General features: G+C 41.0%; 2 protein-coding genes, 2 long non-coding RNA genes and 1 pseudogene across 5 annotated transcripts; 3 read left to right on the forward strand and 2 right to left on the reverse strand.

Annotated features, from left to right (window-relative positions):
* The first annotated feature begins 18,281 nt into the window (after window positions 1-18,281).
* LOC309966252 (ferroportin-like) lies at window positions 18,282-43,973 on the forward strand (annotated as a pseudogene). The gene is made up of 6 exons: window positions 18,282-18,381; window positions 30,554-30,621; window positions 33,701-33,860; window positions 35,358-35,483; window positions 37,186-37,425; window positions 43,707-43,973. The product of its transcript is annotated as a ferroportin-like (transcript).
* Window positions 43,974-49,300: 5,327 nt separating this feature from the next.
* Window positions 49,301-52,534, reverse strand: LOC309966121. The gene is made up of 3 exons (XR_014326433.1): window positions 52,509-52,534; window positions 50,349-50,514; window positions 49,301-49,894 (listed from the first exon to the last, which is right to left on the reverse strand). It is a non-coding gene; the product is annotated as an uncharacterized lncRNA (long non-coding RNA).
* Window positions 51,665-70,473, forward strand: LOC309966122. The gene is made up of 3 exons (XR_014326434.1): window positions 51,665-52,108; window positions 54,659-54,768; window positions 70,388-70,473. It is a non-coding gene; the product is annotated as an uncharacterized lncRNA (long non-coding RNA).
* A 2,187-nt stretch (window positions 70,474-72,660) lies between these two features.
* Window positions 72,661-80,412, forward strand: TOMM7 (translocase of outer mitochondrial membrane 7). Its single transcript, XM_082847066.1, has 3 exons — window positions 72,661-72,820; window positions 76,394-76,442; window positions 80,180-80,412. Exons 1-3 carry the CDS (start codon window positions 72,718-72,720, stop codon window positions 80,193-80,195), a joined length of 168 nt encoding a protein of 55 aa, XP_082703192.1. The 5' UTR covers window positions 72,661-72,717; the 3' UTR covers window positions 80,196-80,412.
* Window positions 80,413-139,854: 59,442 nt separating this feature from the next.
* Window positions 139,855-143,948, reverse strand: IL6 (interleukin 6; the record flags this gene model as incomplete). Its single annotated transcript, XM_082845939.1, is given in 6 exon segments — window positions 139,855-140,025; window positions 141,303-141,449; window positions 142,288-142,401; window positions 143,497-143,672; window positions 143,841-143,895; window positions 143,898-143,948. Coding segments are annotated over 6 exon segments (714 nt in total).
* Between the last annotated feature and the right edge of the window lie 231 nt (window positions 143,949-144,179).

Below are 144,179 nucleotides of genomic sequence, written 5' to 3' on the forward strand. Positions count from 1 at the left end.
TTTTAGCCTTTCTATGAAATTTTATCAGGTGTAGGCTTTGGTTAAACTAAAACCCAAGTACTTGTAGACGTCTAAACAGGTAAGCCCTGAGTAGCTACTTTAACATAATAAAACATAAACACTAACGTGAAATAATGAGAGCAACATAATTTCTGTGGATTTTTGCAGATATTTTCTGAGTGAACATACTTCAGAGAGAATAAACATATTCCCGAAATATTTTGTTATAGTAACTCACTAGAAGTTAGCTAAAATTAGTTGGCCAGGAAAGCAACAGGAAAATGTAATGATATATTTTATTTCCCAAAGTAATTTGATTGCTAAAACAAATCTGCTTATGAATTTAAAATATGAAAATGCATCCATTTTTGTAACATTTTACACTTCATATTTTAGAGCTCCTAATCCTGCAATTATATATGTGCTTCTTTGTTAAATAATTTTTATCACAGCAGTCCCACCCTCATTTTGCATACTAAAAGAAAACTAGCCTTTTCAGGGTGATGAAGATAATAGTAAATTTTTTTAAATTAATTAATTAATTAATTTTTGGCTGTGTTGGGTCTTCATTGCTATGCGAAGGCTTTCTCTAGTTGCAGAGAGCGGGGGCTACTCTTTGTTGCAGTGCACGGGCTTCTCATTGTGGTGGCTTCTCTTGTTGCAGAGCACGGGCTCTAGGCACACAGGCTTCAGTAGTTGTGGCACACGGGCTCAGTAGTTGTGGCTCATGAGCTCTAGAGTGCAGGCTCAGTAGTTGTGGTGCACAGGCTTAGTTGCTCCGCGGCATGTGGGATCTTCCCGGACCAGGGCTCGAACCCGTGTCCCTTGCATTGGCCAGCGGATTCTTAACCACTATGCTACCAGGGAAGTCCCTCAATAGTAAATGTTAAATAGACTTTATTTGACATTTCTCACTTATGCTTATTAATGGCCTTACATATTTTTCACTGAGTTGTACTTTATTTGTGCATATTTTCTAGTCTGTTTTTTTCCCCCTGTTTCAAATACTCATGTCCATATGTAGCTCATTCAATCCATACACATGTACTAAAGACCTGCTATGTACCAGGCACTCTGCTGTGTACTGGTAATGCAGAGATGAGAAAGACATGGTTATTTGTGCTTGGGGTCCTGGTCGATCTATGGGAGCACGATGAGCGTGGGGTGGGGGATGACTAATTTTGTGGGAAAGACTGATGTGGTGAGGACTCAACAAAAGAGATGCCATTTAATTATTCTAAATATAAGAACAAGATTTTGCCAGATAAGTAGGGAAGATGAGGGTAATGTGGAAGGGAATATTAGATAGAGGGAAGTGTGGGAGGAAAGGCTGGGAAGAATTAGAGACCTCAATGTGTTCAGAGCGGTATAGGCATGCAAAGTTAAGGAGTTTCCAGACCACTCATAGGTTCAGTGATTCATTAGAGAGACTTACAGAACTCACTAGAAGCTGTTCAACTCGTGGTTATAGTTTATTACAGTAAGAGGAAACGGATTAACTTCAGACAGTAGAAGAATTGCATGGGGCAGAGTCCAGGAGAATTCCACGTGTGGAATTTTCAGTTGTCCTCTCCCAGTGGAGTCCTGGATAGCACTAAATTCTCCCAGTGATGATGTGGGACAACACGCATGGAGTATTGCCAACCAGGGAAGCTCACTTTGGCCTTGGTATATGGTGATTTTACTAGGGCTCAGTCCTGTTGATATGTTTGACCACTTGCATGGCTAACTTCTAGTCTCTAGTCCCTCTGGAAGTCAACCTGATAATGCATTGCCTGAAGCTCCCACCAAAAATCACATTGTTAGACTATACAGTGTGGTCCAAGGCCCCCAGGTAAACAAAGACACTCCTATCAGGCGGGGCATTCCAACAGCTTAGAGATCACCTCCCAGGAGCTTAGGGCAAAAACCAGACCTCTCTTTGGGTAAGGTCAGTTCTTTACTACGCAAGGCATGAAGATTCCATTCTGGCTGGAGTACAGAATGATTTAGAGGCTGGAAAGGTGGGCTAGTGGCAGAATAGAGAATCACTGATAGGGTGACAGATGAAGAAGGAATAAAAATCATTAACAGAAGACATAGATCAAGGACATGCATGGAATTAACCAGCATATTTAGGGAATGTGGTTTTTATCATTACTTCCTTCCACATACTGCCAGGAGGACCACAATAGGCTGTGATAAAACCAAAATCATAAGAAAAAGAAGAGCCAAGTTTTGTCTGTGTGCTGGAGCATTGGAGTATGTATTTCACAACAGTGCCTCACCAGACTATCTAACCAAGAAAAGCTACTTAAATTGAGCACACGATGGAAGTCACAGCAAAAAGGAAACCATGGTTGTCTAGGCTCTTGTTATCTAATAAAGTAAAGAAAACCAAATCCTCCAAAAGAAATTTGTCAAATGGACCTTTCTGCTACTCCATTGTACACTAATAATGTCTTACTTATTTCCCTATTTTTCATCATTTAGGCTATTTTAAATTATTAAAGTTTACAATTTTTAAAGTTTTAAATTATTAAAAACAAAATTATAGACTCAGAAACTTTGGGAGCAAGAAAGATCTTAAAACTCCGTTAAGTCCACTTTTTATCTTAATGGTAGCCCTCAAACTGCCTGCATGAGAATTTTCTGGGCAGATTTATCAGCCTCATCAACAGAGATTTTGGTTCAATAGGTGAGGCATGTGGAGCACAGAAATCTGCATTTTAACAGGCGTGTCCATCTGGATCTACCTCATGTCTTTCAGAATGTTTTACACACAATTATTTCCTTATGATGATCTGTTTAGAGTAGCTCCAGGAAAACATTTGTTTCAGTGAAGTGTCTGACACCTAGAAAGCCCGCAATAAATATTTTTCAAATAGTTTTGGACTTTCCTGTTCCAACAGATCTCCTAGATTCAAGAGTTGAGATGGAAGGGCTGAGGGATTCTGTACTGAGGATACGTGGAGGGACTAAGGTAATGTGCCAGTCTCAGCTAGTCGCTGACTATGTCACTAGGTGATGATACTTTTTTGTTACTTTTAACATGTGTTTCATAATAAAAGTTTATTTTTTAAAATCCAACTGTGTAGAACAAGGAACCCTACTTAATGCACTATGGTGACCTAAATGGGAAGGAAATCCAAAAAAGAGGGGATATATGTATATGCATAGCTGATTCATTTTGCTGTACAGTAGAAACTAACACAACATTGTAAAGCAACTATACTCTAATAAAAATTAATTAAAAAAAATCCTGACATATCTTACCTGAACTAAGTAAGGAGAAAAGGAAAATTTCCTCACCTCTCCTAAACATCTTATTCTATTTATTTATTTATTCATTTTTGGCTGTGTTGGGTCATCATGGCTGTGCATGGGCTTTATCTAGTTGCCGCAAGCGGGGGCTACTCTTCACTCTGGTGCGTGAGCTACTCATTGCGGAGCATAGGCTCTAGGCGCGCCGGCTTCAGTAGTTGCAGCACGAAGGCTCAGCAGTTGTGGCTCGCACACTCTAGAGGGCAGGCTCAGTAGTTGTGGCGCACAGGCTTAGTTGCTCCACAGCACGTGGGATCTTCTGGGACCAGGGCTCGATCCTGTGTCCCCTGCATTGACAGGCGGATTCTTAACCACTGTGCCACCAGGGAAGTACAAACATCTTCTTCTTTGTTGGGAGCTTGAACCAGGCTTTGTTAGGTGATTTACTTGCACACAGGATGTGAGAACCATTGCTTTAGCCCAACCATCACACATAGTTAGAGCAACAAAACCAAGACCAGTTAAATGATTTGTCTGGGGTAGTATCAATACTTTGAACATACTGGTTCAAATTATTTTTTGTATAGTCCCCTAAGTGGAATTACCATTTTAAAGACATTAATTCTTTTATGACTCATTGCTAAGTAGATTTTCTGAACAATGAAAAAAATTTGCACTGCTGTTGTTATGGATTACATCTATGCATTACTCTCCCTGCCCTCCAACCAACTTCCACCAACCAGTGCTTCCAATCTTGAGCTTTAACTTATTTAAAAATTTTAATTGTGCCCCAGAATGTCCATTTGCTTATTAAAGAAGGCCAGCAAGGATGTGCATTTTTCATTTTGGTAATTTGATGTCTGCACGTCTCCATGTGTAAATAGTTTGTCGATGTTAACTATAAATCAAGTAGAATAAGGCACTAATCTTATACCTTTAAAATTGTTGTTTGATAATTTGGGTAGTAAACTTTTATAACTTATTATGTATCACTTATTACGTATTACTTATCACTTTGGTTGCTTTTCTCTTAATATTTTATATAGTTACAAAAGTTTTGTATTTTGTATGTATCTGAAAATGGCTTCCATCTTGTCATGTATCATTCTATAGCTGAGATAAATATGCCAGTACATTTTTTTCTAGATTTTAAAATAGTGTTCAATGTTTATTTGGAATTACAGTTGACCCTTGAACAACATGGGTCTACTTACATGAAGATTTTTTTCAATAAATATCTACTACAGTACTACATGATCTGAAGTTGGTTGAATCTGTGGATGTGGAACCACAGATACATGGGGTGGACTGTAAAATTATACTTGGATTTTCAACTTAGCAGGGTTTGGCGCCTCAACCTCCACGTTGTTCAAGGGTCAACTGCACTTTCAGAGTTAATGTATCAGATTCTGATGTATTAAAAAATCTCCCATCCCTCCTCTTGATTTATTCCTGCCCCACGCTGCTTCTTTGTTTATACTGGTATGTGAACTTTCTCTTCCTGAGTAAGGAGTCAGTGGAGATGGGAATACTAATTGATCTGAGTCAGTGAGTATCAATGTCATTCTGGAAAAAGCAGTGGCAGCATTAAGATTATGATGATGATATTGCTATTGCTACTACTATTAATCGTCATCATCATCAAAATCAAATAATAACAAAGGCACTGTATGAGCGTCTTGTTCACTAACCTTTCCAAATATTGCTATTAATTTATCAAGAGAGTGGGCTGGAGACTGTTAACTAGTATTTAATTTCATCTAACTTAGTGACCATGTTAATATTTTACTTAAGTCTTCTCAGGCAGAAACAAGGTATATGTCTTCATAAATGTATATTTCCGCCCTCTATTAGAGTTTAATTTCCCCATGAATAAATTTCTTCTATTAGGCGGTGAAATTATTAGTCATGTTAAAGAAATTCTCCATAACTAATTTTTATTTTTATTAAGTAACATGTAGAAATGAAACATATTTGATATCCTATGTGAAAAACCAGAATATATAATGCCATGTAAAATATATATCTACATCTGGGAAAAGATTAGAAAGAATTATATAAAATAAAGGCATGAGATTATATTACTTTTTTCCTTTTAGGCAAATTTTCTTTAAAGGTATTATTTAATTCTTTTGAGAAGAAATTAAAGATGGTGACTTATACAAAAGATTTTCTTTTAAGATATAGATTATTCCCTTTTCCTCTTGAAAACATGATGAATATGCCCTATTTTACTCTGCAGTTCAGCAATAAGTGCTATGGGGTCCCAAAGACAAATTCTTTTAAAGTTTCAATTACTAAGTTTTCTCTAGGATTTTATAATTTTTACATTTGTATCTTATTGGTCTTACTATATTATCAATATTTATTTTCTTGCTTTTGTTTTATCAGTTTTAATATTATATTTTAAGTATTTTTATAGCTGTCTCCTTCTAGGTCGTAATAAAATTTGTTAGAATAGAAGAAAATCATATTCCCCTAATTCTTCTTCCAAGATTTTAAAATAAAAAATTTCAAATATAACAGAAATGTTGATTTGCAGAATTAACAATTGTTAATATTTTGCCATGTTCACTTTATGTATATTACACATCTAAATTATAGTTCTCCTGTTTTGAACTCTTTTATATTTGTTTTCTCTGTTCTTTTTTCATTAATTTGGTCTTCAACAAATATCTATTATGCATCAGTTAATTCTAGTAATTCGTATTTTCTTTTCCCATTCCATTATTTGTGCTAATAGCTTTTTCATTTAAAAATTTTGTTTTGCAGAATCAACTATTGGTGTTATTAATTTTATTTTTTCTTCTCCTTAGTGTATGTTTACTCTTAATTTTATTATTTCCCTTTCCTTACTTTCTCTTGGCTTGCTAGTTAGTTTTTTCTCAAACTAAAGTGGGAACCCAGTTGATGTTTCTTTTTATTTCTTAGTACTAGAAACCTCTGGAACAATAAAATTTTCTGCCTTTTTTTTTTGGCTCTTCTTTGTATTTTGGTGTTTAAGATGCTCCTTGAAAGCATCAGATTTGTTGGATTTTTTTTTCAGTCCAGATATTTATCTTTTTTAAAAGATTTATGGGGCTTCCCTGGTGACGCCATGATTGGGAGTCCACCTGCTGATGCAGGGGACATGGGTTCGTGCCCCGGTCTGGGAAGATCCCACATGCCGCAGAGCGGCTAGGCCCGTGAGCCATGGCGGCTGAGCCTGTGCGTCCGGAGCCTAGGCTCCGCAACGAGAGAGGCCACAGCAGTGAGAGGCCTGCGTACCGAAAAAAAAAAAAAGGAGGTTTAGCCAAATCATATTTCGTATTTTAATCAATTCCTCTGCATTCACATTATTCCATCCGTATATAAGCTTAAATATTGTTGCTATGATGTCATACTTTTTCTTTTCCTTAAAAGAAAACTAAAATTTTCTTGTGCCTCTTTAGAACCTATTCTTCCCTCCAATTGCATTCTTAGGCAATCAATGATCTGCTTTCTGTCACTAAATATTAGTTTTTCCGTTTTCTAGTATTATATAAATGGGATCATAAAGTAATACTTTTTTTGGGGGGGGGCCTGGCATCTTTTATTCAGCATAATTACTTTGAGATTTATCCATGTTATGGTGTGAATCAATAGTTTGTCCTTTTTGTAGTTAAGATAGCTAAATAGTATGCCAGTGCATGGATATACCACAATGTGTTTATCCATTCACCTGTTGATAGACATTTGGGTTGTTTCCAGATTGGGGATATTACAAATAAAGCTGATATGAACATCTGTGTACAAATTTTTATGTGGACATATGTTTTCATTTCTCTTGAGTGTACGCCTTGGAGTGTGTCAGTCTGTTTGCGTTGCTATAACAAAATACTACAGATTGGGTAATTTGTAAAAAACAGAAATTTATTTCCTACCGTACTGGAGGCTGGAAGTCTGAGGTCAGTGCACTGGCATGGTCAGGTGAGGACCCTCTTCAGGGTCTCAGACTTCCCTTTGTGTCCTCACATGATGGAAGGGGCTGGGGAGCTCTGTGGGCTCTCTTTTATAAGAACATTAATCTCATTCACGAGGGCTCCACCCTCATGACCTAATAACCTCCCAAAGGCTCCCCCTTCTAATACCATCACAATGGGCATTAAAGTTTCAACATATGAATTGGGGAAGGAGAGGACACAAACATTCAGACCATAGCAGAGTGGTATTGTTGGGTTGTATGGTAACTCTATGTTTAATCTTTTGAGAAATCACCAAACTCTTTTCCATAGTGGCTGCACTTTTATACACCCTCCAGTAGTCCATGAGCGTTGCAATTTCTTTACCTCCTTACCAATACTTGTTATTGTCTGTTTTTGTTCTTCCAGCCATTCTAGTACGTGTGAAATGGTATCTTATTATGGTTTTATTTATGGTTTCCCTTAGTCTCTGATCCAACCTCACACCCCAGACAGCCCTTCCGGATGGCTCTATCTAAAATAACTTCCCTTCCTCCCTCTTCCCTTCACCATGCCTTACTTTTCTACACAGCACTTAGTGCCACCTGACATTATCAAATGCCTCTTTATCCATCTGTTTATTATTTCTCCTTTGCTAATAATGGGAGCTTAGTGAGTTAGGGCTTTGTCTTCCTCACCCCTTAGGAAATGGCTTGGCACATACTGACTCAGTATTTGTTGAATACATGTGGTGTCGAGAAGTTAAGTCATTTGCCTAATGTTCCGAGCTAACAAATGGTAGATTTGTACTTTGAACTCCCAGACTGTCAGAGTAGACTCCGCTTTGGGAAGGAAAAAAAAATACAGATGGCAGAGAAGCTTAGGATGGGAGATGGGAATGAGAAAGGCCTTTCTTCTCCTTTCTGCCAGGAAATGCTCAGTGGAATTTTTTTTTTTTTTTAATCTATGCAATAACCGAAGAGAATTGTTCAAAAGGCAGAGCTAAGGTACAGACATGTTCAGAGATTTCAAGTCAGGAGTATGCAGGTAAACTGGCTCCAAAGCCCACTTCTCTTCCTGGGCTACAGAGTTATGCCAGATGGTTACTTGCTTTCACCTTGCTACTTAATTTTCATATGAAAGGAATTCATACAACCTTGAACTATGGGACCTTAAAATAGCTCTGTAGGGGTCATTTTGAACAAATTAATTCAGGGTTAGTTTGTTCATTTATAATGGCAGGGAACAAACAAGAATAAATTGGTGTATTTTGCATTTAATATCATTCCTTAAGATCTTGAGAAAATCACTGTGTCATCTATGGGTACTTCTTAATTAGGAAACAAATTATCCATTCACACTAGAGACTGCAGAAGGAAATGAACTTCATCTTGCAATTCTAGAACAAACTTCCAAATAAGGGTCAAGTTTTCATAGAGTAGAGAAAAAGAAAGGAGAGAGAAAATCATTTAGCACAGTGTTTCTCAAATTTGGCTACTTTCATGACCATATTCTTGGGGGAGTGGCTGCAAGCTTTCTTTGATCACATTTAAAATTTTATGTTTGACTTTTGTTCATAATCTAGTCAAATGAATGCACACTTGTTCAGGACTCTCTGGACAACCATCTTCTATAAAGGAGTGCTGCCACATGAACCATACCGCTGAACCAGAACTGCAGTCTGCCCGCTAATGCTTGCTATGTTCCTTTGCTTTACAGGCGTAATATTCAACTGAGAAATTTTCCTCTTCCCGCTCTTGGTATTGTATCCTTTTGTCACTTTCTCCTTCTGTACCATAACTCCCAGGGAGCCTAGCTAGCTGTATGTTGAATCCTTAAAATAGTTTTAAAGTAATTATATAAAAATTTTTAATGGTTTATCTTTTTGGCTAGGGGGAAGCAAGGGAAGTCGACAGAATAGATCCTCAGGTGATGTGGACTCAGTTTCTTGCTGGAATTTGCAAAGCCAATTTAAGTACGATCTTAGTTGTCAGAAGATTGTTTTTAAAATGTAGAAATTCAAGAAGACAGCCTTTGAGAATGCAAATTTTGAAGAACTTGGAATCTTTTCTCATTTCAAATATAACATTAACCGCAGAGCTCGGCTAGCTGGATATCACAGTGTGTTCAACATAAGGAAATCACAATGATAAAAACAGCCTCTCTGTCTTGCCGGTGTTTGGTTCTACCTTTGCCCTACACCATATCCTGTGTGTTATTGTTTAGAGAAATAGCAGTGTGCAAAAGAGCTCTGCAAGGTGGAAAATTAAATCATGATGACTAGCTAAGTAGTGATCAATGGATTTCAGCAGATGAAATATTATGATATGATAACTTACAATGTGGAAATGATGCTTCCAGAACTTTTCAGGGTTGTTTGCCTCAATGTTGGGGGCAAAATAAGGCTTATGTGAGAACAAAGAAAATGATAAGAATGCCTGAAATTCACATAGTGATTAAGACAAAAAGGAAGGGGAAGCAGTTCACAGGTAGGGATAAGGATGGAAGAAAGGCCGTTAACTTGAGATGGCCCTCGTGCCTGCGGGATTCAGGGGTCTGGGCTCCCAGAGGAATGACCTGGTGAGTTTCAGCACTTGTTGGTGTTGACTTGCTGGTCCCAGTACCTCTGGAGACATCTTGGCAAGCTAGCATTTACATGTAAACGCCTCTAATAGAGCTACCCTTTCCAGAGCCTGCTCCCGGAAAGGGTTGCAAATGAATGAAAATGAGGAAGAAAGAATGTTAGACCTTCTGTTCAATTTCACATATTCATCTTTCCACCACACCTAGAAGGCTCTTAGTCACAATGGAAACAAATTATAATTCTAAAGAAATTACTTTATTAAATTCGCACCCATATACAATATACATGTGCATTTTAATCTCTTTATCTAAAATGAAATTGAGAACAAAGTTTTTGAGAATTCAAATATTTTCACTTAAAAGGGAAGTTTCAAGATTCTAGTCCAAGCTTCTTCTGACATCAAATTAGTATATATGGAATGATTCATCAGAAAAGGAATGCATGGGCCACCTGGAAGAGGATGTCCCTCAGAGCAGCAGCCTGACAGGGACTGTGGGAACCAGTGGGATGGGAGGAGGGCGCCTCCACAGCAGAGTGGCAGAGGCCAAGCTGCCAGGTGATGCCTCCTTGTGGAGTGTGGTCCTGCACCGGCTGCCTAGGCCCAAGTGGAGGGGGGGGGAGAGTGTGTACAAAGGAGGGGTCCCGGATGCAAAGCATTAAAATTATAAATGTGAGGAGAACTGGCATGCTTACAAACTGAATTTTATAATCCAAAAATAGTATAACTCTCCATTTATTAAAATCTTTTATATCCCTAAAAAACCAAAAAACAAAAAAGGCCCCCTTGCCCAGGCACTCCATCATAGTAACCTGCTTTATTTGGCTGGAGACACTCATCACCATATGAAATCATCTTGTTTACCTGATCACCTATTCTTTCTCTCTCTTCAAAGATAATGCCAGCAACCTGAGAGCAGGAAGTGGGCTTTCTTGTTCAAGGCTGTATCCCCAGTGCCTGGAATGGTCCCAGATTAGGGTAAGCATTCAATAAAAGTTTGTTGAATGAAAAAAAGAAAGAAAAAGAAACAAAGAAAAGGAGTGTATGTGTACATAAACAATCTACATGGGATATTTTTGAGAATTTCAGCGTAACACAGATATAGTAGTTTTAATGTCTGCTTTTTTAAAGTCCCAAGTGTTTTTGCCAAAGTGCCCATATAATCCAATTTTAATTTACTGATAATTTAACTTGTGTTCGGTTTACATATAAGATAACTTATAGCTTGTAGTCTGTTCTATTTTACTGAATTGGAGGCATATGGCAATTTCATTCCCTGATTTCAGCCCTCAAATGTTGAGAATGAAAAGAGATATTAAAGAAACTCATAGAATAATGGTATTAGCAGGGTAATGTGGGGAGATTTGGGGTGCTTCAGAAAAAACTTATCACTTGAAAAACTCCAACCTCCTTTGACCTGATAGTACTTGAGATCTATCATTAAAAACAAAATTTTAGAAACATTGTTGCCTCCAGGGACCTTCTTAAACAGAGTCACTTCCTTGGGAGGTATAGGGCAGGCATCTGGTTCCAGGGCTCAGAGATGAGGTTGCATGTGTTTACCCCATCCTTTTCTTTGTGGTCTAGACCATGAACAAGGACCCCGGCAAGGGGCACTGTGATAAGTGGTGAAACTGAGAAGGTTCTCCTGCCGTGGGGAGCCCTAGAATCAGGACCCTTGACATCAGTGGGAAGGCACAGAGGAAAGTCACCACAAGGGAAAAGGGGGCTGCAAAAAAACCAACGGGACTACCTTACATTTGTTCTTAGGACCACTAGTCCTGATTTCTGTAGGCTCTAAAATGTTGTGATTCATGTAGAAAGGCTAGAGGAAGGGGGAGGGGAAGACTTGCTTAGCCTTTCATGGATTTATGTTCAACACTCTATGAAAGAAAACTAGGGTTTTCCAATACCCACTTTACCATAACTGTGTTGGACGCAGGCAGGCAGGGAGTCTAAGCACTGGAGGCTAAGAATTGACCTCTTTAGTCAACTGGAGAGCCAGCTGGGGTTGAGATGTTCTGAGCTTGTATCTCTAACTCCACAGACAAGGCTGATCCTGGGAGGGAAATAAGAAATCAGTTCTGGAGCCCCTCAACCTTGGAGCCCTGGGACTACATTTAGGGAGTGGGAATGTGGTTGGGGGTGTGAACTGGTCCAACAGAATGTGGTGGTGTGGGACAAAGGGGCAGAACCTAGCTTTCCTGAGGGCTCAGCAACAGGGGGTGTGGGCAGTCATGCTATGGACTCCCCAAGTCTTTGCCACCTACTGCAGTTCAGAGGGTAAAGGAAAGAAAGTAGGTGATGGTTTGTAAAGGAAAGAAGGTAGGTGATGGTTTGCTGGGGTCCTCCCCTCCCCCTCATCCCATATGGCAAACTTCACATTCAACCTCCCCACACACTCCAAATTTTATCACTGCTCATCCATAGTTCCCTGTTTTCTGGTGAAAGAATATTTCTTTTTTGTGTCAGTAATGGTAATTTAAAATATATTCCAGATAAGATAATAAAGAGTAATAAATAAGAGCCATGAAAATGTTACTGTCAACCAGCTCTCTCTCTTTTACTGATTAAAACATTAATGGTGGGGTTGAAGGGAAGCTTGTTAAAAAGCCATGCTGACAAATAGTTCTTCAAGGTTTCGTCTGAAATCTCCAGTAGCAAAGTACCTGGGTAATGGACTGAAATCTCCAGTAGCAAAGTACCTGGGTAATGGACTGGGAACAAGAGAACTACTCCAGTATACAGACATCTTTTGGGTAGAGAACAGACAATGGCGAAGATTTTGGAAGTACAAAATCTAACTGTCTTGGTTTTTATTTTAGTGTCCTCACCACTGGACACAGTGGGTGTTCATTCAATTGAATGAACCTTTTTAGGGCACTGAAATCTCTCCCTTTTAGCTTTCATCCAAATCTGCCCTATAACATCCTAATTCCCTACCCAGTAAACAGCCCAGATGCAAATATTTTCAACTAAATTCCACCAGAAGAATTTCTATATCTGTGGCTACTCAAAAATATCTCGACTCTCCTGATTTTCAAATAAAGCCCACATACTATTGAATAGTTTGCGAACATTAAAAGAATGAGGTAAACCAGACTCTAGTTTGTAAGTGGGCTGAACTTTGTGGAAAGCATTCACCTCTTTGCAGGAAGAACTTCTTTAGAAATCATCAGCTTTTGCCCACTCCCACAACTTTCCTCATTCTGAGGAACAGCTTTTCTGTTTCAATACCCAAAACATGGATTACTGTAGCTGTATCAGAACTGTGTGATCCAGTTCTCTTGTTTAATAGTTAAGGGAACTGAGTTCTCTAGGTCTACTTCTAGTCAGAAGTGGTAGAACCAAAGAACACATCTCCAAACTCTCAAACCAGTGACATCTCCTCCCACGAGGTAACTGCTTCTGCAAAAGACAGAAGGGGGCAAGGGATGGAATCTCGTCAGCCCTGTGAAAGCTATCCACTCAGTTACTGGGAATAGACACACATTGAAAAGGACGAATAAGGTAGAACTGTTTATATATACAAATATGGCAACATTCCAGACACTCATGAATTAAAACAGCAGTTGCCAAATATCAATAGTACAGAGAGTCCATTTATGTGAACCAAAATGAATAGTGTACATTTTCTATGGACAAAGTCCGAGGATGCATTCCACCCTGATAACAGTGCTTACCTCTGGGGAGGGCTCTAGAGTTGGGGATAGTGGTCAAGGGAGAGTTTGTCCTTATCTGTATAGTTTGTATTTTTATGAGGAGAATCTACTTATGCATTAATTATTTAAGAATTAGTTTAAAAGAGTAAAACTACCTTTTTATTGTGCTCTGTGTCACTCTGATGGCTTTATTTCTATCACTATGGATCATGCATGGAGGAACTCAGCTTGTTACCTTAATCTCAGGGCAATACCTAGATTAATCTCAAAGCTGCAGGGGCTGACGGTATGGCACAGAGGGAAAGGAGTGAGAGTGTGTTTGTGGGATTAATTTTTATCTTCCCCCAAATTACTTGTTGCCTTTATAACTCAGCAGAACCCTATGGGGCCTCCTTGGGACAGCCAGACACCACCCCCACCCCACCCCCGCCCCCGCCCCTGGCACATGTCCTCTACCTGCCTCTTGTTTGTAGAAAAACTTTAGCCTCCTAGGCCTTCCCAGAGTTCCAAAGAATATATTTAATTAAAGAAGTGAGAAAATGCAGAAGCAAAGGAAAACACTCAAGCAAGACAAAATAATAATTTAGCCATTAAACAAAGTCGAGGACCTTTAGTTCCTCCTCAAAGGCTATAGATAATATTCTGAGCCAAATCCTTTGAGCTGTTTTGCAGATACTGAAACCCCCACCAGGTGGAAGAAATGAACTGCACGCTGCCCACAAGCACAAAGAGCCAAGACTGGTTGGAACCAGAAGGTTGATGGTGTTGACTCCCCATTACCTCACCACCAACCAATCAGAAGAATGTCCATGAGCTGATCACGCACCCTGCAACCCTCTCCCTCTCCCTGTCTTTAAAAACCTTTCCCTGAAAGCCTTCGGGTGGAGTTCGGGCTTTTTGAGCACTTGCTACCTGGACTCCTTGCTTGGCGCCCTGTGATAAACACTGCTCTTTCCTTCACCACAACCTGGTGTCAGTAGATTGACTTTACTGCATGCGTGGGCCAGCTGACCCAGGTTTTGATTCAGTTACACCTTCTCCCTCATATTGATCACCATTTCACACTTTCACCTTCAGTGAGACCAAACTCCTTGAGTATAACAATGTTGCTGTTCCTGATAATAATAATAACTGGATATGCAATACTGCCAATCAGAATGACAATAGCTGTGCTTTTTTGAGCACTAACTTCATCCCAGACCCTCTCCTAAGACCCTTCATGCGTTGTCATCCTTGTTTCATCTTCCTAACCACTTTGTGAGGTAAATACTATTGTTATGCCCGTGTTAGAGCTGAGAAATGGAGGCTTGAAGAAATCAGTGACCCTGACTGCAGCCACATGGCTGGTGGGTGGAGCCTGGGTCTGAGCCCAGGCAGTGTGACTCCTGCAGATGTGCTTGCGCACAGATGTCAGCATTTCCTGTGCCTGGAAGGACGCTGACCGCCAGAGTCTGTAGGAAGAGTGCTTCGGGTTGGTCTAAACTGAATGTGTATGTTTTTGGAGAGACCCTCTGTCTAATCTGGTTCCCCATCGCTTCTTCCTTGAACTCCTTTGAGCCTTTAATTTAAGGGTTCAGTTGCCGCTGGGCCACTAAATCAAGTGCGTCATTCTACTGGCAATGTACGGTGAGGGGAAAATATTCTCCTTTGGAGAGTAAAAACCCATCTCCCTATGATTCCCACTTACCCGTTCCTCTTACTTAAACCACCACCAACAAGTAGAAACATCTTTTAAAAGAGAGAAAGTCTGCTCCTCTGGGGGTGAGTAAATTATCCCTTTTCTCTTCCAATATTGACTTTGGATATGTCAGTTTTGTTAAAGGTGTGGAAAGCATAAAGTGGTAAATTTTGAAATGATTTTTGTAGTTTATGTAGAGAAAGTTACTTTTTAGGAAGCTGGTCGTCTTATGCTAAATATGGAACAGTTTTCTCCCCAGCCTCCCCTTCTCCCCAAACTTTGGGAATTATTTTATTATTTCTCTGTTGATGACCAAAGTATCTCATTTCATCATGGAAAGTTTGAGGTAGAGCACAGGGATCTTTGATAGAAATACACAGACATATACTTATGTATATACTATGTATGTTTATTCATTTGTATATATACATCTGTAATATGTGTGTGTGTGTGTATGTGTGTGTGTATGCCACTTGATGAGGTACCGTAAAATTCTCCTCGCATTCCGAAGTACCATCAAGTTTCTGCCTAGAGCGCTAAATTGGCTTTTTTGATTCCTGCCAAATCTTGCTCAGGGAAGCCACCTATGGTCTCAAAGTTCTGTTACTATTTCCATATATTTTGTGAATATTTTCCTTTTGAAAAGAACAACTCCTCCTGCTCGTTTTTCATCCATGTGATGTCACACATGCATACACGAAAGATGAAGTGGTGACCTGTCCTTTTTATTCTTTGCCCTACAAGCTCAGGGCCTGATGCTATTGCCATATTCTTACACTTGTAAATACAGCAAGTGGGCTCATGTCTTGAGTGCCCTCTCTGTGCCTGGCCCTGTATCTGGGACCTGAGAGAGGGCGGTGAATATAACGGACGTGAACCCTGCCCTCATGGGGTTTATGTTACCCCTGCCGCCAGCAGGATCTCTTAGCTCTGCCAAGCTCCCCAGTTACCAGGGCAACAGCACTTTTGGAAGGGGAAGGAGTTCTGACAAATGTGCGGTATGATACACAGTTCTGCACACAAAGCCATTTATTTTAGGCTGAAGCATTTGCAGCAAAATTTGAATAATTTATCTGGAATGTGTCAGATTGAATGCTTTATGATATCTTTTTGGTTTTCTTTGGTAGAACATTTATACAGTAAAAGCTTTGTTATCATAGATTTCTCAACTAACTCTCTGCCAGTCACTGCAAACAAGATGTATGGACTAAACAGGGAGATGGTCCCAAGAATCTGAGCCTGTCTGAGAGAAGTATTACAGGTCATTACTGAAGTGAATCAGGAGGATCTGAAGGATTTTGTGCTCAGTGCTCTAAGGTAGAGGTCCCCAACCCTTTTGGCACCAGGGACCGGTTTCGTGGAAGACAGGTTTTCCATGGATGGGGGTGGGGGGGTGGGGGATGGTTCAGGTGGTAATGCAAGTGATGGGGAGCGATGGGGAGCGGCAGGTGAAGCTTCGCTCGCTGGCCCGCCGCTCACCTCCTGCTGTGCCGCCCGGTTCCTAAAAGGCTGCGCACAGGTACGGGTCCATGGTCCAGGGGTTGGGGAACCCTGCTCTAAGTTCTTGGGACAGAAATAACAAAAAAGAGGTTTTGCTGGGCCACAGCTGCTACTAAATGTTATCCATTCTGAACCAAAGAACAAGAAACATCCCTGATCCCACCCTCCTCAACCCAAGAAAAAATACTGAGTCCTGAAATTCCCATTATAAATGGAATCTTTTTGGTTAAGTTGGCATCGCTCTTGGAAAGAGGGTCAGTCAATCCAAGAGGACCATCCCCAAACTTGGGCTTGCCATTAACCTTTCCTAGGATTCATGTGTGCAGGGCCCAGCCAGCACGGTTTGCCAAGAGAATGAGACACCACAGGTGAGCATCACTGGTTCAAAACCTGGAGGGAGAAAGAGAAGGATGCTGGGCAGCCTTGCTTGGAAAGGCCTGGAAAGCCCCAGCCCCAAGAGAGCACTTTAAGCATGGAGGCATCTGGAGACGGGTGGCTGCTCAACTCTGCAGAGGGCCAGCTCTTGTTTGCCTCTAAGTGATTTCTGATATATTTCCAAGCACAAAATCAAACTTTCTTCTTTAAGAATCTTAACGATGGAATTCCTTGGCGGTCCAGTGGTTAGGACTCCACACTTCCACTGCAGCGGCACAGGTTCCGTCTCTGGTCGGGGAACTAAGATCCCATAAGCCATGTGGTGTGGCCAACCCCCCCCCCAAAAAAAAACCAAAATCAAAACAAAAAAGAATCTTAACGAATGTTCCTGCGTGTGTCCTAGGTTTTTCTACGACAGGGATGTTTTGGACATCTCTTGTCCCTGCCCAGGCTGAGGCAGGAGAGGCAAGGTACAGCACCCTACAGCCCCAGAAGGGCCTTGTCAGAGCACACTGTGCTGGGAGGTCACAGGTGGCAGAAACTGCTGGCCTCTCTTTCCACAGCCCACAGGAAACATTTGCATGTCTAACACTTTCTGCACAAAGCGGCCTGTGGTAGCAATGCCCAGATGTGGTTCCCAAGCTGTTCACGGCACTGCTTTGTGATTCATCCTTTCTACACGGTCTCTGGGAGTCCAGTGGGGGCATCCAAACCTTCCTGTTGTCTATGTTCGGTAAGCAGAATGTTAAAATTTTAGAAATTCCTTGCTTTCACTCCTTTTAGAGGTAAAATAGTAATTAGCAGAAGCAAGCGTTTGTTTCTTGGGGATATGATTGTGAAAACATAACAAAACTTTTTATTTATGACTTGCATTAGTTATTTCAAGCTTAAGAAATGTGCCCTTTTGAAAAAGTTGGAAAAATAACATGTTAAAGAGGGAGAAATTACTTACACCATTGTTCCTGGGTTGAATGGTGACACAGATAATTTAGTCAAAACATATCTTTAACCATTTTTTGGGTGCGATAAGTTTGTGAGTCTCTGATTAGAGCTGGCTGAATGTTTCCCCCAGAATAATGGGTTTTGAGCATTAATAATAAACCTCTAACTTTCACAAGCAATTGCTATGACTTTATTCATATGCAATAAGGCCCTTCTAACAGATTATACAATTAACTTTATGCAGTTAAAATGAATGAAATATTAATGTTTTTTGAGGAATCCAATGGAATTAAGTTAAAACACATTGACTTCTACCACTTTATGACCAGTTAAAATATATTTTTCATTATTTGAAATCGTTTTCTCCCAACATGTAGTAATGGTGGGAGAATTAAATGACACCGAAAATTCTGGAAATGAGGAGAAAGGGACTAGAACCGCAAGCACCAGGCAGATGAAGAGAGAGAAGAGTCGTTTAGGTAAGTCTCCAGTTACACATATTCTAGTAAGCTCTACTTGAGAAAGGGGGCACATTGCCCCTGCGGAGGCAGTACTGCCGCATTGACATCAGCGATATGAAGCTGTCAAGTTCTTCTGAGCATAATGGCTTTTAAAAAAAATATATACAGCAGGTTCTTATTAGTTATCCATTTTATACATATTAGTGTATATATGTCAATCCCAGTCTCCCAATTCATCACACCACCACCCCGCCCTGCCACTTTCCCCCACTGGTGTTTACACGTTTGTTCTCTACATCTGTGCCTCTATTTCTGCCCTGCAAACCAGTTCATCTGTACCATTTTTCTAGGTTCCATATATATGCGTTAGTATATGATATTTGTTTTTCTCTTTCTGGCTTACTTCACTCTGTATGACAGTCTCTAGATCCATCCACATCTCTACAAAAGACCCAATTTCATTCCTTTTTATGGCTGAGTAATAGTCCATTGTATATATGTACCACATCTTCTTTATCCATTTGTCTGTCGATGGGCATTTAGGTTGCTTCCATGACCTGGCTATTGTAAATAGTGCTGCAATGAACATTGGGGTGCATGTGTGTATTTGAATTACAGTTTCCTCTGGGTATATGCCCAGTAGTGGGATTGCTGGGTCATATGATAATTCTATTTTTAGTTTTTTAACGAACCTCCATACTGTTCTCCGTAGTGGTTGTATCAATTTACATTCCCACCAACAGTGCAAGAGGGTTCCCTTTTCTCCACACCCTCTCCATCATTTGTTGTTTGTAGATTTTCTCATGATGACCATTCTAACTGGTGTGAAGTGATACGTCACTGTAGTTCTCACTTGCATTTCTCTAAAAATTAGTGATGTTGAGCAGCTTTTTCATGTGCTTCTTGGCCAACTGTATGTATTCTTTGGAGAAATGTCTATTTAGGTCTTCTGCCCATTTTTTGATTGGGTTGTTTATCTTTTTAATATTGAGCTGCATGAGCTGTTTATATATTTTGGAGATTCATCCTTTGTCCGTTGATTTGTTTGCAAATATTTTCTCCCATTCTGAGGGTTGTCTTTTCGTCTTGTTTGTGGTTTCCTTTGCTGCGCAAAAGCTTTTAAGTATCATTAGGTCCCATTTGTTTATTTTTATTTCCATTACTCTAGGAGGTGGATCAAAAAAGATCTTGCTGTGATTTATGTCAAAGAATGTTCTTCCTATGTTTTCCTCTAAGAGTTTTATAGTGTCCGGTCTTACATTTATGTCTCGAATCCATTTTGAGTTTCTTTTTGCGTGTGGTGTTAGGGAGTGTTCTAATTTCATTCTTTTACATGTAGCTGTCCAGTTCTCCCAGCACCACTTACTGAAGAGACTGTCTTTTCTCCATTGTATATCCTTGCCTCCTTTGTCATAGATTAGTTGACCATAGGTGTGTGGGTTTATCTCTGGGTTTCCTATCCTGTTCCATTGATCTATATTTCTGTTTTTGTGCCAGTACCATACTGTCTTGATTACTGTAGCTTTGTAGTATAGTCTGAAGTCAGGGAGTCTGATTCCTCCAGCTCCTTTTTTTTCCCTCAAGACTGCTTTGGCTATTTGGGGTCTTTTGTGTCTCCATACAAATTTTAGGATTTTTTTGTTCTAGTTCTGTAAAAAATGCCATTGGCAATTTGATAGGGATTGCATTGAATCTGTAGATTGCTTTGGATAGTATAGTCATTTTCACAATGTTGATTCTTCCAATCCAAGAACATGGTATATCTCTCCATCTGTTGGTATCATCTTTAATTTCTTTCGTCAGTGTCTTATAGTTTTCTGCATACAGGACTTTTGTCTCCCTAAGTAGGTTTATTCCTGGGTATTTTATTCTTTTTGTTGCAATGGTAAATGGGAGTGTTTCCTTAATTTCTCTTTCAGATTTTTCATCATTAGTGTATAGGAATGCAAGAGGTTTCTGCGCATTAATTTGTATCCTGCAACTTTACCAAATTCATTGATTAGCTCTAGTAGTTTTCTGGTGGTGTCTTTCTCCATATATAGTATCATGTCATCTGCAAACAGTGACAGTTTTACTTTTTTTCCAATTTGTATTCTTTTTATTTCTTTTACTTCTCTGATTGCCGTGGCTAGGACTTCCAAAACTATGTTGAATAATAGTGGCGAGAGTGGATATCCTTGTCTTGTTCCTGATCTTAGAGGAAATGCTTTCAGTTTTTCACCATTGAGAATGATGTTTGCTGTGGGTTTGTCATATATGGCCTTTATTATGTTGAGGCAGGTTCCCTCTATGCCCACTTTCTGGAGAGTTTTTATCATAAATCGGTGTTGAATTTTGTCAAAAGCTTTTTCTGCATCTATTGTGATGATCATATGGTTTTCTTCTTCAATTTGTTAATATGGTGTATCACATTGATTGATTTGCGTATATTGAAGAATCCTTGCATCCCTGGGATAAATCCCACTTGATCATGGTGTATGATCCTTTTAATGTGTTGTTGGATTCTGTTTGCTAGTAGTTTTGAGGATTTTTGCATCTATATTCATCAGTGATACTGGTCTGTAATTTTCCTTTTTTGTAGTATCTTTGTCTGATTTTGGTATCAGGTGATGGTGGCCTCATAGAATGAGTCTGGGAGTGTTCCTTCCTCTGCAATCTTTTGGAAGAATTTGAGAAGGATCGGTGTTAGGTTTTCTCTAAATGTTTGATAGAATTCACCTGTGAAGCCATCTGGTCCTGGACTTTTTTTTGTTGGAATATTTTTAATCATAGTTGCAATTTCTTTACTTGTGATTTGTCTGTTCATATTTTCTATTTCTTCCTGGCTCAGTCTTGGAAGGTTATACCTTTCTAAGAATTTGTCCATTTCTTCCAGGCTGTCCAATTTATTGGCATAGAGTTGCTTGTAGTATTCTCTCAGGATGGTTTGTACTCTGTGGTGTCTGTTGCAACTTCTCCTTTTTCGTTTCTAATTTTATTGATTTGAGTTCTCTCCCTCTTTTTCTTAATGAGTCTGGCTAATGGTTTATCAATTTTGTTTATCTTCTCAAAGAACCAGCTTTTAGTTTTATTGTTTTCTTTGTTTCTATTTCATTTATTTCTGCTCTGATCTTTATGATTTCTTTCCTTCTGCTAACTTTGGGTTTTGTTTGTTCTTCTTTCTCTAGTTCCTTTAGGTGTAAGTTTAGATTGTTTATTTGAGATTTTTGTTGTTTCTTGAGGTAGGCTTGTGTTGCTATGAACTTCCCTCTTAGAACTGCTTTTGCTGCCTCCCATAGGTTTTGGATCATCGTGTTTTCATTGTAATTTGTGTCTAGGTAGTTTTTCATTTCCTCTTTGATTTCTTCAGTGATCTCTTGGTTATTTAGTAATGTATTGTTTAGCCTCCATGTGTTTGTGATTTTTTTTCCCTGTAATTCATTTATAATCTTATAGCATTGTGGTCAGAAAGGATGCTTGATATGGTTTCAATTTTCTTAAATTTACTGAAGTTTGATTTGTGACCCAAGATGTGATCTACCCTAGAGAACATTCTATGTGCACTTGAGAAGAAAGTGTAATCTGCTGGTTTTGGATGGAATGTCCTATAAATATCAATTAAATCTAGCTGGTCTATTGTGTCATTTAAAGCTTGTGTTTCCTTATTAATTTTCATTTTGGGTGATCTGTCCATTGGTGTAAGTGAGGTGTTAAAGTCCCCCACTATTATTGTGTTACTGTCGATTTCCTCTTTTATAGCTGTTAGCAGTTGCCTTATGTATTGAGGTGCTCCTATGTTGGGTGTATATATATTTATAATTGTTATATCTTCTTTTTGGATTGATCGCTTGATCATTATGTAGTGACCTTCCTTGTCTCTTGTAACATTCTTTATTTTAAAGTCTATTTTATCTGATATGAGTATTGCTACTCTAGCTTTCTTTTTGACTTCCATTTGCATGGAATATCTTTTTCCATCCCCTCACTTTCAGTCTGTATGTGTCCCTAGGTCTGAAGTGGGTGTCTTGTAGACAGCATATATATAGGTGTTGTTTTTGTATCCATTCAGCGAACCTGTATCTTTTGGTTGGAGCATTTAATTCATTCACGTTTAAGGTAATTATCGATATGTATGTTCCTATGACCATTTTCTTAATTGTTATGGGTTTCTTTTTGTACGTGCTTTTCTTCTCTTGTGTTTCCCACTTAGAGAAGTTCCTTTAGCATTTGTTGTAGAGCTGATTCGGTGGTGCTGAATTCTCTTAGCTTTTGCTTCTCTGTAAAGCTTTTGATTTCTCCGTCGAATCTGAATGAGATCCTTGCCGGTAGAGTAATCTTGGTTGTAGGTTCTTCCCTTTCATCACTTTAAATATATCATGCCACTCCCTTCTGGCTTGTAGACTTTCTGCTGAGAAATCAGCTGTTAACCTTATGGGAGTTCCCTTGTATGTTATTTGTCCTTTTTCCCTTGTTGCTTTCAATAATTTTTCTTTGTCTTTAATTTTTGTCAATTTGATTACTATGTGTCTCAGTGTGTTTCTCCTTGGGTTTATCCTGCCTGGGACTCTCTGTGCTTCCTGGACTTGGGTGGCTATTTCCTTTCCCATGTTAGGGAAGTTTTCGACTCTAATCTCTTCAAATATTTTCTTGGGTCCTTTCTCTCTCTCTTCTCCTTCTGGGACCCCTATAATGCGAATGTTGTTGTGTTTAATGTTGTTCCAGAGGTCTCTTAAGCTGTCTACATTTCTTTTCATTCTTTTTTCTTTATTCTATTCCATGGCTGTGAATTCCACCATTCTGCCTTCCAGGTCACTTATCTGTTCTTCTGCCCCAGTTATTGTGCTATTGATTCCTTCTATTGTATTTTTCATTTCAGTTATTGTATTGTTCATTTCTGTTTGTTTGTTCCTTAATTCTTCTAGGTCTTTGTTAAACATTTCTTGCATCTTCTCGATCTTTGCCTCCATTCTTTTTCTGAGGTCCTGGATCATCTTCACTATCATTATTCTGAATTCTTTTTCTGGAAGGTTGCCCATCTCCACTTCATTTAGTTGTTTTTCTGGGGTTTTACCTTGTTCCTTTATCTGGTACATAGCCCTCTGCCTCTTCATCTTGTCTCTCTTTCTGTGGATGTGGTTTTTGTTCCACAGGCTGCAGGACTGTAGTTCTTCTTGCTTCTGCTGTCTGCCCTCTGGTGGATGAGGCTATCTAAGAGGCTTGTGCAAGTTTCCTGACTCAAGGGACTGGTGGTGGGTAGAGCTGGGTGTTGCTCTGGTGGGCAGAGCTCAGTAAAACTTTAATGCGCTTGACTGCTCATGGGTGGGGCTGGGTTCCCTCCCTGTTGGTTGTTTGACCAGAGGCTACCCAGCACTGGAGCCTACCTGGGCTCTTTGGTGAGGCTAATGGCAGACTCTGGGAGTTACTCACAACAAGGAGTACTTCCCAGAACTTTGCTGCCAGTGTCCTTTTCCTCACAGTGAGCCACAGCCACCCCCCACCTCTGCAGGGGACCCTCCAACACTAGCAGGTAGATCTAGTTCAGTGTCCTGTGGAGTCACTGTTCCTTCCCCTGGGTCCCGATGCACACACTACTTTGCGTGTGCCCTCCAAGAGTGGAGTCTCTGTTTCCCCCAGTCCTGTCGAAGTTCTGCAATCAAATCCCACTAGCCTTCAAAGTCTGATTCTCTAGGAATTCCTCCTCCCATTGCCGGACCCCCAGGCTCCCCCAGGAAGCCTGATGTGGGGCTCAGAACCTTCACTCTAGTGGGTGGACTACTGTGGTATAAGTGTTCTCCAGTTTGTGAATCACCCACCCAACAATTATGGGATTTGATTTTATTGTGATTGCGCCCCTCTTACCATCTCATTGTGGCTTCTCTTTTGTCTTTGGATGTAGGGTACCTTATTTGGTGAGTTCCAGTGTCTTCCTGTTGATGATTGTTCAGCAATTAGTTGTGATTCTGGTGCTCTCGCAAGAGGGAGTGAGTGCACATCCTTCTACTCTGCCATCTTGAACCAATCTCCCATAATGGTTTTAATTAAGTAAAATTGGAGGTTAAAAAAAATAAACAAAGATAATCAAGCAACATTTGTCCTTTACTCAACAATGTTCTGCAAAAACCACTGTTGATTTCATTAATTTACATGTCACAAAACAATTAGCTTTGTTGACCCATCTCTCTCAGAGTGTGGGTGCATCTGAATTTTTTCCTAATTATGTTTATAAGGAGTGTCGACTATAAAGGGTGTTGAGTAGTTCAAATACACAATTAGTATTGTAATTACTACAACTGGGGGTAAAAAATGCCATCCCCTGTTCATTTTGTCCCACTGTTAACATGTAAATTGTGGAGTGGGATGTGGAGGGTCATTCGGGGAGGGGGAATAAAGTTAGGTCCCCAAATCAGAGCAGCCTGCCGCACAGAGAGCTTGACTCCACACTCGTGTCCGTAGTCCTTTGCCTCAAAGTCTGATCGATAAGAACATTAGGAACCAGGAACCCAAGCCCAAATAAGCTTCCAAATGGGAATTCTTACAACGCTTTTGAAGGATGTATGGCTGAGGTGATTTGTTACAGTCTTAATTCCAAAGCTTTATTCAAGTCTTGCCAGGCTCTCCTGAGCTCAGAAGCCATCATGGGCTGAAGAATGAAACTCTGTCGTGGCAGGAGGAGGGGGTGATGAATCTTTTTTTTTTTTTTTAAATTTATTTTTTATATATATTTTTTAAATTAATCTTTTAAAAAAATAATTATTTATTTTTGGCTGCGTTGGGTCTTCGTTGCTGCACGCGGGCTTTCTCCAGTTGAGATGAGCGGGGGCTATGCTTCGTTGCGGTGCGCGGGCTTCTCATTGTTTCTTGTTGCGGAGCACAGACTCTAGGTGCACAGGCTTCAGTAGTTGTGGCACATGGGCTTAGTTGCTCTGCGGCATGTGGTATCTTCCTGGACCAGGGCTTGAATGTGTGTCCCCTGCATTGGCAGGCAGATTGTTAACCACTGCGCCACGAGGGAAGTCCCGATCTTTCTTTTTGATTCAAAGAAGAAGAAAAAGTAAAACAAAACCCCAAGTCCCATTTGTACCATTTAAATGGAAGGTTTTGCCAACTACAAAAAGATGTTTGGGGGATAATAAAGGAAACTGAATATGGACTTGCTCTCAGATACTATCAGAGAATTAGTAATATTTTTAGGAGAGAGAATGGCCTTGTAGTCATGAAGGGAAATGTGCTTACTTTTAGGAGATAGGTGCTGAAGGGGTAAGTTATGATATCGACAACTTAATTTCAACATATATTGAAAATACACATACACACAGAGATAAAACAAATATGGTACATATTAGCAATAGTGAAATTTCGATACTGGGTATATGGGCAGTCATTGAACCAGTCATTAGAGGTCTGTGTATCAGTTGGAAATGTTTCTGGCTGCAAGCAAAAGGAAACTCAACTGGCAAGGTCTGAATCTCAAAGAACCTTCATTACTTACTAAACAAGAAGTGTACAAGTTATCCAGTCAGGGTTGTTTCAGCAATTGAGTGATGCCTTCAAGGCCCCGGCTGTTCTTCCCATCTGCCTTGTCGCCCTCAGCCCACTGGCTTCTGACAGTGTCAGTTTATGACTGCGAGGCCGCTGCTACAGCTCTAGGCATCACAGCCATAGTCAAAGGCAAAGCGGTGGGTGGGGAAGAGCAAAAGCAAGCTCTCCTCTTGCATTTGCTTCTTTTATCAGAAAGCAAAATCTTGGCGTTGGGGGGAGGGATAAATTTGGAATTTGGGATAAACAGATACACACTACTAAATAGACGGTAGATAAACAGCAAGGACCTACTGAGTAGCACAGGGAACTATATTCAGTATCTTACAATAAGCTATAATGGAAAAGAATCTGAGAAAGAATATATATATATAAATATATACATATATATATATATATGTAGCTGAATCAGTTTGCTGTATACCTGAAATATTGTAAATCAACTATACTTCAAAAAAAAAAAAACCCACAAAGAGATATCATCTCACACCTGTTAGTAAGTGTATAGTTAAAAAAAAAAAAATAGATGTTGGCAAAAAAAGAAAAAGAAAGCAAAATCTTTCCCAGAGGCCCCCAGGAGACTTCTCCTTCCACCTCAGTGGCTAGTACAGTCAGAGGCCAATCCTAGCTACAGGGGGTCTGGGAAATGCCATCACAATAAGTGACTTACATCAGTTGTGATTCATTCCCTGGGGCTAGGGATGCACTGTCTCCCAGAGCAAGATTGACGTTCTGTTAACAGAAAACGGGGAAACGGCAGCTATTTCCCATTTGTTAAACATATGCTCTTTTTCTCTAGAGAGGATATGGTTCTGCTTTACTAGGTAACAGAAATGATTTTAAATGAAAGTAGAACCAAAATTCATTCTTCACTATATCCTTTTGCTGTTTAACAGGAAAGTAAATGGTGCCCAAAAGAGACTTTAGCTTTCTTGTCTTCCTGGACAGGGTCTCTTTAGTCCAGTGAAATAGAAACTCTAACCAGCCTTGAAATCTATCTTTTGTTTCACTTTCAAGTTTTATAATACATTTCAATGTACAGTTTGCTTTTAAAGCTTGTCCTCATTGTGATGGACATTAGGCAGCAGGATAGAATATATACTACCGCTCATCCTATTTTTAGCCACAGTTGATCTAGTGTCCTCTCTTTGCAAGGCTTTGTGATAGGTGAGTTACATGTTCTCTCATTTGTGTAAGAAGGATATGCTTGCCTATTGCAAAAAGCCCCAATTCAGTCTGAGTCATCAGACTTAATAAAGAGAAAACCAGAAGCTTTCAGCAATTGTTCTAACTTCTACTTTCTCCCCAACCTGTGTGAGGCTAATATAAGATAATCTCGACATCTGGGCTGTTTAAATGCAAGTCCTGATCAGATCAAGTAATAGTCCTAACTAGAGTTCCCTCCTGTCCTCTTCCCTAGCCCTTGGCCCTCAAAGTAGGCTTTCTTTTAGAAAGAATGCTGCACACTCATTGTAGATGGATTAAAATGAATCCCCAGACCAATAATAGCCGCCTAACCATCACTGGGAGCCATAGTCATGTGTCCTTGGGAGGCAGACATAGCCTTGCCTGGCCTGGGCCAGAAGGTCTTTGCGTGTCCAGATGTCCCTCAAGACCACAATGGCACATTTGTCTGATGATTTAGCGTTTGGTGTTAATGGCTGGCATTGTGCTCAGGTATATCATGGCTGGCTGTCCCCTGTTTCTGGGTAACTTCTGGATGTGGCTGACTGTGACACTGACTGCTACACCAGGGCTCTGTGGCAGGGCTGGCTTGGAGCAGGCCCAAGAGCCCCCTTTTCTCTACTGTGTCAACCAACACCAACCCCATCCCCCCACCCAGGGTCCCTGACTCAAGTATCTTATTGGGGCTGCACTGTAGCCTATGGCTTGCCTGTCTCCCTGTGGTGACCCCTGGGAGACGTCCCAATCCTGATAGAAGCCACGTGACTATTCTACCTCCAAATTTAGATTTAATGCTTAGGATAAATATTTTGAGTGATTCTCCCCAGTGTTTTATATGAAACATTTCTCTCTTTTTTTGCATTCTTATTTATTTATTTTTGGCTGCACTGGGTCTTCGTTGCTGTGCACAGGCTTTCTCTAGTTGTGGCGGCGGGGGCTACTCTTGGTTGTGGTGCGCGAGCTTCTCACCACGGTGGCTTCTCTTGTTGTGGAGCTCTAAGTGCACAGGCTTCAGTAGTTGCAGCATGCGGGCTCAGTAATTGTGGCTCGCGGGCTCTAGAGCACAGGCTTAGTAGTTGTGGCACACGGGCTTTGCTGCTCCGTGGCATGTGGGATCTTCCTGGACCGGGATTGAACCTGGGTCCCCTAAATTGGCAGGCGGATTCTTAACCACCGTGCCACCAGGGAAGTCTGAAACATTTCTCTTTAACTTAAATATAGTAAGGGCACATCACTTAAAAAAAAAAAAGGATCAATGTCCTGGAGGATGGGAGAGAGAGGTGTGGTGAGGAGTGGCTTTGCTGGGCGCCCATAGAAACAGGAGGTAAAGGTGGAGCCACAGGTGTGGGCAGGTGGGAAGGTGTAATGGTGGGAAGTGAAGGAAGTCCTCTTCCACTGCTTTTATATCTTTAGTGGCTTAGCAAACAGGCTATCAGCGCAGAGTGAGGGTGGGAAATGTTCCAAGAGAGAAGAGAAATCAGGAAAGTAGGAAAGTAAATGGACGAGAAAAACACAGTGTGAGGGTGGGCAGCCTAAGGCCCTGCTTATGTTTAGTGATAACGTATTTGAAGGGAGATCAGCCAATGGCGAGTAATGTACCCCCGGCCAGAACCTCTCCTCTCACTGGGCCAGATGGAAGATTGAATAACAATCCAGAGAATTCCTGATGTGAGGGGCCAGCTCGCAACAAATTCTTTCTAGTAGCTGGGGGCCAGTAGGGCCGGCCTAGAGCAGACTGGGCTACCAGCCAAAGACCCTGCTCTTCAGTGCAGTAACCGTCACTGGAAGATTTGTCCATTGCTGGGCTGTGATGTGGATAGCAAAGTGCTGATGCCTCAGGCATTGCTGAGGTGGTGAAGAGTGGAGGTGCACCTGGGGAAAGGCCACAGGGTTGGTGCTATCTGCACATGTGAAGGACCCAAGGCACTAGTTTTCCAGCACTGAGCTGCGTGGCTGGGTGGTGCTCCTGTGTCAGGAGATGGTATGTCCAACTTTGACAGCCTTCCTCAGTGCCTTCTGTTGCCCTTTGGGTTCCAGAAAGCCTCCTAAGTGACCTGCCATAGTTCCTCCATGACTGGCTTGTGGAGTGACTGGGTGATACCCACCCCTGTCTAACAGGAAACTCATCACACTAGGTTATAAGTCATTGTCTGTTGTTTGTTATCCCTGGATAACAGAAGAGTGAGAACCCTAACTTTTTTTTACCACTTTATCTCTAGTGCCTGGCAGAATACCTGAAAGATAGTAGATGCTCATTAAGTTTTGAATGTGTGAATACATAAAAGAGGGCTGGCAGGGATGGAACGGAGGGAGGGAGGAAGGGAGGAAGGAAGGAAGGACGGAAGGAAGGAAGCAAGGAATTCTTGTTACTATATCAGGGCTATTCTGGAGGAGGGTTGTTTAAATTGGTGGTAGCCTGTATAGAAGTTATAGCAATGCAGGTAGGTGGAGGGTGATGGGAGCTGATGGGCTCTCTAAAATGAGGAAGACACACTGGAGGTTGCAGCGAGAGACCAGAAAGACTGGGACGTCAGTGGCTGGCACAGATGGGGATCAGGTGCTATTTTGGTGAGGGTGTCAGAAAGGTGAGAATAAAGAATGATGGTCAAGATGGGCAGGAGGGAAGCAGGAGAGGGTTCCTGGGTGAAGAGCTGAGACAGACCCACAGCTCAGCAGGTGTAGTGGGTGTGTTTGAAAGGCCCCTGCAGAGATGAGGCCCCTGCAGCTGGGCATCCACAGAGGAGCCCAGTGGCTTTAATGATCGGCCTCTCTTTCCTATTCTTTCTGGAAAGAAGGGATCTCCCCTGCACTTGCTTCATCCTCCCCACTTCCTACTCTCTCTGACTTGGTACTTTACACCCCAGCCTCTGGATTTTCTTGTTTGCAGTTTGCTTTCTCTTTTCTCCAGACCTTCGAACCCATGGTTCTCCTGACCTAGAAAGCTAGCTCCACCCTCAAACCTCCTTCCTAGTGACTCCCTCTTGGCCCTCAGATTTTGCTGAGGGGTAACGTCCCCTTGAAGTCCCTGCTCTGCCTTCCCAGGTTGGGTGGCTGCCATTTCTATGTTCTTCATCACACTCTGGGCTACTTCCTTTAAAGCACATATCTCAGTACAATGGCTTGCTTACTTCTCTGACTCCATCTCTAGACGCGAGAAAAGGGATATGGTTAAATATTTCCCTAGTGGTCACTCAATGGCAAATAAATCAAAGGAAAACAAAGCAGAAGCCCTGAGAATCCTCTCACTTGTTGAACAAAACCATGTGCTTTTCTGTTGCCTGTGTTTTTATTTCGCACCAGGCTAGTGTCTGAAAGCAAACTCATGCCAAACAGGATTTCACTTTCTCTGAGTTAACAGGCAAAATTTGCTTTAAAGAAATATAAACACATATTTCCAAATGATAAACATTATGAAATAGTAAAAAAATATATATATAATTTTTTTTTTTACTATTTCATAATGTTTATCATTTGGAAATATGTGTTTTAGGAGCAACTTTGACCTACCTCATCAGTCCAAGATTTTTGATTTATGTAAGCTGTGCCTTATCAATACGGGTAAGATGAATCAAAATGAAATTAATATATTTTGAATGGTTAAGAGAACTGTAATAGACAATTAGAATGTCTCGAAATAACTGATGCAAAATGTGTGTATATTTTTGTTAAAAAATGTTTTGAATTACAAACTGTAGCACAAATAGAGGAAAGTGCATCATGTATATATATATCCATATATATATGGAACAATTATAACAAATACTTATAAAGTGAATACATGAAACCACCACTCAAGTCAAAAGCTAGGATGTAGCCAGCACCCAAGAAGTCCCTCATAGGGTCCTTCTCAATTATACCCCTTCCTCACAAAGGGAAGTAGCCAGGAGCCCCACTTTTCTGGCATTTACTTCCTTGCTTTTGTTTATAGTTTCACCACTGATGTAGGCATCCCTAAATGATATAGTTGAGTTAATTTCAAGTTTAGTTTGAACTTTCCATAAATGAAGTTCTACCGTATATATTCTATTTTATCTTGCTTCTTTTGCTCAACATTATGTATGTAATCCCATGTTTTTGCAAACAGCCCTGGGTTGCTACTTTTTATTGCTGTGTAGTATTTCATTGCATAATAAACCACAGTTTATTTTATTAGTTTTTCCAAAGAGCCAGATTTTGGCTTTATTAAGCTTTTCTATTGTATGTTCATTTTCCTAGTTCATTGATTTCTTCTCTTACCTTTATTATTGCTTTTCTTCTATTTTCTTTGGGTTTAATTTGCTGTTCCTTTTCTAACTTTTTAATATAGATACTTAGCTCATTAAACTCAGCCTTTCTTTTCTAATATATGCATTTTAAACTATAAATTTCTCTTTAAACAGTATATCAATAGCATCTGACAAGTTGATATACTCTGTTTGAAATATTTTATAATGTACTTTCTGATTGCCAGCTTGACCTATGGATTATTTAGAAACGAATTCCTTAATTTACAAACATATAAGGATTTTCTGATTTTCTTTCTTATTGATTTTAGCTTAATTGCCTTGAGGTCAGAGAACATTCTCTGTATGGTTCAGTATTTTGAAAATAAGATTTGCTCTAAGATCCATTATCTGGTCATTTTGTTGATTTGTACAAATGTTTCATGTGCTTAAAAAGCAAGTGTATTCTAAAGTTGTCAAGTACACTGTTTTTTATGTAAACTTTACGTAGAACACACACACATATATAACATATAATATATATATAAGTGTATATTCTTACTATATATTTATATTTTTTGTTTATTCTATCAATTACCAAGAGGGAGATGGTGAGTTAAAATCTCCCACAATGATTGTCTATTTCTTCTTTTAACTCTACAGATTTTTGAGTCATATATTTTGAGCCCTTGTTATTAGGTACATACAAAATTGGAATTTTTATATCTTCCTGATCAATTAAGCCTTTATCATTATGAAATGATTCTCTTTATTTCCAGTAATCTTTTTTTTGCCTTAAAGCCTACTTTTGTATCAATTCAGTGACATGGATTCTTTTTGGTTAATTATCTGTCATTTTCTTCAATCTTTCTTATTCTTTTGTTTTAATGTGTCTCCTGTAAATAGCATCTAGCTGTATTTTTGAATCCAATTTGTCACTCTTTATCCTCTAATTTGAACATTTAGTTTATTTATACTTATTGGTAGCTTATGATATATTTACGCTAAATCTACCATGTTATTTTGTGTTTTCTATTTGTCTGGCCTGTTATATGTTTCTTTTTCTCCTTTTTCATTTTTGTTCCTACCGTGTTTCCCTCAGTTTGTCTTTCTGTGTTTTATTGTGGGTTTTTCTTCATACATATCTACAGTTAACTAATTTTTCTTTAATTATAACCTCCTATTGAACCTATCAATTGAATTTTAAATTTTAATTTCTATTGCTATATTTTTCAGTCCTAGAATTTCTCTTTAGTTCTTTTTCAAACTGACTACATCATTTTTTACAGTTTCCAATTCCCTGCTCAGATTGTCAGAATTGGCATTTATTTCTTTAAATAGAGTAAGCATTATTATTTTACAGCCTGTGTCTGGTAATTTAAATATCTGAAGTCTCAATAGGTCTGTTTCTATTGTATGTTATTTATTGTAGATTTTGCTCATAGTGTTTCATTTCCTTATATGACTGGTTATCTTTGTGTGCTGGGCATTGTGTTTTAAAATTATTATAATAAATATTAACATACCAAAAAATAAATAAATAAAAATAAAATTATTGTAGAAGTATTTTGAAGCCTAAGATGATAGTATTTTCTTTTAGAGAGGATTTTAATGCTTCTCCCAGATGCATAGTGAGCAGTAGCCATTTGGAACCTGTTTAATTCAAGCTCAAGGCTTGAGGTTTTCTGGGTCATCAGATGAGGTAAAGCTGGACTACAAGTCCATGCAATGGTTAGCTTACTTGTAGTTTACTCTGACTTACCCTAAGGGTAGAGTTATAGCTCAGCCTAAAGTAAGAACTATTTTTATCTTTGTCTTTGGTGAGCATAGACTTCCATCTTCTGACTTTCTGAGGCTGCTAAAACTGCAGTTCTGTTTCACAGTTGTTTCTTCTGAATCAGCAGATACCTCAGGGTAACCTAGGCTTAATTCTTGGGCTTCTCATGTTCTCCAAGTGTTCATCTGACATTCTCTCCTGGGCTTCTTGACTTTTTGGTGTTTTAAGATTTTAAAATAACATTCTGTTCAGTTTTTTAAAGTATAATTGTATTGCATTAAAAATTATGGGCTTCCCTGGTGGCGCAGTGGTTGAGAGTCCGCCTGCCGATGCAGGGGACACGGGTTCGTGCCCTGGTCCAGGAAGATCCCACATGCCGCGGAGTGGCTGGGCCCGTAAGCCATGGCCGCTGAGCCTGCGCGTCCGGGGCCTGTGCTCCGCAACGGGAGAGGCCACAACAGTGAGAGGCCCGCCTACCGCAAAAAAAAAAAAAAAAAAATGTTATACTTGTACTACATAAAAGTGTAACTTTGGACATTCTGGTTTTAAATTCTGCATATTACATGTCATTTGAGAGAAATGCATCTTTCTGGATTTTAACTTTGTTCCATCTTTTAGGTCAATGATTAAAACATGCTTTGCTTCTACTGCCTTGCAGGGAGACTGAATGTGGCACTTTGCCATATCTGTGATCCTGATAAAATTATATGGATACAGTCTTCTACTAACAGCAGTGTTTGGCTTAGTGGTAGCTGGATCTGTATTAATATTTTGGGTATTAATTGATGATTGGATCAACAGGAAACCAAGAAAAAAAGGTAATACATATATAATGATATGGTAAATTATGACCTCACTAGCTTTTTTGGTTTACTTAGTGAAATAAAATACAGATATGAACTTAATAATGACAGGGCATAAGTTTTAAAAACTAGAAAAAGCGGTATCCAGCTTTCTGTCATTCTCTGGTACTATATTTAAAATATTTTATTGTAGTTTTTAGATATTTATCCATCACAGATTTTTAATATTAAATTCCTAAAAACATGTTTCATTTTAATACTCTGGTATTACCTATGTATAATATACTCATGTAATTTCTATTAAAGACAATTTCTATGTGTAAAAGATAACTTTTATACCAAGTAATCTGTCTAAACTGGGAATTACTATCTGGAGACTTATTTGTTCAAATGTCAATCCATTTTTAGCTTTTCCCTCTAATATCTCTTTAACCTTCCTTTACCCAAGAAGAATGTAGGATTTCCTAAGTTTTTCCAAGTCTTTTGATTACCAGTCAGCCTGATTGTTTTCATTTCACCTAGGAGGTTTGGCAAGGCATTCTCTGAAAGCACAGCACTGAAAAGGCTAACTTATTTAAAATCTGGACTGTTGGTCCTTAGGCCATGTTGATAACTTCAGTCACAAATTAAAGAAGAGTGTGATATATCAGTAGAAAAATGTAAGTGCTTTGATTTATCTAATATCCTCCTTTTCATATCGTCTTACTCTCAAAGCATGTTTTCATTTGCTTGCAAAACCCAGCTTTTTTTTCTTCTTCTTCTTCTGGTTGTAAAGGCTTTGCCTTTAGTGAGCACACAAGCCTGCTCTTTGCTTCCTACTCAGCCTATGATTGCTGATGGGAATGATAACCCTGGTTGGCACAGGGGTTTGGTCAACTGCAGTCACCCTGCATTAAACGATGATGTAATTGTAACCTGTCTCTTAAAACCAAGAATAAATATTGTTTCCCTTTGCAGTTGGTCATGTCTTGCTCTTCACTCAGAATGCCTCTATCACCACCGGCTGTGCGGCCCTGATGCTTGTGTTCTCATACAGAAGGGAGCTGGAGCAAGTAAGGCAAGGCTGGTTCACTGTGAGTGTCTGCCATCTCCCCCCTGTGCTACGAGAGTGAATGTCACAGGCAAGACCAGAATGCCCTTCAGTGAGTCATCTCTGGATGGCCCTGCTCACTGATCTGGGATCTGGCTAATCTTTCACCAGTGTTCTCCTTACCCCTAATTTGTTAGTCAGAGTCTAAATCTCACAGTCATGAAGGCAATAGAACAGCAGAGTCTCTGTCTGCAAGGTACAGATTAGCACCGGATCTGGTGCTACTGGGGTGGGAGGAAGAAAACGCTGAGAATAAATACAACAACATTTGGCTTCAAACCTGCATTGAACCTCTTTCTCTCAAAAGTCTTTGGGTTCATTTAGATGCTCTTCAAACTGTCAGATAAGTAACTGTATGTATTACAATGGGCTGAGAAAGTCTATCCCTGGGTTCCAAACTCCGTTTACGCTCCTTCCTTCAGTGGTCTGCTTCACAGCTGTGATCACCCTGGCAGCCCTGGCGAACCTGGCCAGCACAGCACTGACCAACACCATTCAGAAGGACTGGATTGTAAGCCTCACAGGTGACAACAGAGGCCAGCTGGCTGGTGAGCTGTGGATATAACAGGGCATCACATGTTCTCTAATCTGCTGAGAAGTAGACCTGATTTAGTGAACAGAGTTGATGAGACAATTAGCGCTCCGAGAAAGGCAGGAAAGTAGCATTTAATAGAAGGTATTTGGAGTCAAAGAGACCTGCATTTGAATGCAGCTAAAACCAGCTATGGCTCTTACCAGCTGCAAGTTACTTAACTTCTCTAGACTTTACTTTCCTCATCTGTAGAATGAGAGAAATTATGACAACCCCCCACCTTGCCGCCAGCTCACTTTTGGGAAGGATTATGTGACATACAGGATTTGTAAAGCACTTAGCACTATATCTGCACATGGGAAGCATGTAAGAAATGGATGAGACTGTTATTATCAAAAGGATATATAGACCATACTTTCGGGAGAGAAATCCCTCTGAATATATTACAGAGGTTCTTTGGTCATTTTAGATTTGAAAAATAAGTGAATTAAAAGATTTTGTAATTTTTGTCTGTGATAAGCTTCTACTTTCCCCAGAAAATTCATCCCCAAGTGTGACTTGATTATCACCAAATCACTAGTAATGAGAGGTAGAATCATTTTTTTCAATAATGGAGCTAAATGGAAGAATCTGGCATCTTTTTATTTTTTCTTCCATTTATAAAACTTGGATCATTTTCATTGTGAGATATTCAAATTGCCAAACTAAAGCAGGAGATCTTGTCTTACCCTGTATTTGTGCAGTTGGTACTCTTGGCTAGAAAACGTTCATGAGAGTTGATAGCCAAGATAAAGGAAGCTATTACAGAGGGCTCTATTAAAATATACTCCTTACAAAGTGTAGAAGCCCCTTATAATCATGTTTTCTTCTAAACTACACTTATTTGGATGTACTGTGACTTAAATAACGACACCCAAAATAAAACAGCTATGTCAGTACAAGCCAGGTGACATGGTGTTGAAAGTGTCCTGTCTCTGGGTAAAAGAAAATCTTCCTGCTTGCTCTTAATTAATTTTAAAGAAATCTAAAATAAAGCACAGATTCAGATCTGAGGTTTATTCTAATTTTAAAAATCATCTTGTAAATATGTTCTTTAATGATGGTGGAATAGTTAAGAGAATAAGCTTTAGGGTCAGACTGCCTAGGTTTGAATCTCAGCTCCACCATTTACCTTCCCTGTGACCTTAATTAATTTCACTTCTTTATGTCTCAGTTTCTTAATTTGTAAAAGGGAGATACTACGGACCCCTTAGAGTTGTTGCAAGGGTTGAGTGAGATGAATATGTGTAGAAGGCTTAGAACTATGTGTGTAGCAAAGAGTATTCAACTATTTCTGTCCTTCGTCCCCTGTTTTTTCCCTCTCTGCCCTGTCAACGTGTGAGTCATAATGGCTATTAATACTATTCTTGTTCGGACAGTGGGATGTGATAGAAAGAGTGCTGAGACAGGAGTTGTAATAATTCCAAGTTACCTAATCTCTCTAGCCCTCAGTTTACTCCTTGGTTAATTGTTCAAATTCTAACAGAACTGATCTCAGAGGTCTTTTCCAGGTTGAAAATCCTATGATTAATCTCTAGTCAGACTAAAAGGGATCTTTCCTGTTTTCACTGCCGTTCACCCAGTGCGGGCTCGCAAATCTAGCAAATACACGACATTAAATTCACCAGGAGGAGAGACTCCTGCACTGAGTTGCAGTGTTTCCGTCCTGTCACTTACAGGGATGAATGCAGCTGTCTGGCGGCTGGACCAGATCATCAATATATCTGCTCCCCTGTTCATGGGCCAGGTGATGACATGGGCCTCTCATGTGATCGGTTGTGGTTTCATTCTTGGATGGAGCTTGGTTTCACTTCTTGTTGAGTTTCTATTTCTATCCAGGGTTTTTCAACTAGTTCCCCAATTGGCTGTAAAACCCCAGCGACAAACAGGGGCACTTCCTAGAAAGGCGACAGGAGGCTGTGAACATTCAAGGCAATGCAAACTCAGAGACAGCTCTTGCTATTTTTTTTTCCCCTCCTTTATGTCAATGCTTCATTTCTTCTTTTCAGAGCTTGTGTCTAACTATAATCTTAATATTCTGTCTGCAAATGTGCCTCAAACAGTGAGAAGTGAGAAGGCTCCAATAGTGCCATTTGTTATTCAGTTCATATGGTTGGTGTCATTGGTGGAAGCAGGGGGGTCTGCCGTGTACAGTTACACAGGCTGTACACTACACAACTCCAGGGGCTCCATTAAGTGAGTTTCCACTGTGAGTAGCACTCCCTGGGGACCGTGCAGTTTACAGCCTGCAAAACCTATTCCATGGTCCTTAGGGCATACTCCTTCCTATTTTATCATAAGCCTCTTTCCTAAAGACGCTAAGCTAGAGAGACAACTATGTCAGGGAATATGGGCTGTTTTTTGGTCAAGACAATAGATAAATTGGCCATCCCTGCTATCAGCAGTGTTTTTTAAATCAGAAATTGCTTATCATCAGGATGAGGATGACAGAAAAGTAAACCTGCCAGTAAATATGACCCCATTCTCTCAAGATAAGAGCTATACCTGCCTATTGACAATGTTGCCCATCTGCCTGGGCAACACAGCCCAGGCATTGCTTCTGACCTCAGTTTCTCTTTCTGGAATTCTTTTTTTTTTTTTTTGGATTGGTATATCTCTGAAAATGGATGCTCACTTTATTTATGGTTATTTTTACCTATTACTTTATTTTAAGCATGAGAATTTTAAAGAGAAATGTAATACAGTACCAAATGGGAGAACAATCATGGAAAAAATACAGCCAGTCGGCTAATAATTTTTCAAAAATTGTATCTTTAAGCAATTTTGCTTTATTGTTGATTATGTGAAACTAAGTTGCAAATCATAGACATTTCAGGTAAGCACAGAAGTTGAGTTGGTAAAGTCAGTTTCAAACAAAAGCTAAGTTTAAGACAAATGAAATGAAGTCATATTTTTATCTCAATCAATAAACTCAAGAATCCTAAAAACAGATAGAGATGAGGGTCTTGCAGTTGTGATGTCTAATACTGTACTGAAAGCTAGGGTTGATTTTTCCAATTTGACCAGTTTAGATAGCTTCCCATTATTCCCACATTCTTGATCCATGGTCCCCAAATTGTGCTCTTAAGTGACAAGAAAAATCCTCCTTCTTGATGGTCTCCTGTCAGGCATGATTGAGTAAGCCTGGTATTGACACCTGACTTAAACTGGACAAGTGAGATTATCACTTTGGACAGTTGTAATTAAGATGAGGTAATTCTAATTCAGTTTGGTATAGTTTCTTGAGGAAAGATGGGTAGGCTTCTTTTACCGACTGTCCAGACTCCAGAACTCCACACTCCGAGGCCCCCCCTCAGGCTGTGATGCCTTTCCTCCTGCTGTGCAGGTCCTGGACTTCTTATAATTATATTTTCTCTCAAGTTGTTTTGCAATTAAAGCTCACCAGATCTCACTGTATGGATAAAATATAAGTATTTATAGATATAGGTAAATAGATATACATATTTAAGTGATGGATGGATGGATAGATAGGTAAATAGATGATAGATAGATAGGACGAGCTATATCTTCCCATCTATCACTTTTAGTTGTGTGACCATGTGTGGCTAATTTATTCAAATTCACTGTGTCTCACTATCTGTAAAGTTAGGATAAAAATAACAGAACTGATGGCAGGGAAGCGATAGTCTACATAAAGCCCTAGGGAAGCGATTAGATAAGATAGTCTACATAAAGCCCTATTTCCTTCTGCATAGAGTAGAACTTAAGGCAATGTTGGCTGTTTTTTTCATTGTTATTGTTATCTTTACAAAAAAACCCTGCTATGGCAATAAATTCTTTTCTATAACCAAATTCACCCTTCCCACAGTTCTTGGGCTAGAGTGGATTTAGCATACCTGACCCTCTCTCCTTCCTTCATGGCCTTATTTGGCTCTTCTAGTCCTTTTTGGAGTTTGTCTTAATTTGTGCTAAATACTTCTTACAACTTGTTATGTACTTTAAAAATCTGTTTGCAATCATTGCCTATTCTGTCCTGGAAGATGGAAAGGTATTTTTCATTTCCTTTTCATGAATATCTGCTTCTTCAGAAAAATAACCAGAGGAAATATCCACCACTCTTTCCAAGAGTTCATTACCACATCTCAAGCATGTGCAGTTTTGTCTTTTACTCTCTCCCGTGTCTTCCCTCTCCTGTCAGTGTCCACCTTCCTGCATTTACTGTTTGTCTTAGTCTGGGTTCTTTCAAGAGCAATTCTGGGACTTCCCTTACATCTCCATCACCTTGCTCTTCTCGGGTGTGATCCTGGCAGGAATTGTGAGCGGTGGGTCATGTGTGGCACAGGATTCTGCAGCCTGTGATGTTGCTAAGTAATCGTAGAAGCATTTCATGGTCTCACCAGTGTGTCGTTGTCAGTCTTCATCATTCATTCACTAAGAACCCATTATGTGACAAGAACTGTCCTAGACACTGTGGATACATGAGTGGTTTAATCAGACAAGGTCTTAGCCCCACTGAGTGTACAGTTTGGATGGGAGACCAAAGAGTGAGTAAATAGCAATAGCCAACAACACAAAGTGACAGGAGCTATGTTAGAGAAGGACAGAGGATTGGAGACACATAGGAGGGATACCAAATCTGGTCTTGGGAGCCGGGGAAGCCTTTCCAGTGGGAGGCACAATTAAGAGATCCCTGAAGGGCAAGCTCGGCAGGTGACATGAAGAGGGAAGAGTGCTCTAGGCGGGGTGGGAAGTTGTGCAAAAGCCGAAATGTGGAGATGTGGAGATCTGGGGAAGTGAAAATAGTTATTTCCAGGAGTCAAGCATGTAAATGCTACAAATGGCATCCACATTGAAGGAATATTTTGACCTGGGTCCTTTCCCCGCGGAAGTGGGATGGGGAGAGGGGAAAGAAGACAGCTTGGTGGCGCCAGAGCTTTCCTTAGCTGCCTGGGGAAGGGGAGGGAAATCCTTTCCCAGAGACAGGGTGCCTGACTCTGAACATCTGCAAGCTTGTCTCCCCTGAGAGCTTGGTCTTGGAACTCTGCCACCAACCAAATGTCATTCATACCTGGCAGTGAGGACATATATGATTTGGTTAGGGTGTTTAAAAAATTGTTTTGGTTATTTTATGCCTGATGAATTCAGCAGCAACATATTGGGTATCAACACTGACGGGGATTAACAGCATATTGGCCCCGAGTGATTCGACCTGCAGATGCCCAGTCTGGGAAGAGTCTGGACCTTGCTCTTAGACATGGACTCCCTGTGATCCGGTTTCCACCCAGGAGCATCATTTCTTTGCCCAAGCCCTGCTCCCTCCCCTCAGTCCAACCTCAAGGCCACAGCTCAGAGCCAGGGGATCCCCCATCCCCAGAGCAAAAATGAGGGAGCGGAGAGTGTCGTGGCGGGTGGTGGAAGGAGAGGATCAAAGGCTGAACCGACCGTGTCTTCCCCCTTCATTCAGCATCTCCCTGCCTGCCTCTGCTGTGAACCTCAGCCCCGACTCCAGGTGTTGGGCTCCTGCAAGGTCCCTGCCCTCCTGGGGCTCAGAGCTTCCCCTTCTCACCCTTGGGCCCACAGCGGGGTGGGGGCATGGGGTTTGGGGATACCTTTCTGCTTTCTGTCAAGGAGACCCAGAAGCCCTTGGTCCACAGAATCTTGAGAATATTGGGAGAGGAGAAATGAGAGTTTTGTCAGTCCAATTCCAGAGGTTATAAAACCACGGGCTAGCTTGGGAACCTCTTTCCTCTGATGTAATGTGCATGTATGAGAAAGGAACTGTTCCTAATTCCAAATAGCTGATTTAGAAACCTGTTCTTTCATCTGGAGATGACCCAACCTCTAAAATATTTTAAGTGAAGGACCTGACAGGTGAATTATCTTTTATTAGGCTATTTGGCTTGTACTTCCCAGCCTTTAATTGCATGAACGACAGAGAGCAGGTTGGCCATTTAAGATTTACACAATTCACATAGTATTATGATAATAAACTATTTCTAAGGGGGAAAAAAAAAAGAAGTCCAACTGGCTCTTCCTGACACAAAGGAAACATCACATTTAGAGAACGTGAAATCTCATTGGCAATGCCTACAGTCTGGAGAAGCATTCAGTACGAGAGAAACTTCGGGCTTTTCTCTATGGCAATAGCAGTTCTTTTTTTTTTTTTTTTTTTTTTTGCGGTACGCAGGCCTCTCACTGCTGTGGCCTCTCCCGTTGCGGAGCACAGGCTCCGGACGCGCAGGCTCAGTGGCCATGGTTCATGGGCCCAGCCACTCCGCGGCATGTGGGATCCTCCCGGACCGGGGCACGAACCCGTGTCCCCTGCATCGGCAGGCGGACTCTCAACCACTGCGCCACCAGGGAAGCCCAATAGCAGTTCTTTTTGCTGACCCTTGATAAGGATGCCAGACGCACCACAACACCTTTGACACTCACAAGGGAGACAGCTCAGGATGTGGAGCCAGGCTGCCCATGATGTTCGCACGTTACCTAAGCTCCCTGTGTCCCTGTTTCCTTGTCTGTAAGACGGGATAGTAATGATAGTACCTACCCATCAGGGAGAGTGTCGTGGCGGGTGGTGGAAGGAGAGGATCAAAGGCACAGGTATTGGAGCTATTTGTTAAAAATGAATATTAACTCTCATCTTCAGTCGTCATCATCATTTTTATATCTTGGCTGTGATTGTGGTGCTTTCACGAGCGTTGTTGTGTGAGCGTGGAGTGTGGTGTGGACAGTGAGATCGAGAACCACGATGCCGAGTGACACGGATGCTGACTGAATCCCGCATACCCACTGCCAGCGAATGCCATTCACATTTATTCCCAGCAGAATTACAAATCACTCCAGGGTTGGTGGTGTGGTCAAAACTGCACCCGATAAAAGTACCAGTGCCCCCAAAGGATATAGTATCGTCCCTGTGTTAGCGTGGTTAGCATGGTCAGGCCTGGTGGCCGTGATGACGTGTGTCTCACCAGGACCAGTGGCCTGTGGCCACCTTGCTGTCTACCACGGATCCCCAGACACAGAGCTCACCCGAGACATTGGCTCAGTATATACTTGTTTCCATTCTTAGTGGAAAGGAAGTTACAGAACTCTGGCTACAGCAGGATTTGACATATTACCCCAAAGTCACTTTGCTTTTGAAAATCTAAGAACTGCGACTCCGTATGCCCTCAATTTACAAATAATTCTGTCAGTGCAGGATCAGCCCTCACTTCCAGAGCTGCACATTGTGCAGCTGCAGCGTTTTATAAATACCTCTGACCTGTCGGCACTGCTTGTTAGGGGCCAGGCGTGTGGGTTTTATAGGTGAGCTCCAGGTCAGAGTCCTTTGGCAGACCAAACCCTGAGGCTTCGAGGCCATGCCGGGTGGTTGGGACGGCCCAGAAGAGTGGGGAGCCTGGGCCAGGGTCCCAGGTGTGGGCTACCGCAGGGTGACAAGGGCAGCCTAGGAGGACAGAAGGCCTGGCCAATGCTCTGCAAAGGCAGACACTGGAGGACACGGCATATTCAACCCAAATAATTCTTGAGTTCAGAGCTCAGTCCAGAGATCAGGACAGAGGCACACGAGAGGCCTCTGCAGGGCCAGCGCTGGATCTCAGGGAGAATCCAGAAGGAAACCAGCTATAGGCAGAAGCTATAGGCAGAAGCTGGGAGCAGGCACAAGAGCCCCCGGGACTGGCCCTCAAGGACAGCATCGCCACCTGGTTTCTGACTTATGTGGTGCCTGTACGGCAGGTCCTGAGGCTTCTGAAGTGTAATCAAATGTAGCCTCTTAATGTGGTTAAAGGTGGGGGAGGGGAGAGGAAGCTCATTCCTCCTCTGCCAGATCAGGAGGGAAGAGGAAACACGCGGAACTGGAGCAGGAGGTGAAGCTCAAGACTTTGCTCTCTGTCCGAACCATTCTTGGAGTGGAATGGAGACATAAATAGATACATCTAACATGAAGTCATATCGCTACCTAGTGATAATGGTGGCGATGGTGATTCAAAAATACAATTTATACTACCACAAATTATTGACCGTGCCAGGCATGATGCTGCCCACTTCACAGTACCGTCTCATGTAATCCTCCAGTGAGATGGGGTCTAAAGAGTCCCATTTCATGGCCGAGAAACTGAGCCACCGAAAGCTTCATTTACCCAGCGTGACGGTGCCAGTCAGTGCAAGAGCCAGAATCCTCCCCGAGGTCTCTGACATCTCTTTCCATTTCTTCTTCCCCCACACTGCTGCCCTGTAGGTCTTTGGTCCTTTGACCTCACTGTGACCCAGCTTCTTCAGGAGAACATTCTGGAAACAGAGCGAGGGGCTGTGAACGGTGTGCAGTGTTCCCTGAACTAGCTCACGGACCTCATCCACTTCGTCCTGGTCACGCTGGCCCCGCAGCGTGTTCGGCATGCTGGTCTTCACCTCCATCCTGTTTGTGCTGTATTTTTTTAATGCAAGGAAGTGTAAGGTTACAAATGCCCATGCTCAGAAGACAGCAAAGAAGAGCACTTCAACCTGAGAGGTAGGCAGCACCTCTGACCACTCAGAGCCTTACTAACACTGGCCCCATCTCACTGTTTCCCGTGATTTCCCCGAGTTGCTACTGGGTGCTTACCTTGTTCCACTGCTACATTTGAGAGCAATTATGTCACCATCACCTTTGGCAATAGCATCAACTGCTTTAAATGCATCTTTGGGGCGATGGCTACTAGCCAGAGTTTGACTGGGGTCTGACTCGTGGCATGCCCATTAACAACTCAGATTCCACTCCAGACAACTTGAAGGGGCTTGTTTTAATTTTGCCAACACAATTCAACGTTTTCAGGTTTTTATTGTCCTTTGGGTTCTAAAATTAGGCAGGATCTTCTGGTCAGTATTAAAATTAGAGTTAGATCACGGTCAGTGATGTTTGGTCTCAGTTCCTTGGGTTTTTGTTCTACAGCTGGTTTGTGAACGTCCTTTTGATGGGCTGTGTGCCCCTCACAAGGACTGAAGTTATCTGTTGAATTCAATCATGGTAACAACCTTTGGGTGGTTTCTGGGGTCTAGCGTCAGGCCATGGATCTGAGGATCCCTCAGCTGCCTTGGGCAGGCTTCGTCTCAGCAATCAAGCTAAGACATCCAGTTTGACCATCTCTGATTAAGAAAACCACTAGTTTGTGATGAGTAAAATTTGAGTTTCTGGCTGCTTAGAAGCAATCAATCAACACTAAAACTATCTTCTGGGGAGCCTAGAAAACCCATATAGCGCTTTGCTTTAAATAATGAATTGCTTCTTTGTAAATGCTGTGGAATAGAAATTCACTTAGCAGTGAGAACAATGAGGCTAGCAATGAAGGCTGCTCAGGCCTCAAAGTACAGAGAACCTTTCTGGGGGTCGTGGGGGAGTCACATTTGGGGAATAGCCTATAGCACACTCAGTACCACCTTAGCAGGTTGGTGCTGCTGGGAATGATTTTCTAAGACAGGGTTTCTCAAGCTCTGCGCTGTTGACATTTTGGATTAGATACTCCTTTGGTGTCGAGGCTGTCCTGTGCATTGTAGGACACTCTGCAGCATCTCTGGTCTCTACCCACTAGATGGAGGGAGCAGCCCCCAACCACACACTTGTGAGAATCAAAGGTGTCTTCAGACGTTACCCAATGTCCCCAGGGAGGGTAAAATACTCCTCCCCCCATACCCCCTCTTAAGAACCACTGCTTAAAGGAAATGTGAAACCTAAAGGAAAAAATCCACCTATTGTTAAAAGACAAAAATGACCAAAAGTCATTCATAGTAAGGAAATTACGAAAGGGAATTTTACACAGACCTGCTTCTTAGAGCTGAGTTGAGTGAAAACAAGGGAAGGAGAGAATTTTGTGAACATTTTGCTTAACATAAGGTACTTTGAAAAAAATTGTGCTGTATATAAGTTCTGGTACTACTTATGGTGCCACCTCCCCCAATCTTTCCTTTTCCAAGAAAAAATCTGAAAGGCTACGTTACTACACACACACACACACACACACACACACACACACACACAACCAACTAGGTCAGGAAACCAGAACTGTTCCTCACATGAATTCTTCACTAAGGAGACTGTATTTTGAGGAGGTAGCACATCACGTCTCCTGGCCCTTGATTATCCCAATGAACACACAAGTACTTGCACAGGCGAGTCTCGGAACAAGTGTTTAATAAATCCATCCTGAAGTCTTTTATTTAAAACCTCCAGAAGTGCTAGCAGCTTGAGTGTAGAATTTATGTCAAGTCTTCTATGTAGAATTTATGTCAAGTCTTCTAAGTACCACTGGCTCCCTACACCTGCACCTCCTGCCCTTGAAAAATTAGCTGCTTACCTGTAAATTCTGCATTTTAAGCGCAAATTTTACTCTTGCTTTTCCTCCAGGCCTTGTATAGTAGGACAGCAACATGTTTATATTGGATCGTGGAATGACTATCTCCATGTTTCCATGAATATTTCATGTTTTAGACCAGTACTACCCAACAGAAATATAATGCAAGTCACATTTATATAATTTTAATAATATATTTCTAAAATATTATCATTTAACTTGTAATCAATATAAAACTGAGATTTTACATTCTTTTTTATTGAAGTATAGTTGATCTATAGTATTGTGTTAGGTCCAGGTATATAACATAGTGACTTGGTATTTTTGCAGATTTTATTCCACTCTAGGTTACTATAAGATAATGGGTATAATTTCCTGTGCTATACAGTATATCTTTGTTGCTTATCTATTTTACATATAGCAACTTGTATCTGTTAATCCCATACCCTTAATTTGTCCCTTCCCACTTCCTTCTCCCCTTTGGTAACCACAAGTTTTGTTTTCTGTATCTGTGGAATCTAAAAAATAATACAAATGATTGTAGATGCATCTTTAAAAAATATTAATTCTTCCAAAGCTGATGTTTCTTACACCTCAGCACGTCAGTTTGCACTAGATACATTTCAAGCGCTCAATAGCCACATGTGGCTAGTGGCTACTGTACTGGAGTACAGTTTGGGAATCATCTGTGATGATTCCCAAAGTTCCACATATTTCTCCACTATAGGAAGCCTATAAATGATACAATGGGCTCTCTTCTGCCGGGTAGTGGGGGTAACATGCCAGAGCATTTGTCCAACTGGAAAATCATTCCATCAACTACAACATTCTGATCTGTTTTCCAGAAACAAATCATGGTGACATACATCAACCTGAACTGACTGGATTTTGTCTGTTTACCTCTGAAACAGATTGATGTGCAGCTGTTCTGGAAATGCAGATGGCAACTGGGAAGGGTACCTCAAGATAATTGGCCCTTGCCGTACAAACTCAAGCAGGGGGCTTTCTAGCCGTGGTTGCATAGTCCCAGATAAGTCACAATTTTATAACAAAATATCAGAATCAGAACTTTTCAGTTTATGAACACAAGGTAAATTTTGGAAAGGCAATCCTTATGAGTACAAAATTAAATAAGCCTTTCATACACATCTCTGGCTGTTTATTTGTTCTCAACATGGCTTTCCTCTTGAGGTGTTATCCCTGACCTTGGCTCACAGGGGTCACCGGTTGACTGACCTTACTACCCTGGTCAAATGCCTCAGTCTTTACTATCTTTAGATCCCCGTTTTGTTATCTGGACACCTTCTCTGTTCTACTTATTCCTTCAAGGTACTTCAGATCATGAGGGAGAAAAAGCATCTTTTCACTTGGGTTCCAGGGAGCCTAGAATGTAAATGACCCTGCCCCCTCCACCTTGTCCATTTAAAATTTATATTCAAGTGCCAAATGACAAATTTGCCAACCGGATTTCCTCTGGCTCCTAGGAAGCTCAGAGCCAAACTGGCGGGAGCCTAAAGCATGAGGTCTAATGGTTTGGTTTTATATCCTGCTCTCTTCTTGCTGAGCTTTTATTCCCTCCTCTAATTATTGTACTGTTTGCCATTTGTTTATAAGCCACCCCAAGTCATTCTGGGAATGTGGTGGGGGTATACATAGATATAATAGTCTCTTTATAGCTTGTCCTAACAATTGAATCTTTCAGATATTGACTCAGATACTGAGTGAAGTTATTCCTTAAAAGAGAAGTTGAGGGAGGCACATTCTAACCAGCTTCATCTTACAAAGTGTCACAGATAAACCATACCGTGTAAGTTCCATAAAGGCAGGAATCATCCATCACAGGACTTAACACACAAGGGAAACACAGTAGATATTTACCAAATTATATAAATATTTGTTTGTGGAACCTCAAAAAAAACCACATACCTTAGTTTGGAATATTCTCTTGAACTATAAAGACCTGTTTTAAAAAAATATATATTTATTTATTTAATCGCACAGGGTCTTAGTTGTGGCATGTGAACTCTTAGTTGCAGTATGCATGTGGGATCTAATTCCCTGACCAGGGATCGAACCCAGGTATCCTGCATTGGGAGTGCGGAGTCTTATCCACTGCACCAGCAGGGAAGTCCCAAGACCTGCTTGCTTTTAAGAAACAAAAACTACTTGTCTTTAAAAATGGGAGTATGCACATTCTTGAATCTAATTATATGACTCAATCTACCTGAACTGACATAGTGATGGCACTACTGCCAATACCAGGCAAGTCACATCTGGGGAGGTTAGTGACTGGAGTTGTTACATAAGATTTGACATTTTCAGTGAAACCATAACCATTGAATAGAATTATATTCCAATCACATTTTCTTTTATAGTCATAAAGATTCTCTTCATGACCATAACTCCTCCCTTGGAACTAATAAATCCTCTGAAAACATTTCATTCAGCTCCAGATTTGCTTCACTTCTCCTCTTTTGCACCTGAGCACAAAAGAATGGCCTGGTAATTTTAATAGTCATGCTGGCCATCTTTTCACTCTTGCTTTAGCTCTTCTCAACATGCAGGCATGTGCTATGCCAAGGAGGGCAAGTTGACTGCAGCCCTGGGACTGGCTGCAACTCACTTTGGTGACCCTGGGCTGTACTTAGTCAAGGTGCTAGATAACTCTGTATTGCCACGGTACAGGGAAGGGAGTTGGGGGGAGATGGAACAGGTTAGGTACCACACCTGGAAGCACAAGGAGGCATCTGAAGGCACTGCTTCATCCTACAGGCAAGATGGCCCAAGGGTGGCCCATCGTTTTTTTTTTTAAGGAAATAACATCTTATTTAACTGTTTATTGCTTTAATTTTTTTTTTTTTGGCCACACTGCGCAGTATGTGGAACTTCCCCAACCAGGGATCGAACCAGGGTCCCCTGCAGTGGAAGCTCAGAGCCTCAACCACTGGACCACCAGGGAAGTCCCCATCCCTCTTTTCAAAAACACCCTTGAATATCCCCAGAGAAAAAGTAATCCATGTGACTTATGCATCAAGCTTTGAGATTAACCCAAACCCAATTACTCAGCACCTAGAACCTCACTTAATTCCCTGTTTTAGCCAGTATCGGCCAAAGCCCTTCTAAATTTTGTTGGGTAACAATTTTCTCACTTCATTTTCTGCTACCATGTCGCCACTAGTATACATTGTCAAGAGATGCAGAGAAGTGCCAGACCGCTCACACCCTGCCAAATGGGATTGAAAATGCAGCTGGTAAGACAATGAGTATGTGCTGTTGCCTGAACCATCCATAAAGAGAACCTGTACACCCTTGATAGGTGAGCATATACACTGATTGTTTCTTGAGTATTTACTTGTGCATGAGTCACTTACATGACCCCAAGGTAATTTTGATGTTTTTGCCACTCTAATCTCAGTAAATCATTCAATTACTGACCTAAGACTGTCTTCCCACAGATTTCATTGGAAATGTCATTAAGATGCCAGAAAGGGTAAGTTTTTAAAGCCACGTTTATTGAAGTTGAATTTACATTCAGTAAAACTCACTCCAAAATTTGACAAAGGCAAACAGCACCATAATCAAAGTGTAGAGCAGTTCTTCAACACCCACCCCCGACCAAACCCTATGCAACAAAGTCCTCCCTGATCCTTAGGAATCCACTGATCTGTCAAAGGGGTCAAACTTAATCATCAAAATAACCTATTATAGGAGAAACTGTAAGCACAAAAAAACAAGTCTTTAAAAGGATAGTTTGAAACATACAATGTTTAGAATAGTCAAAAGTATGGGATTTAGAACTAACCTTTGTAAATTCAAGCAGCTGACAGTTTTCTTAAGATAGCTGTATTGATAGAATAGCTAGTCTAGTTACTATGTTGAGCTGCAGGCTGGGGCTGGCTGGCAGAAAAATGATTGTAAATAGTTTAAATGGAGTTGAATTCTACAGAAATTCTCTATGGGGCAGATATATGGCACCTTTTCAAAAGTCCTCCCCGGCTACCACCATGAAAGGGACAGTAAGCGAAAACCTCTACTCTGTATATATCAATCGTCACATGTTCAAATACACCTTGTCTCCTCGAAAAGCTTTCAAGCACCAGCCCTGTAAGAGAAGTATCACAGTAGGTAATTAGAGCAGCAATTACTAAATAAGATGCTATTAAGAAAATACAGTGTCTAGACTATGTTCACAAAAGCAGTGCAGGTTAAGGAAAATGAATTCCCCAATGTACTACACATTGTCAACACAGGCATAGTAATGTTCTGACAAAAAATGAAAAAAAAATTTTTTCAACTCAAAATCCTAGTTTACTAATGCTAGCAATTCACCCTCTGCCTCTGGAAGATTCTAACTCAAAATGGCCACCATTGCCAAAGATAAACACCTTGAAAGATTAGATGCCAATCACTTAAAAATCCTCCCCACCCCCAACAACAACCTTTTTCTGGGCATAATAAAGTATTACCTATTTACTAGAGCCCCCCCCCCACCATTTTATTTAAAACATACTTTTTAAAGGTGGGGAGGGGTGTGATTATACTTAATAAATTCCTACCTATCAAGTTGGCCTCAGGTAAATCCTTTAACCCATCAGAGCAGAATATCCAATCAGATTAGAGTTCTCATCCTTGGCCAAGAATTCTATTCGTATTTATTAACTCAAGCCAAATTCTTTCCATTTGGTCCATACCTGTTTGCCAGCATCTTGAACTGGACTGAGCCTGGTAGGAAATTGAGAAAAACAATGTTAAGAATATCATATGCTAACTTTTTATGGTTTTGTGTGTGTGTATATGTGTGTGTTTGGTAAAGAGTCTTTTATTGGGCTACCTACCAGCTACCTTTGATGAATAAAAAGCTACCTTTAAGTAGAGTTCCTTTAAAACAGCTACATTCTCCAAACTTCCTGACACTGGGAATCTCCCGTCATTTCCAGCCAGGAGTAAAATAAGTAGTGAACTAAGTGCCAATACTCTGGGAATCCATTTTACAGAAAGCCAGCAGTCACCAACCTTCCAATCTCCCTGTTACAGTTGCATGGAACATTATCAATTTGGAAAAAATAAACATTACTAGCAACAGTATTTACCTAGGAAAGAGGGAAATAAACTTTAACATTAAAAAAAACCAAAGGAAGCCTGAGACTTGCTTACCCAGAGGCAGAGCCCAGGGAGTGTACAACAGTCCTCAGCACTTGCTCAGTTTCCAGTCCTTAAACAGACACTGGCTCAGGCTGCTGCTTCCTTGACCTGCTGCCTGGCTCTCTCAGCCCATGTCCCTCTCCCAGAGGCAACCACTTGGCTCAGCAGGAATCCCCAACATCTAAACCAATTGTAAGACAGAGCCTGAGCACTGCATTTCTCTCTGTGGTAGTGCCATTCACCAGAGATCCAGGTAGTCGGGGCAGGGAAAACTGTGCTCCCACCCCATATATATGGCTGGAAAGGGGGTGCCTAGGACAGTTTGCAACGCTGCTCCTTGTTTCCTCTTTAAAAGCAGGATAAAATTGATGTCCCATTTGGTTTCCTAATTAGTAAAATAAGTTATTTTCTGATCAGTAAAACGGTCTTTCACCACTGAGGCAAATATGTAAAACACCCCACAAGCCTCACATTTCAAGAGATTACTAAGCGGTACCAATGATACCTATAACGATTCCTTCATTTCATTCGCTCAACTCTAAATTTAGATCTCTACAAATTTTATGGCATTTAGAGAGTAATCCTTTCTATAGGAACGTATAGCAGTAAAACACAGTAAAAATGCCCACTGATGCCGAAGAGAGCCACACCGAAACTTAGAAACTCTTTTTTCAGACAAACTTTCTCTAGGGCAACCCTTCCTCTTTATCCTGGCGGACACAAAACCCCAACAGTGCCGACTTTTTCCCAGGACAGACAACCATGACGAGCCTCACAGCCTGAAAATGTTGGAAGAGGGTCCCCTGCTGCATAACGCACTGTCAGTCCTGAAAAGTTGGGGGAGAAAATTGCTCCCTCATTAAGGCTCACAGTAGTTAACCGCTTCCGCAAGACTCAACGCCAGACCTTTTAAAGAGCCCAACCGCCGGGAGAAGTGGCAACTGGAAGGCACTTGTGGCAGGGGAGTGTCTGTGTGGGCGAAATTCCCTCCGTTTCTCGCCAACACCGGAATTAACACTGCTCTGCTCTGAAGCTTAAAAGTGTTTCAGGCTTGTGATCTTAACCCACTTCCTAAACTGGCCGTTCCGGGGTCGTCAGAGCCACCGGGCGGGCGGGGGCCCCCGCGTGCGCCTAGAACACGGACACCGTCCCGGGCTCTGCGCCTCCGTCCTGGGTCAGTTTCATTCTCGAAGTTTTGTTTGTTTGTTGTTTTCTTTTTTCATTGCAAAGGAGCTTGAAGCTCCCTGTGGCCTGGATCCCTTGGGCGTCGGGGTCACAGGTACAGAAGGTGCCGGGCGCCTCGGTCCCTGGGAGGAAAAGGGGGTCTTTAGGCGCCAGGAGGGTCATTCCCGGGGAGGAAGGGTCCCCGGCACACTGAGGACGTCCCCGCCCCAGAGGGGCCCTCACAGGAGCTCCCCTGGGGGCTGGGAGGCTTCTCCCGAGGGGGTGCCGAGCTCCGCCCCGACGAAGCGGGCCCGGGGACAGGAGGGGCGCGCGCTCCCGGTAAGTGCCACTGGAGAGACCCCCAGGCCACGTGGCGGGCTCTAACGTCGAGCTGGTTGGAAACCACTTACCGAGTCGTGCGCCGAGGCCGAAAAGGGAGGGGAAGGGAGAGACCCAGTTTAAGAGGGGCCTGGGCGGTCAGCACCCAGCGGCAGCCAACCAAAAAGTTGCCCCAGCGCCCCGCCCGGCTCGGGACCCGGCCCAGCACCAGGCCCAGCACCCGCCCCGCCAGCGGCGCGCGGAGGCCCTCGCGCGTCCCCTGCCGGCGGCCTGGGGCAAGCGGGGCAGGCGGCGGCCGCCCGGGTCCTAGCCCGGGCCTCGGGCCGACCGACCGAACTTTCGCCTCAGAGCCCTTCCTAAGCGTGGTGTCCATTTACCTCGCGGCAGGTTCGACGGAGCTCCTGGCACCCTAATAATGTTAGATATTTATGCCCGTCTCCCCTTCCCCCACCTCAAGTATCCCATGTTCTCCCCCAGGGGGGTCTGCAAGCCACTAGAAGTCCCCAGCCTTGCTTTTTTTAAAAAAACTATTTTTTAAAATGAATTTATTTATTTTTGGCTGCGTCGGGTCTTCGTTGTTGCACGTGGGGCGGGCTTTCTCTAGTTGCGGGGCGCGGGGGCTACTCTTTGTTGCCTTGCGCGGGCTTCTCACTGCGGTGGCTTCTCTTGTTGCAGAGCTCGGGCTCTAGGCGCGCGGGCTTCAGTAATTGTGACTCGCGGGCTCTAGAGGGCAGGCTTAGTAGTCGTGGCGCACAGGCTTCGTTGCTCCACAGCAGGTGGGATCTTCCCAGACCAGGGCTCGAACCTGTGACCCCTGCATTGGCAGGCAGATTCCTAACCACTGTGCTACCAGGGAAACCCCGAGCCTTGCTTTTATATTTGGTTTTATCCTTAATCTGTCCCTGGAATTTTGAGATTTGAGGCTTCCTAGGTACTGGAGCACTTGAGAGCACTTTTGGTTGGAGGGACTGTATAGGGCAACAAATATTTACTGAGTGCCCACTCAGCGGTAGGCACCGTGATCCGTGCTGTGAAGTTGAATGAGAAACTGCCCCTGCCCTCAAGAAACATAAAGTGATAAAAGCCTATGCAACGTGCCAAGGGCCTAACACAAAGCCACGAAGCCCAGCCTGCTAAGGGGATCAGGGAAGGCTTCCTGGATGAGGGGTATACCTAGGCTGAGTCTAGCATTACTAGCAGGAAGTTGGCTTCACAATATAGAAGCCAAGAGAGTTAAAGAAGGATCATAGAGTAGAGGGACTTTTAGATCATACAGAGCTTCTGGTGGAGTAGAGCCCACCTTAGGGTGTTCTCCAAAAGCAGGCTTGTCTTGATCATGGAATGTAAGCTCCATGCAGACTTGCTTTCCCAGTCTCCTGGATCCTCTGAATTCAGCATAGTGCCTGGAACATATTCAGGTAAGTGGGAAATGACTCCAGGGAAAGAGATTCGCCATTGAGCCCCTGCAGTAGTTGAATATTCATACTATAAAACTCTTCGAGGCTCATAGTGAGGATAGTGGTGGGGTCTTATCCCAGAATGTAGCTTTTTTGGGTCACCTTGAGTATGAATTTATCCCTGCATTCCCGGCACATGGCCTAGAGCTTGGTGCACTGTCAGTAATTGATAAAACCTGCTGTCTTTCCTTTCTTGGTGTGTATTTGGCCTGCCTTTCACACACGTGATGAACTACTTGTAGAACAGGCATCCCGAGCCCCCGGGAGGTGTTGGGCACTTCTCTGGTTAGTTTTGCTGCTGCTAGAGGGGAGCCCTCACTCCCGACCCCGGCTCCCCATGCCATGTCTCTTTGTGGAGGAACATCTGTGGGATAATGCCCTGAGCTTCTGTCCACCCTTTCCTCATTCCCTTCCAGCAGAGGAAGGCATTTCAATAAAATCCTGTTCTAACATGAATTTGGAGAGCATGCAAACCGGGGTAGGCTTGTTGGCATCTGTCCTCCACCTGTTTCCTGTTTTCAAGATTCTAATGTTCTCTGATGGGAGGGGGAGACGGGGGTAAGAAGTGACCATTTGGAATCCATTGAGGGTTTTCTTGGTTCAGTGTATAGTCACTCGGGAACATTAAGTGTCACTCCCTTAAACTTTGTGCTTTTTCAATGGTCCAAACTGAATAAAAGATAGTATTTCTTACTAACCCTGCAATAACATGGTCATGCATTTTACTCATTTTAAATTTTTGGCCCGCGCGTATGTTATGGCAGGTGATATCCAACGGCTCATCTTTCTCAAAGAAGAGCAAGTCCATCAGAAGGCTGTGAGCTGCGAAGATTCGTGTTCTTTTTCTTCCCTCGCTTCCCAGGATCAGTATAAGGTAATGGTGACCCAACGTCCAGACGGGGAAAGGGAGTAGAACAGACTCAGCTCTGAAGTCACTATCTTGTCAGTAGTAAAGCTAACACCTTCATTTCCCTTCTGTATCTTATCTTGAGTTGGTTCTGAAGGTGGAAAGGGAAGAAAGCACATTATTTGTCAACCTCCCCCAACCCTTATTCCCAGGAGATCCTAAGACTCATTTGTTCTCAATGGACTAACATCACACACAGAGCTGGGACATTCACTCTCACAGATTAATTGGCCCATCCATTTTCTTTTGTCTCTGTGTTTAGTGCGCATTTTATTGTGTCATTGTAGAGTCAGGAGATAAAGCAACTGCAGACATCATTTATGATTTAAACGGCAGTTCCAGTTGGGAAACATTTTAATTGGCGTCGTTGGGCCATTTGCCACATGCAGGTCTCTGCCCAGCAGCCTGCCTTTTCCAAGCAGCTGTAGGCTTGTTTTCAAGCCAGAGAGAATGTCTGCTCTCACGGAGGCCTATTGGTTTCATTTGCCTAAATAGAAGTGGATGATGGCTGAAATGTGGCTGATTTTAGCAATCAGAGGGTGTACAGGTAAGCATCCTGGAAGCACTGGGATACAGGTGTGCTTGTTTCTGACCCCTTACATCGGTACAAAACAGACTATTAAAACAATGCCCTCTCGATTGCCATGTACTCACTGCCATATTTAACATGAATAACCAACAAGGATCTACTGTACAGCACAGGGAACTCTGTTCAATATTACATAACAACCTAAATGGGAAAAGAATTTGAAAAAGAATAGATACATGTATATGTATAACTGAATCACTTTGCCGTACACCTGAAACCAACACAACATTGTTAATCAATTGTACTCCAATATAGAATAAAAAGTTAAAAAAAAAAATGCCCTCTCAGGTTTGTTGCCTACAGACCTGAGCCTTGTTGTTCACAAGACTTCTAGGAAATATAGGAATAAAGGTATAAAATACATTTCTATTTCGTATTTATGTTCAGTATATCTAATATATCACCTTTTTTGATAAGCATGATCTAGTTGTAAAACAAATAAATAAAAACATCCTTTAACTCCATATTCTTCTGCAACTAACCCTTCATTTCTTTTTCTCTTGAAAAAGACTCCTCAAAAGCACTGTCTTTATTTGTCTCAACTTCCTCTCCTCCATTCTTTTCTGAATCAAATTATGTTGGGCAGCCTCTGAGATCGTCCCCAATGGCCCCATCCTCCTGCTCTTCATGCTCTTGTATAATTCCCTCCCCTTGAGTGTGGACTGGACCTGTTGAATTTCTTCCAATGAATAGAATACAGCAAAAATGATGGGACATACGAAAAGATGCTCCCTGTTTTATATCACTAGGGAATTGCAAATTAAAACAGCAATGAGGTACCATTATATATCTATTAGAATAGCTGAATTCCAAAATACTGACAACACCAAATGGTAGCGAGGATGTAGAACAATAGGAATTCTCAGTCGTTGCTGGTGGGAATGCAACATGGTACAGCCACTTTGGAAGACAGTTTGGGACAGAGAATAATTGCAGATGAGCTTTGTTTAGTTGTATACTTATGGGATTGTTCAAATCAACATTGCCAAGTTTAAGTTTCAAGAGGTAGAAATTATGACCGCTTAATTTCTGCATATAAATTCCAGGCTGCCTGAACCTCATGTAGGAGGTTGCTAATACATGCCTTTCATACGAATGATGATAAATATGTGAAGCCACTTGACTGCAATGTCCTTTCTGATTAACACATATTTATGACCCACATTTGGAAGCCTGGAGATTGCTGCCAGGCCCATCCAAATCTGTGCTGGGTAACTGAATGCAGCAATGCCACAGACAGCTTCTCCTAAATCATGCTTTAAGCTTTAGAAAAATGGTAATGGAACAGTGCGTAATCCTTTTGGTCTCTCCAGCGATGTACTTAAACATGTGTTTCCTTCCTGCCCTTTGCCGTGACTAAACATCTGTGCAACCATGACCGTACCATCTTAAAGGAAAGCAACAGATCCTTTTAGCTTCTCTTGCTGTTCATCCTGTGTCCTCTCTCCTCTCCTTCCCAAAGTAGCCTTCGAGTGGGGGGCAGCAGCATCACAAATGCTCAGTCGAGAGCAGAGTCAGTCTAGATTTTTTCCATTGCTGATCTGCGTTCCCTTACGAGCCCGTGTTCTGCTAGATAGGGCTCGAGGTGCCAAGGGGGTTTTACATTTTAGTCGAGTCAAGTAAATTTACTCAGATTCAATCATTTAAACAGGCTTTTAGGGGGAATGTTGAGTCTATTTTTGTAGAAAGACCCCGTCTTTCTGGTTTCTGATCCCCTTCCCTTCTCTCCATGGCGCCTGGCGAATGCATGTGGGGAGGTGCTTATGGCCCAGGAAGGGAGGCAGATGACACAGATGGATCTTCTGCATTGCAGCTGGCCTTTGCTTGGACAGTGACCACTGTAATGGGACTGTTTCTAGCCCTGGTCTTCTCCGGGGTTTGCTGTTGAAGACCTGGGACCTGGTCACTCATGATCATACTTGCTTGTGGCTTGGCCAGGCCTTGGGAATCTGCCCTGGTCAACTCCAATGGCACCTGCCCTGGCCACCCTGTTCCAAGCCCAGCCCCCTCCCCCCACTGCTTTCTTTTTTTTTTTTTTTAAATACCACCGCTTTCTATAAAATAGAAATAGATATATCTATAATAGAAATAGATAGCATGTATCTATTTATCTATCCATCTATCCTTCTCTCAGCTGGCTTCTAAGTCCCTTTCAAGATGATTTACGTAGAGGTCTCCTGTCCTCTTCTCTATCTCTGTCTGTATCTCCCTCTCCATCTCCACACCCAAACCTAAACCCATATCCATACCTGTACCAATCTATGTCGATTAAAAATATGGACTCTAAAATTCAACTTCCTGGGTTCAAATCCTTGTTCTGTTACTTATTACCTGTGTGTACTTGGACAAGTTACTTAGCCTGCCTATGCCTTGGTTTCCTTATTTGTAAAATGGGGATAATAATAGCACCTACCCTATAGGTTGTGATAAAAATAAAATGAATTACTATATGGAAAGGGTTTAGAAATGGATCTGACACGTGGAAAGCACCACCTAAGTATTTGATGCTTTTTAAAAATTATTGATTGCCTCCCCAGCAGAATATAAAGTCCATGAAGGCAGAAACTTTGTCTGTCTTTTTTACTGTTATGTCTCTTTGTCCATCGGCAATGCCGGACCCACAGCGGGTACTTAGTAACTATTTGTTGGAAGAATGAATAAATGAATGTATGGAGAAGCAAAAAAGAACAACACAATCTATTTCAAAAACTGTTACCATCCTTTCACACTCCCTCTAGCAAAAGTTGATGTCCCTCTAAAGGTGACTTCCTCCTCTTTAGGGTTCTCCTATCCTCTGGGAAGCTGAGAACTAGGTTTTAGCTTTTGTTTTTGGCTGTACCACATGGATTATGGGATTTTAGTCTCCCGACCAGGGATCAAACCCAGGCCCTTAGCAGTGAGAGTGCAGAGTCCTAACCACTGGGCCACGAGGGAATTCCCTTGGTTTTGGTCATTAATGGAACTTTCTATCACCAAACTACCTTATCCCAGGGCCTCTGATCTTTTTTTTTTTTTGCGGTACGCGGGCCTCTCACTGTTGCGGCCTCTCCCGCTGCGGAGCACAGGCTCCGGATGCGCAGGCTCAGCGGCCATGGCTCACGGGCCCAGCCGCTCCGCGGCATGTGGGATCTTCCCGGAACGGGGCACGAACCCGTGTCCCCTGCATTGGCAGGCGGACTCTCAACCACTGCGCCACCAGGGAAGCCCAGGGCCTCTGATCTTGTTGGATAACCTGGTCCTGGGGAAAGTCTCCCCTCTTGATCCTCAGAGGTTCCTCCTCTTTCTTCACAAAGTTTTGGCTACTTCCTCACATTGATACTAACACTATTCTTTCCTGCTCCAGGTGGAGTAGGGGGTACTTAGAGTTATCACATCTTGCACGTGTGTGCGAGTGCGCATGTGCGCGTGTGTGCGCGTGTGCGCATGTGTGCGTTGTGTGTGTGCGCGCGCGCACGCGTATGTGTGTGTGTGTGTGTGTGTGTGTGTTAGTGAGGGAAGGCAGAGGATAATGAGCAGCTGTCACAGCTTAAAAGCAGCCATTTTCCCACCCTGCCTTCCTTCTTCCTCCTGCGATGGTATCCTTCTAGTTTCTGGCCTTACCTTGCCTGGCTTGAGAGAGAATTGGAGCCGGTTCTCCCCAGAGTCCTGTGACATTAACCACTTAGCTCTCCTGATGCCCTAGGTCCTGCGTTAGTAGCGGGAGGCTTTCATTTCAAGTAAGCCCCAGATCACTCCATTAGTGGTGGGAGTTGCCACTGATGGAAATGAGCTTCCTTTTTGGTTAAGAGGCTCAGAATTCAACTGAATGTGAATGTGATGAATTCTACTCTCACCACTCTTTTTTCTGCTGGCTTTCCTTTCTCTGTCTTGGCAAGACACACCCCTTTGCAGGACTGGGTTCAAGATGACTTGGCTCTTTAATTTTTAAACTAGGAGTTTGTAATCAGCCCACAGGGCATGGAAGTGAGCCCCACGTGTAGTAGGGGAGGGTTTGACCACCATCTGGTCCCACCCTAGCGAAGCGTTAGGGCTCTACCTTCTTGGGCATTAAGGGTGCCAATTCTCTTAAGGGGTGTCCTGGGGCACCCAAGGTGAGCTCACACATGACAGTTTGGAAAGGCTCAGCAAAGTCTTGGTGCACGCATGGGTTTTCTTCTGCTGGAAAAACCACGGGCATGATGCAAGCCCCTGCTGACGGAGGCCCTCGCCCTACAGCAAAAAAGGAATGATTACATCGACTTTTCCATCCACGTGCTCCCAAGGGCGTAGGCTGGTTTGCAGATGTTGGCCTGCTGTTTAGGTTCATGTGGCCTGAGCTGGAGAGGCCCCCCTCTTCTCGTTGCCAGGGTTTTATATTGTTAATTAATTGGTTCTTTTTAAGGCATTGAGAGATGGGTTCTCTGGGAGAAAGATATATAAAATTTTCTGCCATTAAGAGAACATTTTTCTCTTCTGAGGGATTGCACATACTTGCTACTGGGAGAGATTTCCATTAGAAGATGGAGTAATGGTTATTTAATAAGACGTTACTCATGCCAGCTTCTTAGCTCTCTGTTGAGGTCACTTATGTTTCAAAAGTCTGAGTGGTGGAGAATCCCTGCCCCTCCATCTCCCTGTCTTAGGAGGGGCAAACAGAGGGTCTTCTGTGGTGGAGCTCTGTGGATGTAACATGGCCACTGCTTCCCATCGGATGAGGTGACCCAACCTTGTCTTTTAAAAACCAAAACTGCTGACTGTGTTGCCTTCTAATTTCAACGTTGCTTTCTTCATTTGGCGTCCTGAAAGGGGAACTTCCAGTAGAAATGTTACTCTGTAGCAGACATGCAGTAGAAGAGAGAGAAATGTATTAGTGATGTTGAAGAACCTTTTATATTTTTGTTCATCTCCCTTAGTTTTATTAGAAACAGAAAACAGGATCTTAGGAACTCTGGTGGCCATGTATCCCCTGACGTGTACTGTGTATGTTAGGAAAGTAAATAAAATCAGGGAAATGGACTCGAGAGAGATAGAGGAGGGGGGTTCTATGTTAGACAGATGGTCAGGGCATGCCCTTCTGAGAGACAGTATTTCTGAAGAGACCTGAAGGCAATGAGGGGCTGAGCCGCGGGAGGAGCATTCCAGGCAGAGGGCACAGGAGTGCGAAGGCCCCGAGCTGGGAAGGTAGGAACACGATGATCTCCTGATAGGATCCCTGCAACCCTGTGCCCCAGAGCAGGCCCTCTTTCCACTAAGTCAGGGTTCCTGGCCCCCATCTCTGACTTCCTTCCCCACCCATCAGACCTCGTCCGGGTCTCCTGGAAGCCGGGCCTCTTCCTCTTCTTCTCTCTCCCAGACTCCACTGCTTTGGTGTTAGCTCTGTACCCTGGTCCCCCTCTTCTCCCCACACCTGATTTCACTAAAGCACTCGTGGAAATTTTTTCTAAATACCTGAAGTCGACTGTTGCCATTTCTTTTCGCTTCAGCCGTAACAATCGTGCTTCTCTTTGAAGCGGTGTGATTCTCTACACCCACAAGGCAAGGGGTGGGAGGTAGACATAAAGAATAAGAGTTGGGGCTTCCCTCAACCACTCCCTCAACCACTGGTGGCGCAGTGGCTTCCCTCAACCACTCCCACTTCCCTCAACCACCTCAACCACTGGTGGCGCAGTGGTTGAGAGTGCGCCTGCCGATGCAGGGGACACGGGTTCGTGCCCCGGTCCGGGAAGATCCCACATGCTGCGGAGCGGCTGGGCCCGTGAGCCATGGCCGCTGAGCCTGCGCGTCCGGAGCCTGTGCTCCGCACAAAAAAAGGAATAAGAGTTGCCACTTTGGCATTTCACCCCACTCTCCACCCTTAGTGCCTGAAGGGCTGGTGTGTGTACCTTTACGCTGACAAAACTGTCTTCTGAAATTGGGACCTGTGACTTTCCAACTTCCACGAGCAGCCGCTTTGTTCTCACTCCTCATATGATTCACGTGCAGAATCTGACACTGTAAGGCTTCCGGAAAGTGCCTCACCGACTAACTGGTTGACTTGTTAATTCACAGTGTGTACATTGAACGCCAGCCATGAGAGGCGCTGCTGCAGACCCTGGGTATGGAGGTGAATTACACGGTCCCCGTTCCAGGAGGATTTATAATCCCAGGGCGGTCACAGCCAGCCATGGGGCAGTGGAGCCGACAGGAGGTACTGAGGGAGTGCATGGAAGGGGCCCCTCGCCCGGCTTGGGGGCTGGGCTGCGAGGGTCTCCCTAGACCTCTGAGCGCAGGCGTGCTCTGACTAATTTCACACAGCCCCGGTTCTCCCCCTGCCTGAGCTTCCTACTCCACCTGGCTGCCTCTGTCTCATTGTCCTAGCCTCTCAACTGGGCATTGAAAAGAATTATTTTATTCAAGTATAGTTGATTTACAATGTTGTGTTAGTTTCTGGTCTATGGCAAAGTGATTCAGTTACACATATACATACACATTCTTTTTCATAGTCTTTTCCATTATGGTTTATCACAGGATATTGAATATAGTTCCCTGTGCTATACAGGAGGACCTTGTTGTTTGTCCCTCCTATATATAATAGTTTGCATCTGCTAATTCAGTTGGGCATTTTATGTGAGTCCTTCTCTCTCTGCCTTCTGTCCCTTGCAGATCTTACCTTTTCTTATGACTTCTATGCTGGATGAGGCCCACGTCCCTGTCTGGGGTCTCTCCTTATCTCCAGAGCCAGCCTCTGACTCACCTGCTCTCTCCAGCACCTCACTTTTGCGCTTCTACAGTCTCCTTTCTTTTGACTTAATTCCACCTCATTTTTGAATTCACCCTGACTGAAGTTTCCATCCTGGTTTAAAAGGGTTGTTGGAAGAGAGCATGTGCCATGGGCACTGGGCCTCCCCGTCTGTTCCTTCTGAGAACGCCAAGAAGGCAAGGCCCTGCTGGCTCTTCGTCCAGGCCATTATTCAGGGTTATGTGTGCAGCAAGCGACCTTCAGGGAAGAGGCAATGCCTCCTCCCAGACGAAGGTTTGCTACTGCTCACTATGAAAACAATGAATCCCTCCAGGTCAGTGTTCCTCTCCCATGGCAACCCTCTGCATGTGCAGGCATCCTGGATGGGTCCTTTGCGTCATCATTGTGGGATTCGGGGGACATGGGGAACCACTGCAAACCAACACAAAGCTCTGGCTACTTCTTTTGCCACATGTAATAAAATCCTCAGTCTCTGGCCAAGAGGCTCATGCTTCTTACCAGTGTCCATGAAAGAGTAACTTGCAAGCTTGGAAATGGGGTAAAACTTTAGACCCTGCACAGTTTTTAACAAGTGTTATCTAAGCTTCTAACTCCAACCTACCATTTGATGTCGCCAGGTAACCAGGTTGCTTCCTATGTCCTGAATGGTGCTGAGCACTTTTTTTTTCTATTATATCCTCCCCACCCCCCCCCCGCACCCCGCAACTACCACCATTGTTGGCCTGCTTCAGTTCTCTTCTAGGGTTAAGCTGAGTATTCTCCAATTATTTCCTGTCCTGGCATCCTGCCCCTTAAACTCAACTTTGAACATTCTCTAGGAAACCCAGTGTGAGCTGTTGCTCAGATTTCCTCTGATCTGTTTACTTGTCTGCCTGCATGTCCAGGCCCTGGTGTGGCTTAGGCTGCCTAACTGGACTCTTCCACACTTGCCCAAAGGTCCCTAAGTCATCCCTAATGCCTTGACCTGGAACTAGCAGTCACGGCAAGTAGTCCTGCCTTTCAGTTGGCTAATAATAAGAGCTGACATTTATAGAGCACCTACTACGTACCACCTGAGACTCATCCAAGAGTTCGTAGCTAGTGAGAGCTGCAAAGCTAAGGTTTGCCCCAGCAGTCTGATTCCATGTGCTATAGTGCCTCCTGCTGGGAGGAACTTTCATTCCTATGTCTTGCCCTCATTTCTAACTCTTGACCTATCTTGATTAGAAAGGAAACCATTTTGGGACTTCCCTGGTGGCACAGTGGCTAAGACTCCGTGTTCCAAATGCAGAGGCCCCGGGTTCAATCCCTGGTCTGGGAACTAGACCCCATGTACATGCCGCAACAAAGACCCCATGTACATGCCGCAACAAAGATCCTGTGTGCTGCAGCTAAGACCTGGCGCAGCAAAATGAAAGAAAGAAAGGAAATCGTTTTAAAATGCTATTTGGTCAGTTACCTGAACAACTTGTCAACCTCCATAATCACTCTATGAAATCAATATTTTTAAATAGCAGTGTTTCTCAGGGAAGAATCTGACAATGAAATGAGAACTTAATTTATCAATAGGTCAATGAGGAAAGGTCTGCAAATCAAACCTATTATATCTTGGCTTTAATCCAGTTTTTGTATATTTTTATGAAACAATGGACAGTATGGTGTATATATGAAGTTCACTGGCCTTGAATTTTAAGAGCCTGGATCTGTTAAGTCTTGCTAGATGGCCTTCACCTCTGGGGACCTCGCGTTTTCCATTTGTAGAATGAAAACCAGAAGATCTTCAGGTTTGTGTTCAGATGTGATTCTGTGTCTAACAAAGCATGTTAACTCTCCCACAATAGCAGAGCCCTTGTTCCAGGACTGTTATATTCCTCTTTTCCCTCTTTCCTTTCTTTTGTTTTTCCCTCCCTTCCCTTCCTTCCCCTTTCTTTGCTATTTGTGTTACTATCACCAAATATCATCACCCAAACTTGAAATCTCATAGCTGATTTGAATTGCCGCCTTTCCAGTCAATGTTTCGTTCAATAGGCCATTCACATCCTTACTTTCATTTCCATTCCCAGTGCCATGTTCAGTTTTATGTATTTATCACCTCATATTTCCACATCTACTTTTTCTGCTCTGTTTTCTCTTCTCTTCCAGCCTTTGTCCATCTTTAGACATATTTTGTATATAGCTGTAACCCAGGTGCTCATAAAATTTTGCTTTATCCTTGTATCAGTTAACAACTCTTTAATCCTGTTGCTACACGGTCTATGTAATCTGTGTTTTAAAAGGCTGCACACCTGTGTATGGCAGCACTGACAATGATTCTTCTGCTGCTGAACATTGAAGTTGCTTCCAAGTCTCAAATCATGCTGCAATGAGTATTTTGGTGAGCTATTTTCCAGTTAAATTCTTTAGTTGCAAGAGACCAATTCAGGTTATCGTCAGCCTTTTTTTTTTTTTTTCCCCCTTGGCCGCACTGCACGGTGTGTCTTGTGGGATTCCCCGACCAGGGATTGAACCCGGGCCCTCAGTAGTGAAAGCACGGAATCTTAACCACTGGACTGCCAGGGAATTCCCTATCGTCAGTCAATTGATGGACTTTTGATGATGATAGAGGGAGTGTCACAGAGAGGGAGGAAAGGCGAGGGGCCCAGGGAAAGGAATGGACTCTGTAGCCAGGTGGGCCTCTTCTGGGTGCTTCCCTCTGGGTGGGCTTCATTTTTCTCCCATTGCCCAGCTTCTTCTGTTATTCAAGCCCCATGGTGGGAGAAGATGGGTCCCTTTGCTCTTTCAACATTATATCTCTATCTTACAAGAGTTTATTTTTGACTGAAGTGGAATCTCTTTGTCCCAGTTCCAAATTCTGGGAGAAAGACTCCGACTGGCTCTTTTTGTGTTGGGAATCTATGCTTTGTCCATCAGCTGGACCAGTGGTGGGTCAGACTGGATAGAGCTGCTGGCTGCTGGGGACCCATCCCTATAGGTGGGGAGTGCAGCTAGGATGATCCGTAGTGAGCAGATACCTCCCTTAATGCGTCCATCCTTTCCTTAGGGTAAATTCTGAGAAGTAGAACTCCTGGATCCCAGGGCATAACCATTTACCTGGTTAGTATCATCAGTTCAGTCCCAGTGAACAGCAGGCCATGGTAATTTAAATAAGCTGGTGTTGCCACTGGGATAATAGGCACCCACTGTGAGCAGGCTGTAGGCAGCAAGCAACTGCACAAGGAGCCACACATTTCCTCAGAAAAAAGGCATTGAATCTTTCCCAGTTCTGCTCCATAGAATACTGAGGAGAAAATGTTTAGCTTGAAAAATTTAAACATAGGTGTTGGCTACATTGTCTGGTTCTTGGAGAAGTTCAACATGAAGTTCCCTTTCAGGGAAAACAAGAAACAAAAATAAAACCTGCACTCTGCTTTCCAGCCCAGGTGAGCCAGTGTGGGTGTGTCTTTTGGTGCTATTCTGATTGGTGGAAGCCAATACTTTGAATATCGCCCTTGAGTGAAACTCCTTTAGAATGTCTGGGTGTTAACTAAATTGCTTCTTGATGTGTCCAACAGGATGATTTACCTGCAAAATGTACTAATACCAAGGAGTCAACCTGTTAGATGGGTTATTAAACTGTACATTGAAGTGAGGCAGAATGGCTATTAAATGCAAAGGTTTTATGTATCATTATTACTGTGTGGCACCCCCTCTGACAGTCATTAGTGACTGGATTAGAAAACAGAAGCGCTCAGGAAATAATTTTATTTTAAATCAAAAATAATATGGGGTAAGACGCAGCTTTCTTTGGCACTCAAAGGGAGACTAAATCTGCCATGAGATAACTCCTATTTCTTTTTTTTTATTGAAGTATAGTTGATTTACAATGTGTGTTAATTTCTGCTCTATAGCAAAGTGATTCCATTTTACATATATGCATTCTTTTTTATATTCTTTTATATTTTTAAAAAATTTATTTTTTATTGAAGTATAGTTGATTTAAAATGTGTTAGTTTCAGGTGTACAGTAAAGGGATTCAGCTTTATATATATATTATGTATTATATATATAATATATATGTGTGTGTGTATATATATATTTATTTATTCTTTTTCAGATTCTTTTCCCATATAGGTTATTACAAAATATTGAGTATAGTTCTCTGTGCTATACATTGTTGTTTATCCATTCTATATATAATAGTTTGCATGTGCTAACCCCAAACTCCCACTCCATCCCTTCTCCACCCCCCTTCCCCTTGACAACCACAAATCTGTTCTTTATGTCTGTGGAGATAACTCCTATTTCTGATTGTTGGTAGAGGATTCTGATATAGGTGACAGTCATACTTGCCAAACTTTTATTTTTATAGTGGATTCAACTTAAGTAAGTCATGTTCCATTTATCATCTTGTCTAACCCTCAAGATAATTGAAAGGTAACCAAGGCAGGTAATCCCAATGTTGCAGATGAGAGAGCCAAAACAGGAGGGTTAAGTGACCTACTCCAAGTCAAACATTAGTGAGCAGAAGACTAGGATGAGAACTGCGTGCTCCTGATTTCCCAGCCCCTGATTTCCCACTACAGTCTTTATGGTTACATAGTTTGGTACCTAGCCCACTCTTAACCATCGAGTCAAAGTCTGAGTACACACGGTTGGACACTGTTATTAATTTTCAGGAATTTAAAGGAAATCTGAGATATTTGGCTTCACAGGGGACAAGTTAAATATTTTATTCATGAAAAGTATGACTATGCATCTGTAAATAGGGACGCTATTTATGTACTGATCTGAAACAATTGCCAAGAAATATTCTTAATACTTTTTATTTTGACATATTTTAAGACTTCCAAGAAGTTCCAAAAATTGTACAGAGAGTTCCCGTGGGTCAGGAACTCTCTCTTCACCCAGCTTCCCCCAGTGATAAGATATACATAACCGTAATCCATTGTTAAAACCAGAAAGTTGAGATTGGTACAATACCATTAATTTAAGTAAAGACTTTATTTGGGTTTGTAAGAAATATTTTAAAATAAAGAAAGAAGGTGAGATAGTGTATATTATGCATCCTATTTGTATATTTTTAAAGGGGTGAGGAGGATGTGTGAGTTTGTGTTTATTTGTTTCCATATGCGTAGAATATCTCTGGAAGGATGTATATGAAACTAGAGACACTGGGTTGCCTCCAAGGAGAAGATCTAAGCAGCAAAGTGTAAAAGAAATAGAATTATGCTCTTTTGTACCAATCCATCTATTTTTTAAAAAGGTAATGAGAAATCTTTTTATGTGTTCATATAAAATAATCTTTAAATTACATTTTTAAGGTAAGTAAATCTGACAGTATTCCATTTGCAAAACATATGCATAGATATCTTTCGAAGAATATATAGGAAATCGGTAACATTGATTTGCTTCCAGGGATAAAAATGGGCAGCAGGGGACAGAAGCAGAGGGAGACCTTTCACTGAGTACCTTTTGTACCTTTTAAATTTACACGATGTGAATTTATTTCCTTTTCAACAAAATTAAGAAAACTGAAAAAATTAAACCCTAAAAATAAATTGCTTTTACCTTGTAATTTTTTTTTCCTCTAAAATATTCAGTAGCTTTCTAGCTACTCTCTGGCTAAAACCCAAATTTCTTAACGTGACATTTACGTTCTTTTTATAACTTGGTCTCATTATTTCCTGCCTGGAGCTTCTGTTCCACCTAAATCGTTTTATTACTCTCTCTTTCCAAATCCTGCACCTTCTGGCATTTCTTTATTCTTGTCTCCCTCTTCCTCAGCCATCAGAAACTAGCTCAGGCTCAGTTCTGTGACGTTCCCCCCGAAAAATCCAGCCCTCTGTGGCTTGTCTCTCATCCAGATTTCCATAACAGTATACTGTCTGCCCTACACATTTGGCTCTTATCCCATACTCTCTTGTCTTTCAAGGGTATGTGCACTCTGTCCCCAAATAAGATTCCCAAATCCTTGCGGGCAGGAGCTGAGAAGGACAGTTTTCTGAAACTCCCTTTTCCTGGCAGAACCCTACACTTGGTAGATGTCCCAGTGATGCTATTTGGCTAATCTCTTCTTTGCAGAAATTTATTCCATGCATATGCTCGCTTGATATGCTTAAGAATCCCAAGCTGTATCATGGCAGTAAGAAATTATCTATCCACCCAAAACAGCCTAGCAGAAAAAAAAGAGGACAAAGTAAGAGTTAAAAACTCAAGAAAGCACATGGTGTTTGAATACTGATATATTTTTAATATACCATTTCTGGAAAACCAGATGCATGCTAAATTTTTTTCCTCTTTTTCATTTTGGTGCATATATTTGGCTGCATTTTGGAAAATAGGCCCTGTTTTCCTGGTAACCATGGTGAATTAACTAGTTTTTCTGATATATTATCAATTAGTTCTTGCAGTTCTTGTTTTGGGGAAATGGCAGAGTTGGATTCAAAGGTTGACAAGTCTGCTGTCAGATCCACGTGACTTCTAACTCTGTGTCCTTTTTTTTTGCGGTACGCGGGCCTCTCACTGTTGTGGCCTCTCCCGTTGCGGAGCACAGGTTCCGGACGCGCAGGCTCAACAGCCATGGCTCACGGGCCCAGCTGCTCCGCGGCACGTGGGATCTTCCCGGACCGCGGCACGACCCCGTGTCCCCTGCATTGGCAGGCGGACTCTCAACCACTGCGCCACCAGGGATGCCCTGTGTTCTTTTCTTTATAGCAATGGATATATGTTAGGCTCCCTCCATGGCACAGCATTGTATTCAGATTTAATGGGCACAAAGTATAAACTCTCTTCCTTGAGGAGCTTACATTCTGTCGCAGGCTGTATTAGTCTTTGTGCACTCTGTAGCTCTGTATGTAGTAGGTGCAGCCAGTTCCTGAAGGCTGTTGATAGGTAGCCTTAGAACTAGAGAAAAAACTTCTGAAAAAGATTGATCTTTGAAACAGAAACCAGTAAGAACGAAGACGCAAACAACAAACAATAATAGAAATAGCTTACCTTTGCCTAAGTCTTTTAGTTAGGCCCCATATTTCAAGCATATTATCTCTTCAACTTTACAGTAACTGACTGAGGTGGATATTATTGTTATCTTCTTTTGCAGATGAGAAAAGAGACTCAGAGAGGTTAAATAACTTGACCATGATCACACAGCTAAGTGACAGAGCCAGGATTCAAATGCAGAGCTTCTGCCCCTGGGTCCCTGTGTTTAACCTTGATGTGATGTTATTGTTTTTCCAAAGATTAGTCACATGGACAAGTAACTTATTAATATACTTGTCTTACTCTCTCTAACTAGATCACAGAGTCTCTAAGTGGAAGGCTGTACCTCATTTTCTTATGGGTCTCCACACATAATTATCCATAGCACAAGGAGCTGGACATTGTCAGTACTCAATACTCCAGAATGAGTGAATGCATAAAAACAATTATGGCTTATAAATGTTGTGTTAATAAGACCATGATGTTCAGATTCAAAATTCAACAAACCAACTACACACCAAGCAGTGTGAGAGGTGCAAAGAGCATGAAGTTTTGGAGGACTGGAGATGATGTCCATGAAGGGCCTGGCACAGGGAGGTGCCCAATACATGGTACTTTTATTAATACATTAACATGATCTAATTTTCCTTACACACCACCCTGTTAGGTAGTATATTAGTCTGCTCAGACTGCCATAACACAACACCACAGACTGGGTGGCTTAAACAACCAAAGTTTGTTTTCTCACACTTCTAGAGGCTCAAAGTCCTAGATCAAGGTGCTCTCTTCTCACTGTGTCCTCACATGGCCTCTGTGTGCACGAGGGTGTCTCTTTCTTTTCTTATAGGAACAGGCCCTATCAGATTAGGGTCCACTCTTAAGACTTCATTTGATCTTAATTACCTCCTTAAAGGCCCTCCACAGGGGGTTGAGGCTTCAACATATGAATTGGGGGGAGGGGGACAGAATTCAGTCCATAACAAGTAGTTATTCCCTTTCCATTTTACAGATGTGGAAATAGACATTTAAAGGAGTGGTTCCTGTTTTTCTGTGAAGCCTGGCTGTGCTGTCAGAAATGTCTATCACCCATATTTCTGTAGGTTTCCTTCCTCTTAGCAACTTAAAGCGTTCAACCATCTAACCCTCTCTAGAGGTTTTTTTCCTAAGAAGACAGAGTTAGTATTATCTTTTCTCTGGATGTTGCTGGTGAAATCCTGACAGTTGATTTTTTCCCCTGAGTTTCTCACCTTCATGCCTTCACCTCTCTTCTGTTATTTTATAATTAGCTGAGACCATGGGGGTTATCATGTAATTGATTAGTTCCACTTTCTTCTACATTACAGAACAGGAACCATGGCAAGGCCAGGCTTACCAACTCTGGAATAAGGCTGGGGAATGGAAGGCTGTTCAGCCTACAGCAAACTCCAGGTGGGACTATCTTATTGCGCTGTCACCGGAAAGCCTGTGTGACTTCCCTGGTAGTTCAGTGGTTAGGACTTCTCGCTTCCATTGCAGGGGGCATGGGTTTGATCCCTGATCGGGGAACTAAGATCCCAGAAGCCCCACGGCAAGGCCAAAAAACAAACAAACAAAAACAAAACAAAACAAAAAGCCCCAGAAAGCATGTTATTCTTTACCCGAGGGCTTTAATATCATTATAACTCAATATTCTCTACTTCACTGTTTCTGCCTACTTGTACCTTCTGCCGCTTCATGTCTTATATTCTCTCTATCTTACCAGCTTTAGTCAAATTGTTATTTCTATCTTGAGTTCAAAACTCATTTAGGGAGAGTCTGGTTGGTTCAGCCAGTCAGCATCCCTTTGGGTCACTGACCAGCATTTGGTCTAGTCATATGTGTTGCTTCAGTACAATGGAAAGAATTCTTTTATCTATCACAGCATGAGGAAAATATTTTTTGAGAATATACAATTTCTTTTCTTCTGGTCCTGTGTTTACTTCTCTTCTATAACGCAGTCTAGTGTCATGGTTAACATTCAAGTTCCGGAGTAAAAGCATCTGGGTTTAGACACTACTTCCACCACTTACCAATTCTATGAACTTGGACAAATTTACTTCACTTCCCTGTGCCTCAGTTTTCTCAAAATGAGATTGTTAATACAGTCCCCATCTCACAGAGTTGAGAGGATTCAACGAGTTAAGGCATGTGAGCAAGCAGTGCATGCATATAGCAAGCACCCAGTAAGTATTAGTTATTTCTAATTGGTTGTCTGAGTGTAGTTGCCCTCTTGGAAGGAGAATGTCAGTTCTTTTGCCAAGAATATCTCTAATCATAAATTTACAAATAAGCATTTTAGATACCTGTTCTGTGGCTGATTAAGTAGCATAATTAACCAAGGCTGTTAGTTCCTGATGACATTCATTCAACAATTCCACAAGTGTTACATATACAGTAACTTTTGTATTGAAACACTTAACACAGGCAGAGTAGACAGGTTGTTATTATCATGATGATGAGCTAAGCACAGGAATATCCAGAAAGCTAGGGGAAATTTTTATGTGCCATTGGGCACCTTAAGAATTTAAAAGACGGAGCACTTCTGGTTTGGAACTGCTCGATTTAAACAAATTTTTGCTCAAATAAACTAAAAAAAAAAAAAAGAATTTAAAAGAAAATATGATGTATCTTGAGGGTGAGCCAGGAAAGTCATCAAGGTCAAAGCCTTAGAAATCTCTTACAGCCTTAGAAATCAAGAAGTCCTCGACCTGGGGTCAAAAACTCAAACACTAACTGCGGCCAGGCAGTTACTGAATCAGAAGTTGGGAACTTCAATGGTAAACCAAAGCCCAGGCCCCACCCCCAAACTAATGATAATTCGTAGGATTTGGTACCCAGCAGCAGTAGGTCCAGCAAGGAGTAAGCCTTTACAACGCCTCACTGATTCTATTGTGCAGCCAGGGGTGAGAACCACTGCAATTCTAAACCAACGAGGGCAAGATGGGTGTTGATTGCAATGAGATTCGCCAACTTCTCTGAAAAAGTCCAGATCTGCATGGGAACTTTCCCAAACTTTAAAATGTTGGCAAGTAATTTAAAATGTAAAAACTAACTAAATAAAAAAAAACAAACACCCTGGGAGTCAAACAAAACATGGATAGGGGCTCTGTTGGGCGTCAGTTTGTAACCTTCCTTGCAGTTCAACCTTCAGCTTGAAGAAGCAAACTGATACAGAGATAAGTTAAATAACTTGGCCAAGATTAAACGGCGAGTCAGAATAACTGAGTTGGGACTAAAACCCGGTCCTTTTGAATTTAGTTAATGTTCCTTCTATGTTAGGTAAAGAACACTTGGAGATACACTTTAAAAAATGGGTAAGACTGTGGGCAGAGAGAGGGCGTTCCGGGCAGAAAGAATCCCAAGACCAGTGCCCCCAGGCATCCCGTAATCAGCGAAACTGGGCGATTCCTAAATAGACGAAAGTGAACTTGGGCCTTTGAACGAGGAGAATCAACCACGCATGCGCCTTCCACAGGCGGGGCCGCGGAGAGGCAGGTGGAAAGGTGACGAATTACGACCTCCGCTGGCGACGCTCACGTCTCCTGCCGTAAAGGCTGTGTGTTTGGCGCATGCGCATCTCCTTTCTTGTGCGGATTCCCGACGCGGTTGCCGCGGTTGCTGTAGTTTCCTTAGGTGTGTTGCCCGCGCCGTCGCCATGGTGAAGCTGAGCAAAGAGGCCAAGCAGAGGCTGCAGCAGCTTTTCAAGGGAGGCCAGTTTGCCATCCGTTGGGGCTTTATTCCTCTCGTGATTTACCTGGGTCAGTATGAGAAGAATCTGGGAGGAGTCGGGAGGGAAGCGGGTGCGGAGGCCGAGACTCCATTTTTGGTTTGGGGCGGGAGAGAGAAACGCGACCACGCCGCGCGTGCCGTTTGAGGCTGTCTTGTCGAGTGGGGTCGGTCTGAGTTCGAGTTCTTGTTCTGCCCTTTACTTTTTTTTTCGGGAGGGGGGTCTTTAACATGTCACGTAATGTCTCCCATCCTGTTTTTACATCTGTAAACTAGAGGTGACCTACTTTTCTGACTGAGTTAGGACGACCTGACGTATGTGAAAACAACGAATTCACTCTTTGGCACTAGGTAGGTTTTCAGGGCGTTAATCCTCACCTTTCCAGGTGGGCCTAAGTGGAAAGAGACCGGTGAACCTCGTGGGTATGCCATTGCTTTGAGGCATGATTAAGACAATAGTTGTTGGTTGCCTCTGCGTTCTCACCAGGAGTAACGGGTTTACTGGTGAGGAAACCGAGAAGTAGAAAAGTTCTGTTCCTTGCTGAAGGCCACACAGCTGTCACGTGGGGGAGTTATGAACTCAAGCATTGGGGCATCAAGGCCCATACTCTTCACCACTATGCTGTAATGCAAAGATTTGTAAGTGCTCAGGCAAATATTTTCACCTAGGGCTGCACATTGGTAATTTATCCTGTTTCTAGCCTTGGATAGTCTTTTAATTTTAATCTGCCCTATTCAGGCAGTATTGTGGAAAGGAAAGAGTCTCAGCTCTGTCAGTTTGACATTTTCTAAAACCCAGGTTCATATTTCAGAATCCTATGATTTTAACTAGGTGCTGCTTCTTGTTTTTCTTGCCTTTTTTTTTTTTGGTGTGAGATAAAGTACATTCACTCAGTCTTGACAGAGTGTTTGTGCTGGACATTCTCTAGGTAGCTTTGGCTCCCATTTCCCCATGAGTTGCAAGGCAACTGATAACTTGGAGATACTTCAGTATGCAGGACTTAAACAGATCCTTTTCCGCCCTTATTTCTAAAATATTTTTTCTAATATTCTCCAATTGGAGAATTTTAATAAATCTTTTTTTAAAAAAGATTTATTATTTATTTATTTTTGGCTGCGTTGGGTCATAGTTGCGGCATGTGGGATATTTTGTTGCGGTGCGCAGGCTTCTCTCTAGTTGTGGTGTGCAGGTTTTCTCTTCTCTACTTGTGGTGCGCAGGCTCCCAGGGCACATGGGCTCTGTAGTTGTGATGCGTGGGTTCCAGAGCGTGTGGGCTCTGTAATTTGAGGCCAGCCAGCTCACTAGTTGTGGCACTCGGGCTTAGTTGCCCTGTGGCATGTGGGATCTTAGTTCCCTGACCAGGGATTGAATCCGCGTCCCCTGCATTGTAGGGTGGATTCTTTACCAGCGGACTGCCGGAGGAGTCCCTCCCTGATTTTGAACGCATTTTTAAAAGAAGCATTACTTTGCCAGATTTTAGTGACTTTGTATAGGTATCAAAGGTTAGGGCAAGTAATTGGGACACCCTGCTCTTACAGGCTGTTATTCCCCTCTTTCTTCCAGACTCATCCCCACCTCAGCTTTCACTTAATGGTAGAACGGCCCAGTTTGGCTAGTCAAGCACTGGGAGGAACTCTTCTTTTAGCTAAGGAAGGTATGGGGGCTTTGATGCTTCCCCGTCTTTGTGCCATCTCCTTTTTCCATTGTTGTGTATATCGGGTTCGGTTTTAGTCTGCTCTTGCTTTCTTTGTCCCTGTGGTTTCTTTGTTGCTCTGTAAGTCTTCGTGTACCTTTCCCTCCTCCCCTTTTTGAAATTGCTTTTCTACTGCCAGAAAGCTGTAGCTGGTTGTTACATCTGTGTAGCTGGTTGTTACAATCTGTGTATCAGGGGTTTTGGTCGGAAGAGTAGATAATGCTTTCCTTTTCCACCTCATTTTCTTTTTTGTGCACACCAGCTATATTCTCTTTACTAGGACTATCATTATGGTGATTTTTGGTACCCTAGTGTCCAACTCAGGTGGAGATTGATGTTAAGGCTATCTTTTTGTGCTTCTTCCTTGTTAGTCATTGTCTTTTTCCTTATACTGTATCTAAACTTAATTTCATGTCTAACCTAGTTCCCATGCTTTACTTCTCCACCTTAGCTCTCACTAAAAGCTGCAACTGCAGATTGAATTTCTTGTGTAATTTAGGTTCAAACATACCTTTTAGGGCTTCAGGGAGTATAGTGGGAATGTAGTGCTATAATATTGGACCGCTAGTGACATGATGATAAAGAATGTGTTTGGACAGTTACCAACAAAAGGATTTTAATGAGTTACCTGTTGGAAGATAATTCTCCATAGTACCTTGAATTTCTACAAATCTGGTGAGCAGAGGCAGTGACCACCCTTTGTTCCGTATCTTTAAGGATATTGGTAGGGTGAACAGCCTTGGAAAATAGTTCCAGGGCAAAGGGGAGACATGCTCACTGCCCATTATGAAAGATTCTGGTTCCCCAATCTCAGGGTTCGTCTCCTAAATGGTAATACTCTGACTGTAGCTGTTGCTGGGAGTAATAAAGTGTCCTTGTTTCTTTTCTCTTTTTTTTTTTCTTAATAACTAAACTTTCTCCCTTAACATTTTTTTTAAAAAATTTTATTTACTTACTTTTGGCTGTGTTGAGTCTTCGTTGCTGCGTGCGGGCTTTCTCTAGTTGTGGCAAGCGGGGGCTACACTCTTTGTTGCGGTGCGCAGGCTTCTCATTGCCGTGGCTTTTCTTGTTGTGGTGCACGGGCTTAGTTGCTCCATGGCATGTCGCATCTTCCAGGACCAGGGATCGAAACCGTGTCCCCTGCGTTGGCAGGCAGATTCCTAACCACTGCGCCACCAGGGAAATCCTGTCCTTGTTTCTGACTTGGAATCTTGTATCTTCTACCAGCATCTGTGAAACTGGTGGGCCAGTTTGTTGTCTTGAAAATGGGATAAAATTTCATACTCCACAGTTCTTAATGCCAAGTCCAATTTTAATCAGTTATTTCAGCAAATAAGTATATATGTTGTCTAGTTAATTGATATATTTTAAAAGGTAAAAGTTTTATTTAATCGTATTTGTAATGAGTGTTGATTTAATTAAAAATAACTTGAAATTTTTTCCCCCTCTTTCTATCACCAATCTTTGGCTGCTTTATGAAAAGAGTGGTTCATAGGGGATAAAATAAGATATCTTCAATTGTTTCTTTTAAAAAGTATAGTTTAAAAAAAATCTCTGTGCTCTTTGTAGTTCATCCAGTGTGATTTGGTTGTTGTGATATCTTTTTTGTGGGTAATGACTAATAATGAAAGAGTGTGTGCTAAGGGTTGCTGTGCTAATTGTGTGTATTATAGGAATAAGGTAGTTTTTCTTCCCTACTGATTAGTTCTGCACATAATCACATACTCTAGTGAAGATTCAAGACTGTTCTGTTGCGCAGGTAAATCTAGGTAATTCTGGTAGATCTGGATATCATTCTAGCTACCCTAGATTGATTTAAAAAGAAAAAGTCTTGATTGTAAATTTTTTGTCTGCTAGGGTTTTAATTAGTTTTTATTCTCTTTCTCTTTCTTCCCTCCCCATCTCCCTCAGGATTTAAGAGGGGTGCAGATCCTGGAATGCCTGAACCAACTGTTTTGAGGTACTGCTCTTACAAATAAGCATTGCAGGGCAAACATTCATACATTAGTACTAAGTCATGGCAAGCAAAAGAGAAATAGTGGTACGTATTGTAACAGAGCTTTATCAGTCAAGTGTAGTTTTGGGCTGTTGGAAAACTGCAGCAGTTTGCAGACCAGTCTAACTTATGTTATCAGATAACTGCTTTCTCTCCCCTTCCTAATTTTTATTGGGTTGGCCAAAAAGTTCGTTTGAGTTTTTTGTAAGAATGGATAAAGCCAGACGAAGTTTTTGGCCAGCCCAGTATATACTGCATTGGTGTTATAACCATAATGAAGCACATTTTAAAAGGAAAAGAACTAACTTATCCTACCACTTTAAAAGCTGAACTGTTTTTAATACCTGTATTCCTGTCTTATCCTTATTCAGATAAATACGGCCTTTTATGTCATTCTAACAAGAGTACAGAGAATTTTGTTTTTTTCACCCAATGTTAGAGTTGATAGCCCATATATTTTCTAGTTGTTGATCACTTAGGTTTTTCAGTTTTTTAGTATTTCAAATAACAATATAACAAACATTTTTACGTGCATAGGTTTTGATTTATTTCCTTATCAAAGTGTATGAACATCTGTGACTCTGAAAATGCATTGTCAAATTTTTTTCTCTGAAACAACCTTGTAGTTGTTGGATAAGCACTTGTGAAAACTTCCACACACACAACACACACAGATATACGGAGTATATATATTCATATACTCAGACGTATGTGTGTGTGTATGTATATACTTGTGAAAGCCATATGTATGCGTGTGTGTGTGTATATGTGTATGTGTGAAGGCAGAATCTGGAACAGGCAGGATTGCTCTGTAGAAAGGACTGGCACTATGATGTCTAGGACCCCTGCACAGGTACTGTGGGATTTCAGCTTTACCCTCTGTCTTAAGACATTTATTGATTGTCCTAACAGACTTTTCACTGGCTATTCTAGGTCTTCAGCTTCTTCAGACTTCTAATCTAAGCCACTCTTTTCTAGAATGAGCAGAAATAATAATAGTCATGTTACTAACTGTCATTTACAGTGTGTCAGCCACTGTTTTAAGTGCTTTATGTGCAGTTATCTCTAATTGTCACTTCAGTCCTTCAGAGCCGATCACACAGTCAGTAGGTGGTAGAGTATGTCTGTCTCCAAGGCTTACGCACTTTCCACTGGGTCATGTGGCCTCCCTAGGTAATATGACCTGTTACTTAGCACAGTGCCATCTGATATGAATTTCCTCCATCTTCTCTCACTTGCCGGTCTCTCCTTTCTCAAAGCAAGGGTTTTTCCTTCTTAAGGGTTACTGCCATGTGTGCCCTCTTTGTGTCCATTTGTGCTGTTACTCTCTTTTCCCTGATACAGTTCTTCAGTAAATGGTCTTCACTCACTGCTTCCTTTCTTCACTTTTCTCTTTCTTTAACCTTTTATGGTAGAGCTTCTTAAAACTGCTTTCAAAGGTCCCCACCAAGCTCCTTTTTTTAGCCTTTACTCTTTGAACTATCAGTTTTCTTTTTTGTGAAATGGGGTTTCAGGTAATGTATCTGCTACTGAGTAGCCGATTGACCTCAGACCAGTTATTTCCTTAGGGAAACAGTACCTTAGGAAACATTATCAGAGATGGAACTACCTGGTCAAGCTGTGTGAACATTTTCCAAGCCCTGAAAGTTACCATCAAATACTTCTTCCCAAGAGGCCATTAACCTTTTTAAGATAAGTTTTCTCTTTTATAAGTTGGGCATACTATCTACTTTATAAGATTGCGATGAGGATTGAATAAGAAAATTGTGTGTAAAGTATTACAGTGCTTGACAAGTAATGTTTGAGCAGTAAACTATTAATAATAATTTTTAATCTTTTCGATGTCACCTCATTTACCGCACTTCTTTCTCCTGTGAGAACTATGCTCTAGCTACATGACACTGCATGCTAATCCCAGAATAAACTGTATTTTTTCGTGCCTTTGTATGCTTATTCTCCCTCAGCCTGGAATGCTTCTTCCATTCAGTTTTCACTTGTCTAGAAAAGCCCAATCTCAAATGTCACCTCTTCCCTAAATCTTTTCCCCCTTCTCCTAACTGAAATTGCACCATTTTTTGTGTTCCTAGAGTATTCTTTTGTGTCTTTCATTCTTTGCTTTGTATTATGCTTGTTGCTTATTTGCATTCTATGTTGTCCTGCAAGTACCTAAAGTAGCTGCCAACTACTTTGGCAACACTTTTTAAATGTTGAATTAACTTAATTAAATGATCCTAACCTCTTGGTGGTCTTGGAACAGGAATTGATACAGCATTTCCTCCTGTACAGTTTTTAGACTAGACCTGCATCCTGAGAAATAGTGTTTTTTGAGCCCCAGGTGATCCAGGATCCAGAGGTGGTGCTAGATGTACCCTTTTGTTGTACTGGCTTCAGTTATCCCACCAAGAGTTGACCCTTGAAAGTTGCAGACTGGATGAAGCAGCCACCCCCCTGCTTTTTATTTCTTCACCTTACTGTCGTCTCAGTGCTCTTGTCATTGCTGGTGCTGATGATCATTCTTTTCTGTCATTAGGGACATTTTCTGATTTCTTTCCAGGGATATTTGTGATTTAGGAAGGGATTGAGGAATGCTGATAAGAGTTATCCTGTTACAGAATTTCATATACTGTGCTGCTTGCACTGGAGAGACTTGACTGAGAGGTCTTCCTGGGTTACCTGGTCTGTACCCTGAAAGGAATAGACTTGTATCTGCCAGGCTTTTCAGTAATGTAAATGTTTTATTAATATAAAACTTATTTAGCAATATAAAGTTTATTGTTTATATATAAATTTATGTATATCACACTTGTGGAGATAATATGGTTCATGATTTACTGGTCTGTTTCCCTTGTTAAGTTGTTAGATTCCTTGGGATTAGATCCCCATTTGTCTTAGTGTCCTCCTCTTTCACTCAGGATGGTGCATTGTACGTGGTTGGTTGATATGAATGCCTTATTTAAAATGCAGAATTTAATGAATAAGGGACAATATCTTAGTAAAACATTATTTAGGCAAAATATGTGAATACTAAGTAACAGAGAATGATTGTTCCCATTATCTTTATAAAGCCAAGGAAGATTTTCTTTTCTCTCTATCTTAGATGCTCATTACCAGTGAGGAAGAGACTTCGATAAATGAATAATTTGTTTTCATAGCTTAACTGTATGCAAAAATACTTGGGGTTTATTGTGAGATTTTAATACACTTTTGAAAACATTGGAATAGATGCATGTTGGTTTGTTTTATATGTAGAGGGAAAATAATTTCTAAAAATTAACAATGCTCAGATTGTCATTTTGTAATGCAATTTTATTTAAGTTGACATACTACTAGAAACTACATTTTTAATCAACAGGACTTAGAAGTAAAGCACCTCTTGTCTCTTTCCTGGATCTAATAATGATACAGCTTTATTTTCTGGGTTCATCAGTCCTTCATATCAATATTTTGATTGACCTCAATTTATGTTTTCCTTTTTATTTATAATAGGTAACTACAATAAAAAGTAATAAAACTGTATTTCTTTAAATAGGTCTCTATGTTTGTTTTTTTTTTTGCCCAGTGAGATTGATCCTTCTGCTAACTGAATTTGATAGATGAGTAAACACAAACATAAATGTATAAAATCTTCTAATTCTTAAGCTATGTTTAAGAAGTTTTTACTTTGGGGTTTAATTTATTTTTCCTCTTCACAAACATTTTAGCTTACTTTGGGGATAAAGGACTATTTGGTCATCTGGTTTTGGAAGCAATCAATGCAGAGGAACAACATGGAAGGTGTGCACTCTGGCTGGGATAAGAGATGGGACATCGTTCAGACGTTCACCAGTTGGATGGCACAGGGCTCTTACTTCTCAGATGCGTCTGTGGCAGAGTGGAACCTCTACTGACTTATTTATGATAGACTGTATTAAAATAAATGTTTTTTTAACAGTGTTATGCCTTGAGTCCTTCTTGAATTGAACATGATAGGACTGTTAGGTAAAAATTTAGCCTTCTGGTACTTTTTCAAAACAGGGAATCTATGTATGTGCCTAGATGCTACTTTAAAAAAATAAGAAAATTTCCAAGTTAATTCCTGTCCATTCACTTAACAAATGGATTCCAGTTTCCCTTTGCAGTGAATTAATAACTCCTTCTGAGATGTTCTGAAGTAGTAAAAGTAGAGACAGCTGTCTGTGACAAACTGAGTCCTTACTTCCTGTACTGCATTGGAGTAACATTCTCATTAAAAGAAATAGGGTTCTTTGGCTGTGTTGGTAGGGAATGGGCGTGGCATTGGCGAGTTGTGTGTATGATTTGTGAGTTAAACGTGAGTCTAAGATTTCCCTCAGTACTGTTAGGAAGCTAGAGGTGGCTGGGCAAGAGCCCATAGTGAGCTACACAGAATAGTAACACTACCTATTTTCTGATAGAAGAAAAGGCATTTAATGGAACTAGTTTTCAGTTCTGCATCCTGGTTTCCTGGGACCTTTATCTGTATTTGAAGCCCCCCCCCTTTTAAACTTAGCTTTTTTTGTAATTCTAACAAAATAGATCTATTTAGTTAGTTTTGGGAATTGTAATTAATTATAGGAAAGTAGGCCTGAAACAAAGTATGACACGGTTTGGGAGGTGCCCATTGGATTGAATGTTTCTAACATCCAGTGTTAGAGAATGATCATGAATGTAATCTCCGGTAACCGGAGCTATCATTCCAGAAACATCTTATTTCTAATGTAAAACCGTCCTAGCTATTTAAGACTATTTCCTCAAGTTTTGTTACCTTTGCTTAGGAGACAAGGAGACAAGACTATTGTGGAGGCTTATTGCATAAGGGGGTTTTAAAGTGGAATTCTGGAGAGCTAACTGCAGGGAAACCATTTTTGGTATGCACTTAATGTAATTGCTTTAACATTTCCATGAATCGGTACACGTATGATTTTGCTAAAAGCTCTGAGCAGCTTTTAAATCCCCGTAGAATTGCTTAAGATTGTGGCCTTTTTCCCCCACGCCCTCATCCTTTCTACTAAACGTGTTGTCAGTGAATTTTTGTTTAGTTAGTATTTTGGTGCACATTTTTCTTTTTCATTTAGGGTTTCCAGAAATTGAAATAAAGCTATGGCAAGTGTCCACTTTGATAAAATACTAACATGGATAGGAAATGTAACTTTTTTTTTTTCTTTCAGAAGCTAACTTGTAGCTGTTTATAAAACCCCAGAAGATTTTAAAGGAAGAAATCTAGAATTAAATGGAAAGGGACCAGTTCCTTTTTCTCACATCTGAGGAAGCTGAGGAACAGAGTTTAAGCATTTGTTCAAGGCATAGGATAAGAGCTGAGACTAGTACCATTTTAATGTCTGTATCTCTGAAGGTTTGTGAAATGTTTATAACTAAGCTCCCACATTGTATTGAATTTTAGATTCAGGGCAGTGCAATCCAGTTTAGCAAGCATTGGTCTCTGTTCTGTGCTAGGTACTAGAGAGTCCTTACAAATAAGATTATTTCTGACCTTGATTTTGCTTAGGCAAACACTGAGCTGATAGGACCTGATTTGAATCCTGGCCCTGCCGCTTAGTTCCTACTACCCTTGATAGAGTAGTCACTTACTCTATAGACTTGAGTTTCTTCCACAAAATAGGAATAATATTTGCCCCAATGTGTTATTCACTAAACCAGTGGCTGTCATAGCTGATCCCAGACTAGCATCACCTAGAAGCTTGTTAACAATGCATGTGTTGAGGTCTTCTTGAATCAGAAACTGGGGATGAGCCCCAGTGGTCTGTGTGTGTGATTTAATTACTTCAACCATTGTTTTGAATTAAACTTGTTGTTTTGAGTTAGTTGTAGAGTTGAATGCAGTGTAAGAACCCATACAGAAAGATCCCTGTAAACTTTACCTAGTCTCCTCCAATGGTAACATCTTGTAAGTCTGTATACAATATCAGGATATTGACCTTGATACAGTCAGAACTTTTCCATCACCTCAAGGATCCCTCAGGTTGCCATTTTAATAGCCAACCTTCCTCCCTCACACCCCATCCCTGTCCCTAACCCCTGGCAACTAGTAATCTGTTGTCCATCTGTGATTTTCTCATTTCAAGAAAGTTATATCGGGCTTCCCTCGTGGCACAGCGGTTGAGAGTCCGCCTGCCAGTGTAGGGGACGCGGTTTCGATCCCTTGTCTGGGAGGATCCTGCGTGCCACGGAAAAGCTGGGCCCGTGTGCCACAGCTGCTGAGCCTGTGCTCTGGAGCCCAGGAGACACGACTGCTGAAGTCCGCGTGCCTGGGGCCCATGCTCTGCAACGGGAGAGGCCATCGCAATGAGAGGCCTGCACACCGCAACGAGGAGTGGACCCTGCTCACCGCAACTAGAGAGGGCCGGTGCGCAGCAGAGAAGACCCAACACAGCCAAAAATAAATTAATTAAAAAAAAGTTATATAAATGGAATCATACAGGGAGTAACCTCTTGGGATTGGCTTTTTTAACTCACCGTAATTCTCTGTAGATCAATTGAGGTTGAGTGTTCATCCAGTTTATTCCTTTTTATTGCTGAGTAGTCCGTGGTGTGGATGTACTTAGAGGACATTTGAGTTGTTCCCAGTTTTTAGCTGTTATGAATAAAGCTGCTGTGAACATTTGTGAACTTCTTTTTGTGTGATCAATCTGTTTTAGAAAGTCCTGTAGGTGGCGGATACAACTCAGATTTGAGAATACTGTCCTAGACTTGCAGTAGCCCTCTTGCTTTCCCATATGCATTAAAGTCTTTTCCACATCCTTTTAAAAGCAACATCTCCTCACACCCTAATCAAAACTTTCCAGTGGTTTCCTATTTCACTGAGGGTAAATGCCCAAATCCTTTCTATGACCTACAGAACTGTAATCTGGTTTATGTGCCTTTGATCTCTTCCTCACCTAGGATTCTTCATCCATGTTCACTTGCACTCTTGCTGTTTTGATCTCTTGTCCTTCAGAAAGGCCAGGCATGTTCTCACTTTTGAGTCTGAGTTAGCTGTTTTCTCTCCTGGAACTCTTTTTCCCAGATAACCATATGCATGGCTTTATTCTATTCTCTGCCCAAATGCCATCTTGATAGAGATGGCTTCTCTGATCCTTATGTGAAACAGCAAACCCTACACCAGTCTTATGTCCATTCTTTTTTAATTTTATTTTTTTAAAATTGAAGTAAAGTTGATTTACAATATTGTGTTAGTTTCAGGTATACAGCAAAGTGATTCAGTATACATATATATATTTTTTGAATTCTTTTCCATTATAGGTTATAACAAGATATTGAATATAGTTTCTCTGTGCTATACAGTAGGTCCTTGTTTATTTTATATATAGTAGTGTGTATCTGTTAATCCCAAACTCCTAATTTATCCCTCTTCCCACCACCTTTCCCCTTTGGCAACCGTAAGTTTGTTTTTAAAGTCTGTGAGTCTTTTTCTGTTTTGTAAATAAGTTCATTTGTATCATCTTTTTAGACTCCCCATGTTAGTGGTATCATATGATAGTTGTCTTTCTCTGTCTGACTTACTTCACTTAGTATGATAATCTCCAGGTCCATCCATGTTGCTGCAAATGGCAAAATTTCATTCTTTTTTATGGCTGAGTAATATTCCATTGTATATATATATACCACATCTGCTTTATCCATTCATCTGTCAATGGACATTTAGGTTGCTTCCATGTCTTGGCTAATGTAAATAGTGTTGCTGTGAACATTGGGGTGCATGCATCTTTTTGAATTAGAGTTTTCATCTTTTCCAGATACATGCTCAGGAGTGAGAGTGCTGGATCATATGGTAGCTCTATTTTTATTTTTTAAGGAATCTCCATACTGTTCTCCATAGTAGCTGCACCAATTTACATTCCCATCAGCAGCATAGGAGGCTTCCCTTTTCGTCACACCCTCTCCAGCATTTATTATTTATAGACTTTTTGATGATAGCCATTCTGACTGGTGTGAGGTGTGATACCTCATTGTAGTTTTGATTTGCATTTCCTGATGATTAGTGATGTTGAGTATCTTTTCATGTGCCTGTTGGCCATCTGTATGTCTTCTTCAGCCCATTCTCTCCTTTAACCTTGTCTTACTTTTCTTCAAAAAACTTTCACCCACCTGGTTTTCTATATGTATATAAATAATTTTATCTCACCTTTAGAATGCAAGCTCCATAAACAGGACTGTATTTTTAGAGGCTAGCACAGGTACTGACATAGTAGATGTTCAATAAGAATGAATGGGTGAGTTATACGATTATATGTGTTAAGTGTGAAATGCTTTGAGAACTGTAAACTTTTATAACATGAGTCATTGTAAAGGGCCAGTATTTTTCTGTGTTAGTCATAATTGGTAAATGAATCCTGGCCGAAAGATGACATCAAAAGATGTTGGGAGGAGATAATGTGGGAAAGGGAATGTTTGCTCTCACTTGGCACTTTTCATTTAGTTACCACAACGATGCTGTGAAGTAGGACATCATCTCCATTTTACAGATGAAACAGAGGCTTGGGTCATTTTCCCCAGATCACAGAGAAAACTTGGATTTGAACCCATGTCTGCTAACTAAAAGCATATGATGTTATTACTGATACATGCCACATTTAAAAGTAATTTATACAACGAATGAAATGGTATAATGGATGTTTGCAACACTACAAAATATTAACATTTCAAGTTCCATAGAGAGGGCCCAACTACTTTATCCAGTATCCAGGGCTGTATACACAATAGCACATAGAGTAGTCAAATTCACATTGTAAATTTAACTTGCTTGAAATTATTATGCCAGCTATAGTAAACTAAACTTTTTTTTTTATCTTGAATAGTTTACGTTTCTATCGAGGTATATTTTATATAAAGTAAAATGAGCAGATCTTAAGCATACAGTTTGATGAGTGCTGCCAATTGTTTATGCCTTGTAACCACCATGCCAAGATAGGGACCAGGATCTCCTCGAACTTGGGATCCTTAGTGCATCATACATGGTAGGTGTTCAACAAATGCTTTTGAATTAAATGTAAAACACTTTTTTGAGGTAGGCAAAACTGTATTGGGAAATTTGAGTTGATGTTCTCTTTCCTGTAAGAAGCAAAGATATTAAAAGTTAATAATAACTGGAATGATGAAAAAAAGATACTGCAGCATTTTCTTTCCTCTTACATCAAGGACAGTCCAGAAGAGGAAGTAAGGAAAAGGGCATGGAGACAGAGAGGGAGAAATACAGTTTTTTCCTGGAGAAAACTGCCACTAACAGGAAGTGAGCTAAGAGATGTCAGTAGCTCCCTGGTGTTCCCTAATGCCTACTGAGGATGAGGCCATGGGCAAGAAAGAAACTCCTAGAGAGCAAAATTAGAGGGCCCAGAAGGAGTTTTCATGAAAGCAGAACTGAAAGCCCCAGATACTGTCAGGAAAGGAAGTCTCTGTTTCTGCCCCATGTAAATCTGTATTGCTATAGACCAGTGACCACTGCAGGTTTTCCTCTCTCCCCTTTTCTGAATGGCAGTGTTAATGTGGTTATCTTGCTCCTGTTTTACCTTTGTATATTGGGTAAATTGGGAGTGGTTAACTTGTCTTTAAGTTCTTAGATTGCTGGACCCTGGAGAGCCATCCAGTCCAAATGAGAGGTGCACATTTCCCAGAATTCCCGAACTATGACCTGGATGCAATATCTAGATGAGACTTGAGAATTAGTGTGTATGAATATTTGGTCAGCAAATAGTAGACATGTCAGAGAATGTTAGTTGCCTATCAAAAATCCATTTTCTGTTTCTCAAATTGTGATATTTAGCTGCTCCTATTGCAATCAAGCTAAAAGGCTCCCAGACTCCTTGGCAGTTAGGTGTGGCTCTATGACTAATAATTTGATATTTGAGATGTAAGCAGAAGTGTTGTGTGGTACTTCTGGGAAGTCTCGCTAAAAGGGAAGTATCGATATGTTTCTTGGATCTGAAATAACTGGATCACAACTGTTCTGGACCATGAAGATAAAGGCCATGCCCTAGGAATGGTTGAGTGGTGTGCTGTTAGGAGTCTAGTAGGTCTCTGAAGACTAAGCCCCAGTTTCCTCCCAGCTTCACTGACTTGTGTGTTACCAAATTTTCCGTCTTTCCAAACAGATAATAGTGTATTGTCCTTTAAATATGGTGTATTGTTCTTTAAATTAGCATTTTTCTTATGAGTGCGGTAAAGCATCTTTTCATATTTTAAATAACCATTTGTGTTTCCTTTAGCCCATTTTTCTGTTGGAGTATTGATCTTTTCCACATTGATTTATAGGCACTTTATATTTTAGGGAAATTTTATCTGTGATATTAGTTGTAGATATTTTCCCCTGAGTTTTCATTTGTCTTTTGACTTTGCTTATGACCATCCTTGCCATGCAGAAGTTTTGAATTTTATTAATCAAGTCATTGACTTTTAAAAATGCCTTTTGAGTTTTATTTCATACTTAACAAAGTCTTTTTCTGTCTTGAGATTGGAAAAAAATATTTTCCTAAGGTTTCCTTTGGTATATATTTTTATTCTTATTTATTTGTTTGTTAGAAAACATAGTTTTTGTTTTTTAATTTAAAAAATAATTATTTTTTATACAATTTTAAAGGTTACACTGCATTTAGTTATTATAAAATATTGGCTATATTCCCTGTGTTGTACAATACATCCTTGTAGCCTATCTTATACTCAATAATTTGCACTTCCCACTCCCCCATCCCTATTTTACCCCTCCCCTCAACTGGCAACCCCTAGTTTGTTCTCTATATCTGTGAGTCTGCTGCTTTTTTGTTATATTCACTATTATGTTGTATTTTTTAGGTTCCACCTATAAGTGATATCGTATAGTATTTGTCTTTTTCTGTCTGACTTATTTGACTTAGAATAATGCCCTCCAAGTCTATTCATGTTGCTGCACATGGCAAAATTTCATTCTTTTTTATGGCCAAGTAGTATTCCAGTGTGTGTGTGTGTGTGTGTGTGTGTGTGTGTGTGTGTGTGTATGTTTATATGTATATATACCACATCTTCTTTATCTTTTGGTATATTTTGGTTTACAGTTTTATATTTTGTTCCATTTGTAATTTATAACTAATATAGTTTCTCATTTTACTTCACCACAACTTCTCTTAATTATCTTATTTACTACCCTGACTTCAGGTTCCAGGGAGGAGATAAGATCAAATAGATCTTATTGAGAATAGATAGGATCAACTAGAGAAGGTGAAGTGAAATGAGAAGAGGTTTTAGTAATAAATTCCAAAAGGATCACATTAGTTTCTTAGAGTCATACCCTCTCTTGCCTTTGGACTTCAACAAATGCCAATTAATTCTCCCTCACTATTCCTACTCCCTCTCTCAACCCTCCCCATTTTCCTGGCTTTCTTACTGTAAGGGGAAGGACCTAGTTGATTTGTTTGCTGCTATATCCCTAGCACCTAGAATAGTACATGGCACATAGTGGGGTCTCAATATTTGGTAAGCAAAGAAGTAGAAATGGCATAGAATGTTAGTTGCCTACCAAAAGTAAATTTTTGTGCAACCTCTGTCCTTCTGCTCAGCTCAGTTCTCTGGTCTCCCAGTAACTTCTCTGCTGGGTTTCCTGGAGTCTCACTCACCCTGTGTTCATACAGCTCAGGATCAAAGATCTGGGAAGAGTTTCTGTAAAGATTCATCACTGGATGCATTTTTAATGAGAGGTATATGCAAGAAACAGGCACTGCTGTGATGTGAGGAGAACTGTATATGGGGACTGTAGTTAGAGAGATGTGGTGGATAAGTTTGATAGAAGCAGATAATAGGGGGTCTATTATGTTAGAAGAAAGAGCTCAGATGTCTTCTGATAGACAGTGGAGAGCTATTATTATTTAGTTGAAAACTAAACTTTATAGAAGAGCTACAAGTGCATTTTAAGAACTAGAATAAAACAGTTTGTGAAATGCTTTGTTCAACAAGTATATGATTATAAGTTCTGTAACATTATGTATTTACTGTCTTGAAGAACTCCCTCCTCTGTGATATATTTAATGCTGAATATCTTTTAACAGGATCATTCTCCACAATTTAATTTTTTTCTTTTACTTCTTGAGTCTTCTAAGTAATAGATTGAAGGAAGGTAGGTAAAATACCTAAGATTATGCATTTACATTATTTCTGATATTGATGAGTTGTTTAAATGCCATGTGGATCAAGAGTTTATATGCAATTAGAGTAAATAGTAGAGGTATTGTCATTTTTGTTATCATCCTTCTCTTCCCCCTCATTACTGTTATTTAAAATAAAGTGTCTCTATCTAAAGTACTGCCATACTTAACTTGCATGTCTTAGAGTACCAAATTCCAACCTCAGTAATTTACTTCTCTGCATTATGTATTGTATTTCCAGGATTATTATGTTGAATGGTAATCTATAAGGGCTAACAAGTGAATTGCATTATGTTAATTAGCATATCAATTTGCTCAATATCCAGAGCTTGAGGGAATGAGACACAGGGTGAGCACCTTTTCAATGTAGGCTCTGTAAAGGTGATACAAACAGATGGAGAGATATACCATGTTCTTGGATTGGAAGAATCAACATTGTGCAAATGACTATACCACCCAAAGCAATCTACAGATTCAGTACAATCCCTATCAAACTACCAATGGCATTTTTCACAGAACTAGAACAAAAAATTTTACAATATGTATGGAAACACAAAAGACCCCAAATAGCCAAAGCAATCTTGAGAAAGAAAAACAGAGCTGGAGGAATCAGGCTCCCAGACTTCAGACTATACTACAAAGCTACAGTAATCAAGACAGTATGATACTGGTACAAAAACAGAAATATAGATCAATGGTACAGGATAGAATGCCCAGAGATAAACCCACACACATATGGGCACCTAATTTATGATAGAGGAGGCAAGAACATACAATGGAGAAAAGACAGCCTCTTCAATAAGTGGTGCTGGGAAAACTGGACAGCTACATGTAAAAGAATGAAATTAGAACACTCCCTAACACCATACACAAAAATAAACTCAAAATGGATTAAATACCTAAATGTAAGGTCAGACACTATAAAACTCTTAGAGGAAAACATAGGCAGAACACTCTGTGACATAAATCACAGAAAGATCCTTTTTGACCCACCTCCTAGAGAAATGGAAATAAAAACAAAAATAAACAAATGGGAACTAATGAACCTTAAAAGCTTTTGCACAGCAAAAGAAACCATAAACAAGACGAAAAGACAACCCTCAGAATGGGAGAAAATATTTGCAAATGAAGCAACTGACAAAAGATTAATCTCCATAATTTACAAGCAGTTCACGCAGCTCAATATTAAAAAACCAAACAACCCAATCCAAAAATGGGCAGAAGACCTAACTAGGCATTTCTCCAAAGAAGATATACAGATTGCCAAGAAACACATGAAAGCATGCTCAACATCACTAGTCATTAGAGAAATGCAAATCAAAACTACAATGAGGTATCACCTTACACCGGTCAGAATGGCCATCATCAAAAAATATACAAACAATAAATGCTGGGGAAGGTGTGGAGAAAAGGGAATCCTCTTGCACTGTTGGTGGGAATGTGAATTGATACAGCCACTATGGAGAACAGTATGGAGGTGCCTTAAAAAGCTAAAAATAGAACTCCCATGTGACCCAGCAATCCCACTACTGAGCATATACCCTGAGAAAACCATAACTCAAAAAGAGTCCTGTACCACAATGTTCACTGCAGCTCTATGTACAATAGTCAGGACATGGAAGCAACCTAAGTGTCCATTGACAGATGAATGGATAAAGAATATGTGGCACATATATACAATGGAATATTACTCAGCCATAAAAAGAAACGAAATTGAGTTATTTCTAGTGAGGTGGATGGACCTAGAGTCTGACATACAGAGTAAAGTAAGTCAGAAAGAGAAAAACAAATACCATATGCTAACACATATGTATGGAATCAAAAAAAAAAAAAAGGTTCTGAAGAACCTCGGAGCAGGACAGGAATAATGATGCAGACATAGAGAATGGACTTGAGAACTTGGGGGGAGAGATGCATAAGCTGGGACAAAGTGAGAGAGTGGCATGGACATATATATACTACCAAATGTAAAATAGATAGCTAGTGGGAAGCAGCCGCATAGCACAGGGAGATCAGCTCGGTGCTTTGTGACCACCTAGAGGGGTGGGATAGGGAGGGTGGGAGGGAGACACGAGGGAGGAAATATGGGGATATATGTATATGTATAGCTGATTCACTTTATTATAAAGCAGAATCTAACACACCATTGTAAAGCAATTATACTCCAATAAAGATGTTAAAAAAATCATTAAGGTTAAAAAAAAAAATGTAGGGTCTGAGACCAAATTTTGGAAGAGTGGGTAGTCCAGTAGAGGTCCTGAACTTGTTGAAGAAGAGTGCAATGGTTTGGCTTTTGGATTCTGGATGTAGAGAGGGTGGGGGCTTTGAAAGGGGGAGATTTGAATTGCCCAGGCATTCTTTCTGCTTAATTTTTGTGGCCAAGACTAATTCTTAATTGCAGACTGTCTTCCACACCCTAATAAACCCATTGTAAGTTGACAATAATTAAAAAATGCATTTAATACACCTAACCTACCGAACATCATAGTTTAGCCTAGCCTACAGTTGGGCAAAATTACCTAACAGAAAGCCTATTTTATAATAAAAGTGTTGAATATTTCATTTACTTTGTTGAATATGGTATTGAAAGTGATAGAGTGGTTGTTTGGGTATAGAATGGTTTTAAGTGTACTAGCTGTTTATCTTCATGATGGAGTGGCTGACTGGGAACTGCAGCTTCCTGCCTCTGTCCAGCATCACGAGAGATTATCGTACCACATTTCACTAGCCCAAGAAAAGATCAAAATTCTAAACATGGTTTCTACTGAATGCATCTTGCTTTCACACTATTGTAAAGTCAAACAATTGATAAGTTGAAACATTGTTAAGTCAGAGACCGTCTTTATCATGTAGCTATTTCTCACCTGGTATGTATTCTTTTAAATCTCAATCTTACCCTACTTCTCTCAAAAGTAACCTGTTTGGGGAAAAGGAGAAGAAAAAGAAAGGTATATAAGAGAGTATCTTTCCAAAAATGGATTTTAGGTGACTTGTTTTTTGTATTATTATTTTTTCTCTTTCCTTGCTTCAGTGTGGATATATTTACTTGGCCAGTCTTCAAATTCATTAATTGTGTTTTCTGTTGTGCTGTTAACCCATCTGATAAATTCTTAATTTCTGATATTGAATTTTGCAATTATTGTATATCTACTTGATTTCTTTTAAAAAAAAATCCTAATTCTCTGTTGATGAACTCCCTCTTGTTATCTTCACTGTCAATCAACTTGTTTTACTTAATGTATTAATTATAGTTATTTTGAAGTCATCTCTGCTAACTCCAATATGTGGATCATCTCAATATTCTAACTCTTGGCTATTAGTCTCTTTACTTTGATTCTTCTCATCTGGTAAATTTTTGTTTCATGTGAGAAAATAAAGGAAACTTCATTTAAAATGGAATCAGGAAGCCCTGAAGGGGGCGCTCTCACCCATATATCACTCACCACAGCTTACAGACCACAGTAGGAGGAAAGATTTCCTTCTGTCCCATCAACAACAGGCTGCCCACCGCCTGCAACCAATGAAGACCCACTATAGCCCTCTCCAGTTACGTCCTAAAAACCTAATAAAAGCCCACCTTCCCCTTGTGTCCTCAGACTTGCCTGTGGCGTGCCGTAGTTTGTATGTCCTGAACAACAATTCCTTTGCTATTTCCGAATAAACTCATTTTCCTGGTAAAATAACTGGCTGTCTTGTTTTTTTTAAGGTCAACACAAGCTAGATATTGTAGATGATACTTTTAGAAGTTCGGATAGTATTATCTTCCTCTCAAAATTGTTGAATTTTGTTCTAGCTGCCAGTTAATTTACTGGCAAATCACCTTAATTCTGATGAGGATTGGATTTCGACTGTTATGGTGGGTTTATTTCAGTTTTGACCTTTCTCCCAGGGTATAGTCCTTATACCTAGAGCATGATCTTTCTTTGTGACTCATATGAAAGTCTAGGATCCAGTATCCATCTAACCAACCATTCTGGCTGGTTAGATGGCTAGAACTGCACCATCCTCCCAGTACTGTGCTGCCTCTGAAATTTCTTTCCAGCTCTCCAGTATCCCAGCAGTTATTCCCTGCTAGGATTCTGGGAGTCTCACCCTGTACTCAGAGAGGTTGGGGTCAAGGATATGGGAAGAGTTTCTATAAAATTTCATGAGATCTTTTCCCTGAAATTCTCTCCTGTGCAGTTCCCTCCTCTTAAGTCCCTGACCTCTGAATCCCTGCCACCATGGCAACCTCCAACTCCAGTTTGTTTCCTTTGTCCTTTGAAAAGAAACTTCTTCTTGGACTCAACTTCCCAAGCTGGGTGAAATGTGAAGCTCATTTTGCTTTCCTTCTTTCAAGTATGATAGTTCTGTTTTGATTGGTGTCCAGTTCTGCAAATTGTTATTTTATGTATTTTGCCCAGAATATGTCAGTAAGGCTAAGTCTAATATCAGCTATTTTGTCATGGCTGGAACTGCAAGTCCCAGACTTTTTTTTTTTTTTTTGCGGTACTGGGGCCTCTCACTGTTGTGGCCTCTCCCGCTGCGGAGCACAGGCTCCGGACGCGCAGGCTCAGCGGCCATGGCTCACGGGCCCAGCCGCTCCGCGGCACGTGGGATCTTCCCGGACCGGGGCACGAACCCGTGTCACCTGCATCGGCAGGCGGACTCTCAACCACCGCGCCACCAGGGAAGCCCCCCAGACTATTTTTTTTAATTGACACAGTGGTTAATGAGAGGTGGAGTTGGCATATATACTTGGCTTCATCTTATTTTTTCTTGCTTTTTTTTTTTTTTTTTTGTTACACTTCCTTTTAAGTAAAAAGAGGCTCTAATTAAGAGTACTGATGTGGGCGGGTAGCTAGATTATTAGAATTTTCAAATGCTTTGAAGAAAACTCCCACGAGTTATTTTACATTGAAAAGGTCTTCATAGAACTATTAGTTTACTTTCTTTTTCTTAAAGAGCAAGATTGCTGTGTGAAAGGCTGCAGCTGTAGGAAATTCGGCATATGTCAATCCTTTTTAAAGAACTTGGTTGGAAAAAAGTATATTATTGGCTTTCCTTTCTGATTAGATCAGAAAATGCCTAGGGTATGCATAGATATAAAAATGATGGCAAATGAAATAGGTCTAATCTCAAAACAAGTTTTTGAAATACAACAAACTAGGACACATCAGGGTGATTCTGAAAGTCTTTAATGTTCTGTAATCTGAGATTACTTAAATTTTGAAGGTTTAGCAATGTTAATTCTAGCAATTGACATCTTTGCAGGTGACAGTGTAAATCACAGAGCTTAAAATTTCCTGGATACAGATTTATTGAAGATTGCTTAATGGCTGTCAGGCTACTTTGCCATGGAGGAGAGTGCCAACTGTATTCTTTTCTGCAAAAGCAGAAGTTCGTCTTAAAAGATTGTTGCATAAAAGGGCCTTGACAGTAAGCTAGGCCAGGGTCTTCTGTGGCAGCTTCTAAAATGGCTTTCAGTGTTTCCCAGCCTCCTGGTATTCATGCCTGTGTTAGTTTGCTAGCGCTGCCATAACAAAATACCACAGACTGGGCAACTTCAACACAGAAATGTATTTTTTCACAGTTCTAGAGGCTGGAAGCCCAAGATCAAGGTCTTGACAGGTTTGTTATCTCTCGTAGGGCTTTCTCCATGCCCTGTAGATGGCTGTCTTCTTACTGTGTCTTCACAGGGCCTTTCCTCTGCCTGCGTGTCCCTGGTATCTCTTCCTCTTCTCATAATGATACCAGTCATATTGGATTAGGGCCACACCCATATGACCTCATTTAATCTTATTACCTCTTTAAAGGCCCTGTCTCCTAATGCAGTCATATGCTAGGATACTGGGGGGTTAGGACTTCAGCATATGGATTTTATGGTGACTCAGTTCAGTCTTTAACAATGCCTTTGTGTAATCCCTTCCCCTTGAGTGTGGGATGGACCTAGTGACTTGCTTCTAATGATTCAAATATGGCAAAAATGATGATAGGTTATTTTTGATATTAGGCTTAAAAGATTGTGACTTCTGTCTTGTTCAGTCTCGCTCTCTGGTTCTTCTTGCTTGCTTGTTCTGATGGAAGCGAGTTGCCAAGTTGGAAGTTGCCCTATGGAGAGGCCCACTTGGCAAGGAGCAGAGGGTCTTACAGCCAGCAGCCCCAAGGAACTGAGGCCCTCTGTCCAACAGCCCAGTAGGAACTGAATCCTGCCAATAGCCACATGAGTGATATTGGAAGCATATTCTTTTCCTCTTGAGTCTTGAGGTGACTGCAGTCTCAGGTGACACCTGATGGGTAAGAGACCAAGCCAAGGGCCCAGTTAAGCTGCACCTAGATTTCTGACCCATAGAAACTGTGAGATAATAAATGTTCTTTTAAGCCACTGAGTTTTGAAGTAATTTGTTACACAGCAATGGATATACTCTATAAACGCTATATAAAATGAGGGCAACTAATATATTCTCATTTTGTCATTGTTGAGAACAAATAATAGTTACCACTTGTAGACTATGTGTAGTACAATGCTGTTTCTTTCCATATATTATCTCCTTTCATTGTCACAACAACCTGTTTTTATCCTCAGTTTACAGAAAAGAAAATAGGTTTCAAATGGGTTCAAGGGACTTCCCTGGTTGCACAGCGGTTAAGAATCCGCTTGACAATGCAAGGGACATGGGTTCAATCCCTGGTCCGGGAAGATCCCACATGCCGTGGAGCAACTAAGCCCGTTCGCCACAGCTACTGAGCCTGCACTCTAGAGTCGCGAGCCACAACTACTGAGCCCGTGTGTCACAACTACTGAAGCCCATGCACGTAGAGCCCATGCCCCGCAACGAGAAGCCACCACAATGAGAAGGCCACGCACCGAAACGAAGAGTAGCCCCCACTCGCTACAACTAGAGAAAGCCTGCGCACAGCAATGAAGACCCAAGGCAACCAAAAATAAGTAAAAATAAAGTAAAATTAAATTTAATTTTAAAAAATATTAAAATGGGTTCGATAATATGTCCTAGGTCATGTTCCTAAAAAAGTGGTAGGTGGGGATTTGAACCCATAGGCCCACTTCAGTCCTGACACCAGGACAGGCTCCATAATTTGTGTGGTCCTGTGAAAAACAAAAATGTGGGGCTTCTTGTTTAAAAATTGTTAGGAATTTCAAGATGGTAATAGTAGAGCATGAAACGAAGTTCTTGGCTCTTTTGAGTGTAGGGCTGTGTGTGCCCACACAGGTTGCTTGCCCATTAAGCCTGCCCTGGCTGGCATTCCTACTTACTGTGCAATAATGCCTTCTGTCTCTATGTAGGAAAAATGTTACAGATGAAGACCCTGAAGCCATTAGACAAATGTCATAATTAGATCAGGTGTCCTCATTCTGAGCCTGCAATTCCTTTCTCTCCATCACACTGCCTTCCTACAGCAGTAATCCTATGTTCTATCGAACAGAAGCTTCTGCAAAGTCCTCTTCCCACTGATGGACTCTTCAGCAAGGATCATAGGAACACTGTTGCCCTTCCTGTTTGACAGCCATATTTTAGTATCTGTTCTACTGAGTGCACACAGAACCAAGGAGCTCTGCATCCAGTTCCATTACTATCTGGTGAGCTTTTTCATATCTAGGCAACTGTGTCCTTAATGGCTTCTCGTGTAGTAATATGATCAACTCATCAGGCCTGTGTTGTCCAAATCCCATACATTCCAAAGAAAGGTCTTTAGGACTGGTCCTTGACCATCACCTGAGTGATAACTTCTAAGCCCTTGGAATCTCCTGCCTGATAAGAGTGTTTCTGTATATCTGGTGTCTTGGACTACATCAGATAGTTTACACTAACAATGTGATCTATGGTGAGCATCTGATTTTGTTTCCCTGGGCCCTGGGCCACACTGTATCAGCTTGACCTCTGGAGAGGACTGAAGGCTAAATAGCTAATATCAGTCATGTGGGCACTCTATAAAAACCCTGGATATCAACTCTTGGGTGAGCCTTCCCTGCTAGGCCACACTTCACGCATGTCACACTTCATTTCTGAGAGAATTAAGCACTGTCTGTGTGACTCCACTGGGGAGGACAACTGGAAGCTCGTATCTTGTTTCTCTTGGACTGTGCCCTATGTGCTTTTTCCTTTGCTGATTTTAATCTGTATACTTTCATTGTAATAAATCATAACCATGAGTATGGTTATGATTTGGCTTTTCTGAATCCTGTGAGTCCCTCTAGTGAGTCATGGAACATGAAGGTGGTCTTAGGGAACCCCAAACACTTCCCCATTCCATTCCTTTCAACAATTTAAATATTTCACTCCGTTCTCTTTTTGCTTGCATGGTTTCTGAAGAGATATCTGATACAATTCTTATTTTTCTCTATAGGTAAGATGCTCTTTTTCTCTGGCTTCTTTCAAGATTTTCTCTTTGTCCTTTATTTTCTGTAGTCTGGATGTGATGTGCCTAGGTGTAGGACTTTTGGTATTTATCCTATCGTTCTCTGAGCATCTTGCATTTGGGGTTTGGTGTCATCAGTTTTGAAAAACATCTCAGCCATTATTAATTCAAATATTTCATTTACCTTCTCTTCTGGTATTCTCATTACATGTAATGTTATACCTTTTGTAATTTTCTCACAGTCCTTAGGTAATTTGTTCCACTTTTCTTTCCTTTTTCTCTTTGATTTTCAGTATGGGAGGTTTCTATTGATGTCTTCAAGCTCAATGATTCTTTCCTCAGCCACGCCCAGTCTGTTGATGAGCCCCATCAAAGGCATTCTTCACTTCTCTTACAGTGTGTTTGATTTATAGCTTCTTAGAGTTTTTATCTCTCTGATTACATTATCCATCTGTTCTTGCATATTGTCCATTTTTTCCATTAGAGCACTTAGCATATGATCATAGTTATCTAAAATTTCTTGTCAGATAATTACAAAATCTCTGTCATATGTCCTGATGCTTACTTTGTTGTTTGACTCTTTTTTTTTTTTTGTATCATATTTTGTAATTATTTGTTCAGAGCTGGACATGATGTATTGGATTAAGGGAAATGAGGTTAATAGGATTTTAATGTGAGGTTGTATGTTTATCTGGCTGGGAGTTAGGCTGTGTTTACCATTTGCTGTAGCTGTGGCAGAGCCTAGAATTTCCTCTAATGGCCTGCCTTTGTCTCCCTTGTCTTTTGGTTTCCTAAAAGACTCCTACTCAAATAGGGTCTGAGGCTGGCAGTTCTTTCAAGCTGTAATCCCTTGTTATTACACAGGGGCCCTGTTTTGTGGTTGTGAGGTGGGGATATGGGGATGGGAGGCATTCTACAGTACTATAGTTAGTACACCTGTGCCCCGGGGCTGTGGACTACACAAGTGCTTCTCAGCTTTCTTTCCTGCCTCCACCTCCCCACCCCAGGTGAGACAGGTAGTCTAGAGGGGGTTGAAATTGGGTATTTTCCTTTTCCCAGATTGGTTAGGCTCTTGTAAACCCCAAATTTGTTAGGTTAAGGTAAAACAGTTTCCCTTGAGGGCAGGCTTTAGTTAAGGAGAGCAGAATTCTCTGTGTGTATTTCAAAATAATTATATTTCCCCTCCCCCTGCTGGAAGCACTTGGGAATTTTCCTCCAGTCTTCATACTGAGAACCTAGTGGGGCTCTTAGAGGTAAAACTCATGAACGTATGGGAGCTTTCCTAAGACATGACCCCTCAGAGTTTTTAACTTTCACGTTTGTGTACAATGAGACTCCAGCAATTCATCGATTATAGTTTACGTGTTCTTACTGGTACTGGCTCTAGCAGTGGGCTTTCTGTTCCTGGGCTTCTGTTCCTGGTAAGCAGTGATTCTCTATATTTGTTTGTTTTTCCAGTTTGGGGGCTGGGGTTTGCCCTGTGACCTTAATTCTCTATGGATCTAGGAAGGGTTGTTGATTATCAGTTTGTTCAGCTTTTTTCTTGTGATGACTTCTAAGCTTTTAAATGTTGGACTGCAAACTGGAAATCTCCATTCACTTCTAAATTAATACAGATTAATTTCTCAGCTTGTCTTCTTAAAGCAATATGGGTTATGAGGGAACTCTTCCAGATTTTAACAATGGGAAAATATTTGTAATGATAAGCAAAATAAAACAGCAGGATGATACACACACACACACACACACACACACACACACACACACACATTCTAATCTTAACATGCCTCTTTAAAAAGCACAGAAAGCACTGGTGGTCCAGTGGTTAGGACTCCAGGCTTTCATGGCTGAGGGCCTGGGTTCAACCTCTGGTCGGGGAACTAATATCCCACAAGCCACACTGTGAGGCCCCAAAGAGAAAAAAGCATAGAAAAAAGACTAAGACTAAAAAAGCATAGAAAAAAGACTAAGCATATTAAAAAGACTACCCAAAATTAATGATACATGTATATCAATCATGGTACATTAGATCATGCTTGCTATTTCTTTTTCTTTTTTAAAAATAATTTTGTGAAGTTTTTTTTTTAATTTTTGGCTGTGTTGGGTCTTTGCTGCTCTGTGCGGGCTTTCTCTAGTTGTGGCGAGCAGGGGTACTCTGCAGTGTGCAGGCTTCTCCTTGCAGTGGCTTCTCCTGTTGCGGAGCATGGGCTCTAGGCATGCGGACTTCAGTAGTTGTGGTGCATGGGCTCAGTAGTTGTGGCTCGCGGGCTCTAGAGCACAGGCTCAGTAGTTGTGGTGCATGGGCTTAGTTGCGCTGCAGCGTGTGGGATCTTCATGGACCAGGGCTCAATCCTGTGTCCCCTGCATTGGCAGGAATATTCTTAAGCACTGCACCACCAGGGAGGTCCCATGCTTGCTATTTCTTTTTTCTTATTTTCTACATTAAACACATATGACTTTAAAAGAACAACTTGCCAAACCCTGAAAAGTGTGTTTTGTGTGAAGGTGTTATGTAATAAGCATCTTAATTTGGGGCATATGCTTGATGAGATAGCTTATTTTAATATATGTTAATTATTGCTAATATGTTAGATAGTGTGCTGAAGGCAGAAGAACCCCATCCTTGCTGTTATGAGTTGACCATTCCATAGTGTATTTGTCTTTGTTTTCTCAATTTAGTCAGTGGGGTGAATAATATTTGATGAAATGAGAAGGTTTGATTTGCATTGGTTGATTTCCAATCTACCTTGAAAAAGCAGCAGGGTAAATTCCTCATTGTGCAGGATGATCGTGGAGTTACAGGCAGATAAGCTTCTGCTCTCAGGTAAACATATTTTAAGAGTAATATAATTTGTAACACGCTATGGAACTTTAAAAGTCAAAAGCAGATATCAAAGTATATGTTTACTGAATGCATATTGCGGAGATTTATTTCTGAAACTCACCTACTCAGATGATAAGTAATTCCACCCCCCCCCCCACTTTTTCCCTATTAATTCTAGAAGTCTGTAAAAGAAGCACTTTACAACTTCATCTCACTGCTTCTGTCTTTTTGAAGATTACTTAAGAACAGGACCAGGCTTCCCTGGTGGCGCAGTGGTTGAGAGTCCACCTGCCGATGCAGGGGACACGGGTTCGTGCCCTGGTCCGGGAAGATCCCACATGCCACGGAGTGGCTGGGCCTGTGAGCCATGGCCGCTGAGCCTGCGTGTCCACAACGGGAAAGGCCACGACAGTGAGAGGCCTGCGTACCGCAAAAAAAACCAACAGGACCAATTTGAGCTTGCGACATTCTTCTGATATTTTTTCTTTGGTATGTGTAAAACCAAGTGATAATATGTGGCCCTCTTTCTTCAGTACTCTGATTGTAATGCTTTCCATTTATATTTTCCCCTTCCTTTAAGTCCCTTCTCTCCCCCTGCCCTTGCCAAATCATTTCAAGCCATTGTCTCTATTTGGCAATCAATTCTTTCCTGTTTTCACCTTCATTCTTCCCATATCTTGCCATCCTTTACATTGTCTTCAGTAAAATTCCTCAGACAGGCAGCTCACAAACCTTAGATGGCTCATCATTGCCTGGCTATAAGTTTCCATTCAACAGAACCCTATGGTGTCCAAACCTCTCTTTCTAACCCTCTTCTCTACTCTGGCACCTCATCCCATACTGCAGCCAAACTGGAGTCCTTAGTGTCCCCAGAACCTCTATTCCTCTGTGTCTTTGCCCTCACTCTTTTCGGAGTCTGGGAGGCCCTCTCCTCATTTTTGGTGCCGCAAATCTTACTTGTTTCTAGGACCTGGTTCGATTGTGAACACACTCAGGAGGTCATCTGTGATTCTTGTCCCACTCTCCACCTCAGACAAAAACCAATTTTTCTTTCCTCTATGATCCCATTGTTTTTTTCTGTAAAACTAAATATGCCACTTAGACTCTGCTTTGAAACATAGTTATGCTCACACAGGCTTATTTCATCCACAAATTTATAAAATTCTGTAAGGATCGAAACTAGCATTGCCATCTTTGTCTCTTCAAAATGCCAGGCAGGTGTTGTCACTGATGAATTAATTAGCAGCGCACCTCATGGTTTACGAAGTGCTTTGACACACATCTGTTATCTCATTGGGCACAGCCAGCTCTTACTAGTAGACTGTGCAGGTATTATCACCATTTCATAGGTAAAGTCACTAGGGTGCCAAGAGGTTGGGTGCCACTTAGAGGGCACTGGAGAGAGAAAATTGTTGGATGCCTGTCAGGGCCAGGCTGTACTACAAGTACTAGCTCATATAATCCTTACGGCAACCATATGGGAGTGAATGTTAACATCACATGCTATAGATGAGGAAACTGAAGCCCAGGGAAACTCAGAATAATTTTCCTAAAATCAAATAACTTTTTGCACTGAGGGGTGCTCCCTTTCTCTAGTTTGGCATTGACGTTAATGAAATGTGATTAGCAAGTGTGGCCTCTCTTTAAAGTTTAGTCTATACATTCTGAGGTGTAAATATGTGTCAGACCAGCTGGCCTGGGGCTGTGGACTTTGGAAGAGTTGCAGCAGCTACTATATATCCAGCAGGGGACGTGGGAGAGCAGCACTTGGCTGGTAAAAAGGTCTGAGCTGCACACACAGCAAGATCACTGTTGTAACCTTTGCTGTCTTAGTATTTTACTTGGCTTCTAGCTTGTAGTTCAAGGTCAGTGCCTTGTCTTTGTTTTTCTTTTGGGAAAAGAATTGCCTCTGACACTATTGTCTTAGAAGGGGCAGGAATTGATGTCATAGAGAAACACTGTTTTGGATCCCATTATACTTCATAGGGCAGGTAGAAGCCCTATGAAAAGCCACGTGGGTTAAGGATCCCATCTTAGAAGGAGTGGCCAAGGTGGCAGAGTAGGAAGACACTGAGCTCACCTCCTCCCATAGGTACACCCAAATTACAACTACTTACAGAGCAACTATCTATGGGAATGAGCTGAAGACTAGTAGAAAATATCTTCTACAACTAAAGATATAAAAAAAGGAACCACAACAAAATGGGTAGGAAGGGCAGAAATGTAGTATGCTCAAGATCCACAACAGGTGGTAAGTGACCCACAAAGGGGGGTAAAATCTCAATTGCAGAGGTTTTCCCCCAGAAGTGAGGGGTCAGAGCCCTATATCAGGTTCCCCAGCTTGGGAGTCCTGTACCAGGAAGACAAGCCCCCAGCATGTCTGGCTTCGAAGGCCAGCAGGACTTGTGTACAGGAGAGCCAGAGAGCTGTAGGAAACAGATATTCTGCTCTTAAACGGTGCATGCAAAAGCCTCACATGCTCCAAGTTCCAGCACAGAGCCAGTAATTTGAAAGAAGCCTGGGTCAGACCAACTTGCTGATCTTGAAGAGCCTCTCAGGTGCAGGAGGCAACTGGAATTCCCCCTGGGGACACAGACATTAGCAACAGCAGATTTTGGTAGCTCATTGTATCACAAGGACACTGGTGCTGGCAAGGGTCATTTCAGAGTCTTCCCTCTAGCCTCGTAGCACTGGGGGTTTACCTGACCAACAGTGGGCTGGCACCAGCCTAGGACACTCTGAGCACCACAGACAGCCATACTGGGATCTGACATTACCCACCAGTGGGTCAGCGGCCACCACATGAGGCAGGGCCTGGCAGCCAAAAGGGCTGGGGTCAACTCTGCCTGCCAGCACACCCACGGTAGTCAACCTCACCACAGCAGGAGGGCCCACACAGCCCACATAGGGGACACCCTAAAAGCATATAGGTCTGGTAACCAGAGGGAGTGTGCTACTGGGTCCCATAGGATGTCTCCAACGTAGGGCCACTTTTCCAGGTTTGGGAAATGTGGTGATATACCTAATACATAGAAATAAACACAGAGAATTAGGCAAAATGAGGAGACAGAGGAATATGTTCCAAATGAAGGAAAAAGACAAAGCTTCAGAAAAAGAATGAAATGAAATGGGGATAAGCAGTAGTCCCCATAAAGAGTTCAAGGTAACAATCATAAAGGTGCTTAACTCAGGAGAAGAATAGATGGACACAGTGAGAATTTAACAAAGAGTTTGAAAATATGAAGAAGAATCAAACAGCTGGAGAATATAATAACTGAAAAAAATAAACTAGAAGGAATAAACAGGAGATTATTTGATACAGAGGAATGTATTAGTGAATTAGAAGACAGAGTAGTGGAAATCATCCCAGTGGAACAGAAAAAATAAAAAAGAATTTTAAAAAATTAGGATAGTTTAAGAGATATCTGGGACAACATCAAGTGTACTAACATTTGCATTATAGAGTTCTCAGAGGGAGAAGAGAGAGAAAAAGGTAGAGAACTTTTCTGAAGTAAAAGCTGAAAAGTCCCCTAACCTGGGAAAGGAAGCAGACATCCACTTCCAGGAAGCACAGAGTCTTGAAAAAGATGAGCCCAAAGAGGTCTACACTGAAATGGCAAAAATTAAAGATGAGGAGATAATCTTAAAAGCAGCAATAGAAAAGGAACTAGATATGTGCAAAGATACCCAGCTGACTTTTCAGCAGAAACTCTGCAGGCTAGAAGGGATTGGCACAATATATTCAAAGTGACGAAAGGAAAAAACCTACAACCAAGAATGCTCTACCTGGCAAGGCTATCGTTCAGATTTGAAGGAGAGATAAAGAGTTTTACAGACAAGCAAACAATAAAAGAGTTCAGATCCACTAAACCAGCTTGACAACACAACAAATGTTAAAGGGACTTTTTTAAGTGGAAAAGAGAAGACCACAGCTTGAAATATGAAATTTATGAAAGGAAAAGTTTCACTTGTAAAGACAATCATACAGTAAAGGTAGTAGATCAATCACTAATAAAGCTAGTAGGAAGATTAAAGACAAAAATAGTAAAATCATCTATAACCATAAGAAGTAGTTGGATAAATTCCTGGAAGTGTACAATCTTTAAATACTGAGTCAGGAAGAAATAGGAAATATGAACAGATGAATTACCAGTAATGAAATTGAATCAGTAATCAAAAAACTCCCAATAAACAAATGTTCAGGACTAGATGGCTTCACAGGTGAATTTTACCAAACATTTAAAGAAGAGTTAACACCTGTCCTTCTCAAACTATTCCACAAAATCGAGAAGGGAGAAACGATTTCAAATATTTTATGAGGCCAGCATCACCCTGATACCAAAGCCAGACAAAGACACCACAAAAAAAGAAAAATACAGGCCAATGTCACTGATAAATATAGATGCAAAAAATCTTCAACAAAATATTAAACTGAATTCAACATTACATTAAATGAATCATGATTAAGTGGGATTTATCTTAGGTATGTAAGGATGATTCAAATCCACAAATCAATCAATATGATACATCACATTAACAACCCAAGAATAAAAATCATATGATCATCTCAATAGATGCAGAAAAATTTTGGACAAAATTCAACATCCATTGATGATAAAAACTCTCAATAAAGTAGGTGTAGAGGAAACATACCTCAACATATTGTAATAAAGGCCATAGATGACAAACCCACAGCCAACATTCATACTAAACGCGGAAAAACTGAAAGCATTTCCTCTAAGCTCAGGAACGAGACAAGGATGCCCACTCTCCCCACTTTTATTCAACATTGTATTGGAAGTCCTCACTGCAGCAATCAGACAAGAAAAAGAAATGAAAGGAATACAAACTGGAAAGGAAGAAGTAAAAGTGTCATTTTTTGCAAACAACATGACACTATGTATAGAAAATCCTAAAGATGCCACCAAAAACTATTAGAACTCATAGATGAATTCAGTAAAGTTTCAGGATACAAAATTAATATACAGGAATCTGTTTTGTTTCTATATGCTAACACAAACCATCAGAAAGAGAAATTAAGAAAACAATCCCATTTACAGTTGCAGCAAAAAGAATAAGATACCTAGGAATAAACCTAACCAAGGAGGTAAAAGATTTGTACTCTGAAAACTATAAGACATTGATGAAAGAAATTGAATACAACACAAAGGGAAAGTTATACTGTGCTTATGGATTGAAAGAATTAATATTGTTAAAATGACCAAGGCAATCTACAGATTCAATGCAATGCCCATTTTTACCAGTGACATATTTCACAGAACTAGAATAAATAATTCTAAAATTTCCATGAAAACACCAAAGACCCTGAATAACCAAAGCAATTTTGAGAAAGAAGAACAAAGTTGGAGGTATCACACTCCTTGATTTCAAATTGTACTACAAAGCTACAGTTATCAAAACAGTGTGGTACCAACACAGATACAGACACATTGATCAATAAAACAGAATAGAGAGCCAGGAAATAAGCCCGTGCTTATATGGTCCATAAATCTACAACAAAGGAGGCAAGAAAATACAATGGGGAAAAGAACATTTTCAATGAATGGTGTTGGAAAAACTGGACCACTTTCTCACACCATATAGGAAAATAGGCTTAAAATGGATTTAACTGTAAGAGCTGAAACCATAAAGCTCCTAGAAGAAAACATAGGCAGTAAACTCTTTGACATTGGTCTCATCAATGTTTTTTTTTTTTGATCTTGTCTCCTCAGAAACAAAACCAAAAATAAACAAATAGGACTACATCAAACTAAAAAGCTTTTGCACAGGGAAAGAAACTCAACAAAAGGGCAGCCTACTGGATGGGAGATTTTTCAAACAATGTATATGATAAGAGGTTAATATCCAAAATGTACAAATAACACATACAACTCAACCTAAAAAAAAAAAATCAAGTAAACTATTTAAAAATGGGCAGAGGGCTTGAATAGACATTTTTCTAAGGAAGACACATAGATGGCCAACAGATACATGAAAAGATGCTCAGATCACTAATTGTCTGGGAAATGCAAATCAAAACCACGATGAGATACCACCTCACACCTGTCAGAGTGGCTATCATCAAAAAGAGAACAAAAGGGACTTCCCTGGTGGTGCAGTGGTTAAGAATCTGCCTGCCAATGCAGGGAACATGGGTTCGATCCTTGGTCTGGGAGGATCCCACATGCTGCAGAGCAACTAAGCCCGTGTGCCACAACTACTGAGCCTGTGGTCTAGAGCCTGTGAGCCACAACTACTGAGTCCGTGTGCCGCAACTACTGAAGTCCGCGCACCTAGAGCCCATGCTCTGCAACAAGAGAAGCCACTGCAATGAGAAGCCCATGCACGGCAACGAAGAGTAGCCCTCACTCGCCACAACTAGAGAAAGCCTGCGCAGAGCAATGAAGACCCAATGCAGCCAAAAATAAATAAATAGATACATTTATGTATAAAAAAAAGAACAAAAAACAAGTATTGGCAAGGATGTGGAGAAAAGGGAACCCTCATACACTGCTGGTAGAACTGTAAATAGGTGCAGCCACTATGGAAAACAGTATGGAGGTTCCTCAAAAAATTAAAACTAGAACTGCTGTATTATCTAGCAATTGCACCTCTGGGTATTTACCCAAAGAAAACAAAAACACTAATTCGAAAAGATATATGCTTGTCAATGTTCATTGCAGCATTGTTTATAATAGCCAAGATATGGAAGCAACCTAAGTGTCCATAGATAGATGAATGGATAAAGAAGATGTGATATATATATATATATATATATATATATATATATACACACCATATATATATGAAAAATTACTCAGCCATTAAAAAAATTAAGTCTTGCCATTTGGGACAACATGGATGGATCTAGAGGGGATTATGCTAAGTGAAATAAGTCAGAAGGGAAAGATAAATACTTTATGATCTCACATATGTGAAATCTAAAAAATAAAACAAAACAAAATGAAAACAGACTCAGGGATACAGAGAACAAACAGGTGGTTGCCAGATGGGAGGGGAGTTGGGGGGCTGGGTAAAATAGGTGAAGGGGATTAAGAGGTACAATCCTCCAATTATATAAAAAATAAGTCATGGGGATATAATATACAGCATAAGGAATATGGTCAATAATATTGTAGTAACTTTGTATGGGGACAGATTGTTAGTAGACTTATTGTGGTAATCATTTCATAATGTATGCAAATGTCAAATTATTATGTAGTATATCCGAAACTAGCATAATATTGTACATCAACTTTACCCCAATAGAATATAGAATCAGAGTATATGTTACATTAAGTCCTTTCTGGAATAACAACAGTAATAAATTAAGAAAAAATAAAAAGAGGAGACAGTGTAAATCAGTCTTTTCCTGGCATGTTACATGTGGGGAGACTGGGCCCCCAGGAAGCAGAGTGTAGAAAGCAGATGGTAGAGATGGTCCAGGAGAGCCGTACTGAAGTGTAGAGGCAGGCTGATGAAGCCATGGGGGTCCAGGAGGGTGACAGTGGGCTGAATGACCAAGCAGTTGCTACTGCATGCCTTGGGAGCTTTGTAGATCCGGTTTGACCTGCAGAGATGAGATTGGAACAGAGCTGGTATTGATGCAGTTATGACTGAAAGCTAAGACTAGCTGGGTAAGGATGCAAAGGTGAACCAAGCTCAGAATTGTGACTGAAGTTTCACAATTCAGTGAAGTGAGAGTAGGGAGTGCAAAGTCTGGAGACATGAATGGGGGCCTGGTCTTAGGCTTGTCAGGGTAGGAATGGCGGAATATTTATGGAATATATTTAGGGAAATATTATGGGATATTTATTTATATTTATCCAGGCAGTGCCTGGATGGAGAGAGCAGACACAGGTGTATAACAATCATATATATTATCTCATAGATGAGGTATTTTGGGATAGGGAGCCATGCTTTATACCCCTTCAACTGTGCATTGCTAAATATCCTATTACTCGGGAGGCTGTCGTATGAAGAAAGGGGCGTTCAAGACACCTGGTAGCCGTCTTGAATTGTCTCCCAGCAAGATCTGATTTCTTTTTTATTTTCCAGTTTCTGGCACAAATGCATTCTTCTCTTAACTTGTGGTAGGCTAAAAAGAAATGATTAGGTTTCTGCTCCTTCTATTCCTGACTGAGATTCAGGCATATGTTCAACCTTCTCTGATGACCTGGGGAATGGTTCCAGTTATTAGGTGGAAATAAAGTAACTGTTTCAACACATGAGTTCCATAGGATTTAGAAGGGCATAGTGCCAAGAACCTATTTCCAAATAGCTGGTAGAAACATTAATCATTTTTGGCTATATACTGATACTAAATTAAGAAACTAACATAAGCCAAGACTTATCATTGTTGGCTTATCAAAATCATAGTTTTGGAAATTCAAAGTATTGAAAATATTTTTTTACTAAAACAAATCTGAAGAAATATGTATAAATGAATTTTTGTGCTACAAAATTTATGGTGTGCTTTAAAAAATAACATTTTTCTAATTCTAAAAATGGTAGATGCTCATTGAAGAGAAAATTGGGAAATGTAAAAGTACAAAAAGAATAAAGAAAATATCACCTATAATCTTCTACTTAGAGATGACTACTCTTAATATTTTAGTGGATTCTTTCTGGGCTTTAGTTTTCAAGGCATGTACTATATAATTTACATAGCTGAATTTGTACTTATAATCCAATTCATAATCTGGTTTTTGTTTTCTTTTCCACAATGCTATATGTGAGCATTTTCCAACATCATTAAGATTATTTATATATAAACATGCTTAATGGCTGCATAATTATTGTATGAATGTTCCATTACTTAATTAAAAATTAAAAAAAAATTTTCATCTTGGAATAACTTGTTTTAGCAAAGGTTATAAAAATAATACAAAGATTTTCAGCATATCTTTCATCAAGTTTTTATGAATGCTAACATCATACATAATTATATATGATGGTCAAAACCAGAAAATTAATTATGATACAGTACTATTAACTAATCTCCAGACCTTATCCAAATTTTACCAATTGTTTTGCAAATGTCCAGGATCATGCATTGCATTTAGTTGTAGTGTCTCCTCCAATTTGGTATAGTTCCTCCATCTTTCTTTACCTTTTATTATCCTGACTTATCTTGTAAAATATCCTTCCTTTTGGGTTTCTCTGATATTTTTGCATAATTAAATTCAGGTTATGCATTTTGGGTAAGAATACCATGGAAGTGATGTTGTGTCCTTCTCAGTGCATCAGTTCAGAAGGTGATATGCCGTAAGTTATAAGCCATTCATGTATAGCTGATGATCTGTCCATTGATTTAAGTGGGGTGTTAAAATTCCCTACTATTATTGTGTTATATACTATCAATTTCTCCCTTAATGTTTGTTAATATTTGCTGTATGTATTTAGGTGCTCCCATGGGGGGTGCGTATGTATTTGCAATTGTTATATTTTCTTATTTGATGGATTCATTTATCATTATGTATTATCTCTCTTCTTCTCTTATTACAGTTTTTTTTTTTTTTTGCCGTACACAAGCCTCTCACTGCTGTGGCCTCTCCCGTTGCGGAGCACAGGCTCTGGACGCGCAGGCTCAGCGGCCATGGCTCACGGGCCCAGCCGCTCTGTGGCATGTGGGATCTTCCCGGACCGGGGCACGAACCCGTGTCCCCTGCATCAGCAGGTGGACTCTCAACCACCGCGCCACCAGAGAAGCCCACAGTTTTTGTTTTAAAGTCTCTTTTGTCTTATATAAGTATTGTAACTCCAGCTTTCTTTTTGCTTTCATTTGCATGGAATACCATTTTTTCATCTCCTCAGTTTTGGTCTGTGTGTGAAGTGAGTCTGAAGTGAGTCTTTTATAGGCAGATCTGAAGTGAGTCTCTTATAGGCAGCATATATTATATATGGCTCTTGTTTTTCTTTTATTTTTTTGAATTTTATTTTATTTATTTTTTTATACAGCAGGTTTTTATTAGTTATCTGTTTTATACATATTAGTGTATACATGTCAATCCCAATCTCCCAATTCATCCCATCACCACCCCTGCCACTTTCCCCCCTTGGTGTGTGGCTCTTGTTTTTTTAATCCATTCAGCCACTCAATGTCTTTTGACTGGAACATTTATCCTGTTTGCTTTTAAAGTAATTATTGATAGCTCATTGAAGAAAAAATTGTTGTTACTTGCCATTTTGCTAATTGTTTTCTGTTTTTTGTAATTCTCTTCTGTCCTTCTTTTGCTCTCTTCTCGTGATGTGATGACTATCTTTATTGTTATGCTTAGAGTACTTTCTCTTTTTTTGTGAGTGTATCTATTAGGTTTTTGGTTTGTTGTTACCAGAGATTTATATATATGTGTGTGTGTGTTTATTTATACATATATATGTGATTATTTTAGGTTGATAATCTTTTAAGTTCAAGCACATTCTAACCACCCTACATTTTTACTCCCCTCTCAATATTTAATGCTTTTGATGTCATATTTTACATCTTTTGTTTTGTATATCCCTTTAACTAGTTATTGTGGTTATATATGATTTTACTACTTTTGTCTCTTAACCTTCCTACTAGTTTTATAAGTGGTTGATCTACTACCTTTACCATGTGTTTACTTTTACCAGTGAGATTTGTCCTTTCATAATTTTCATACTTCTAATTGTGGCCTTTTCTTTTCTACCTAGAGAAGTCCCTTTAACATTTTTTGTAAAGCTGGGTTAGTGATGCTGAACTCTTAGCTTTTGCTTGTCTGTAAAACTCTTTATCTCTCCTTCAAATCTGAATGATAGCCTTATCAAGTAAAGCATTCTTTGTTGTAGGCTTTTCCCTTTCATCATTTTGAATATATTGTGCTACTCCCTTCTGGTCTGCAAAGTTTCTGCTGAAAAGTCAGCTGAATATCTTATGGAAGTTCCCTGACATAACTAATTACTTTTCTCTTGCTGCTTTTAGGAGTCTCTCTTTGTCTTTAAGATTTGCCATTTTAATTATAATGTGTCTTGGTGTGGAACTCTTTGGGTTTATCTTGTTCAGGACTCTCTGTGCTTACTGGACCTGAATGTCAGTTTTCTTTCCCATGTTAGGCGAGTTTTCAGCTATTATTTCTTTAGGTAAGTTCTTACCCCCTTTTCTCTTTCTTCTTCTGCTGGCACCCCTATAATGTGAATGTTAGTACGCTTGATGTTGTCCCAGAGGTCTCTGAAGCTATCTTATTAAAAATTTTTTTGTTTGTTTGCCTTGTGTGATTTCCCCTTCTCTGTCATCCAGATTGTTGATTGGTTCCTCTCTATTATCTAATCTACTGTTTGTTCCTTCTAGCGAATTTTAAATTTCAGTTATTGTATTCTCTTGCTCTGTTTGGTTCTTCTTTATATATTCTATCTCTTTGTTGAAATTCTCACTGTATTCATCCATTTTTTTTCTAGAGTTCTATGAGTATCTTTCCAATATTCATTACCTTGAACTCTCTATGAGGTAGATTGCTTATCTCCACTTTGTCCTTCTTTTTCTAAGGTTATGTCTTATTCCTTAGTTTGGATCGTATTCCTCCCTATCCTCATTTTGCCCAGTTCTTTGTTTTGATTTCTTTGTGTTAGGATGTCAGTTTTGTTTCCCAGTCTTGGAGAAATGGCCTCATGTAGGTGATCTCCTATGGGGCTCAGCAGTATGCTCCCCTCTGGTCACCAGAGCCATATCCTCTAAGGGTGCCCCTGTGTGGGCTGTGTGGGCCCTTCTGTTGTGGCGGGAGCCAACTTTCATGGGCATGCTGGTAAGCAGGGCTGGCCTCTGTCAGGCTCTTCCTTGTGTGGTGGTTGTGGGCTACTGGAGGATAGGGTAGGCTCTGCATAGTTGGCTGCATGGCCCAGAGGTGCTTGGGGTTGATGCCGATCCACTGGTGGGCGTGGCTGGGTCTCCGGTGCTAATAGGCTAGAGGGAGGATTCCACAATGGCACTTTGCAGTACCGGTGTTACTGCAGGAGTACGAGCTCCCCAAAATGTCTGCCCCCGGTGTCTCCATCCCCAGGCGGAGGCTCGGTTTCCTCCTGCCTCTCCAGAAGGTGCTCCAAGATCAGCAGTTGGGGTGATACAGACCCCTTTCAAACTACTGCCTCTGTTCTGGGACTCAGAGCCTGTGAGATTTTGTGTGTGCCCTTTTTATGTAGAGTCTCTGTTTCCTATAGCCCTCTGGCTCTCCTGAACATAAAACGTGCTATTTTTCAAAGATAGGCACTCTGGGGTTTGTCTTCCTGGTGTAGCACTCCTGGACTCCTAGGGGAGGATCTCTACAATTGTGCTATTCTTCCTTTTGTGGGTTTCCAACCTGGGGGTATGGGTCCTGACTATACTGTGTCTCCATCCCCCTTTACCTGTCTTATTGTGATATCTTCTTTATGTCGTTAGTTGTGGAAAATTTTTCTTCTAGTCTTCAGGTCATCCTTATAGATAGTTGCACCATAAGTAGTTGTAATTTTGGTGTGTCTGTAGGAGGAGATGAGTTCAGGGTCTTCATACTCCGCCATGTTGGCATCTCCCTCTATCCATTTACTCTTGTGTTAGTAATAATAGAATCCTTCCTTTTCTGTTCTTGCCAGCACTAGATGCATTTAACAACAAAATTTAAAAATGCAAACAAAAAAACCCACTGTTAATTAGATTACTGTTGAAGCTGGTCAATTTTTCATATATATTCTAATCATTTTTTTCTGATTTCATGAGACATCTATCTAATTGCTCTCAAGCCCTTTTACACAGTGCTAAGTGTTTTACATATATCATCTCATTTAATGCTCCTAACCATTCCCTTAGGATGATACTATTAATATTTACATTTTACTGATTGGAAGCTAGGGTTCATTATTTTAAATAATGTGTCTAGGGGAATTCCCTGGTGATCCAGTGGTTAGGACTCCATGCTTCCACTTCAGAAGGCAGGGGTTCAATCCCTGGTCAGGGAAAAAAGATCCCGCAAGCTGTGCATGATGTGGCCAAAATAATGATAATAATAATAATAATAATGTGTCTAAGCTCAGGCATCTATAAAGTGGAGACAGAATTAGAACACAGACCCTCTGACTTAAAAGCACATGCAATAACTCTAATGCTATTCTTGTTTTGGGGCTTACAAAGTATTTTCTTTAATGATGGTAGTCTTTATATATTTAATACTTCCAACACTTTGCAAAATAGTAACAGAAAATCTGTGGTGAGTGGTTTAATTCTTAAAATGTAAAGAGCTTTGATAAAATATGAATTTAGGAGAAATTATTCTTTTCATTTAAATTCTATGATCATTGGATTTCTATAATTGATACTGGGTCCTTTAAAAATGACCGCAATAGAATTGCTCTTTTAAAACTTTGTTCTTTTTTTTATTTTTAAAGTTTATTTATTTTAAAAATGAAAAATTCTTCTAAACTTGCTTCCTTCAATTTTATGAAGGAATGATACTCTTATGAAAACAAAGAAAATAAATGGCTTGTTTGATTTGTTATCCAAAAGCGTAAGAGATTATAGTAACTCTGGACATTGGTTTGTCTTTTCCATTTTCAAAATGCTCATAGTTGAATTACCTACCCTATGAATGAGGTAGGATTTCTATCTCCATGAGGAAATGGAAGCTAAGAAAGATTTGGTGATATCTCTAGTTATACAGCTAGTTTGTAGCATATTTGGTAGTAAAATATGGGATATGTGAATTCCAGCTCTTTCCACTACATAAAACTAATTTAGAAGTGAGCTGTGAAACATTGAAATTCTGAACAGTCCTCAAATTTCTATTTGTTTTCTGAGTAAGAAAATCATATCCACTTTGAATATCTTTATTTTGATATCTCACAAGTATATCTTAAAAACATGTCAAAAATGAAACATTTTTCTCCCTAATCCTATTTCTTCAAAATGTCAGTAAATTGCCTCTACACCTTTTCATTTGCTTAAGTCAGAAACTTGGAAATTATTCTTAGCTCTTTTCCTCTTTCATTCAATCTCCACACTCTGGTTTTACTTTGTGAGACGTATATATGACATCATACAGGAAAAAAGATACAAGAACTGTACATGCTCACTGGGTGTGTACATACAGGTGGTTAGTATAGAAATTGCTATACACCCAACTTTTTGTCTTCTGCAGTCGTAACTAAACAAAGTTATGAGGGAAATAATGATTCTTATATTAAATGCCTATGTGAATACTTTGAATGTACACATGTTACTTATTTATTTTGGCCACATCGAGGCATGTGGAATCTTAGTTCCCCGACCAGGGATCAAACCCGTTCCCCCAGCAGTAGAAGTGTGGAGTCCTAACCACTGGGCCACCAAGGAATTCCCTGTACACATGTTTTTAAAAAAATTTTATTCAAGTATAGTTGATTCACAATGCTGTGTTAGTTTCTGGTGTAGAGCAAAGTGATTCAGTATTATATCTATATCTATCTATATATCTATATATATATACACACACATATATTCTTTTTCATATTCTTTTCCATTGGTTTTTATGGTTTATTACAGGATATTGAATATAGTTCCCTGTGCTATACAATAGGACCTTGTTGTTTATTTTATATATAGTGGTTTGTATCTGCTCATCCTAAGCTCCTAATGTATCCCTCCCCCCTCTTTCCCCATTGGTAACTAAATTTGTTTTCTATGTGAGTCTGTTTCTGTTTTGTAAATAAGTTCATTTGTATCTGAATGTACACATGTTTATCAGCATTAAAGATTTTAATGGACAGTCCAGGTTGGATTGCTTGTAATATTACTCATAGGAGATAACATATATCTAAGTTGTGTCTGTGTTTTGTTTTAATAACTTTACATGTTAGCTACATCTGTGCATATCAATTTGCAATGAAAAAATATTTTAAAATTTATTTACTTTAATTTAATTTTTGGCTGCGTTGGGTGTTTGTTGCTGCACGAGAGATTTTCTCTGGCTGCAGCAAGTGGGGGCTACTCTTCATGTGGTGCGTGGGCTTCCATTGCAGTGGCTTCTCTTGTTGTGGAGCATGGTCTCTAGGCACGTGGGCTTCAGTAGTTGTGGCACACAGGTTCAGTAATTGTGGCTCGCAGGCTGTAGAGCACAGGCTCAGCAGTTGTGGCACAGGGGCTTAGCTGCTCTGCGGCATGTGGGATCTTCCCAGACCAGGGCTCGAACCCATGTCTCCTGCTTTGGCAGGCAGATTCTTGACCATTGCACCACGCAGTGAAAAATATTTTGCTAGCTTTATTTATCATTAAGTTAGTCCTTCGTATCATTAGCCAGTTTCTGAAAACATCAATCTATAGTACCACTAGACAAAGTGGTACCTGAGCTACTTTTATTTGCTTTACATTCATGAGACAATTTGAAGAAAATTTTTTTGATTCGGTCTTTCACTAATGTCCTTGAAACTGTATATGGTTTGTTAGTTTTAGCAACCCGAAGTGCCATTTTATAGGAAGCTCTCAAAGCACAGATGTTTGTTAAAGAAATGTTAAATGTCTATGTCAACTTTTTATTTTATTTTTTTTTTGCGGTACATGGGCCTCTCACTGTTGTGGCCTCTCCCATTGCGGAGCACAGGCTCTGGACATGCAGGCTCAGCGGCCATGGCTCACGGGCCCAGCCACTCCACGGCATGTGGGATCTTCCCGGACTGGGGCACGAACCCGTGTCCCCTGCATCGGCAGGCGGACTCTCAACCACTGCGCCACCAGGGAAGCCCTCTTCTGATTTTTAAGAAGAGTTGGGTGTCTAGATTTTTATTAGTTTCTTTTTTTAATTTTAAAAGTTGGCAGCAAATTAAGGTATTTTGAAACACTGTGCTGCCCAATGAAGCCCAGCTGCAGGCGGACTGCCAGCTAATTACTGCTGGCTTGTGCAGAGATCGCTGGTGTTCAGCTGAAGGTTCTTAGCCACTCAGTGTCATTAGGAGGAAAGTGAGGTCATTGGTTTAAGAAAGATATTCAGTAAGAGGTGAGCAAAAGGTTTTCTGCTCAATTCTAACTTTGCCACAAAATATAGTCAACAGAGCACCCTAATGCTGATCACTCTGGTGTGTATCCAATTAAATTTTTTTTTATTGAGGTGAAATATATCAATATGTAACATAAAATTTATCACTTTAACCATTTTTAAGTGTACAATCCAGTGACATTAAGTATTTTCAAAATGTGCAGCCCTCCATTTTCTAGAACTTTGCAACATCCCTAACAGAAACTCTGTACTCATTAAACACTAACTCTCCATTCTCTTACCCTAATCTCTGGTAACATCTATTCTACTTTCTGTCTATACCAATTTTCCCATTCTATGTACGTCATTTAAGCGGAATCTACAATAATTATCCTTTGTGTCTGGCTTATTTTACTTGGCATGTTTTTAAGTTTCATCCATGTTGTAGCATGTATCAGAATTTGATTCCTTTTTAAGGCAGAATAATATTTCATTGTATGTATGTGTATATATATATGTATTTTATGCTTACATTCATATACACCATATTTTGTTTATCTATTGAACTGTTGACGGACATGAGTTGTTTCCACTTTTTGGCTATTGTGAATAATGCTGCAATGAATGACAAGTATCTGTTTAAGTCCCTGCTTTCAATCCTTTTAAGTATGTAACTAGGAGTAGAATTACTGGATCATATGGTAATTCTATGTTTAAGTTTTTGAGGAGCTGACAAACTGTTTTACACTGTGGCTGCCCCATTTTACATTTCCACAAGCAGTGTACAAGGGTTCCACTTTCTCCACATCCTCACCAGTACTTGTTGTCTTCCATTTCTTGATAATAGCTATCTTAATGACTATGAAGTGGTATCTCAATGTGGGTTTGATTTGCATTTCCCTAACAACTAGTGATGTTGAGCATATTTTCATCTACTTCTTGGTCATTTATATATATTCTTTGGAGAAATGTCTATTCTGGTCCTTTGTTTTTGAATTGGATTATTTGTGGGTTTTTTTTTTTTTTTTTTTTTGTAGGAGTTCTTTGCATGGTATCATTTAAAAATCGCTTTATTTATTTATTTTGCGGTACGCGGGCCTCTCACTGCTGCGGCCCCTCCCGTTGCGGAGCATAGGCTCCGGATGCGCAGGCTCAGCGGCCATGGCTCACGGGCCCAGCCGCTCCGCAGCATGTGGAATCCCCCCGGACTGGGGCACGAACCCGCGTCCCCTGCATCGGCAGGCGGACCCCCAACTACTGCGCCACCAGGGAATCCCTAAAAATCGCTTTATTTTATGTAAAAAAAATAAAGGAATGAGAATTTCAGGGTTAGGATGACAGCTTTAATACATCTATTTCATTTTTCTCCCACCTAAAACCTCTCCAGACCTACTGTAAATGGATGAAATATAGTCATAGACCCACAAGTGCAGGAAGGACAGGGAAAGAGAAAACAATGAACTTAGTTTAGAAGCTGGAATGTGAGTAGATGAGTGGTAACTGAATGGGTAACTCAAGGCAGTGGAATTCTGAGCTGGTAGAGGGGAAAGCTGCTAAGATCCGTGAGGTACTAGGTGGTAACTGGCAGCACCAAGATGCCTCTGGATCTTGGCGTGAGTTGTGGAGGAGTGGGGGAGAGCTGTCTGAAAAGCTGGATTCTCTCACTCCATGCTGCTGGGTAACCGCCCTGCCCCACGCCAGTGGGAGGTTAGGGGTTAAAGGGTGGGTCTGCAGTAGGATCACTTTTGTTGAAGAGTTCACAGTGTTGATGGTGTGTGGCTGAGACTAACGAGACAGTGAAGAGGTATGTTCCTATAAATGATTCCACTGCAGCCTGGTGCTTTTTGTTCAGCACCTGAGCAAGATCCTCACATACCAACATAGAGAAAAAAGACAAATCTGCCCCAACTAAGGGGAATGCTTTTGTCAATCCATGCGTGCTCCTGTATATGTGAAATATCTCTGGGGGCATGTGTAAGAAGCTGGCAGCAGTGGATGCCTCTAGGTGGGGTGAATTTATGACTTGAGGCCTTGATGAGAGGGAGGTTTTTCAGTCTTTACCCTCTTGTGCCTTGAATTTTGTACCATGTGCATCTGTTAATTATCCAGAAAGGGAATAAAATAAAATACCTTCCTCTAGCTCTAAAGTAATACATACCAAAAAGATGAGATAATTTAGAACTATCATTTGCTGTGTGGCTCAAGGTAAGTTTTCAATAAATATTTTTTAGTAAATGAATAAATTAGAGAAAAATATATCCCCATCCACATTCCTCAGAGGTTGGCATATACCTATATACTTGGTATATAGCTTTAAAATTTTTTTTCTCTCTCTCTCTATAGAAATGCGTATGCTCCCATCCATATATATATATATATATATATATATATATATATATATGGGAGCATATGCATTTTAAACAAAAATGGCATCATGTAATGCATATTATTCTGCAATTTAAACTTTTCACTTACTCTTATATCTGGCCAAGTGAGAATATGTAGTAGCCCAGGATTTCATTGAGTAGGTGTGCTGCAATTTATTTAATATTCCCCTAATTAGTAGACCTCTTTTTGCTATTGTAAAGAATTTTGCAGTGGATGTTTTCCTCTTGCTCTGTGTCTTTGCAAATGCATGTAAATATTACTGGAGAATCATTTCATGGCAATAGATTCATCAGGCAAATGATATGCCAGTTTTAAATGCTCATAGCTTCTGCCAAATTGCCTTTTTAAAAGGTTACATCACTTTTTGTTGGTGTTGCTGAAAAATGCCATTAAAGATAAGTCAAATATTTTTCTATTTTATAATTTCTTAAGGGTTTCTTTCTTTCTGTCTCTTTTTTTTTTTTTTTAAGAATTAATGTTGAATTTTAGCAAAACCCTTTTTGGGATTCTATCAAGATGATCATATGATGTTTCTTTACTCTATTAATGAAAGGAGTTTTATTAATAGGTTTCTTAACATTTCATCATCTCTGCATTCTTGGAATAAACACTAGTTGTTTACAAGGTATTATTTTTAATAATCTGCTAAATTCATTTTGCTAAGGTTTAATTTTTATTCTTACGTGAAAATGTATTTTTCTTTTTTATGCTATCTTTGTCAAGCATTGCTATTGAGGTTATTATATCCTCCACATTTTTGTTTTTTGAAATAAGTTAACTAACTTAGGAACTATGTGTTTTTTCAGTTTTAGTAAACAGTCTTTGCCTTTAAGAGAATCTTGTCTTGGTATTTTTAGAGACACACGTCTTTAATAACCATTCAATGACTGTTGAGCTGTTCCTTTTTTCCCCTTTCCTTGAGCTAATTTTAGTAACACATAATTTCCTAAACTATAATCCATTTTATTGATAAAAATATTACTGGCCTGACGTTGCACATGACATGTTTTCTTACAATTTTTAATCCTTGGAACTGAAGTGATGTTCACATTCTCAGCACTAATTGTGTGTGTTTTCTGTTTCTTTTTCTGTCTTGCCAGAAATTTATGTCCTCGTTTATTGGTCTTTTTACAGAACCAAATCTTGGAATTATCTATTCTAGGGTTGTAGGATTTTTTTTCCTTTTTCCTGATTTTCCTTTTTTTTTCCTTTAATTTATGATTTTGGAAAAACAATTTTTCCCATTAAAAAATTTATATTTCTAGGGCTTCCCGGGTGGTGCAGTGGTTGAGAGTCCGCCTGCTAATGCAGGGGACGCGGGTTCGTACCCCGGTCTGGGAAGATCCCACATGCCACGAAGCAGCTGGGCCCGTGAGCCATGGCTGCTGAGCCTGCGTGTCCGGAGCCTGTGCTCTGCAACGGGAGAGGCCACAGCAGTGAGAGGCCCGCGTACCAAAAAAAAAAAAAATTTATATTTCTAGCTTCTTAAGCTGGATGTTTGTTTTTTAATTTTTCTTTGAAATAAAGGTTTTTAGGCTCTGAATATTTCTCTTAGAATGCTCCCAAACCTCTCTATTGCGAACTCAGTGCAGTATCATTTCTCAGACTGTCCTGCTGGATCTTCCAGTAGCTTCTGGCACAGCTGATCACTACTTCCTCCTTGAAATGTTTTCTTCTCTTGGCTTCTGGGCACCACCATAATTTCATCCTGTCACGCTGGCTGCTCCATCACAGTCTCCTTTGCTGGTTTCTTCTTTTCTCTTCTATGTCTTATTGTTAGGGAGCCCCAGAGCCAGTCCTTGGTTCTCTTTGCTTCTTTGTCTCTGTTGGTGACCGCTCTCAGCCTCATGGCTTTGCATACCATGTATGGCGCTTACAATGCTTACATTTATTTCTTCAATCTAGTCTTCTGTGCTGCACTACAGACATACATATCAGTTAGCTCATCAGTATTGCCACATGGATATCCAATGGGAGTCTCAAAGTTATCATGTTCAAGACTGAGCTCCTCATCTTTTCCTGAAAACTGTTTCTCCTCTCAGCTCCCCATCTCCTTCAGTGGCAGCCTCATCCTTCCAAGTGTACACACCCAAAATTTTGGAGTCATCTTTGACTTCTCTCCTTATGCTACATCTGCTTGTCAGAAAATACTGATGACTTTCCTTTAAGAACATATCAAGAATCCAGCCACTTCTCACCTCCTCCACTGCTACCACCATGGTCCAAGCTACCATCATCTTTCACTTTGTTTATTAGATTAACCTCTACACTGGTCTTCCTGCTTTCACTGTTGCCACCCCTACCAACTCTCACAATTTATTCTTAACCCAGAAGCTAGAGTGGTCCTCTTAAAACATAAGTAAGATGTCTTTCCTTTGCTCAAAAACCTTCGTGCTCTTTGACCCACTTCTTCCCAGGGCCAGTCCTTGCCATACCTGCCTTCTTGTGAATTAGAAAAAAGGGTCTCCTTTTGCCAGAAGGATACAACTTGGACCAGGTGTATGACTTGGCAAGCAGACATGGGCTTGATTTTAGCACCTGCTTACCTTCTTGGCTTGGTACATTTGTACAATGAACAACTTGTACAGCCATATCTAGTGGTCATGCTAGAATGATACAGGCAGAGCTATAGCTTGAATGGAGTTATAAGTGGTTAGAGAAGACAGATTCATTGGATAAACTTAGAGACCTGGGCAAAGATACCAAGACCACATTCCTGGATCTAAACAAGGGTGGATCCTGGAGCTATTGTATGCACTTGTTTTCTCTTATGTATATTTCATTTCTGGGTTTGTAAGTTTCTGAGCCAGACTTAATGTAGCTTTGGATCATGAATGGTAGTGAGAGTGTAGGTTATCCCAGCCATTCTGATTTATGCTCCATGTCCTAGATAGGGCAACAGGAAGTCTCCCAGATCCCAGGTGCCATTGAACATCATGTGGCAAGTGTCCTTGCTGAGGTGGTTTCAGTTTGGAAGGATGCACTAAATCAATCTCTTTCTTTTTCTATTTATTTATATGTATTATATATATACAAATAATTATAAATTATATGAATATAATAACTGTCTCTACAGATGTTCTGGGTGGCAGAGCCATGAACCAGCCCCCAGAGGGTAGTTCTGAGCATGTAGATCCTGGTAAGCTGGCTGCACAGGACATGGAGAGTTGGAAAAACTGGCAAAAGCCTTCGTATGTGTAAATTTTTTTATCTTTTATCAGAGAATGTAGGTTTTTCTAATTCTTTCTGAACACTAACATTATTATAAATTTCTAACATCAAGAATGAGGATTTTTAACTTGAAAGACAAGAAAGGGATCTGGGGTGGTGTTAAAGTGATGGGGGTGGTGTTTTCTCTGAGGGCAGCTGTGGGGCTCTCTCTCAGTCACCTGGGGAGTTGTTAGTCCTATGGGAGGGAAAGAGGGGACTTTAGAACAAGGATAAAGTCAGCAGACTTGTAGCTCTGAGACTTACTAGCTTTGGGGCCTGGGCTTTGAGGTCCAGCTTCACCACTGACAAACTGGGTGACCTTGTGCAAGTTACTGACCTTCTTTAAGTTTCAGTTTTTCTTGCCCATGGAATGTTAGTATTAATATTTACCTCCTAGAGTGCTGGAAGGATTAAATAAAGTAACACATGAGAAATGCGCAGCATGGTGCTGGACTTTAGAATGAACACTCAGGAAGCATCGTCATTATCATTGTTGGAGCCTGTATTGTCTTCAGCTTCCTCTTATGGGCTCCCATTCTGAGAGGTGTAACACTAAGAAGAATGAGTTGCTAAAGTGGCTTATGTGTGTAAAAATTATTTTCCAGTTATGTTTCTACACCTATAATGAAGATAAAATATTAACAGTAAAGGTAAAATTGATAAAAACAAGCAAGTGGGTTGGATTGATCACTGAGTTTCTGGGAATATTTTCCCTTCTGAGTGATTCAGGTGGTCAGACACTAGTGAGGCTGCCTAAACTGGGTTATCAGGCCATTCTCGTGAGGCCTGCTGTGCAGCTGACTTGCTGTCTCTTCAGGAGAAAATGAGTTCATTATAAAGAGAACAGTTTGTATATTTCCTTCCAGGAATCTCAAGCGTTTGGCTTAGAATTTTTTTTAAAAATAAATTAACGCAAGTATTCGGAAGTCAGGCTCTGGGAGGCTTCTCTTGAAAATAATTACAAGGCTACATGAATTAAGATTCTTTGGTTTGTAAGTAACAGAAATAGACTCTGGCTAGCTTAAGTAAAAAAGAAGTGTATTGGATGGGCACAGGATTATCTTATTCATTCAAGAAATCACTGACCAGCCAAATCTTGGAGAGCACAGGAACTGAGGGTTCAGAGCAGGAAGTTTGTAGAACTCTGCTATCAGTGTCTCCACTCCAGCAAACCCTAGTCTTAGTTTAATTTCCAGAGAATTGGATAGGCCTGGCTTGAGCCCTTGTTTGAATTTTTCCTTGGACCAATCAGCTATGGCCAGTGGTAGGGTCTTCTAGTTCAGACAATGCAGCTGAACACCCAACACACACGACCCTGGCAGCTCCTGGAGAGGTGAGGCAGGGGGTATCTGCCATAGAGTATTTTACCTTTCAGCTACTTTCTTTTTTCTCCTGCCCTTAAAGACCTTGGTGAGTTTTTTTTTTTTTTTTTGAGGTATGCGGGCCTCTCACTGTTGTGGCCTCTCCCGTTGCGGAGCACAGGCTCCGGACGCGCAGGCTCAGAGGCCATGGCTCACGGGCCCAGCCACTCCGCAGCATGTGGGATCTTCCCGGACCAGGGCACGAACCTGTGTCCCCTGCATTGGCAGGCAGACTCTTAACCACTGCGCCACCAGGGAAGCCCCCTTGGTGAGTTTTTTATTCTACTTTTTGTTCGGGGAAGTTAAATGAATTCCTGCGCCTGTCCCTGGACACTTGATCAATGATTTTTGAGAAGTTCTGTGAGCATCAGCAATTCTATTTAGTCAATCCAAAAAGAGCAGTCTTTGGTTAATTCCTCTGGTGATAACTGTTCTTCACCATTTCTTTGCTTACATTTCATTTTTTCTTTCTTGGTGTTTTTTTGAAAAAACAACGTATTTATGTATACGTTCTACATTGATTGCCATCTGATTACTGCACATCTTTGAATGGGCTGGCCATCAGGGGAAGGGAGTGGGTGGGGTGCTGAACTGGGGCAATCTGAACCCTGACTTGGGTTTATTGTCTCAAACATCTCATCATATCTGTTATTGCCTTTGTCATGGAAGAACATTTCCTTTCAGTTGTCTTCTCTCCCCCTGATCTTTTTTTTTTTTGAGAAGGACTGTTCAATAAGAAGGCGTTATTTCCTCTTAAAAATTATGAACTTTATAATTCATACCGAAGAATAAATATGTCTTATTAGACTTTAAAGGCTAAGCATAAAAAGAACGTTCATATGTAAATAGAACATTCCAGTGTCTTAGAAATCCTCTGTGTGCCCTGCCCTGATTACACCATTCCTTCCCTGGTGGTAACCATTTGCTGACTTTTGTGTTCATACTTTCCTTACTTAAAATCAATTTTTAAAATCACCTATGTATATATGTATGCCTAAGCATACATAAAAACATGATTAGTCAGTACAAACCTGGCTGAGCAGGGAAGGAGCTAGACTGACTGTGTTAGAAGGAATCTCCCAGGAGAAAATAAGCCAAACAGTCTCTTGGAAGTGATTTACAAGAGACTCCTCTGCAGAAGTCTCTGGGCAAAGGCTTGAATGAGTCCTGGGAAAGTCAAAACATTTGGCAGGCCAGGAGTGTGGGCTAGCGATATCCAGAGGAAAGATGGGTGAAGGGAGTAGGATTCTCTGTTTGTTACTTCCCAGCTCACTGCGACCAACCCCAGAGTTAAAAGGTAAAAAGCAGTGGTTCTCAAGGTTTGGTTCCTAGGCCAGCAGCATCAGTATCATCTGGGAGCTTGTTAGAAATTCCTAGTTCCCAGTCCAGACCTACTAAATAGGCTTCTCTGGGGTTGGGGTACAATAATCTGTGTTTTAAGAGGTTTACCAGTGATTTTGATGCATGCTAAAGACTGAGATACACTGGATAAGGCATATATTCTATATATCCTCTTGATCCCAGTTGTAGCATGGAGGGGAAAGCATGAGTTCAATTAACTAGCATTTGGTCAAGATGGGCTGAATATAGATGGTAATATGAATCCGGCTCACTAGGTGTTCATTCCTCCGCTAAAAAGGCAGTACAAGGGAGCAAGTATCTGAGGGATGACAGCTCTCAACATGGCTGTCTTTTGGTGACACTGCACCAACCTGGTTTGTTGTCCCTTGAACCTGGTGCACAGCCATTAACCCAGGATCTTCCTTTATCATCCCACCTTGAGATTACCTTCAGTTCTCTCCTCTTTCCTCTACTCCATTTCTTTCCTTTTCTTGGTTTACTCTCTTGCTTTGGTAAAGAAATATTCAATAGTTTCTTCCAAAAGGGTGAATGGTATGTAAATTTTTGGAGTCCTGGAGTTTCTAAAAATATCTTCATTTTTTTTTTCATGCTTGATTAATTGTTTGGCTGAATTTAGAGGAATGCTGAAGACATTACTCCATTGCTTATTCTTTAGTCATCTTCTAGTATTGCTGCTGAGGAGTCTAAAGCCATCTGACTCTTGTTTCTTTACTCTTTTTTTTTTGTATGTGACTTGGTTTTTCCTCTGTAAAGCATGCAGAATCTTGTGTTTGCCCCCAGAGCTCTGAAATTTCCCAAACATATGCCTTAGTGTGTGTTTTTTTTTTTGGTTGATGTGGGGCATTTTAAAAATTAATTGTACTGTAACCCTTTCACAGTTTGAAAATGTATATCTTTTCATCCTGGGAAATGTTCTTAAATTATTTTGTTGATTTCCATCTCTTCATTTTCTCTGTCCTCTCTGTAATTCCTGTTTATTGTTTGTTTTGGATGTTGTAACTCTTATGCTGGTTGCCATTTTAAATTTTTCATGTTTTAGCTCCTTATTTTTCTTGGACTGTTCGCTTTTTGATAGCCTCCAATTCTTTTTTTTTTAAATTTTATTTATTTTTGGCTGCGTTGGGTCTTCATTGCTGTGTGCAGGCTTTCTCTAGCTGCGGCGAGCGGGGGCTACTCTTCGTTGTGTTGCACGGACTTCTCCTTGTGGTGGCTTCTCTTGTTGCGAAGCACAGGCTCTAGATGCGCAGGCATCAGTAGTTGTGGCACGTGGGCTTCAGTAGTTGTGGCTCGTGGGCTCTAGAGCGCAGTCTCAGTAGTTGTGGTGCACACACTTAGTTGCTCCATGGCATGTGGTATCTTCCCAAACCAGGGATCGAACCGTTGTCCCCTGCATTGGCAGGCGGGTTCTTAACCACTATGCCACCAGGGAAGTCCGATAGCCTCCAATTCTTGTTTCATGAATGCAATGTCCTCTCTTTTCTCTCTGAGGATATTGATGATATTTTCAAAGTTTTCTTCACTGTGAAGTATGTTTCCTGGAAATTGCTTTTTACGTGGGGACAGGGTTCTCTATCTTCTATATTAGAGATTAAAAAAATTAACAGAACCCTCAATCAAATAGAGTCAGGAGACCAGAAGAGGGAGCTCTTATGCCCTGCAATGATAGTGGAGCCCAACAGGAAGAAGAAAGTCTCCTCTTCTTTCCTGAAAAGGGCTCAGCCAATGAAAAGCCATAGGCTCTTTGTTTACTATAGTCCTCTCAACTACCTTTCCCCCTCTATGAAAGTGTTCTCTTTCCCTTTCCTTGCGGGGACTTGCATGTGGCTCACGATAGTTGCAGACCCCAAGTTGCAATTCTCGGCTGATTCCGAGGAACCCCATCTTTGTTGGAGGAATATCTGACTGTCTATCTAAGGTCAACAGAAGTTTCCTTAGATATCTGACTTAGCTGTTTGCTCATATTAAAGAGTTAAGAACGAAAAAGCTAACTGGAAGCTCTAAGCATGTGCCTGTAGGGCTTTTCATTCTTGAGTTTCACAAAATAATGGCGGGGGTGGGGTGGGGGACTTCCCTCGTGGCGCAGTGGTTAAGAATCCACCTGCCAACGCAGGGGACACAGGTTTGAGACCTGGTCCAGGAAGATCCCACATGCCACGGAGCAACTAAGCCCATGCACCACAACTACTGATCCTGAGCTCTAGAGCCTGCGAGCCACAGCTACTGAAGCCCGCGCGCCTAGAGCCTGTGCTCCTCAACAAGAGAAGCCACTGCAAGGAGAAGCCCGCGCACCGCAACGAAGAGTAGCCCCGCTCATCGCAACTAGAGAAAGCCCGCGCGCAGCAACGAAGACCCAACACAGCCAAAAAAAAAACAAAGCAAAATAATGGGGGGGATCATTTGTTGGAGAGCTCCTGATATTAGTATTTTCACATTTTACTCTTTTATCAAATTCCGCAGAGAGGAGTCTTCCAATATCCTACCTGGCTCCCAGTCTTCTGGAACATGAGTGGGGGATGAGGGACTTAACACTTCAGCTTCTCAGACCTTGTTCATCCACTCTGCCTTATTTGGAGATTCCCCACCCCCACTTCCCTTGTCTGGGACGCATAAGGTTAACAATGCACATGACTTCTCCTTTAGCCCTTTCTTATCTGCCGTTCAGTGGAGCTGAATTAGGACTCTCCATAGGCCTAAAGGAGGTATTTCTTAGGTATTTCTACTATAACACTGTTTATACATTACTGAAAAACCTTGTGTTCTGTAAAAGTCATGCTCTGAAAATAAGGCCTCTGGGAAAATAGGGTTAGGCGAACACTACTCAAAATTTTGTAATTTTGTAGTCAGTACAATGCCAAACCAATAATAATTCTAATAAGAAAAACAGTAGCACAATTAAATCTCCATGTGCATTTGTTCCAGAATAATTCGGTAGCTCCTTTGCAGCCTTAAACTGAGGTATAAGTCCTGGAGAGCATTTGCTTCTAACAGAGATTAGTACCAAAATAAAAAATGCCTTTGCAGTTCCAACACCCGAACTCTCAGTTCCTTCAAATGGTTAACATAGTAGAAAATGTAGAGGTTCTCGAAGTCACTTCTGGCCTTTTTTTTTTTTTTTTTAAAGGATTTCATGTACTGTTAAGGCTTTATCGTTAATTGTGAGAAATCTTGCCCCTGATAGCTTCAAAATGACTGAGAAAGGTCATTTATGAACCTATACAATTTCTGAATTGTACCGTATCATCCCCCTAATTACCAATTGTGTTTGAATCAGTTCTCATTAAAAAAGTGTGTTATGCCTGAAAGACTGTATACCTCACTTCTGTGGGCATTTCTGCCTCCAGGACTTATTTCTCTAACCTAAAGGTCCTTGCATAGGCCTCCCCACACACTGACAATTCCTCTAGGGGAAGTATGTATGTACTTGTGCATTCCTCCCACATTTCCATCCAGAATCCCCAGAGTTGGGGCGGTGTACCTGTGGACTGGAGTTACGTCTGTTTCCTTGTTTCACTGATGATATTACTGCTTTTCTTTTTCCCCTCAGATTTTCATGTTCAGGAAAATATTTTCAGGAAACTTTGAGAGAGGGTAGTAGAGTTGAATATATTACTCCATCTTCTTTACCCAGAAGTCTCCCAGGCACAGGGGTCTTTGAGGAAGGTGAACTCAAAGTTAGCTGGAATTTTACAGGTTGAGAAGTCTGCTTTGGCCCCAGAGGCTTCTGTGGAAAGAAAGGCTTTGAGGCTGGGGTGAGTTAGAGAGAGGGAGAGGTGAAGGAAGCATTCTGGAAACAGGGTCTGTGCCTATTGATCTAATTCAGCTGAGCCTGATTCAGGGTCTGTTTAGAGTACTCTCTTGTTTTCTATGTTTTGAATCTCAGGATTGCCTAGGAACTTAAGAAAAAGCAGATTCCTGGGCACCTTTCATGAGGACCCACTCTGGGATATGCTGGCTGGTGAAAGAAGGGGAAGGAAAGCCAGTGTGTGGCTGTGATGTGGCATTTCACATATAAAGGTGCATATAGTTCCATTTCTAGTTCTGCTGCATTTCAAAGAGATGTAACCCTGTGACCTGTAACCCTGTGATCACTTTATCTGCAGTGGCCCAGTCTAATTAAATTGAATCAGTGACTTTAAGCACAAAAATTAATTGTGTCTTGGGCCCTTAACAATTATTAGTGCTTTCTGAACAGAATATTTGACTCTTACAGGAAACTCTCAATTTTCATTTTCCGTCGTGGCTCTTTTTCAAAGGGTGGAGATTTCTAAAACCTGAATTGTCCGCCACATACAGAACTACCTATTATAGCTCTTAGTCTTTATGGCATTCCATAGTTAATTATTACTGTACTAGAATAGAACTTCATTTAAACATTTAAAAGTTTGTGGCTATGTTAAGCAAAAGTTTAATTAACTTATTTGTCAAAGTGTACTTAGTCTACCAACTCTACTGGAAAACCAAACTCTCTTATTTGAATATCTCTGGTCATTTGCCAACATTTCTTTATTATTTCATTATTTCTGTAGTGGCATGAAACTTAGGCTCTCAACAGAGGTATGTAAAACATGTCTATTTATTTTTAAAAATTGAACATAAGTTCTTTGTCAAGCCCTCATTTTATAGATGTTTAACCTCAGCCAAATCAGGGTTTCTTCAGTCATTTCAGGCTCTTGTCTTCCCCTACCGTCCACACACCTTCAGGATTGAGAGTCAGTCCCAGGAGACTTCCTAAGTGTGGACTTGGGTGGGGGGGATCAGCTGACTGCCCTCAAGTGGTTGTCATCTGTTTCCAAGGTATGGACTGTAAATCAGGTCTCCATTCATCAGATACAATGTTGCTCTTGTGTCTGCCCTGTCCTGTCCTAAGGCCTCTCCAGGCTATTCTTACTTGTAACTTTCAGACACGCATACAACATTTGGATGCTTTTCTCAGAGCTATTTGATAACAAGTAATTCTTACCAGTTTTTCCAGTTTATGACTGCCTATCTTCCACTGCTAAGGGAATCTGTATTTCTTCTAGGATAGGAAAAACTAGATTTTATATAATCATGCATTCTCTCCAGTCTATTTGGTAATATATACTTTTTGCTATTTACAGTTAAATCCCCTACATACGAACGAGTTCCGTTCCAAGAGCATGTTAGTAAGTCAAATTTGTTTGTAAGTCCAAAAAAGCTAGCCTGGGTACCCAACTAACACAATTGGCTATACAGTACTGTACTGTAACGGGTTTACAATACTTTTCACACAAATAATACATAAAAAACAAACAAAAAATAAAACATTTTTAATCTTACAGCACAGTACCTTGAAAAGTCCAGTAGTACCAGCTATATCACTGCTGCTTTTACGCTTGTTTCTGGACATCCTGGGCTTGAAATAAAGATACAGTACTGCTGTACTCTATACAGTATTTTACAGTAAATTACACAAAAGCACAACCACTTGTAGAGGAGGCACACACGTGACAATGTATGCCAGACATGTGAATAACTTAGTTGACTGGACATGCGAATGCACATTCGCATCTTTGAAAGTTTGCAACTTGAATGTTCGTACGTAGGGGACTTACTGTACTCAAAAGATCAGGCTATTACAACTGAAAAAATGGTCTGCTTTTCAACAGAAGCATCCCTGTTTGGAGGTGGCAGATGCCTTAATGTTCCGTTTGAGTGGGGGAAGGGTTATGGGGCAAAAAGTAATTACTAGAAATGAAAAGAACACCAGTTTAATATATGAAAATATTACCCACAAAATTACATTGGAATTCAGAATATATGATTAATATCCATTGTACATTCTAGAGTCTTAATTTTAGTTTGGTATTCTATTTTTCCTTTATGAATATTATTTCTTCGTGTCCCTGTGGGGAAATGGAAAGCTGGTGGCAGTGAGAGATGGCTCACTGGCATGGACTCTGCATGATGAAGATGTGGCCTTGCAGATTGAATTTGGGGTCAAGAACTGGGAGTACCTGATATTAGTACATATTCTGCTTCCAGGAAGATGGAATAGACATACTTTCTCCATCCCTTCTACTAAATACAGTTAAGACCCTGCGTGTTATGTATAAAGCAAACATAAGAAGACTCTGTAAAGTGGAGAGAAGAGGCAGACCAACCAGGGACCTGAGGATGTGAGGAATGACACAGTGGTGAGTTCCCTGGGTTTTCTTTTTGCCTCATATATTTCAGACTCAATACTGGGGAAGACAGCAGCCCAGAAAATGCCAATGGGTGCAGATAAAAAAAGTCCCAAGAAAAGCTTGAGCTCTCTAACCAAAGGACTAGGGAAGAGACTGTCTTGTAAGGCAGAAAACTTTTAGATAATAACCACTAGACTCCAGTCAAATGGCACAGAGAAAAAAAACATCCTACTACCCCTCCTCCATCTGCGACCAAGTGACGAAACTAGACTTCCACCCTCATGAGGCTTTAACGAGCCCTCCAACAACCCTAGTGGAGTGGTGTCGAACAAGCTAAGTGGGGATCTGGGACTTCCATCTCTGCCAGGCAGTAATGAACTGCCTTCCCCCCTCCCATCACCCCAGCCCTTGTGGTGTCAGTGGACCACATGGGGAGCCTGGACTTCAACTCCCACCTGATGTAAGGAAATGGCTCTTCCTCTCCCCGCTATGATGATGTCAGAGGGGGGCTAATGGAGAGTCAGAACTTTCACCAACACTCAGTGATAACAAGCCCACCTCCATTCCTCACCATGTCAGTGTTGTCCAGATGGGGAGCAGTAAGGAGGCACCCCTCTCTAGCCAGCATGGTACCGGTGGAGGCCTACTGGGGAGCCTGAAGTCCCACTCCTGCCTAGTAGTACTGAGGCGTCTCCCACCCTGGGTGTCAACCAAGGACAAATGGAAGACCTAGACTTCTTTCCCCACTTGAAAACTAAAAGACAAAGAAAAATTCTTAAAAACAGCTAGAGAGAAATGACATATTACCTATGGAAAAAACCCAATTTGAATGACAAGCAGATTTCTCTTCAGAAAGCATAGACAATAGAAGGGAGTGACACAACATCTTTCCAGTGCTTAAAGAAAAGAACTGTCAACCCAGAATGTACATCCAGTGAAAATATCCTTCAGGAATGAAGAGGGAATCAAGACATTCCCAGATGATGAAAAACTAAGAAAATTTGTTGCCAATATACCTATCCTAAAAGAATGGCTAAAGGAAGTTCTTTAAACAGAACAAAAATGATAAAAGAAGGAATCTTGGAACATCAGGAAGGAAGAAAGAACATGGCAAGAGCAAAAAGATGAATACAAATAGATTTTCCCTTTACTCTTGAGTTTTCTAAATTACATTTGACTGTTGAAGCAAAAATTATAACTCTTTAATGTGGTTCTGAATGTATGGAGAGGAAATTATTAAGATAATTATATTATGAATGGGGGAGAGTAAAGGGATGTAAAGAGAGATAAAGTTTCTATACTTCACTTGAACTGGTAAAATGCTGACACCAGTGGACTCTGATAAGTTATGTATATGTAACATGATGAATGCCTGGAGGAAACACTAAAAGAACTGTCAAAGTGTTTCAAAGAGAAACACTCAAAAATTCTATAGGTAAATCAAAATGGAGTTTGAGGAAATGTTCACATAATCTACCAGAAGGCAGGAAAAGGAAAACAGAGAAACAAAACTACAGAGAGAGTAAACATAAAGTAAAATAATAAAATGGCAGATTTAAGGCTTAACATATCAACAATCATATTAAATGTAAATGATTTAAACATACCAATTAAAAGATGGACATTTGCACAGTGGATTTTAAAAAGTTGTATATGTTGTATAAGAAACTCAATTTAAATTGTTCAAATGATATATGTAGGTTAAAAATAAAAGGATGGAAAAAGATAAGCCTTCAAACCTTAAACATAAGAAAGCAAACTGGCTGTATTAATATCAGATAAAGTAGACTTAGAGCAAAAAAAAGTACCAAGGACAGAGAGGGACATTATATAATGTTAAAAGGGTCAATCCACCAAGAAAACATAGTTATCCCAAGTGTGTGTTCACTATGTAACAGAACTGCAAAGTATATGAAGCAAAAACTAATGGAACTGAAAAGAGAAATAGATAAATTTATAATTCTACTTGACAACTTCAACATCCCTCTCTCAACAACCAATAGAACAACGAGAGAAAAAATCATCAAGGATATAGAAGAGCCTGGTCACACCTGTTGATTGGATCTAATTCGCATATAAAACATTTTACCTGACAACAACAGAAAACACATTCTTTTCAAGAACTCATGGAACATATACCAAAATAGACTGTATTCTGGGTCGTAAAACAAATCTCAACAAATTTCGAAGAATTGAATGATATGTTCTCTGGCTACAATAGTATCAAACTAGAAATGGATATCAGAAAGATAACAGATACATCTCTAAACACTAGGAAACCAAACAAGATACTTCTCAATAATCCATGGGTCAAAGAAGTCTCAAGAGAAATTAAAAAATACATTGAACTGAATGAAAATGAAAATGCAGCATATGAAACTTTGTGGGACAAAGCTAAAGCAGTACTGAGAGGGAAATTTATAGCATTAATGGTTACATTAAAAAGAAGTACATAGATTGTTTGTGGAAGTTCTTCATGAATGGTGATACAAAGGGCAATGGTAGAGTGAGAACTGAGCTTTTAAGATCCTGGGAGACCCTACACCATATGGATAATGTCACCAACTGACATGAACTCTGATTAAAGACCTGGGCATCAAGAGTAGCTGTGCTCCTTAGATATTCTGAATCTGCTCCTATCCTGCATGATTACATTGCTTTCTGCATGTTTTTTTTTAATTTTTAAATTTAATTTTATTTATTTTTTATACAGCAGGTTCTTATTAGTTATCTATTTTATACATATTAGTGTATATATGTCAATCCCAGTCTCCTAATTTATCACACCACCACAACCACGCCTCCACCGACCACTTTCCCCCCTTGGTGTCCATACGTTTGTTCTCTATATCTGTGTCTCTATTTCTGCCCTGCAAACCGGTTCATCTGTACCATTTTTCTAGGTTTGACATATATGTGTTCATATACGATATTTTGTTTTCTATTTCTGACTTACTTTGCTTTGTATGACAGCCTCTAGATCCATCCATGTCTCTACAAATGACCCAATTTCATTCCTTTTTATGGCTGAGTAATATTCCATTGTATATATGTACCACATCTTCTTTATCCATTCGTCTGTCGATGGGCATTTAGGTTGCTTCCATGACCTGGCTATTGTAAATAGTGCTGCAGTGAACACTGGGGTGCATGTGTCTTTTTGAATTATGGTTTTCTCTGGGTATATGCCCAGTCGTGGGATTGCTGGGTCATATGGTAATTCTATTTTTAGTTTTTTAAGGAACCTCCATACTGTTCTCCATAGTGGCTGTATCAATTTACATTCCCACCAACAGTGCAAGAGGGTTCCCTTTTCTCCACACCATCTCCATCTGCATGCTTTTTTTAATCCTTGGTTAAGAATAAATTGTGAGTTATGTTATTTAGAATATAGGGTAAGCTGCTGTAACAAAGATATCCTCAAATATGGTTGAATGAGATAGAATTATATTTCTTTATCATCTAACAATCCATTGATTATTGATGGTCCAGGATGGTGAGTCTATTCATCTCCATGAAGTCATTTAGTAATCAATGTTCCATTCATCTCTGCTCCACTAACCTCTGGGACTGGGCTGTTCAGCAGAAATTTCTGCAATGGCTACATAGCACAGGGAGATCAGCCCAGTGCTTTATGACCACCTAGAGGGGTGGGATAGGGAGGGTGGGAGGGAGACGCAAGAGGGAGGGGTTATGGGGATATATGTATACGTGTAGCTGATTCACTTTGTTATACAGCAGAAACTAACACATCATTGTAAAGCAATTATACGGCAATAAAGATATTAAATTAAAAAAAAAAGAAATTCTGCAATGCTGCAAATACATTGTATCTGCACTGCCCAATATGATAGCCACTAGCATGAATGAAATTGGTGGCCTTCCTTTTTAGTGTTATATAATTCTAACGAATTTAAATTTAAAATTAAATGCACACAAGTAACTACTGTGTACCATATTGGACATTGCAGCTATGGATATTGCTGTGTTCTGCATGATTAAAGCTGATTCACCACAGTATTTTTTTTCTAATCCACAGAAAGGTGAAAGACAATGGAAGGCAAGTAATATCTTTTTAGGTAAGTGAAAGTAAAATTACAACATCAATTTTACTTACCTTTCATTGGTGAAAGCTCAGCCATTGTGTCGGGGGTTCCCAACACCATCCTGAGCTTCGGAGATTTACTAGGAGGGCTCCCAGGACTCAGTGAATATGAGTCACAGGACTCATACTCATGGCTATGATTTATTACAGCGAAAGGATAGAAAGCAAACTCAGCAAAGGTCAAAGACACATGGGGTGGATTTTGAAGGAATTAAGCATGAGCTTCCAATAGTCCTCTCCCAGCGGAGTCACACAGAACGTGCTCAGTTCTTCCAGCAGGGAGTTGTGACAGTATGTGTCTACCAGGGAAATTCATTAGCAGCTCAGTACGTGAAGTTTTTAGTGGGGTCCCCTCTGCTTAGCACGTGTTGAAATGTCAGATTCTCAAAAGGAAATCAGGTGGTTTGTGTAAACCATATGGTTTGTACAGGTTAGGCACTCTCATCATTTGGGGAAAGTTTTATATCAGTGTAGGGAACTTTTACCAGTCAAGTTCCCAGATGTCAGCCAAGGGCCATGCCTGTAAGCAGCCTTTTTTAAAGCCTTTTCTAAAGTCTTGGGCCTGCCATGTTCTTTTTTTAGCATAGCCATACCTACCTGCAAGGGAGAATGGGAAATACAGCCTCTAGGTAGGTAGCCACATGGCTAATTCAAACGCTATTACTGTGGACGAAGTGGAAAATGGATTTGAAAGGATAACTAGCAGTCTCGGATGGAATTTACACACTTTGTGACTTTGCACAAGTTGTTTAGACTCTCTGCTCCTTTGGTTAATACATGTGCCTCTGAAATAATACATACATTGAACTGTGCTTGGTGCACAGTAAGCGCTCAATAACAGATTATTATTATCATCATTATTATTAGTCTATTCTTAGTCTTTTTTTTTTTTTTTTGGCTGTGCTGCACGGCTTGTGGGAGCCTATTTCCCAGACCAGGGATCGAACCCAGGCCCCTGCAGTGAAAGCACTGAGTCCTAACCACTGGACCCCCAGGGGATTCCCAGTCTATAGTTAGTCTTATTATTAGTCTATTTATATGGGTTCATTTATCTCTTCCTCTCTATTCTTAACACAAATAGAAACTCAGAATTTCATCAGGAGTGGAATCTGGACTGCTGCCTTGCTACCAGCTTTCTCTCTTGCAGATTTGGGGTTATTTTCATAGTATAACCTATGAGTCTCAAGCCCCTAGCCTTTGGAGATCATCCTTTCCTTTAGCATCCAAATATTATAACCAGTATCCCCATCCCAAGCCAACTACAGGGAATTCAAACTTCTCCCAAATCTTCCTGAGTGTTCTTGATTTTAAAAATTATTATTTTTTATTCTTGATTTTCTTGGTGGGGTCTTACATGTCCTGATTGCTGCCTGTCCCTTCTTGCTTTCAACTCTTTGGTTTCTCCTTGATCACTTCACTGAATCTCCCTGTGTTTTCAACCTTCCATTGTCCATTTTAGCCCGTAAAGTGGACAGGAGCCTCCCTTCATTCTTCAGAGCTGGGCTAGCACAAGGCTGCCATATATTTGCTTTATGTTGGTGAATAAAGCTCATTGAAGGTTTATGAGTAAAGGAGAAGATAAATGAAAATTTGATATTAGATATCACAGTGTCTGAAGTTCTTAAGTCATACCTTGGGGTGTGCCTTCTCACCTTCTCTCTTTCTTGCCTCTCACCTCTCTAGTACTATTTGCCGTGTTGCTGGAACCCACTACAGAAAACTAGATCTCTTCTAGATATCCTCTATACTACCTCTGGACTGAAGCCTCTTTACCCCATGCCACCAGAAGATGATGAAAAGTCCCTCAACATTTAAAAAACAAAAGCAGGGACTTCCCTGGAGGTCCAGTGGTTAAGACTCCTTGCTCCCAATGTAGGGGGCCTGGGTTCGATCCCCGGTCAGGGAACTAGATCCTGCATGCTACAACTGAAAAGATCCCGCGTGCCGAAATGAAGATCCTGCATGTGGCGATGAAGATCCCGCGCAGCCAAATAAATAAATAAATAAATATTAAAAATCAATAAATAAAAACCCAAAGCAAACAAACCAAAAAAATCCCAAATCAAAAACTCTTTCTAAGAAAATTGCTCTTTATCTTTCTGTTATGTTAACATTTTAATTTAATCCATCCTTCATGCTCCTTTATAATTTAGACCCTATTGCTTCTGCTTCATTTCTACTACTTCTCTACTGCTTCAGCTATGTACAAGTCCTTCAGTTCCTCTAACATGTTCTCTCCAACCTCTGAGCCTTTGCACATGCTGTGCTCACTGCTTGAAACACCTTTCCTTCCTGTCCAAGTGGCTGAATCCTATACATTCTTTTAGTATAAGCTTAATTGTCTTTTATTCTGGGAAGCTTTTCCTGAACCCTCTATTTTAGATTAGACTCTTCTATTGTGTGCTGTCTAGGAGATGTTATTAGTTTCCTAGTGCTTCTATAACAAATTACCACAAACTGTGTGGCTTAAAACAATAGGAATTTATTCTCTCACAGTTTTGGAGGATAGATGTCTGCAGTCAGGGTGTGAGTAGGACCATGCTTTCTGAAGGCTCTAGGAGAGGACCCTTTCTTGCCTCTTCTGGTGGTCGTCAACAGTCCTTGGTGATCCTTGGTTTATAGGTGCACCTCTCCAATGTCTGCCTCCCTCTTCACATAGACTTCTATGTGTCTCTCTGTCCTTTCATTCTTATAAGGCCCACCCAAATGACTTCATCTTATCTTGATTACATCTGCAAAGATCTTATTTATAAGTCTTTTGAGGCGGAGGGCTACCTACTTATGATGGTAGCACACATACTTAGCATACAGCATAGGAGTTATTTCTTTAAATTGTTTTCCCTAGACTGTAAGTTCCCTGAGAGCAGAGACCTAGTCTGTTTTATTAACCATTATATCCCCAGGGCCTGGCAGAGAATCTGGCCCATTGCAGAATCTCAGAGAATATTTGAATAAATGAATAAATGAAAACTCTCAAATCCAAAATTCTCTGGATTCTCCATTTAACTCCTACCTCTTCCCTCTCTCAAAGCTTCAGCGTCCTCTAGAATTCCTGAATCTTGGTGAACAATCACCAGATCCTACTGAACTAGCTCCTAGCTATCTTTTGCCAATGACTGCCATTGTCTTCTCTCCTCTAGGCATTATCACCATCCTAATTCATCTCCTCCCTGGACTACAATGAAGGCCTCTGGTATGTTCCTCCAACATTCTCTTCCAGCCTTTTTCCCATCCATTCCCCACCCTGCAACTTGAGTGATCATGTTAAAATGTAAATCCCAGATGTCATTCTACTCCTTAAAATCTGTCAATGCCTTCTCACCACAAATGGGATAAATTCCAAATTTATATGGCTTTTATAAATTATATTTTGATACTAATATGGCTTTATATTAATATGGCTTCTGATGCTGTCGATATTCTGGTCCCAGGCTCCCTCTCCATCCACTGTCAACTACCCTGCTTCTCATTCTTTATGCCCTGGACATAATGTACTTTTCATGGTCTCAACCATAGTGTGCTCTTTGTTGGTTCAAACAGTTGCACGTGCTGTTCCCTCGGACTGGAATTCTCTTCCCACCCATCTTGGCCTGGCTAACGCCACATGTCTTTCACATCTCAGCCCAAACTTCTCCTCCTCAATTAAGCCTCCATGACTGCCCTCCCCAGGCTTAGTTAGGTCCCTCTGCTACTGGGGCCCCTGGTATAGGTTCTCTGTGTGCGTCACATTTCTCTTTTGTAAACTTCACCACATTTACATACTTTATTCAACGTCTGTCTTCCTGCCATAGCGTAAACAACACGAACAAACATGTCTACTTGTTCACCCACGCATCCCCAGCATCACCTGACATATATGGTGCTCCAAACATTCTCGTTTGAAGAATGGATGTGTTGGCTGACTGCTACTTCTCTTTGTTCTTTGATTTGGCTCTAATTTTGGGATGCACACTTGTGATGCATGGTTTCTAGAAAACAGAGTATGTGGTTCTTCTCTTGCTTGACACCTCTCAGTTTTTGACCCCTGTGGACTTTCCCTTGCTCAGCAGAACTCCTCCCCTGGAGGAAGACATCCGTGGTGGTTAGGGTGGGGAAAGCTTTATTAGAAGACAGAACTTTTATATGGCTGGGGCTTAAAAGGGGAAATCTTTGCCAAATTCCCAACATAGCATTGATGTGGGACGCAGGGCCACGTGCACTTACCCAGATTGTCTCTCTCACCACCACTCTCAGCGGGCGTGAGAGGAGAAGGCAGACAGGGAATGTTGCTGGTGGGAAAGAAAACGGAGGGAGGTACACAGGCGCCGACTAGTTGCTGCCTCCTCTGGAAGGTCTTAGAATATTTCTTCCCAAGTCTTGCTAGTTTTTCCTTAAGATAAAGATTCATAAGTGCACAGTACTTGTAATTTCCCCACTCATTGACCAACAGCATGTCTCCTTAAGAACGGACGTGTCTTAGATTTGATTATTTATTTGTGGTTTCTTCATTCAGCAAGGGTTTATTGGGGCCTCCTATGTTCGGATTCTGGGCCATGGGCTCCAGATGCAAAGATGAATACAATAGAGTCTGCTTTCTTGAGGAACCCCATGCTGGCTGGAAAGAAAAATCAACCCATTTTAAGATGTGATACAATGTGGTCGGTGCTATGATGGACAGGTCTGTGCAGTGTTTGAGGAACCCAGAGGAGAGAGGTGGAAATTCTAGTTATTATTTGGAAACTTGCACATTGCTGTGTCTTCTGCAAGTGGTTGCACCATGTTAAAGGCTTTTGATTGCATCTTTAAATGTATTCCGCATATCCTCTTGGGATTTTCTACATCATCTGTCAGTTCCCTGGGGGGTAGTGTGACCTAAAGGTTAAGAGTAGGGAGCCTGGAGGCAGGTAGACCTGGATTTCAAATCTGTGGTTTACCTTCCAGCTGGTGACTGAGGGAATCACTCTCCCACATCCAGAGAAAAATATGCAAATGCAAGGCTTAAATATGATGCATGCAACACATTTAGCTTGGTGCCTGACATTCAGTACACGTTCAATCATATCTTTCTCCAGGTGACTGCACCTTTTTTTTTAGTGGTGGTGGTAGCGATGGAAACTAGTTTATACTAAGCTTCACAGGACACACAAAGGTTTAGTTGCTAATATTTTTTAAAAAGGCCTTTATTGGTATAAAAACAGTTTAAACATTATATAAATACAATATAAATATTTCTTTTAAAAATATGTATAAGTTAGCATTTTTTTATGAGGTAAGCCTACACATTCCAAGAAATGATCTGGCTCTGAAACAGCAAGGGTATTCAAGCCGCATAGCCATTTTTACGTTACTTTTTCAAAACAAGTACATAAAATATTTCAAGAGGCACTTCATAAAAATATAAATATCACTTACATAAATTAACTCGATATCACATATTTAAATATCAATAAATTAAAAATAATTAAAATAGTGTCCTAATGCTCATACTTTTAGTTCTTCATAGAGAACAACATAAGTTATGTGCCCAGTGGACAGGTTTCTGACAAGAGGAGGGAATGCCCATGAACTACAGCAATCTTAGGTGCCCAGCTACTTGATCCGAATAGCCCTCAGGCTGAACTGCAGGAAGTTCTCAAGGCTTCGCAGGATGAGGATAATCTTTGTGTTCTTCATCCAGTCATCATTCTGCGACTGCAGATTATTCATCAGGCTGGCATTTGTGGTTGGGTCAGGGGTGGTTACTTCATCTGGATTCTTGACCTGAAGGGAACAGAAAACAAAAGGAATTGTTTAAATACCGGACAGATCTTTTGCAGTGGAGAGATACTCTGGCCTGTGGGAAGATGTTCAAATTGGGGTGAAGGAGCGGATTGGGGCCACCTGCCTTGGCTTGCCCAGATAGGGGGAGGTGCCTCTCCTCTGAGCCCACAGAGCTTAGGACCCGCTCACAGCAGCTGAGCTCTAATCTTTTTGCTGCTCTGTCTCCGTTAGACCTTAAGCATTCCGTGGGTAGCCATAGTATCTTACGTGTCTTCTGTTATCCTAAACAATGCCTGGCGCGTAGTCGGAATTCAATAGATAAATGAAGAACTTTGAGTTAAAGGTATTTTAATAGGTTCTTCGGGGAACTCTAATACTTTTCTCTGGTTTTGCTCTCACCCATTCATCCTGCATCTGTTAAGAGTCCACTGCTCTGAGGGCTTGAAGAGGACTGGGCAACGCCTTTCAATGGACCCACTCACATGGAGCTAAGTAATTATGGAAGGCCTTGCACCTCCAAGTGTGATCCTGGAGCACTGCAGCCTCACCAGAACCTTGTTAGAAATGTGAGTCTCAGGTCTCACCCCAGACCTGCTGAATCAGACTCTGCATTGTAACAAGATCCTCCAGGAAGCTCGTGTGCACCTTAAAGTGGGAGAAGCCCTGGTTTAGGGCAACCTGGTTTAGCCCTGGTTTAGAAAAGGCAGAGGCAGGATTAGCACCCATGTGCCTGCCTCTCAGTCCAGGGCCCTTCTCTTTGCACTTTGGCTCATCCACAAATTGTGCCATCAGGCCTCCACCATGTGGCATTTGAATGGCTCGCTGGTAGTGACCAAAACTCTTGGTACCTGCTCTTTCAGCCTTTAGCCATTTCTCTGCATTAACTCTTTGGCAAAAGAGTAAGGGAAAGGAGTTGAAACTACCGTAATAACACGAATGTCAATTGGCAATATTAAAATAATTGTTGTGCTCTTTGTTCTGTTATGAGGATCACTATGTGAGGTTGAATGTGCTTCCTTCTGCCTCTACAGGTATTTTTTTCTTATTTCTTAAGCTCTTAGAAGTTGATGTTAAAACCCTCCCCATTTAACAGAGTTTTAAATACAGCTATTGATGTCTTTTGCAGAAGAGAGCAAAAAGAAAAAGTTTTAACTATCAGGAAATATTTCTCAGATCCTTTCCGTCACACATGGCCATCTCTTTTGAATTGGCGCTGCACTGCCGAGTTGTCTAGGCTGCTTTCTTTGAGCCAAGTGAAGGGATGAGAAGACACCCACCTTTTGCCTCAGGATCTGGGCCAGTGCTTTGCTGCTAATCTGCACAGCCTCGATGCTTCCCTTATCACCCTCATACTCATTCTGGAGGTAGTCCAGGTAGATCTGATACTCCAGAAGGCCGGTGGTGATTCTCATCAAGCAAGTCTCCTAAGAGGAAAGATGGTGGGAAAACTGGTTATTGCTAGGAAGACGTAATCGACTTTAAAAGTTAAAATTGCTCTAATTCAATAACTTCTCCGTCTGCCCCTCCAGGGAACTTCCAGTACTTCTTAAGCATCATGTTTTGAGACATGATGCTGAAGCTGCAGTGCTCCAGGATCACACTTGGATGCTCAAAGCATCATGTCTCATGTTTTGAGATCTGTTGTTTAAGGAGAGCATCAGCTGCCCCATTTAAAATATCTGGACAGTGAGAGGCACCGCTTCATTTTCCCCAAAGCCCAGTAGATGCTAGATTGTGGCAAGGGGCCTTCCTCTGATTCTGTCCATAATGCTCTTCCCTCTGGCTGCACTCCTGCCCTTGTCAATGTCGGGCGCAAAGCTCCTTTTTTGAAATAAAAGGGCTGAAACCTCCTTTTATGAAATAATCAGAAGTCAGTGGAGGTTATGCCACTGTCTGGCAGGAGAAGGGTATAGAGAATGACCTCAGCAGGGAGGGCAGGCCTGGATCCTGCCGAGGGCAGCCAAAGAGGAGAAAGGTGCCTGGACCAACTTACGCAGGATAAACTAGCTAGACCTGTGGGGTTTCCTAACATTTGACTGTTGTGAAAATTCCAGCACAGAGGGGCTATCTCTGACCAAGTCGTTCAAAAATAAGTTGCCTTTAATAGCGTTTAAGTTGGCCTCCTCATGAAATTTACATGATGCTCTTCACGTTTATCCCCTTCTTGATTACCTGCCTGGTCTATATGTGTACAGACACTGCATGCAAGAGGGAGAACTTTTTACTAAGGAGTAGCTAAAAGTGAACGTATTGCATTCGTACCTGATTGAACCCAGATTGGAAGCATCCGTCTTTTTCTGCCATTTTTGGAAGGTTCAGGTTGTTTTCTGCCAGTGCCTCCTTGCTGTTTTCACACTTGTCATACTTCTCACACATCTGGGAAAGAATATCAGAACCGTTATCGTATAAGTGCCCCTAAAGCAAACACCACTAGAGGGCTGATGCCCTCTGGCCCTCATGGCCAGGAAGCTCTCTAAGAAAAGTGAAGTCACAATCCATTAGCCTCCAGGCAAGCAGGGTCTACAGGAGATGAGCACACTTGGGTTCAATTCGAGCCTCACCTGTGACTTCACGTTTATGACCTATTCCAAGTCTCAGTGTCCCTATCTCTCCAAGTTGGGGATAATGAAATACCTCCCCTGTAAGTTTACTGTGAGGATAAGACACAATATCTATATAAAGTGCCTGGCACATAGTAGGTACTTAATAAATAACAGGAATTTTGATGATAATTGGGTGAATATAATTTGAGTCATAGAATGTCCCAGCTGGAAGGACCTTTCAGATCATCTAGTCCAATTCCATAATTTTACAGATGGGTCCCAGAGTTGGTAGAGAATTTGCCCAAGATCACAAAGCTTGTTCAGCAGAACCAGAACTAGATTTGGGGCTCCCAATCCCCTCTCTGCTTTCTATCAAAGCAGAGCCAAACTACCTTACATTTAAAGCTTGGGAGCTGCTTTAACGTACCTACGATTTTGCCACTTCAGTGGGCTATCAGGTATGCATTTTATATGCCAGAATGACTTTGGGGAATCCCTAACCACTGAGCTGGCGTCACCTAAAAGAACTGTGACTGCCCTGAGAAGCTGTACAGTCATTTCAGGTGGTGATTTTTAATCCTCCCAAAGTCCGAAACACGAAAAAGATTGACAGACCTTATTTTTTGGTTGTGGAAAAGGAAGTCCTGAGAGGCAGTGTAGCCTTCAGCTCACACCAAGTGTGGAGCTGAGAATGGGCCAGGGAGCATGGGTCCCAGCCCCACTGTAGATTCTCCAAGAGAAAAAGGAACTACCTGGGACCAGCAGCAGAGGAGAAATTACAGGACGCAGTCTGCCCCTTTGGCTTCAAATCCAAATTGCCTCCAAACCCAGCAAAGACCTCCCAGTGCAGGAGCCCCCGTCCACATCCAAGGGCAAGGAAGTAGATGCCCACACAGGCCCTCCATCACCCTCAGGCAAGCCTACATACCTCCTTTCTCATTGCGGAGATTTTGCCGAGGATGTACTTAATGAGAGCTTCAGTTTTGTCTGGAGAGGTGAGGAGTAGTCTGTCTGAAGTGGTATCATCTTTGAAATCCTCTCCCAGGGGTCCCGGGGTAGGGAAAGCAGTAGCCGTCACCAGGAGCAGCCCCAGGGAGAAGGCGACTGTGCCGGAGGGAAGGGAGAGCAGCCAGTGAGCAGACCGCACCGCTGGGGGAGCTGTGCTTCTGGCTGCTGGCCGCCCGCCAGCCCTCGGGGCAGCGGATACACACCGCCTCCCTGGCCCAGCACGGCTGCCAGCCAGTTCCAGGGCGAGGGATTTCCTTCACTTACTTGTGGAGAGGGAGTTCATAGCTGGGTTCCTGGAGGGCAAATGGAGCTCTCTTTCTCGTTCCTGGTGGGCTCGAGGGCAGACTGAACCTCAGACATCCCCGGTCTCATATTTATTGGGGGTTGAAACTCTAATATTGAGACTCATGGGAAAATCCCACATTTGATAAATCTTTGTTGGAGGATGGGGGTGGGACCAGAGCGGGTGGGGCTGATTGGAAACCTTATTAAGATTGTGCAATGTGACGTCCTTTAGCATCACAGGAATCACAACCAGGGGAAAAAAGTCATTACCAAGGCTAGTCCTCAGAAGCTGGATCACTCTTCCTTTACTTTCTGTTT

Source organism: Leucopleurus acutus (genome assembly GCF_964270905.1).
Source record: "Leucopleurus acutus genome assembly, chromosome: 9".
NCBI classification, from domain to species: domain Eukaryota; kingdom Metazoa; phylum Chordata; class Mammalia; order Artiodactyla; family Delphinidae; genus Leucopleurus; species Leucopleurus acutus.

Coding starts and splice junctions, on each gene's coding strand:
- TOMM7 (XM_082847066.1), top strand. CDS start 72,718: ATGGTGAAGCTGAGCAAAGAGGCCAAGCAGAGGCTGCAGCAGCTTTTC. Junction 72,821..76,393: donor TCCTCTCGTGATTTACCTGG/GTCAGTATGAGA, acceptor CATCTCCCTCAG/GATTTAAGAGGGGTGCAGAT.